The sequence below is a fragment of the Primulina tabacum genome, chromosome 15 (assembly GCF_025594145.1).
Source record: "Primulina tabacum isolate GXHZ01 chromosome 15, ASM2559414v2, whole genome shotgun sequence".
Taxonomy (NCBI): domain Eukaryota; kingdom Viridiplantae; phylum Streptophyta; class Magnoliopsida; order Lamiales; family Gesneriaceae; genus Primulina; species Primulina tabacum.
Genome location: NC_134564.1, coordinates 507,870 through 630,334, shown reverse-complemented (window position 1 = coordinate 630,334; position 122,465 = coordinate 507,870). Strand labels below are relative to the sequence as shown.

Genomic DNA, 122,465 nt, shown 5'->3' with positions numbered 1-122,465 from the left:
ATTTTCATATATATATATATTACTATCAAGTGATCCATATAAGTAAGCTGTAACAACATCCATAAGTCGCATTTCTAAATTTTCAGATACCGCCAAGCTAATCAAATACCGAAACGTAATTGCATCCATCACGGGAGAATACGTTTCTTCATAATCAATTCCAGGCCTTTGAGAAAAACCTTGTGCAACAAGTCGAGCTTTATATCTTACAATTTCATTTTTCTCATTTCGCTTTCGAATAAAAACCCATTTGTATCCAACAGGTTTTACACCTTCAGGTGTAAGGACTATAGGTCCAAAAACATTACGTTTATTTAGCGAATCCAATTCAACCTGGATGGCATCTTTCCATTTTATCCAATCCTGCCGATTTTTACATTCACCAAAAGATTTTGGTTCATGATCTTCATTATCATTTATGATGTCAATTGCTACATTATAAGAAATATATCATCAATTTCTTCTATATCTTTTCGGTTCTCGTCAGTTTTTGGTTCTGACAGAACATTTTCATCATCATGTGTTTCTTCAGGAACATTATTCTCTATTTTGTGATCATCATGTGTTTCTTCAGGAACATCATTCTCTATTTTGTGATCATCGTGTTTCTCTATGAATTTTCTTTTTCGAGGATTTTTATCCTTGGAACCGACTGGTCTTCCATGTTTCAGGCGTTTTATGACATCATGAATATTTTCAATTTGTTTCTTTGGAATTTCAATTCGAGCAGGAGCATTTACAGCATGTATATATGATTTAGTTACCCCTTTTGCATCTGTAAATGCATCTGGTATTTGATTTGCTATTCTTTGCAAGTGCACAATTTGCTGTACATCTTTTTCACATTGTTTTGTTCTTGGATCCAGATGTAACAATGATGATACATACCATGTAATTTCCTTTTCGGTATGTTTCTTATCTCCCCCTAACATTGGGAAGATTTTCTCATTAAAATGACAATCAGCAAAACGTGCTGTGAACACGTCGCCTATCTGAGGTTCAAGATATCGAATGATTGATGGACTATCATAACCGATATAAATTCCAATCTTTCTTTGAGGTCCCATTTTCTTTCGTTGCGGTGGTACAATAGGCACATACACCATACATACAAAAATTCTCAGATGAGAAATGTCTGGTTCTTTACCAAATGCAAGCTGCAATGAGGAGTATTTATGATATGCACTTGGTTTGATGCGAATTAATGCATCAGCATGTAAAATTGCATGTCCCCATATAGAAATATGGAGCTTTGTTTTTATAATCATTGGTCTAGCAATCATTTGCAGACGTTTAATCAATGATTCAGCCAATCCATTCTGTGTATGTACATGAGCAACATGATGCTCAACAATGATTCCCATAGACATACAATAATCATTGAAAGTCTAGGAAGTAAATTCACCAGCATTATCAAGTCTAATTTTTTTGATTGTATAATCGGGAAATTGATTCCTCAATTTTATTATTTGAGCAAGTAATCTTGCAAATGCAATATTTCGAGTTGACAATAAACATACATGTGACCATGTGCTGGATGCATCAATCAATACCATAAAGTATCTAAATGGTTCGCATGGTGGATGAATTGGTCCACAAATATCACCCTGAATACATTCAAGAAAAATTGGTAATTCAGTTTGGACTTTGGCTGGTGATGGTCTTATAATAAGTTTTCCAAGAGAACATGCTTTACATTGAAACATATTATTCTGAAAGATCTTCTGGTCTTTCAGTGGATGACCATGTGTATTTTCTATAATTCTTCGCATCATTGTTGAACCAAGATATCCCAATCGATCATGCCAATTTGTTAATATTGAAGAATTATCAACTACCATGTTTGATTCAATGGGACTTATATGTGTATAATGCAATCCAGTAGGGAGCATTGGTAGTTTTTCAATCACATATTTCTTTCTTGATTTATATGTGATAAGACACATATATTTCTCATTCCCTTCATTCATTGTTTGAGCATCGTACCCATGAGAATATATATCATTAAAACTCAACAAATTTCTTTTCGATTGTGGTGAATATAAAGCACCATTGATAAAAAATTTGGTACCATTAGGTAACAAAAATTGTGCTTTACCACATCCTTTAATCAAGTCTACATGACCTGATATTGTATTTACCATTGTTTTTGTTGGTTTTAGTTCCAAGAAATATCTTTTATCTCGGAGGATAGTGTGCGTTGTACCACTATCGGGTATGCAAACTTCAGCTTTGTTCATAGCATTTTCCATGTTTGAACTTCAAAAAAAATATGCAATGAAATAAAATTACTGACAATACATTTATAAAAATAAAATACAATACAATACATATGTAAAAAAATATAGCACACGATAAAACATTATCATACGAGTACATAAAATATTTTACATATTTATTCCACCAGCAAATTGATCATTGTCTGAGAAATCAATCAGAAAATCTCCGGCATCAAAATGAGTTGAATCACTCAAAGGTTCACTCTGTTCAGTGAAGTTGGTTTCCTTTTCTTTCCCCTTTATTGATTCTTTATAAGTTTACAAAGGTGCTCAGGGGCTTGACAAATACGGGACCAATGTCCTGGAGTACCACATCTAAAACATGAATTTTCAAATCTTTTTGAGTGATTCTCATTAACACTCATATTTTCATGATGCCTTTTCTGTGGATGATTTGTGACACTCTTTTGAGATGAGTTATGGAAGTAACTATCTCGATTATTTTCAAAACCACGGCCGCGTCCACGACCACGACCTCGATTTCATCCTCGACCAAAATCTTGTCTATAACTTTGATTTTGGTTTCCAGATTTAAATTCATTTTTGTTCACGACATTTACTTCAGGAAATGCCGTTGAACCAGTGAGTCGTGCCTGATGATTTTTCATTAACAGCTCATTATTATTTTCCGCCACAAGGAGACATGCGATAAGTTCAGAATATCTCGAAAATCCACGCACTCTATATTGTTGTTGTAGAGTTATATTCGATGCGTGAAAAGTGGAAAATGTTTTTTCAAGCATTTCCAATTCAGTAATCTCGTGCCCACAAAATTTCAATTGCGAGATTATTCTATACATCGCCGAGTTGTAATCACTGACTTTTTTAAAATCTTGGAATCTCAGCGTATTCCATTCATCGCGGGCGGTCGGAAGTATAACTTCCCTTATATGTTCGAATCTTTCTTTTAATCCCTTCCACAAAGCCATGAGATCTTTTTCAATTAGATATTCACATTTCAATCCATCGTCGAGATGTCGACGCAAAAATATCATGGCTTTTGCCTTTTCTTGTGATGTCGATATGCCATTTTCTTTTATGGTCTCACTTAGACCCAATGACTCAAAATGCATTTCTACATCGATAGTCCATGACATATAATTTTTCCCCGTAATATCAAGAGCAATGAATTCGAGCTTTGTCAAGTTTGACATGGTGGTACTAAAAAAATTACGATGCATTTTATTAGTTAATGAATATTGCAATACAAAGTAATGGATAAACAACAAGTACAAACATTCGTAAAAATAAAGAAAACACACGAGAAGGATATTCTCCGATAAATACAAGACTCGTGAGTATGATAACCAAAATAATTAAAAATAACCTTGAGAAAACCATCTTTTTTTTTCTTCGAAAATTTGATGAATAATAATTGTTTAGAGAAGAATAGAAAGTTGGAGTGATTGAATGTGTTTGTGACATCATATTTATAGGGTAAAAACTAGCCGTTTTGTTACCGTTTATGACCGTTGGTGTACAAAAAAATAAATGTATGTATTTGTATAATTTTATGGTAATAATATGATGTATATAATATTAGTCATGTTTAAATAATTATGTATATCATATCACATTATTATAATGAGGTGTCATAAGTTATTTTGTTTAAAAACCTTATAGGCTTTTATACTTGTCGTATCCCTTATCAGGAGTGTGAAATGTCGTCTTAACATCCTCTCAGGATTTATAACAAGTTTTTGAAAAATTTATAACATTATATTATATATTAAATATATACGCAATAAATAAACAGTAAAATAAATATTATTACTTTTGTTTCATTTTTCTTCTGTTTTGGAGCTTGGAAAAATATGGAGGACCTTTAGAGCTTCGTGCTGATAACGTGTTGTGAAAAAGTAAAAATTTATGGTAAAAAGTAAAAATCTCAAACTCTCAAAATTTACCAAACTACACACTTTATAAAATTTTTCTCTCTACTCACTTGTGAATTTCATCACAAATGGTGAGACTATTTATAGAATTTTTTTACAAATAATCCAAAAATAAATTCATCATTACCTACATCATCACACACTAATTTTCAATATTTACAACTCTTATTTTCAACATTCAAATATTCAATATTCAAATATTTAACACACATGTTTTAAATATTAATTTTCAACAAAACTCAATTTGTTATAAAATCTATATGATTATGTAAAAAATATAAGTTCAAATTCATTAAAAAAAATTTAGTTTTACTCAAATGGTTTGATTTCAATTTAAAAACCACTACAATTATGTTTAGATTGGAAGATTTGGATTGAGTGGAGTATTTGAAAAAAATATTTGAAATGACTCGATATTAAAATGTATTTAAAATAATTATCAAATTGATTTCCTTAAGTAGACAATATTTTTTTAGTTATATTTTGTTAAATTATCGGTTAAAGAAGCAATGCGTTGTAGTGGGGCCCATATCCAGTCACGTTAGCTGACTCCTAATCTCCTCTGCCTTCCCACGACCGAGTTATTGTTTTGAAATCCATTCTCAACTCAATTCAATCAATTGATTGAAATGTGGGAATCAAAGCCAGTTATGCTATCCCTTTTCGAATTCAATGCGTGGTAGTTCATTCGCTGCACAGATTTTTCAACGTTTACATATACGATTGTTCGTTATTTGTAAGAATCTTGGCTAATCCGATTGCTGGTGTTTGCAGATCGAAGTGATTTCGCGTTAAATTGCAGCGCAGGATCCGAGGAATTGATTTTTTCCCCTGATTTGCGTATATATTATTGTCTGTTTGGAATATTAATTGTTCAATATGTTCTCGCGACTTTTCGGTAAGCCCAAGCAAGAGGCTAATGCTTTGGAAACCCTAGACAAGCTAAATGAGGTATACTTTTTTATCCGTTATCTATTTATTAACTTCCTTCATCTTTGTTATCGTTTTGTTTTTTTTTTTTTAATTATGCGAATCTTCTGTCGGGTTGAGATTTTTTGGGTGTAATAACAGTGCTATTATGATGAATGTTATTATCGTTCTTGTGTAGTTGACATAGTTGAACATAGTAAATGCTTCTGTTAGCCATTTGGTGGAAACTAAATCAGTTTGCGTTATAATTGCTGTGTTTTTGTTGGGTTTTTTTGCTAGAGATGACTGGTGATCGCTCTGAAGCCAATAAATAAATTGCAAATTTATGTGCAAGTTTCCTAAAAAATAAAGTTTCCCTCCCCTAAATCGTATTCGGTCCCTTGTGTTGCCTCCATCACAAATCCTCGGTCTTCCCCTTGCATTTTGGGTTCCACCTACTTTTGTAGATCAACCACCTCTGTTAAGGAACATTGTTGAAAGAAAGTAATCCAACTCCATTGATTTCAAGGCATGTTCCCATGTGGGTGAATGTGTTCCGTATTCCTGAATTGGCCCTTTTTTGGACATTTTTTTGATGACTTAATTCTTTCTGAATTTATTTAATCATTACTGTGATTCCGTGATCTCTAAGTAGTTGCTTGCGAGGTGATGCAGACTCTTGAGATGCTGGAGAAAAAAGAGAAAGTTCTATTGAAAAAGGCTGCTGATGAAGTAGAAAAGGCGAAGGAGTTTACTAGAGCCAAAAATAAAAGGGGTATGGTTGATTGATGAGAGCTCCTTGGAGATTCTCTTGCCTCGTACCCAGTTTACCATCTTTTCAGCCTGAAAGTTTTAAAATTTTGTGTTTTCACTCTCCTGTTTATTGTTAAATAAATTTAATATGCTGGTCATATCCCCGAATACTTTAACTTTCTTTTTATAACAAAGAACTTTGTGTGAATTATGGTGATTTTTTAATTTTGTTTTGTAGTCCTAACTCCATTATATGTTGTCACATATTCTGTTCTTATCATGGTGCTCTTCAATATCCCATCCCTTAATCTTCCCTCGCATAGTCCATCAATGACAGGTTGTGGTTGGGCTTGAATAAATCATCTGCTTTTCCTAACTTTATAAGTATGTTGTCTCAACATTTTATAATTAGATCTTAACTTGCCTGCTTTCTCACTGCTTTCCTGCTTTCCATATATGTACAGCTGCAATACAATGTTTGAAGAGGAAAAGACTTTATGAGCAGCAAGTTGAACAGCTTGGAAATTTCCAGTTGCGTATTCATGATCAGGTACTCCTGAAAGTTGCATAATATTCCCGCAGATGCTGTTTCTGCAGTTGATGTGGCTCTGTTGCTAAACTGAACCTGCACCTTTGTTGCAGATGATAATGCTGGAAGGTGCAAAAGCTACAACAGAAACTGTGGATGCTTTGAGAACTGGAGCAGCTGCGATGAAAGCCATGCAGAAGGCCACGTAAGTTGCTTATTACCCTGTAAACCATTTTGTTTAATAAAAATGGGCTTAATCGTGATTACAGAATTTTGAACCATGCAAAAGTATCAAGGAAGACAAAAATGATTACTATAGGAATATAAAGAAATGATACTGTGGGTCCCTAGTCGTAATATAATCATTATCAACTTATAGTAGTGGAAGCGTCTACAATCCTTGACTTTACAAAAGATAAGACAATCTTGTACATAGACCGTTGTCCAGGGCTCCATTCGTTCAATCATTCAATAAGTAATAGCCGATCGGTAGAATAATTAAATCCAGAAATTTAGTATGAAGTACAATATGACCAATAAAATGAGAAATACACAATATCATGCAATATATATGAATAAATCGGTAGTTATGAAACTTTCTTGTAAATTCCGGCCAAATTTCAAACTCTATTATTGAAGAAATTTGTAGAAATCCTCACGATAGATAAAACCTCATATTGGTAAAGTAACTTACTTTTCGTCTTGATTTCAATCTCAAGCGAAGATAATTTCCTATAAATATAATTTGAGTTATTTTACATCGGTCATGATCGGTGGAAGGTATGAATCTTTTAAAAATCATTTTTGTACAAAATTTGTATGGATAGTTTTGGTTAAAACTTTAAAATTCATAACAGTTAAAATACATGTTCAAAAATCACCAAACTTTTAGTGCATAAGTGATCGGCCGTCGATATGCCAACCATAGTGGGGCACAAAATTCACGCGCGGTCGGAAGTTTTAAGGTGGATTGGTCTTGGCTTGATCTACATCTTTATGTTTTATATGTTTTCAAATTTGAATCGCATAACAGATTTTGAAAAATTAGAATGACTGTGAAGCTCATTTTGGACGACCAACAACAGTACTTCCCGTGACTGTGGGGATGATCGGCTGGCAAATATGTGAACTAGAAAACATTTTGCACACTTTTTTTTATTTTAAAACCAAATTGAAATTCGTTCAAGAAAAAAGGGTAAATTGAGCTTGAATTGGCTACCTGGAACACAAGTTTCTGGAATTTTCCAGCAGTTGTTCTTCTTGATTCTTGAATTTCTGGGCAAAATTGGTTGTTGGTATTGATACACCTTCTCTACACTTTGATTTATGGGTAGGCAAGGATAAACTTTTCAGGGTTTTTGGAGATGGTTAGCTAATTTTCCCCATATTTTTCACTATTTTTGCCCCTCTCTATTTGTGTTCTAAAGCCCACGAAATTCAAAAGATTTTTGTGATGAAATACATCATGAGGGCTATTTATAGTGGAGAATGAAGGAAAGCGAGTCATCTACCCTTAGCCAAGTGTTGACCCTATCTTGGTGATACATTTTCCATTAAATTATCGACATATTTTTCATTAAATTGGTGACATTTAATTATCTATTAATTTTAATTATTAATAGACAATTTTAAATTAATTAATATTTTATTGAGTTTTATTTAATGTTTTTATATTATATATATTTTATTTATTTATTTAAGTTATATTATTTTAGAAAGCATTTTTATGTGTTTGTAGTGTTCAATTCAAATTTTATTTTAGAATAATAAAATTCATTTAATATAAATAACTTATTAATATTATTTATATGTTTTTTTATTTATTTCATTCCAACCCTTTTAGACATTGAGTAGATTAATATGTCTTTAAAATTAGGAATTTATTTATCATTTTCCTCACTGACTTTCGCTGTTGCAGTAACATTGATGATGTGGACAAAACAATGGATGAGATCAATGAGCAGACAGAAAATATGAAACAAATTCAAGAAGCATTGTCAGCACCTATCGGCACTGCAGCTGATTTTGACGAAGTATTCATTGCTCTGATTACCTCTTATGTTCAATGTTTTGATTGAAGAGAAGATATCTGACTTGTCTCTTTTCCTAGGATGAATTGGAGGCTGAGCTTGAAGAACTTGAAGGAGCTGAGCTTGAGGAGCAGCTCCTGCAACCTGCGACAACAGCTCCTGCTGCTGCTGTTAGAGTTCCTGCCGGAAGGCAACCAGCAAAGAAGATTGAAGATGACGATGATGAACTTGCTGAGTTGCAAAGGGAGATGGCCCTTTGAAGAGGTTCTTTTCTGACCTTTGATGCCACTTGTTCGTTTTACCTTTTATTTCAATTCAAGTTGATTCTCTGGGTTATGGTTTAAAAAAAATTGACTCTATGGGTTATGGTTTAAAAAAAAATTTGACTCTCTGGTTTCATTAATTTGCACGTGGGAAAAAATTGAAATAAAGTGTGGCGGATCTTAATGTTATTTTTTGAGCTAATAATGATTTCTTTACGGGTGCATTTCGATTGAATAATTCGAAATCTAGAATTTCAAATCCTTGTCACCTAATTGATTTTAGTTGTTTTTATCGAAATACAAGGAGATTTAAAATTCACCCTACCTAATTTTAAGCGTCTGCATTAATAACTGTAACCAATTTCAAATTCACCAAGCATTAGATTAGTTTAAAATTATCAAATCCCTCCTAGAAAGTTAATTGCCTGTCATCTTTCAGGTTTTGCTACTAAAGTCGGGTGTACACTATGTTGGTAATCAAATCAGGCCTTGAGCTGTCCTGCCTTCTCCGTTGTCAGACCTGAATTGGTCATTCTGGCATTTTAATGGTATTGGTGAGTGAAGAATTATATAGATTTGTGTTCCAATTGTGAGTGGTGGGGGATCGGAAGAAATTATTAAATATGTTTTGTGAATGATTATGAAGTGATTTTTAAGAAAATCCGCTGCGATTTATACGTATATATATTGACCCTAAAAATTAAAATAAATGAATGTGAGGGTGAGACACTTTTATCATTTAAAGAAAAAATAGTTGCTCTGGAGCAGCTGCAGTATGGATAATAATAAAGAACTGGTAGCGCAAGTAGTGATCCGATGTGGAAAGAATTACACCTTCGATCATTTTAAGGATCACCTCGCGTAAATCTAACCAACTACATCAAGAGGTCGCTTCTATTACATTGCTTCCAGCTGAAAGAAGTCTAACACACACAACTTCTGGTCTACTTCTTCAATATAATTGAGATAATTCTGTTTAGCTTTCGCTAGAAACAACTAACTTTGAGGTTTCTATTATGAGTTTTTTTTATCAGCTAGTCAGATCATAAACTAGAGTATGTCTTTTGTGAGACGGTCTCACGAATCATATCATAAACTAGAGTATGTCTTTTGTGAGACGGTCTCACGAATCTTTATCTGTGAGGCGGGTCAACCCTATTGATATTAACAATAAAAAGTAACACTCTTAGCATAAAAAGCAATACTTTTTCATTGATAATCCAAATAAGAGATCCGTCTTACAAAATACGATCCGTGAGATCGTCTTGCATAAGTTTTTACCCATAAACTAAGGATAAAGATTTTATGTGACGATGTCTTTGTAGTCATATGATCCAAGTAAACAAAAATAACACATTACATGTACAAGCCTCATTAACACCGACCCAATTGACAACACCACATATATTATTGTTCGTACAGGTGCAAATCATTTTTTCCGGTTATACAAGTGTTTAATTAATAATAATAATAATGTATCAAAAACTAGATTGACATTAATAACGATGTCCTCAAATTTTGTAGTAAAAATTATATTTGTATTTAAAAAAGATGTACTAGAAAAACAAAAAGAGAGAGGGCGATGGGTAAAAAAGGAGGCTTTCATTGAAACCCTGCTTATTATAAATTTTAAAAAACAAATTTTTTAAATAATTATTTTATTTGTAATATTAATAATTTTAAAAAGATTGAAAATTTATTGTGCATAAAATTGCTTTAGCCAGTGGCTGCCGATGTCCCCACACACACATATATTTTAGCCACTGCTTTTGATTTTAGCAATACAAATAAGGACACTTTTGATATATTTTGATGATGGTCGCGAAAAACACACGCATATTCAATTTTGGCTATAATGAGAAGAAATTCTACATTGTTCTGTTTCAATGGTTGCAGTTGAATAATCTTTTTTAGTATCAAAAGAAATTTATTAGATGGGAGGTGTTCTCTGACTTAAGGTCGAAAGATTTAAAAGCCCAATGTTTGATCAATGGTTGATCAAAAGCTGTTATCCGAACATAAAATGTTAAAAAATAGTGCAGAAGACCAATACAAAACTTATGAAATATTCGGAACAAGGATGTGAAAAAATGTGAACGATTGAGTCACGCCGTTGCTAAAAATAATCATGTAAAGCATATGCCTAAAGTATTTGGCGTTGGTGTGCCCTGCCAAGAGAAGGAGGAAGACGGGGATATATATCTAATAATTGATATACATACACGTATGTAGTGCGTCTGGTAGATTGATTGTAGGAGCAACAATTAATTAAATAATTTAATAAAACACGTATGTCTTCCGATAATAGCGATAGATAGATGGATGGAGTTGTTCAATTATTGGATGACCTTTGTTTTATATTCTCTGCATAATTACAATACACGTGTGTTCTTTTTTTGCTAGTTCGTGGCGCTATGGAATTTGCAATAACACCAAGTAGTCAAGTAGAGAATGAACGAACAAAAAATAAATATCCTATTTTATTCCTTATGCATGTCCACAAAACCATTTCTACATACCAACTTGAATTTCATGCAGGATGATGTGATGATCAATTTCAGAGTCCATGGCTGTTCCCACCTTTCATGTAGACTTGGTGCTGTTTCAGCTACTTCTTTCTGTCATCCGGGCTTCATCTTCTAGTTCTTGGCCGGACTCAGATGTGCTGTTGTTCCACCAGGACTACAGTCCACCGGCGCCTCCTTCTCCGCCGCCGCACCCCCCATCGCTGTCGTGTGAGTCTGATATTGGGGGTGTTGGTACGCTGGACACCACCTGCCACATACTATCCGATTTGAATTTAACCAAGAACGTGTACATAAGAGGGACGGGTAATCTCGTGATTTCGCCAAATGTTTCTATCTATTGTTCCTCCTTCTTGGGCTGCGAGCTCGACATAAACGTCACAGGAAACTTCACGCTGGGCGAAAATTCAGCTCTAGTTTGTGGCGCCTTTCAGTTGGTTGCAGACAATGCGAGTTTTGGGAATGGCTCTTCTGTGAATACCACGGGGTTGGCAGGTTCGCCGCCACCTCAAACTAGTGGCACTCCACAGGGGATGGATGGAGCGGGAGGAGGGCATGGGGGCAGAGGTGCGGCCTGTTTGAGGGATAGGAGCAAGCTTCCGGAAGACGTTTGGGGCGGTGATACGTATTCTTGGTCGGACGTTGTTAAACCATTGAGTTATGGGAGTAGGGGTGGAACAACGAGCAGGGAAGTTGATTACGGGGGCGGTGGAGGTGGGCGGGTAATGATGGTTGTGACGAGTTTTTTGGAGGTCAATGGTAGTGTTTTGGCTGATGGAGGAGACGGAGGCCACAAAGGTGGAGGCGGCTCCGGAGGGAGTATCTACATTAAGGCCTATGAGATGTAAATTTTTCTTACAGTCTTGGTGTTACTTAAATCTTAAATTTTTTAAAAAGTTGGATCATCTTGTATACCTTTGAAGTTGTATTCACTGATTTCTGGTTTTGATGATTTGGTCCGAAGACCTCATTGTTGGTAATCTAAATCCGTAAAAGTTATGAGTATACTTAGATTATACAAGTCTTATCTGACATTGAACACAGCATAATAAATATTTGTAGACCTACATGTTCTGAATTTATGCGGCTCACAATGATTGGTTCTTATTGATTTGATATAAGGTGCATCAGTATCATATATCCCAATTATCACTTGGGATTGTTTTTAATATGGAGAACTATGCTATTTTCTCGATCAAATGCTACTACTTAGTACTTACCATTTAGGCAATATCTTGTTTCTCCATAATTTGTTAAACTTACAAATGAGTAATGGTAGCCACTTCCTTCCTTCCTTGGACCTATGCAGTATGGATATTAGCAGAACACTCTTTGGTCATTCCACATTACCTATGGATGATAGACACCATATAATCTAATTTTCATCTCATCCGTCATTATTCTGTGCCTTGTTTTTGTATTAATTTGATTTGGCCAACGAAAGGTTGGTGCATATGAGAGTTTGATTTCACTTATCCAAGTAGTTTCTTGTAAAGTGCAGGATTGGAATTGGCAGAATAAGTGCCTGTGGTGGCAGAGGTTTTTCTGGAGGTGGCGGTGGTAGGGTGTCAGTTGATGTTTTTAACAGGCACAATGTACCATTCATATCTGTACATGGTATGGGCTATTGCATTATTATTTCTCCATTCATTTTTCCGTTTAGCCATTGTTTATTCTTTGTTGCATTTTCTTCTTCTACCGTCTTTACTGCCATCCGCTTTATTTTCATATCTTGTGTATTACATGACAAAATACTTTCTCCAATTGGCATAGTGGAGAGGTAAAATACTTATCCAAGGGTTTTTGCAATAAATGTGGGTCAATCCAAGATTTACTATGTGTAAGGCCCAAGCAATCCGAGATTTACCCTGTCTTTCTGCAGCAATGTCATATTAAATTTCTGTTTGTCATTTCATAAGGGAAAACTGGAAGAGTATAGTGGATTAGAGAGCTTCATGCACACCATTAATGTTTGACCATCATTCATATGCATAATATGTTTTGTTTCTTCTTATGTTTGCAGTGGTTGAAACTTCATATTTTATGGGTTGTTGGACATGGTTGTTGTTCCAATCCAGGGTGGACATTCTCATTTTCTGTGTTCTAGAATGATTTGAGTTTTTTCTCGTAGCTGAAATATCGTCATTCACACTATTTGGTGATACGAAACGTTATGAAAAAATGTTCAAATTATTACTTCAGGTTATTTGATTTTGCAAAAGCTGCCAATGTAGTTAAAGGTTGATAGAAAGAATATAGTTGGAATATCCAGTAAATTAACTGACAGATTAAGATCGATGCTCCCAATCCCTTCTCTGCTCATTGATCATCTTGGTAGTATGTATGTAGCTGCTGTAGTTTGTAATCATGTCGCTTGTCTTTAGCTTGCATACCCTGCTGGGTAATACATTACTTGTTGATGCTGTGTATAGCTTGTGAAAAATTATACACTACATCGGGGTACCATCCCAAAAGGCTGACTTATTGGGTGGTATTATAAACCTAAGAAGGGTATCGTCCCAAGATGACTTGCCTATCGGGGTGATATTACATTTTTTGGTTTACAAGCTACTATTTATTAATTTTAATGATTTGAAGTGAGACATTTGTAACACGGTAGTAATTGAAGCATTTAAATTATCTTTCAATGTGACAATTTGTGCTTTCAACGCAGGAGGAAGTAGTCGTGGCTGCCCTGAAAATTCTGGGGCCGCGGGTACATTTTATGATACTGTTCCCCTCAGCCTTACTGTGAGTAATCATAACAAATCAACGTATACGGACACGCTTCTGATGGATTTCCCTCAACCATTTTTGACAAATGTCATTATAGAAAATCAGGCAAAGGCTGCTATTCCCTTGCTGTGGAGTCGTGTTCAGGTCAGTGTAATTCAGATTGTTATTTTCACTATCACACACTCTAGCTACGAGTGTGCCAGGTACTACATGATGGACACATTGGGCATGTCGGTAATTTCGATCATACACATATGAGAAGAAGTGTTTTTTTGGTTGACACCCTCGATTGAATCTTAGATGATCCATGGTGGGTTTCTGGAACTCTTATAAAATATTCAATGGAAAAGACTTGAAAATTGCCTATAATCATCTGCATGATGTTCTTGCTTTAAGTTTCTGTGGCATTAGAATCGATTTTACAGTTGGTTGCATATTCATTTATCTTTCTAAGCCTTTGAAATATATAACGAACTTGTAGTTGGCACATTTTATACTGATAATAAACGGTTGTAGGGATCTAATCAAGCCTTTTTCGTGGATCATAAAGGTTCAAGGACAGATCAGGCTTGGCTCTGGAGGTGTATTGAGCTTTGGGCTTGCACATTATTCAATGTCGGAGTTTGAAATGTTGGCAGAACAGCTATTAATGAGTGATTCTGTCATAAGAGTGAGTGTCATTTGACCCCATCTCTGAAAATTCAGTTATAGGCTACAAAATGTCTTTTTTTTTGTTTGCTTTGCTGAATACTGTCGCATTTAATAATCTGTGGTTTATGTGATAATATCCAACTTTGCTCCTCTGCTTGCACCAACATTATGTTTAGACACATGATTTTCTTGTTTCCATTTTTTTCCCTAGGTTTTTGGGGCCCTTCGCATGTCTGTCAAAATGTTTCTTATGTGGAACTCTACAATGATAATAGATGGTGGTGGAGATGATAATGTTGAGACCTCATTGCTTGAGGCGAGTAATCTCATAGTCCTCAAGGTAAGCTACCAGCTACTTGTCCTAAATTTGAAAGCTGTCTTGTGTTTTGGTAATTGTTTGTCCATTTTCTTTGTTTAGAATTCATCCCTTATCCATTCAAATGCGAACTTGGGAGTTCATGGGCAAGGTTTATTCAATTTATCTGGACCAGGAGATTGCATTGAAGCTCAACGTCTTGTTTTATCATTATTTTATAGAATCAATGTAAGTAAAACAACAAAATAAATTTTTGGGCTTTTTAAGATTTCTTACATGTTTCCAACCTAAAGGCTTTATTCCGAGGTGGGCCATGGAATTGCATATGCTTTGATTGTCATTTCTCACCCATGCTGACAAGCTGCCTAGCTTTGTCATGTTCTAATTTTGTATCTGAAAGCAGCATATTTTTTTATTTCTTATTTGTTCTCTTTCTACCCTTTTCTGCATTTTTTTGAGCTTCCGTTAGTTTTTGTTCATTTGATATTAGTATTATCTTTATTAAGGGACAATTGTTTCTTCGTATGTCACATTAAGTCACCTGATGGATTTCAGAAATTAAATATTAAATATTAGTTGGCACTTTAGAAATGTGAAGTGAACCGTAACAATATAGAAGGAACCCTCTCAATATTTAACAATTTTCTAGGGATGTCTTTAATCAGACGTAACTGTTAAAGTGCACAAGATCTGAATTAGAGAATGTATTTCTCGTATGTGCATTAACCGCTACAAAGGACAGGGAGCTACTATTTATAGTAGCTGAACCAACTAGAAACGTAAATTGCAAAACACGTTTATTGTGATGACTTATCTCTTATATACTAGCTAACACAACCCCCCCTCAAGCTTGGTATAAATTGCAAAGACCAATCTTGGACAACAAAAAGTCATGTTGTTCTCTGCCCAAACTCTTCGTGAATACATCGGCAAGTTGATGTACTGGATCCTTGGAAGAGTGAATGGTATTAGCCCAACAACTTCATAATCTCCGCATACTGTACTGAAGTGTTAACTCGGAAAACAGGCTTGTTGGTGGCTGTTTCTTCTTCCTTAGAGTGACAGTCTTCTGCTAAATTCACGGCCACAGGTGGTTTCTTAGGTTTTCCATAACTCCTGGAACTCCTTTTATTGTCAGAATGAAGTTGCTGCCCATAGAAACGGTGCCCTGGATGATAGCCAACTAGTTTGTAACATATGGCTTTAGTATGCCCTGTCATGTTACAATACTCGCAATGATTGAGATTTGGATTTTGAGTCTGATACTTCTTAGTTTCCTCGGACTTATATTGTGAGGAATAGAATATAGAAGCTGGCTGTGTATCCACTGGAACCAAAGATCGATGTGTTTCCTCTTGTGATAAAATAGAAAAGGCTTGTCCAACATTGGGGAGTGGATCCATCATAAGGATTTGGCTACGAATTGACATATAGCTATCATTCAATCCTATAACAAATTGGAGCAACCTTTGCTGTTGTCCGTGCTTCAAGTATTGCTTTGCAGTATCACATTCACAAGAAGGAAAATAGACTAAAGAAGCATACTCGCCCCAAAGATGCTTAAGTTTGGAGTAATAGACAGAGATAATATTATTTCCTTGAACCAATCAGCTGATATCATGATGAATAAAGAAGATTCGTGACCTGTTTACCTTATCAAATTGCTCCTTCAAATTAGACCAAACTACTGATGCATATGTGGAATAGACAATACCTCCAAAAATCTCTTTGGAAACGGTATCCATGATCCATGAAAGAACCAGAGCATTGCATCGTTCCCACTGGTTCACAGTGGCATGTCCGACTTCAGGTCGTGGATATGATCCATCGATGAAGCTGATTTTGTTCTTAGCTCTTAACGCAATAAGCATAGCTCTACTCCAGATTCCATAGTTCTCAATTCCAAGGAGCCTATCATTCACCAAATTCATACCTAGCATGTACGAAGGACGTGGAAACAACGGATCATTGAAAGCATTTGCGGTTGCCATCACGAAATCAGGGAAGAGAATTCAAATAACTGCAATCAGCAACATATATCAGATCTCAATTGAGCACTGCTTCGCCGAAGAGAATTCTTCAGTCGCGAGCTAGATCTCGATTTGCCAAAAAAATAACGATTGTGGCGAGCACTTAGTGAATTGGAGCAAGTTTAGCTAGATCTTGTCTGCATCAAAAGCAAAAACCGGAGTCCAGCAGCAGAAGCGAGTGATTTTTTGCTCTGATACCATGTTAAAGTGCACAAGATCTGAATTAGAGAATGTATTTCTCGTATGTGCATTAACCGCTACAAATGACAGAGAGCTACTATTTATAGTAGCTGAACCAACTAGAAACGTAAATTACAAAACACGTTTATTGTGATGACTTATCTCCTATATACTAGCTAACAGTAACCACCGCAATACAAACTTATATCCTGAAAGCTAAATCTATCTTTGATTTGAAAAAGCATTCCAGCAATTATGGTTTAATCGGAAACCGAATATCACCAAGAGTGGAAGGGAATTCGGATACTATTTCTCTACTGAATCGAAGATGAGAAGTCCAGTTGACCCCCACAAGTTTGTTTGCAGTCAAGTAAAAATTTGCTCATAGTATGAACTGTATAACTCCAAATGTCGTCACGAACTCAATCCCCTACGTGTATATACATAGGTTGAGACTAAATCATGCAATAATGACTATACCAGCCCATAAAATTATTATTTTTTTGATCAGAAACTAAATTTTATTATAATTACGTAGTAATCAGTTTACAAGGCTAGTGGATGAGCCATCCACAATATACCGCGTGCCCTAAAGAATAGTATTCATTCAACAGAAAATATAACACCAATCCCTAACTAGATACGCTAAAAGAAAATTCTGAAACATTGGTACGCCTATCGTCCATGTCGCTACTCTGAATCTGATCTTCTCCCATAATTCATCGCACGAATCTTCTTTGTCGTTGAATATTCTGTTATTGCGCTCCAACCAAATCGACCAAAAGATACAGTGTACTATGATGCACCAGAAATTTTTAAGCCCCTTTCCAATGAGAAAACCATGCTCAATAATAAACATGTCTTTCGACGTAGCCGGAAAAATCCACTCGAATCCCAAGTGTTGCATTACCTTTGTCCAAATACGTCTCGTGAAAGCACAGTGCAGCAAAATATGATCCTGATTCTCCTCGTTTTTCTTGCACAAGTAGCACCATTGTGGGTTTAAAACATGATTCGACCGTCTTCTCTGCAGGTTGTCACACGTGGGCAACTTTCCCAATGCCACAATCCAAGAGAATACCTTCACTTTTTGTGGGATAAGTACTTTCCAGATGTTGTAGAAGTAAGGGAAAGAAGGATTAGTATTACTTGGAAAGAATGATGAGTAAAGAGAACTGACAGAGAAAACACCAGACGAGTCCCCTAACCAAACCCTGACGTCCCCCGTACCCACACTCAGAGATACTGACTCTAATACCCCTAGAAGAGAAGTGTATTCTCCCAACTCGATGTCATTCAACCCTTTTCTGAACCGCACATCCCATTGAATGGCTGAAATGCCTTGACTAGCTAAGACCGAGAAGAAGTGTGAGATAGGTTTGTTAGTGGTGGCTGATAGGATATAAATGTGAGGGAAAATAACCTGGAACGACAATAAGCCTGCCTATCTATCTTCCCAAAACCTAATGAGATTCCCTCCCTTAAGCACCGTACCAATCAAGTGACGACAAGTCGAATGGGATCGAGAGATGAACTTCCAAGGGCTTCTGAAATTCGAGTTCCTTGCCTCCCTTACGTCCCAGCCATTCTCTTGAAATCCATAAATGCTACCCACAACTTTTTTCCACAGAGAGTCTTTTCTACCGCACATCTCCACCACCATTTCCTTAACAGGGCCGTATTCCTCAGACGTATATTCCCCAAACCCAAGCCTCCCCTCTCTATCGGTTTACACACCTGATTCCAATTAACAGCATGGTAATGCGTATCCCCATCTGCTCCATCCCACAGGAAATTCCTCATCAATGCTTCCAATTGCTTCGCCACTTTGTTTGGGACCTTGAAAATGGACATATAGCAAGTGGGCAATGCACTGAGGACCGATTTGATCAATGTAAGTCGACCTCCTCTAGATAGGAAAGCCTTTTTCCAACTTGCCAATTTAGATGACATCTTTGAAACCACCGGTGCCCAAAATTCCAATTTCGTTGGATTTCCACCCAACGGTACCCCGAGGTATTTGATTGGCCACTGTTCTTTCTTGCAACCAATTGCTGGCGCTAAACCGTCAACCTCTTCATCCATACGATTCAGCCCCAACACAACTTTCTTCGAAATTAATTTTGAGTCCGGATTTAGTGCAGAAAAGTTTTAGCAGTTCGACAACCGCCATCATATGCGTGTCAGATTGGACAAGGAACAGGGTATCGTCTTCGAATTGGATGTGTGAAATTTCTATATTATCTCTCCTAACCTCAAGTCCTCTCACAACCTTTGCCGCCCTTGCCATGTCAACCAATCTCCCTAGCCCATCGATAACTAAATTAAACAGAAACGGTGATAAGGGATCACCTTGTCTAAGACCCTTTCCCCCTTAAACTTCCCCCTTGGTCTTCCATTGATGAAGATTGAATACGAGACGTTAGAAACACAACCCTTAATCCATTTCCTCCACTTGTCCAACCCATTTTTTTGAAGTACAAAATCTAGAAATATCCAATCCACGTTATCGTAGGCCTTTTCCAAATCTATTTTCAATATCCAACCTTTTTTCTTATTCCTTCTGTACTCCTCCACAACTTCATTGGCAATGAGACAACAATCTGTTATCTGTCTTCCCTGAATGAAAGCGCATTGGTTTTCCGCTACTGTTTTGTTCATCACCTTTTTCAATCTGTTTGTCAAGACTTTTGCCAAAATTTTGTACAAGCTTGTAATTAGGCTGATTGGTCTAAAGTCTTTAACCTTCGTTGCATCTTGTTTTTTTGGGATCAGACAAATGTAAGTCTCATTCGTAATTCCATTAACAATACCGTCCTCGAAAAATTCAGCAAACACTTTCATAAGATCAATTTTTATCGTATCCCAACTCTTTTGATAGAACGCTATGGTAAAACCATCGGGCCCCGGGGCTTTGGAACCATCACAATCGGTCACCGCACCTCTGATCTCCTCCTCCGAGAATGGCTGTTCCAACTGATCTGCCTCAGTCGTGTTTATTGGCATCCACTCCAAGCCATCTAAACCCGTACCATCCCCTTCTGATTTTTTGTATAAATTGTGAAAGAAACTGATGGTTGCGTTTTGAATCTGTACATCATCTTAAAGCAGAGATCTATCCTCCAGCTCTATCTTATCTGTCATAGCCCTGTTTCTTCTGTTTTTCAAGATAGAGTAGAAAAACTTGGAATTTTATCCCCATGTTGCAGCCATTTAACTTTGGCTTTCTGACTCTCCATCTGTCTCTTTCGAATGGTCATAGTTTCCAGCTCGCATCTTGTCTCTCCTCGCTGCTCGTTAAGGTTTAACGACCAATTTCCTTCCGCCTCTTTCGCATCTAACTGATTGATTGTGTTTCGCAGCTCCGAAATTTTGACATTTATGTCACCGAAGACCTCTAAATTCTAGTTAGTAACTTCTTTTTTAACGTTTTTTAGTTTCTTCATGAACTTATATCCTTCCCATCCCTGAATATCACCACTGTTCCACCATGTTGCAAGTGACTCCTTACCGTTTTGTGTGACAACCAAACATTCTCAAATCTGAACGGCGATGGTCCCCATTTCAACTTCTTTGTATCCAAAACAATCGGGTAATGATCCGATGTGATTCTCGGGAGCACCGTCTGTCTGAACGTTGGGTAAATTTCCTTCCACCCCCCTGAGATGAGGAACCTATCCAATCTGCAACAAATCGGGTTGGCCCTGAAGTTCGACCAAGTGAACTTTGCATTTAATAAAGGCGGGTCGTGGAGGCCCAGTTCCTCGATCAGATTATAAAAGCATTGCATACTTGTGGTGAAGGAGGTACTATTCAACTTCTCGTTCAAATTCCTAACAACGTTAAAATCTCCTCCAACACACCAGTTGTCCCCACAGATGGAGTACAAACCCGCTAATTCATCCCAAAATAGTTCTCTTTTTCTTGAATTGCATGGGCCGTAAATGGCAGAGAACCATCAACAAGTCTCATCTTTCCACTGAATTTTAACAGAAACCGAAAATTGCCCAATCATATTGTCACTCACCAAGACCACTCGTGGATCCCATATCACTAAAATGCCTCCTGATCGCTGGTAGACACACCCAATCAACGAATCTGGATTTCCATAAACTTGCAACGAATCAACGATCAACTGCAATTGTCTTGATCTCTAACACCACGGCAATGTCCGGGTTTTCCTTGCGGATAACCGAACATACTAATTCCCGCTTTCTCGCCGACCGTCCTCCCCTAATATTCCAAGAACATATCTTCATAAACAACGATTTGATCCATTCGAAGTCGATCCTTTCTCATAATTGATTCCACACTTCAACCTTCCAAGCTCACTGATTAACTTACCCGTTGACTTGCTCATCTCGATTTCTGATTTAGTATAATGGGCCCCCCTCCAGAATTTCACGTTATCATTGAAGTGAACCTCCCTTTCATTCCCTAAGGAAGTGTTTCCCTCGGTCCCAGACTTGTCAAGAGCTCTTGATTGCCCCCCTCCTAGTAACCCATTGGACAGCCCCAAGACGGAGAAAGACGCAGGAAGAATAGAATGAAGTGTGAAGGAATGATTAAGAATCGATGACTGAAAACAGGAAAATACCTTGCCCACTAAAGGGTTAGTATTATCGAGGACAGGAGGCAGTTTTGGAGGCAGTATTTCTTCATTTTCTGTAAATAGCCCCTGTAGGTCCACTTCGATTGCTTCATTGTTAATCAAAGTTTCGGATGAGAAGACAGGTGACTTGCAGACTCTGTAGAGTCGAATCCATCGTCCAGTAGATCTTCTTCTGAATCAACGAGGTGAAAGTCAGCAAAATCGTCCTGATCTAACTCCCCTAACTTGTTAAAATCCTCCCCGTACAGCTCTTCAGCCTTCCTCCTTCCTCTGACATCATTTAACTCCTTAACCTTCTTTGTAGCTTTGTTAGATCTTCTGCTGTAGCTCTGTCCGTAATCTTGCAATTTCGAATTCAGACCATCGTCACTCTTTCTTATGTCCCTGACCTCATATGCTTTGTCAGAAAGTGAATGGATGGGAGATCTTCTGAAATGCTCAATAAGTTTTGGTGAAATTCTTTGGAGTATTTTTTCCACCTTCCTTCCCATCGGTTGTGCGGCCGGCAATCTGTTATCTGAAGTGGCGTTTTCATTTCTGGTCGATGGCTTAAATATAATGGATAAAATCCAAGTAAATTGAGCCCACAAATAGGCTTCTAATCTTATGTTTCAAGCAGGCTGATCTAATTCAGTTCTTCATGTACGAGTTGGTCTATATTAACTTGGTTTAGTCTTCAAATCTTGAGTGATCTCACTAAAAGCCTTTTAAAATCTTGTGGACTCTACTCTTGAAATTAGTTTTTTACCAACAGCTGATGGTTCCTTTTTGGTCTTCTTAGCCTATTGAATTTGGCTCAATGTGCTACCATTTTGAACACCACAGCCGCGAGCTTCCAAATTGTTGATGGTCTGCCTTTACTGTCACATCACAAATTTTATGCGATTATCATAATTTATTTTCACTTGAGTTAGTTTTGTACTGGAAAAGTAAGCAGAAAATGATATATTTAAATTCTTGTGTTGGCTCTCTTGGCATTTATGATTTGTGTCTTCCTCTTTGTCGATATAATTGTAGCCCTGTGGTAGCTCTGTGCCTCAGCCACTCAACTACGTTGTTCTGTAATGTTTTTGTTGTATTGGTGTACTTTCTATTTCCGAACTTTAACACTGATAAGATATTTTTTGTTGTATTTTACATTATACATGCCTTTTCACCCTCCACTTTCATTCAAAAGAAAATAAGCATTGAGAGCTATAAAAGTTGATGTCAAATGTCACTTTAAAAATTTTAAAATATTCAACTTCTTGCTATTTGTGAATGTAAAACGAATATTTTTTACAGAGCGTGTTTTATATTCAACCTAGCAAGACTTGCTAATGTAGGCAATTATTTTTAAGTGCCTGTGCTCCTGGATAGGATTGCACTTGGTTTTTAACCAAGTGCTGTTGTGTGATAGTTTGTATGTTCTACAGCTTTAGGTAGCGGACACATCAATTTTTTTAATATTTAACGGGGCTGTTTTGTGCTTTCTTTCTCATGCCATAATGAAGATAGGCCCTGGGTCTATTATCCGTGGTCCTTTAAAAAGTGCCTCTAACGAAGACAGGTAAGTTATGATTTCCAGTTCCTGTTTAAATAGCATGAGAAATGCGATATCTTTTCTCACTCTTTATTGATTTTTGCTACTTGTTAGAATGGCTATACTGTCTTGTGAATCACAAGATTGTCCCACCGAACTGGTTCATCCACCTGAAGATTGTAACGTGAATTCTTCTTTGTCCTTTACCCTACAGGTGTGGAATTTGACACGTAGAAATAATGTGACTTGCATGTTTCCATTCAGTGTGGTTCAAAATAATATCACTGTTTGTTATTTCTTTCTCTGGGTAGGTTCCGTAAATATTTACAACTGTTTCTTTTGTAGATTTGTCGAGTGGAGGATATCATTGTTAAAGGTTTTATCGAAGGTTCTATCGTTCATTTTCATAGAGCAAAGGCCATCTATGTTCACTCTTCTGGAACTATAAGCTCATCAGGAATGGGTATGATTACGTCTTTCCTTCACGCTGCTGCATCACTTAATATCATTCTGCGAGGCATGTCTCTCAACTTCACCAGCTTAAAAAATCTTCGACGAATGGGAAACTTTCCTATTACCTTTTACTTGAATTAGTGGAACAATCTCTAAATTAGCCAAGAGTTAGATGTATCCATGTAACTGAATCTCATTTCGTGTGTTTGACAATTAAGTATCTACTATTTATGCAGGTTGCATTGGCGGTGTTGGCCGAGGAAGTTTATTGAGCAATGGTCTTGGCAGTGGTGGTGGACATGGTGGTAGAGGTGGAATGGGCTGTTACAATGACAGCTGCATCGAGGGTGGCATATCATATGGAGACACAAATTTGCCCTGTGAATTGGGCAGTGGAAGTGGAAATGATAGCTTGGCTGTCTCTGCTGGTGCTGGCATTTTGGGTGAGCTCAAGTTTCAGCTGATTTGTTATGGTTTCTACTTCTCTTTTTTAAGTGTTGTAGCTCTAGATTCACTTGGAAGATTTTTCTAACTTTCCAGTCTTGAATTGTTGAGTCCGGTTGATAAAATATTTATTAGTATAGTTTTTTTGGTATCCTCTTTTTATTTAAAATTTTAAAAAAGAAGGTAGAATCAAGGAATAACGTTTCCTATGTCGTGTTGTCTTAACCAAGAATTGAGGTTATATGAAAACTTGATACTGTTGTTGTGGTGGTTCTGGAGTGGAGATCATCATGAGAGCTAAAGCTTCAACATATTGAATTTTGCATTGGATAAATTTATATTTCTCTTCTTTCTTAAATTCTCTTATCGTATGTTTTGGGCATAGTGTTATTATAAGTCCATAAACCATGTGCAGTGTTTTGGGCTACTTAGTTATATCGTATTCTAGATTCGATTGAGCAGATTTTGTATATAGATGGAAACAGTTTTTGTAACATTAACCCAACACTGTATTCTCAAAATAACTTTCCAAGCATAGAAACGTTATTATGCAACATATATTTATTGCTGAACTTATTTCTCTCCATTCCTAAAAATATTTGCTTTTCTTCTTTTGATCTTCATTTCCCTCGTCCTTGCAGTGATGGGTTCGCTGGAGCATCCCTTAATGAATTTGTTTGTCGAAGGTTCTGTTACAGCTGATGGAGACAGCTTTGGAGAGAACCTCCAACAGGAGTATGCATTAAGTAATGATGCAAATATAGGGCCTGGGGGTGGATCTGGTGGAACTATCTTGGTATTTTTGCACTCTCTGGCTCTTTGTGAATCTGGAAGTTTATCAAGTGTCGGAGGTCATGGCAGCCTAAGTGGTGGTGGAGGAGGTGGTGGTGGTAGGATCCATTTTCACTGGTCAGGCATTCCCACTGGAGAATTATATTGGCCATTGGCTGAAGTGAATGGAAGCATTCGTACAAGGTTAGTGCAGATACTTAACCTACAGTTGGTGATTTATCCCAAGTTTTTTATGTTTTATCATATGATAGTGCTAGTTTATGTGTATAAAGAACAAAATGTGTGTGGCTTTATTGTCGAGGGATTTCTTCGAGAAAAATCCCGATTATATCCTGCACTTGGCTATCTGTTAAGTTTTTTTTAAATGGCAAGGCTCTGGGGACTGAACTAGAGATAAAAATGGAATTTGTGGGTTGAAGGAAATGTCATTTGGCCTAATGTACGTTTTAAAGTATCAAACTACAATTTGAGCCACATCTCATGAGCTCTAGGTTAGTGAAATTTGTTGGACAGACTTTTCTTTGTATTAAGTACTTGCATCAACTTTTCTTTGTATTAAGTACTTGCATCATCGAAATTAATTGTAAAACAACGAATTGTTGGACTTTGCTTTTCTTTGGGTGAGTGCAGTTCCTTTGAAATGAATGGATATAGCATGATTTGATAATCATCTCATATTTTTCTACGTACTATTGTTGTGTGAATTGCATTATGTCAGTTATACTAAATTCTCTGCTTGTACTACAGGGGTGGATTAGGTGGCAACCAAGGTCTTCCAGGTGAAAATGGAACTGTCAGTGGTAAAGCTTGCCCAAAAGGCCTTTATGGAACTTTCTGCGAGGTAGCTCATTATTATTTGCTTGGGAGCAATTTCTAAAAATTTCCTTCTCCTTCCCAAAATTCTAAGTTCTGTTAAAAGAGTTATCAGTAATTACCGAATTGGCCTTTGATTAATTTGAACTCAAAAGCTAAAAACTACAACATTTATTTACATTGTGGTAATTTAATTGATTACTGAATGTTCCACATAAAAAATTTTGTTGCCTCATTTCATTCACTTACCCATTGCGATTTTTTTTTTGCAATGTTGTGACTAACCTGGAAACTGCCAACTTCTTTTTCTAGATTTCACTTGATGATTACTATGTTTGTTCTCTTAGTTATCTGATAAACCAGAGGAATTTTTGTCATTCCAGAAACTATAAGGTAAAAGGTGATAGAGAAGAAGCTCTCTGATAATGTTTTTCTTAATTATGCAGGAATGTCCAGCTGGCACTTATAAAAATGCTACTGGATCAGATAGATCCCTCTGTTTGTCATGTCCAGGGAGTCAACTTCCTAATCGTGGTGTTTATATTCCTGTCCGAGGTATAATATACTGTTGGATTGTGTTTCTATGGAAAGTTTATTTTTCTTGAAAATTTGGAACAGTATTTATTTTTATAAAAACATAGATTTTGCGAAAACATGGAAACTTCTGAGTTACGCTCTATCAGTGGGCTTCAGATAAATTATTGTGTGCTCTGTCATAGTCATAAGTTACATTCGTGTTGGATCGTCTTCATTTTACGTGTAATGCAGGCTTATTTTTAACTGAGGTTACTGTTGTCCGAAGCAGGTGGTGCTACGAAAACACCTTGCCCTTACAAATGTGTTTCTGGGAGATACCACATGCCTCACTGTTACACAGCTCTTGAACAGTTGGTGTATAAATTTGGAGGACCCTGGTGGTTCGGTCTGCTGCTATTGGGCCTACTCATTTTGCTTGCATTGGTTCTCAGTGTTGCACGCGCGAAGTTTATTGGGGTTGATGAGTCACCAGGCTCTGTTCCTACAAAGCAGGATTCTCAAACAGATAATTCAGTCCCTTTCCTGGAGTCGCTAAATGAAGTATTTTCTGGAGAACCTAGCACATTTAGTTTTGCTAAATTTAATAGTTATAAGATTATGGAGGAAATACAGATTGCAATTTTAATGCAAACTTAGAATTTTATGGTAATGAGGAATGTAATTTCGACATTCCTTTTCCCAATCAGGTTTTGGAAAGTAACAGAGTTGAGAAATCCCAGAGTCATGTGCACAGAATGTATTTTTTGGGTCCAAACTGCATTTCGTGAACCTTGGCATCTTCCTCATACACCTCCTGAACAAGTTAAAGGAATAATGTAAGTTATTTCTCTCGTTTTCCATACCAGATTCTTGTTCCGGTGATTCATTGATGATATGCATTAATTACTTGTTTAACTAAGCATTTACTTTTATGATCGGTCTTTTACACTTTGACATTAATGGTCTGAACTCTTTCTTATTGAAATGGTAGATATGAGGGTGCATTTGTTACGTTCGTGGATGAGATGAATGCTCTAGCTGCATATCAATGGTGGGAAGGGTCAGTACATAATGTTCTCTGTTTTCTTGCATATCCTCTTGCGTGGTCATGGCAACAATGGCGACGGAGAATGAAGTTACAGCGATTACGTGAATTTGTGCGGTCTGAATATGATCATGCTTGCTTACGTTCTTGTCGTTCACGTGCACTATACGAAGGCCTCAAGGTTATTTTCTAAAGGATCCTTATTTGTTTGAATTATGCATGTGTTCTTCATGCTCTGAAATAGATATCCTATATTTGAGCATGCCTTCTTCATGCTCCATCGTAGTACTAATCCTTTGGTTTATGTGTGATACCACCATTTCACCTGCTCCAAGTTTTTTTCTCAATGAGACATTTAAAAAATCTTTGATCCATGCCCGTTTCTGGTTGGCCTATGACCAACATTAGCCATCAATGCGTGATTTTTTTGTGAAGTTTTTTATGTTCTGGAGATTATAATTATAAATTGTATTATTTCACAATAAGTGTCACTCATTCACTCTAACCAAAATAAGTAAGAGATATGATTTTGCTCTACATCATTGGTGCGGTTGTTGAAAAAAAATTTGGGGAGAATGGTTGGAACATGGTCCAGAGATAGCCCATGCAAGTGGATGAGTATCATGATAACATTAAAAAGATGTCGTTATGACCTGAGCTGTTAAGTTAGTAATTATTCATGTTTGCGACTGTAGGTTGCCGCAACTCCAGATTTAATGCTAGCTTATATTGACTTTTTTCTTGGTGGTGATGAAAGGAGAAGTGATCTTCCTCCTAGTCTCTGTCAAAGATATCCGATCTCTCTACTCTTTGGGGGTGATGGAAGCTACATGACTCCTTTTTCACTTCATAATGACAACATCATCACCAATCTCATGAGTCAGGTGTGTCATTTAATGCCATGAAATTGAGGTCCATACATAGAAGAAGAATATACTTAAAAAAAGCCATTTATCTTGTACTCGTCAACAAAATGCCAAATTATACTGACTTGTACCTTTTCTGACAGTCTGTGCCACCAACAGTGTGGTACCGCTTTGTGGCTGGTTTAAATGCGCAATTGCGCTTGGCACACAGGGGTTTTCTGAGATCAAAATTTCACCGAATCCTTCGATGGTTGGAATTATTTGCAAATCCTGCATTAAGTAACTATGGGGTGCATGCTGATCTTGCCTGGTTTCCATCAACAACTGATGGGTATTGTCATTATGGGCTTTTAGTTTATGCTGTTGATGAAGACAAAAATATTGAATCGTTAAGATGTGATGATGGACTAGGAAACCAACAGCATTCACGGTATGATATTTGTTTTCAACGTTATAGCATAGATTCGTAAAGTATTATCTTTAATCTGCTATAAAGGCTCCCTTTGCGTGAGCTCATGCACAAAATTTTACATACCGTCTCTTAAAGATATTTTTGTGATTTGGATAATGTTTTACCGATGTGGAGGCCATTTCAGTCACTTTTTTCCTGACGTCATACACATGAAGGTGGTTTGGATGATTTTATATTTATTGACATTCTCCTGTGAAACATTACATTCTTTCCAGTATTCTTTGGTCTAACCAACTTTTGGTCCCTTTGTCTTGTTGTCATGTAGTTCCATCAGTATCTATTCAAAGAATAAGGCGTATACAGGTCAAACTCAGATAAGCACTGATGGTAATCCACGGTGGAAGATTTGTGGCGGGATTTTAGATATTAGAAGCTTGAAGGTGCTTGAGGAGAGAAGAGATATATTTTTTCTGCTCTCTTTTCTGATTCAGAATACTAAACCAGTTGGCCACCAGGTATCTATTTTCTTATCTCTGTTTATATCTGTGCATTGTGTGTGTGCAAGTGTGTCTGGTTGAGTTTTACATGATTAAGAATCTAAGATGATAAAAAATTGGTTTCAGTTCTGACTCTACACCAACTTCCAAATACCCGAATAGGTATATAATTGATACTGTGTGTGTCTGTACGGTAATGTAAACTGTACAAGCTGAAGTTTTGTGTCTACAAACCACCCGAACCCAACCTGACTATCTTATGCATTTATTTAATGTCATTTTCCCATAAACATTTTTTATCTTGTGCTGCAGGATCTTGTTGGTTTGGTCATTTCTATCCTTCTTCTAGGAGATTTTAGTTTAGTGCTGCTCACTCTGCTCCAGCTGTATTCATTTTCTCTCGCAGACGTCTTTTTTGTTTTGTTTATTTTACCGTTGGGGATCTTGCTTCCGCTCCCTACTGGAATTAATGCTTTGTTCTGCCATGGACCACGGCGATCATCAGGTCTTGCACGCGCATATGCTTTGTGGAACATCACATCTTTGATAAATGTTGTAAGTTGCTTTATCCATTCTCGATCAATATGGTTTAATCATAGACCACTCATCAAAGGGTTAATAATTTTATTTTTTTATGAATCAAATAGCTCAACTTTGTTTCTTATTCATCTTATTTAAGTTTCACTTCTCATCTTTTGCTTTCCAGTAATATTATCACTTGTTAATTTTATTCGAACATTGAGGCCTTATTCTGGAAAAGATTTGGACACACTATTTAATATTTGGTTCCTGTTAATGGTCTTACTTCATTGGTTTTTCTCCAGGGTGTTGCGTTAATTTGTTTCTATGTGCACTACCGTACGAAATCAAGTGAAAGACTCCCTTTTCAACCATGGAACATGTGAGCCAAATCTCCAGATTTTCAAACATCATTAGTCTATTTCTTTTAACTTGTGTTTGTGACGATCTTCCTTCTATATTTATGCGCCCAGGGATGAAAGCGAATGGTGGGTCTTTCCCATTGCACTTCTTTTGTGTAAATGCATCCAATCTCGGTTCGTAAATTGGCATGTGGCTGATCTGGAAATCAAGGATAGTTCGTTGTACAGTGACGACTTCGACTTGTTTTGGCAGTCGTAGTCTTCTATTTATTGAAGCAAATATTTTCCACTCCAATGCCCATCAAGTTTTTCTTATGGGTTTCTTGTTCAATATGAATATTTGTGGTAGTCATTTTGCGGTTCACACATGTAATTAAATTTATCTTGAAAGGGGTTATTGTAAGTAGTGTGTTACTGCAATTTGTATATAAGCCAACCTATCTTCTGAACTAGGTTGAAGCATAGTTACAGTGCTTTGTGAAAAGAAATTAATTCTTGTCAAGTAGTTAGGCTTTTATAATATAAATTTGAGAATCACATTGGAGATAAGCTCGCATTGTTAGTTCAATGTTTTTTTTTTTTTTTTAAATTGAGCCGAATCTGAGTAGAATAGTTTACCACCTCTTCTGTAGAAGTAGGATTTTCTTCGTCATCAGGTATCCTGCAAAATCCCGAGTATTACACATATTTCAGTCGATTATTTTTGCGACAAGCTTATGATTAATATTTTATTTCATTCATATTTATAATAGCAGGCTTCTCAACTCTTCATTAAAACAATATCTGGAAGCAATTTTTTGCCCCAAATACACTCACTCATGATCATATTGACAACCATCATACAATAATATTGGTCCTATGTTGGTCCTACGTGTAACAGCTTGATATAATAATATGAAAATAAAATATAAAAATTGAACACCGAAGTTTACGTGGAAAAAACTTAAAAATTATTAGGGTAAAACCACGGGTAACAGAAAAGAATTTCACAATAATATTTTATAGTGTACAACAACTAACTGTTTCTTAATACATGATAACAAATATCGCACAAATATTATAGAACTAAGTACTTAAATGCTATAAGATAAGAGAAAACTCGATGAAGAGAATGATTTCTGAATGAAGGAAGAGAGCTCTATTTATAGAGCTTTTCGTCCGTATGAGAACGTGTATAAAAACGCGTCTTTTATCTGAATATTTCTTTTATCCGAAAATTTCGCTGCATAAGATACCCAACCACCACTATTAATGTGGTTGTATGCTCATCCATTTAATAAACATTTGCCGACATTTCTCCCACTTGGATATTTGACCGAGAATAAAATATATATCCACACATCTTTTCAATCTTGTCAGTCCCTACTGCTTACATTTCTGCTAGACCACTTGAGGAATGGTGATATTGACTTGGTCAGAACATCAGCTATGTTGTCTTTTGTATGAATCTTCTTCGTATCTACACTTCTTTCTTCTATTACTTCCCGTGCAAAGTGAAATTGGACTCTAATGTGTTTCGTATTGGAATGAAAGGCCGGATTTCTTGCGATGTGCAAGGCACTCTGACTATCAGTAGGTGTGTACAATCGGTCTATTCGGTTACCGACCGAATCTAATAGACATATAACCGATTTAACCGATTTTATTCTCGAATAAACGAACCGATCGAAATATTCATAGAAACCGAATTAACCGAAGCGATTTTCAAATCGGTTATTTCGGCCATCGATCGAAATAACCGATATTTTTTGAAAAATGTGAATTTTAACACAAAAAAAAAAAAGAAAACAATGGAGAGCTTGTAAATAACAAGAAACATTGAAAAAAAAAATCAATAACAAATAGAAATATTGAAGATAAAATCATTGGATGAATGAGCTTCCTTCTAACATATGAAAAGTTGAGTTTCCTTCTAATGCATTTTTATTGCCCATATACAATTTAAATTAATATATATATTAATTCGATTAGTTCGGTTTAACCGAATTTTTCAAACTAAAACCGTAACCAAACCGAATTGACCAATTGTTTAAAATTTCAAAATCGAACTTCCGAAATTTCTGAACCGAATTTTCGAATTAATTCGATTCGGTCGATTAATTCTGTTTAACCGAATTTTTGCACACCCTTAACTGTAAAAAAAACAAAGAAATATTCTCTTGTTTGTGCCTGATCACCTCCAATAACCTTTTAATCCATATTACCTCTTTGCAAGCTTGAGTAGCTGTCATGTATTCTGTCTCCATTGTAGATAATGTCATAACTGTTTGCAGTTTTGAAACCCAACTTACTGCTCCCTTTACAAGTGTAAACATATAACCAGTAGTATATTTCCTATTATTAGGATTTCATGTATAATCTGAATCGACATAGTCCCTCAGTGTAAAATCTAAGCCTCCATAACATAATGCAGAATTTGAGTATCCTTAATGTATCTAAGGATCCTCTTAATAGTGCTCTAGTGCTATCATCCAAGATTCGTAATATACCGACTAACAGCTTCTACTACTTGAGCAATGTCTGGCCTTGTACATATCATGGCGAACATCAAACTTCCCATGATGATGCATATGGTATTCGAGACATTTTAATTCTCTCAACTTCACTGCTGTGACACATTTTAGAGGATAACTTGAAGTTAACAGGAAGATAAGTTGAAATTGGCTTACTATCTTGCATGTTGAATATTGCAAGACTTTCTTCAAATTATTTTTCTGGGAAAGCCAAATCTTTATGTTACTTCTGTCTCGATGAACTTGCATCCCTAAAATCTTGTTTGCTGGTCCCAAGTCTTTTATATCAAATTCCCTTGCTAACCGTGCCTTCAATCCTTGGATCTGATTTTTGTTGGGGCCTGCTACTAACATGTCGTCCAAATACAACAGCAAAATAATATAATCATCACCAGAACTGTTGCATACATAAAAGGGTCTGCACTCAATCTGTTGTATCTAAGGCTCATGATATAGGAATCAAATCTCTTGTATCAACACCTTTGTCGCCTGTTTGAGACCGTACAGAGATTTGTTCAACCTGCAAACCAAGTTATTTTTGCCTTTTTCCGAAAAACCTTCTGGCTGGAGCATATAGATTTCTTCTTCAAGATCTCCATAAAGAAACACAGTTTTTACATCTAGCTGTTCTAGATATAGGTCAACCACTGCAAACAATGCCAACATTACCCTCATTGTTGTAAGCCGAACCACATGAGAAAATATCTAATTGAAGTCAATGCCTTCTTTCTGAGCATACTCTTTTACCACCAACCTAGCACGATACTGCTCCACTTGATTATTACCATCACGATGGATCTTATAGACCCATCTATTTCCAAAGGCTTTCTTCCCTCGTCATAGTGTAACAAGATCCCAAGTGTTATTATTATCTAATGCCTCCAACTCGTGTTGCATTTCTATCATCTACAATGATACATCCGAGCTTTGAGTAGCCTCATGGAAACTCGATGACTCTGATAATAGATAATATGCAATATTACTTTCAATGACATAATTTGAAAGCAACTTGGTGGTCTTCTGTGTCGAGTTGACTGCCTCACAATGGAAACCTCATACTCAACACGTTCTTGTTCTTCTTGCTCTGGTACTGCTTTACAAGAAATTTGACATTCGTCCGTCTTATTTTCCACCTGAAATATAGTAGTTTCTTAATTCAGCATGCCTTTGTCTCGCTTTACTTTATCTTCCTCGAAGATAACATTTCTGCTGATGATAAGCTTGTGGACAGTAGGATCCCACAAGCGAAACCCCTTAACACTATCAGCATAACCCAAGAAAATATATTTTCTGGATTTCGAATCCAACTTCGAACTTTCTTGCTCATTGTACAGAACGTAAACAAGACTTCCAAATGTATGCAAATGAAAATAATCTGCCGGCTTCCTGGTCCACATCTCCATAGGAATCTTCAGATCAATCGCCACTGAAGGAGAACGATTTATAATATAACAAGTGGTTGTGACTGCTTCCGCCCAAAATGATTTGTTTAGACCTGCAGTCCTCAACATAGCTATTGTTTTGTTCAACAATGTTATGTTCATGAGCTCTTCCACTCCATTCTGTTGAGGTGTGTAAGCCGTCGTGAACTGTCTTTTGATACCCTCATGCTGACAAAATGCATCAAATTCGTCACTGGTATATTCTCCCCCATTGTCAGTCCTTAGATACTTTATTTTCTTTTCGGAATCAAGTTCAACCCACGCTTTGAAATCTTTGAAGAACTAAAAAACATCTGATTTCTTCTTGATTGGATACACCCAACATCTCTTAGAGAAATTATCAAGAACAAGACAAAGTATCTCTCTTCTCCTAGGGATACAACCAGTGCTTGCCAAACATTCGAATGAATAGGCTCCAATATGATTTTGTTTTTGACATTGCAAGTGCCATAATCTGTGTGGTTCACTTGTAACACAATGCTCATAAAAGGATAGTGACACTTTTGTAAGTCCCGACATCAGCTTCCCTTCTGAGAGAATTTTCAACCCTCATTTTGATATATGCCCGAGCTTTCTATGCCATAAAACTGTTAATTATTCTCTAGAATCAATTGCTGCAACAGATAATTCTACCTCTTTGTATGTTTCTCCCAAAAGTATATACAGATTTGCAGAAATGTTTTATGCCCTCATAAACACATGCGCACCCCTTCACAATTTTCATGATCCCGTTCTCGATATGAGTTTTGCACCCGATGTCATCCAATTTGCCACAATAACAAAAGATTTTTCATCAGTCTATTTACATGTCGTACCACATGTATGGTGTGAATGGTGCCATCAAACATTATTTTTTTGATAGTATCGACCCCAGCGATTTCCAAGGCATGATCATTTTCCATGAATATAGATCCTTCTGAGACTGGTTCATAATGATCAAACCCTTATTTCTGAGATGTCATGTGTCACGTTGCTGCTAAATCCATAATCTATGTGTCACAAAATTTGTGCAGGCCTTCTGCAACTGTTGCCGCTTCGCTGAATAATATTTCACCACTGCCTGAAGTACTGGCCACATTTCCTTGAGAACTCTTCTCGATACTCGTACATTTTTCTTAAAGTGCCCTTTACCGCCATATTTAAAGAAGTTAATATTTTTAATTTATTTCTTGACTTTGATCTACCTTGTCTTTGGCTCCCACTGGAGTAACGGTTTATAAATCTTCATCTTCTCATCGGTAAAGTCTATGCATACTTCGAAGTTACCAACATATATGTTGGAACATTTCATGTTCGCAATCTTGATTTTGATGTTAACAAAACTTGTTTATTTGTTTCTAATGAGTTTACCTAAGTTCGCATAAACTGAAATTGATCTTCGAACTGCTCAGTTACCAAGCTTAAACTGAAGCTATTGAGACGCAAACTGAAAGTGCCAACTGATTGATCGAACTGAACCAATACAACTGAAGTATCAATAGCAGTTCAACTGATTGTTCAGTTGATAGGTGGTTCAGCAGAAGACCATCAGAAGCCCGGTCAGCTGATGAAGTGGTCAATTGACGAAGAGCACAACTGACTAGTTCAACTGAATAAGTGAAATCAGTTCAGCTGACGAGTCAACAGATTTCACCTCACCAATTCAGGACAAGTTCAACCGAACAGTTCAGAATATCGGTTAGGACCGAACCAGTTTGCAGATACGACAAGCTTAATCCAGTTGTGCACAAAGGTACAGAAGCTATTGTACACTCAAGGTACAATAAGAGACGTTGTAGCAGCACTTTAAAGCCAAATTTTCTAGATATCTATTTGGGGTAACATATTCAAACTGTAATGGATTCATTCACTGAGTCTCACTGTACGTTCAACCAAAAGCCTATAAATAGAATCCGAATCTCAGTGAAGACGATGATGAGAGTTGACGAGTGAAAAGACAAAATATAGAGAGGGCATGCATAATGCTTATCAGCTTTGAAAAAGCAATCAGCTCAGTCGAGGGAACACACCAAAGTTATATCAACTTAGTTTAGAAGCTTATTTCCCTCAGTGTGTGTGAGAACACTTTCGAGTAGTTTTCAGAGATCAGTTCTCACACGCACACACACCACCACTCAAATATCGTCTTGCACAAAGACGTAAAATTTGTGTATGTAGTTTTTGACACATATACGTTAAACAAGTGTTGGCTGGAAGGTGATGCCTTCAGTCTAGACTAGGAGTTCAGTTAAGCAATGGGTAAGTCCTAAGCTGGGTGGGTTATTACACTTGTTGTAATTAATCAAAGTGTTCTAGTGGATCCTATCCGAGGTGGTAGAAGGGGTGACGTAGGAGCAGTTGAAGTCTCCAAACATCAATAAACATATCTTGTGTTATTTCTATTTAACTGCTTGTTTCTGTTCTTAACTGATTTGATCAGTTCAGTTTTGTCCATAACTGAACTGGTATAAACCATAACTGGTCCCATGTAATTTTTAGTTATTTAGTTGCACAAGGTATAAACCGATCAATTTTCTTAACGAAGGATTAATTCGAGTATTTTTCGCTTGGTTTATAATCAAACTCTATCTAATTCATCGGTGTATAAATTCTTAGAACACGAGCTATTGCAGCTCATTGAGAATATTGTGTTTGAAGCACCCTCAGAGGTACCCGACCCGATCCATCACTATCTTCCTTATTCTTGCGCCAGCTTTCTTCTCCAAGAACCATTGCTAAGACATCGTCGAATTTTAGAGAGGCCAGAAAAATATTGTTGGTTAAGTTGATGATAAGTTGATCATATGAATCCGGTATACTTTGAAGTAGAAGCTCCACACGTTCATTTTCATCTTTATTTTACATAGCATAAAAATGCTTCCATTTAATTTTTTTATTTCGTACTTGTTGGCCATTTTGTCTACAACAATTTAGTAGACTGGACAAAATAATCTTGTCTTAATAAAAAAAATCTCAAAAAAATCTTTTCTGATGTGTAAGATCAGTCTAGGCTGCAACCACATATCATACTCAAAATTTTAAGAAATTTTAAAACAAAGCTCTAATACCACTTGTTGGTCCCACGTGTGGTAACTTGAGATAATAATATGAAAATAAAGTATAAAAACTGGACATTGAGATTTACGTTTAAAACCCCTAAAAATTATTAGGCTAAAAACCATGGGCATGATGAAAACAATTCCACTATAATATTTTATTGTGTACAACCACTTACTGTGTTTACAAAAAAAAACACACATTTTCTTAATGCATGAGAACAAACACCTCTTAAATATTATAGAACTAAGCACTTAAATGCTATAAGATGAGACAAAACTCGATGAAGGGATGATTTCTGAATGAGGGGAGGGAGCTCTATTTATAGAGATTTTCGTCCGTGTGAAAATGCGTATAAAAACGCATCTTTCGTCTGAATATTTATTCTCTCGGAAATTCTGCTGCATAAGATACCCAACCACCACTATTAATGTGGTTGTCTGCTCATCCATTTAATGAACCTTTGCCGATATCCTATTCCAAGCTTGACTAAGTGACATGTTTTTTTTTAAAAAAATATGTGGTGCATGAGATTGGGGTGGGTGGTTTGACCTCATCAAATAGGGTTTGGCTCATGTAGACAGCTTGACGTCATATTTGATTTCTATCCATTGTGAAAATGGTAAAAAGAAATATTTAGTAAAGTGACTTGTTTTAATATATAGAAAGATATCTTAAACTTGTGTGATATTTATAGGAGAGACTGATGTATAATTGAGGCAAAAGATTCAAGTGGGTGATCCACATTTCCTTGTTTGTTAAAGTTTTATTTAAGACGAAATATTCGAGAAGGAGGAGGAGGAATATAAACAAAGATGTGATATTCCTTTTCTTCACTATTTCTTTCTCAAACTCTTCAAACCAACATATTCTCCATGAAAAATCTTATTCTCTAAGAAGTTTATATTACACATTTTCCTTCCCTCCCAAACAATCCAAAATCAAACACATCTTTTCTATTTATATCGTTTTCTTTGTTCCGTACAACCTCAAATTCCAACATTTATACACTAAACTCTATTGGCGTTACTTTTGGTTTAAATACACTTCAACACAATAATCCAAACTCCGATGCTTGTTCTTTTCATCGCCACAGTGCCACCTTGCGTTCCTCGGATTTCTAGATTCGATCTTCCTCACATACACCAAGAAACTGGCAAACTCCATTTACATTTGCATTTAAGGTGTTTGATGATTTACCTGATTGGAAATGAAGCATGCACATTCTATAATTTCTTAATGGTTTAGTGTGAGATTCTTATTGATTCCATGGTTTGGTAAAGTCAGTCAAGGGTGAAGTCTTCCTTAACCATGATTCTAACGACGGATGCTATCGATATATAGAATTTCATATTTGATTGGCTTCATTCTTCTTTACTCTACACATTGTCAGTGCTTCTCTGTTTTTGCACAAAAATAACATATATTTATTAATCTTAGATATCATACCTGGACATGTATTTACATCATTCGTTGGGTATGTTTGCTTGACATGGTGTTGAATTTTGCACTTAATGGCCAATTTTCTACATATGCTTGAACTGGGATTTTTTTTTGGGTTGAACCATTCGGCTATAGGTGCGGTAGAAATTCTTCCAATGATGATGCATCATGCACTTCTTGCTTTTCACTAGTTTATGGTCATATCTCCATGATTTGAGCTTCAACTATATTTTTACATCTTGCACCACTTTTCTGATTTTAAGTCGCGATCATTATTTAGCTGCAGGAAAAAAGTGACATTGAAACGTCTACTGCTTAAAATAACTGTTGAACTATTTTATTTTTTTAAAATTATGATCGAAAATATACACACTCATAAAAATTTAAATAAGTTACTCATACATTTTAAAATTCATCCAATCATCGACTAAAAATAACTACAGATGCACGAAATCTTAAAATGTAATCAATCTCCTAGTCTTCTGTTTTAAAAGAGAAATTCGAGCGTAATACATAAAGTCTGACAACTTAACAACGTAAAACAAGATTCAAAATCATTTAAAAATATCGCTTAAACCATGTCTCATAATCATATTGTGCGGAAGAAATACAAGATCCTCGGGTTTTCACGTGCACTCACAGCTCAGCCTACTCAGTCTTCAGCACCTCCGGTCTCCACATCAACATGCTCACCTGTATCATTCACACCTAGTGAGTCTAAAGACTCAGCACACCTGAACCGTGATAGCAAGTACATATACATCACATGCAACAGTGAAAAATACTGTAATTAAAATACTTTTCATGATCTTAAAAGCATGAGCTTAAACATAACGTGTCAAAGTATACATGTGTCCATAACATATCCCATAATGTCAATATATACGTGTTCATTTTTTTTATTTGAATTCAGATAATTAGTTAAGACTTTCGTATTAGCTCTAGTCGATGGATCCATTTACGTATAACATTGGTACCCGGCGGTGGGGATATCAGCGACAATATTACCCATTCACTGAGCCTTGACCTTAAATGTTCGTGTTCGTTTTCGTGTTTGTATTAGTCACAAAAAACTCTTATCCTTCAAAGCATATCATCATATTCATCACTTATAAAAATCATGCATATACGTAAATTTTCTTAAAATCAAGCATGCAACGTATTTTCTGTATTTTCATAAAAATTCATGTTCATAATAAACATATACATTTTAAAACATGTAATTTTTGGTTATCAGGGCAGTGTCAGGGCTGCTAACTCGATCCGAGTGCAAAATGATCATTTTGCCTCTGGAAACCCTAGTTGACCCTTTTACCCCTAGACATCAAAATTTCGACCCGAAGCCACCCGAACTTATTAAAACACCTCAAAACATAGTTATAATCCTTCCTTAGACGTAACCTCGAGCCTGTTCCGTAACTTTTACGATTCGTTTTAAAACTTGAACCGAGGTTCTGGTTTTAACCCGAATCAACCCGAAACTTAACCAAACTTTCCCAAATTTTAACCACCACTTATTTACACCTACAAGCCCCTAAACAACCTAAATCAGACCAAATAAGACCCTCGAGAAAGACCATATAGCTGCTGGAAAATTTTGCACGCTAGAGCACCAAACCCTAGTTACAATAACAAGCTAAACGCTCGACCCTGCACCTAACCAGCTTGGATTAGACCCTCCTAAGATGTAACTGGACCCTCTTGGACTGACCTAGCCTTAGGTAGCAGTCCCATGCATGCGGATCCCTCCGTTCATCAAGGACTACGCGATCTAGACCCAAACTTGCCCTAACTTTCCATCAAGCTTCCATCCGCACTTAGCCTCCATACCAACCGACCAAGGACCATCCCAAGCCATGACACATACCCATCATGACCTAAACCAGCACCTGGAACGAGGCATAGACGATTGATCTTCCTTTTCCCCCCGTTCTAGCCGAAACACACAACACACGACCCAACCGATCGGCCCCCTTGTCTAGGCGCAATTATGAGGTTCTCTCAGCCCTAGTCACTATCAAACTCAATGTGTACAGCCCCTAGGAGTCTAGACCTAGCAGCCCCTTGCACATAAGCCATGGAAAACGTGAGTACATGTCAAAAGGTATGCATATTTTTGTGCAATAAAACCAACACATCATGATAGATCGATGGTTCCTCATGCAAAAACATACAAACCAATATATATTGATGTGAATGATGAGAAAAACGAGGTATAGGGCGTGCTTTTGCGTATTTACGCTCGAAACATTTCAGATAATCGCGTAGAACATGCATAGGAGAGACTGGGAAGAAATCTTTTGAAAAAGCTTGAGAAAATTACGGAGAAAAACTGCTGAATTTTGAGCCTTGCTGCTGCTGAATGGGGAGGGGGCGGCCACATGGTAGGGTTTGAGTGTAGGGTTTGATTAGAATATTAAGTGCTAATGAGCCCTTACTTAAAAATAATGAGATTAAAAAAGATTTTAGGCCCATTATGGAATAAAATAGTCTCATCAAGCCCAAAAACACTCACGTAAAGTATTTTTTGGGTATGTTTTTGAAAATATTGTCCGGACCCTCAAAAAGTCTCATGTACTTCCTAAATTTTGCGTATCGGTTTAAAATATGACTTGTTGAGTAAAAATACCTTAACATGGCTCATTTTCGAAAATCACCATTATTTACACCATATATAAATAATTAAAAATAATTATTTAATAAAAACATTTTTCTTTAATTGTCCCCGGTCTCTGTTACTCGTTCGAGCGTGAAATACTGCTAAAAGCCTTATATAATGCAATCTTAATGAACCAAGAATTAAACATATATATTCATGTTCAAATCATGCATTAATGCTTTAAAAATAAATTAACTAAAATACATAAGAAATTTGATAACTTGTATTTATGTGATTCACATGAACCTTCAAATTTTTGGGACATTACAGATCTTTTGGCTAACTTTATACAAGTTCACTATTTCCTCATGCACTTTCATATATAAATCATTTTCTAGGCATGCTACCCCTGTTTTGCTTATGAATTTGGCACTTTTTTAACATTGCATTATACTCACGACCAGATTCTCTTATTGCATTCCTTTATCTTTAATTTGGATTTATATTTTTTTATGGGAATGGTTGGTTCTCCATACTCTACCAACATTAAATCCTCAAGCCACATCTTTATCTTTAATTTGACTTCTCTGCTGCTTAAGATACACCAATCCGCATGGCCAATCATTTAACACATAAATCCCCTCTTTCTCATACATGCAAGATGCCACAACTAACCTTTTTTGGATGTCGACCAAGCTAGTGATTTTGAGCTGGGAAAAAGCAAACTACACCAAAATTTTTCATATAATGTCATGTCACCTTGCAAAAACATTAGACCAGTACATTGATTTTAGATAGCTAGTGATTGTCATTGCACACAACATTATCCATCTTTTTAATCAACTAGTCTGATATATTTGGCTCATTGATGTATCAAGCAACCTTCATGTCATAAAATTCGGCTTGTAGTTTATTTGACTTGTAAGGAATGTGAGTGGCCAAATGACATATTTCTATTTTGGGATGAGCTTGTTGGTTAATGTATTCTTATCTGCAATGTGCTTGAAATTAGAAGATATATCATTTTCAAGGGAAACTCTGGTAAATATTTTGTAAAAACGACCAAATAGTTTGTTCCACACAATATATCATAATCAATATATTTATTTTCTTTTGACAATATATCTTTTTTATTTGGCATTTCATCATGAATATATGATATTTTATGCCAAAAACACAGTTACATTTTTAATTGAGTCTAATATAGTAAATCATCATAACTTAAAACAACCATCACATTAATAGCATTATCACCATATCACAGAAAACTTGGAGAATATATTCAATTAGCAATGATGTCTCCAAGTAAAAACATATAATCACAAATCAAACTCCCAATAAAGTACAACTTATGCTCTTTCATCATCATCACCCAAGTTCCCGAGTTATTTACAAGAAACAAATGAACCTAACAATCTAAATGTATATTTTTTTCAAATCAATCCATGCACACAAGTGGCTTAACAACCTACTTCTCCACAAAAGTTCAAGATTTATACTCAAAACAACCTCACTTAAAATTTAATATAACATATTTTCCCAGACAATTTTAGTTTCAATGGACTAAAATACAGTTTAATAGCTCTCCAACGGAAATAGCCACTGAAAATTAAAATACCTCAAACACGTGGAGGACTATGATCCTCCACCTGAGTGCAAGCCACGTATAGATCTTTAGACATCAACTCCACTCCTTTTTCTTTATCATTTGGCTCCCCTTCATGAATCAACTTCGCACTATCAATATCTCACACTTCTTGACCTTGAGATTCATTTATCAGTTGCTGCAATGCGACTATCAATGTGGAGATTGCAGCTACCTTCAAATCCTCCTCGCTATATTTAATCATTTATCTCTTCAGTGACGGGCAAAACCATTGGCATGTGAGGCACAATAGTAGACAAATTATTTCTCTACAAACTTCCCAACTTGGTCCTTACTCTCTTGGGTCCGCAGAAGCAATCTGGTGGCAAATTCCAAGGATATCACAATTTGGCCTATTTTAAAAGTAAATTGTTAGAATTTAAATGCTTTTTTATATCAATCCTTCATCCTCCTCAACCGTATCTCCAGTGCTTTTTTCTCAATTTCTTTTCCTTTCTGTGATCCCTCATCTTCTTTCATACGTTCAATAGCTCTATCTCTTAAAAATCTTCTCTTTTGTGTTCTATGGGCAGGCTTTCGAAATTTTGGATATTCCACACACTGTTATTGTTCGGTAGGTACTGAACTTTGGGGAATAACAAAATCAGGTATCTATGCCTCATTACTTTGAGCATTCGAAAGTGTTTTTTCCAATGAGCTGTTTCAAGAGATCATTGGTCTTTCATCACTTTGTCCTTCCTCGACTTAAAGATGACATTCTTCCAAATAACTTGTTCACCGATCTTTTATCCATGGATCCCTTACCGCACCTTGCATTCCCCAATCTGTAAAGTTCATTCCTCCTCTTGTAATGTTGATCATCCATTTTGAAACTTTTATATATTATGTCTTTCGTTTCGATAATCATCTCACTTGGTATCAAACACTTTCTGTTAATGCCTTTTGGGGCGACGTACTTATTCCCAACATGTATTCATCCTCTCATAAAAATGATTCTCTCTGATTGACTCCTTTTGTACCTATCATTCATGTCCAAAACTTATCTCTTGGCACCACTCTTTTGTGGATTTCTTGATGTAATTCTTTTTTTCCCACTATGAATATGAGTCTGACCTCAATATCATATCTTTGGGAATTTAATACATTTTTATCATTTTCTTCATATTCTTCTTCCTTTTTTTGTCTCTATTGCAAATTTTCTTTTTTCCCTTGATTAAATAATATATCATTTTCTTCTATTTTTCCCTCAACGCTATCCACATTACTCAGTATAGTCTTGAAAACATAAAATTTTTCATCTTTATTCATTGGGCCATCTTTTTGGGAAAAATATTCTTTCATATGATCACAATTTGGATTTCGGATCTCCTCCTTCATATTTGTGACATACAAAACGAATTCATGAAAGAAAGATTATCGTATGTTTAACAATCTCTTGATGATTATACTTTCACAGAGTTTTGCTTATGGGCTCTATTCTGTCCTTCTCCTCCTTGGCCAGAATTCTGGTGATATTCTACAGCTTCTTCCAATTCCATCATTGTGGTCAACATGATCTTGCTCACATTTTCAGTCATATAACTCATGACTTCTTCTAACTCCTTATGAAAATTGATATCATAAAATCCAATTTTTCTTACTCATAATCCAGGTCTAAAGTTACATGAGGAACTAAGGGTTCCTCATAATTTCTAAAGCAAGTGTTGGATTCAAAGCGGTTGTTAAAGAGTACAAATTGACAAGCGGTTCAAATTATTTTATCAAGACGAGAGTTTCTTTTTCTTTTTTTAAAATTCCGTTGACCCAAAGATGAATCAACAAAGAAAAATGAAAATTATTAAAAGATGAGCGTTTCTCGAATTACTGCGTTTTCACACAAAATCACAAATAAAATAGATTCCTCCATGGCGATAAGGGGATAATTCTTAAGACCAAATAGTCGGGCGGAAAAAAGGGGGGAACAACCTGTGAAGACCCGAAAACTTGCAACGAGAAAATCTATATATGTCATAGGAAATTTCAGCTCATTTTTGGCACAACATTTTTTTAGTTCCATACAATCATAATCATAAAAATTTGAATAATCATTGGCCCTTCATTACTGACCATTTATCACTATATGGAAGTGTACCAATCTTGGAAGAGATTCATGCAGCCAAAATCACTCTCCATTTGCACATAAGGAAAATCAAAATCACTCATGAATCTCGGGTGTGTATCTTGAATCAAGAAGAGGCCACGCTCATTCGGGAGAGAAAAGTGCAATCATCACGTTGATTAAGCAATCAGCGACATTCTTGGAGTGATACGGGCTTACCTTTATAGTTGATTATTCAAGCCTATATAAGAAGCAAACTCCCTCCCCATAACTTCAAGAATTCGAAATTTAGCATTTGTAGCAGCCTAGTCGAAGCTCTACCGCAACCTTGTTCGAACGAAATTCTTTTAGCATGTCCTTCTAGCACCTTAATCCAAACGAAATCAAGTAAGTGGGCTTTTGCTATGTATTTCTTTGTAACTTAAACTTTGTATAAGTATTTCATGACATGCGTCTATGTGTGTCAAATCATTTTTGGAAAATGCTATTATATATTTTATAAAATCTCGATCGATGTACGATATGTTCTTCTATTTCTGGTGTTCTTTGATTCTGCTGAGTTCATTCAAAAATTCCGATAAGTGTTGTTTGATACATTTGATTCTGTGGTGCACTGTTATGATTCGAGTAGGATATGGAACGACGATTGTAAATTTATATGGCCCCCCATCAGTGGGTATAAAACTGTGTTTCGGCCTCCATCAGTGGGTATAAAACTGTGTTTCGGCCCCTATCAGTGGGTATAAAACTGTGTTTTGGCCTCACCCCTTAGAGTACTAACATATTGGGGACAATTTGACCATGGATAACGAGATGAATAACAGTGTTTTCATTTGTTCTGATTCGTTCTGTTCTGAATTGCTTGATAATCTCTATTTCGCATTTCGATTCCGATTCTGATCTGATATGAGATACTACGTTTTGAAAATCAGTTTGCAATATGGGTTTTAAATTATATTTATATGTATTTGTGGTAATTGATCGGCCCCCACTTGCTGAGTGTTCCCCAAACACTCACCCCTTACATTTCTCCCCAGATAAGAATGAAGATCAAGTAGACAAGGATGAATAAGACATGCTTTGGAGTTGGTGATGAAGTTTTGAGATATGAAGATTTCTCGCTTATGTTCTTCCTAAGTTTCGATTCAAGTTGTACATCGCTTCCGCACATTTTATTTCGTTTTAGAATTTATCACTGTAAGAAAATATTATTTTGAGTTAATTATGAAAAAGACTGGTTTTGGTTTATACTGAACTACGAGGCTTGTTGTTTGGTGATTATGTGATTGTTGAACAACGCCGGTGTCAACTAACCCCGGTCTCGGGACGTGACACAACCTGTTTAGATATTCACGACCAAGCCTCTTCAAACCGGGCTTATTGCTTTTGATTCGATGATCCCAATAGGACTTTGGAGTGTTCTTTTTTATATTCCAAACGTTATGAAAAAATCCTCTACCTAGTCTTTTTTTTTTCAAATCCTTACTCCAGCCCTTTACCTAGAACCCATGTCACTTCTTTTGAAATATAATCATAAAGGTATGAAAAATCAGAAATCACATGTTCTTCATTCCAAGTATCCACTGAGTATATTCCCTTCTAATGGTTCACAAACTTACTGGACTTTGCAGCATTCTTTCGTCATTCTCAGTATTTCCTCCCTTCCAATGGCTTACAGGATCCTTTCGTCATTCTACTGGCGGCATGGTCCTTCCCCCGTGATTGATGAATTCTTTCATGATTCTCGATAAGCTTTGGAGTCATCTTTTTGTCCCACTAGGCGTGTCAAAATATCTTTGCGCAGAGAAATTACGGGCATGTCAGGTATGTGATAATGCTAAAATAGTAATCAATCCGACTTCTTCAATCAAACGATGTGGATCCCGATTTGGTTGTTGGTTCTAACTCCTTCGGTAAGACACAAAATCTACAAATTTAAATGAAATATGATGAAATTTGTAGAAAATGAACAATGTCTAATTTAATTGTGTCGATATGAATTGGAAAAATATTTTACAACTAGAATCAGAAAATTTTGAAGAAATATGATAAGATAATTGCGATAGACTAAAAATGAATTGAAATTGAAAATTTGCATAAGCTTTTGTTGTAGAGCTTTTTGTTGATGAATTTGTCGAGGGACTCTTATGATGGTTTTGTCTTTTTTGTTCATTCTCCAATCAGTATAACCCAACTTTCGTTATCACTAGTCGTTGATCTTGTATTAACTTCTTCCACAATGGGAGCCAGATTCTGAAATCGCACAGATACTTTAACTCCTCAGGCTTTCTTTTTTTTTTTTTTTGTTTGGGGACTTGAGCCAAGCATAGTTCTAGGCTAATACAACTAGAACATAAATCAAAATTAAAAGGTTGCTGAAATTTGTGAATTTTGCAGTGAATATTCGTTGAAGTGAATTATTGTTGTTGATGATTGAGTGATCATATTTTTTAGAGGTGTCAAAAATTAACTCGACCCGAACTAACTCGAAAATAACAGGTTAGGGTTGGAGGTTTTTGATTTCAAGTCCAATCGGGTCAGACTCGACTTTTATTGTGTTGGATTGGGTTCGGATTGACTTGAATTAAGAATCATGTCACATGTCAACCGAAACCAACCGACCCATATTTTTTAGAAACTTTTTATCAGTGGTTTGTCTTTTTATTTTTGAAATTTTTTTCTTTTACTAATAATTTTTAAAAATTACTGAGGTGAGGTTATATGATTTGACTGAAAATATTCTCAATTTATTAATAAATAAGAATGTTTGATCATATAGTATTGCAACATATTATTGATGTTTCTAATTGTTATTCACACATCTCATTAAAAACCTAAGTTATTTAAAGCTTGTAAATTAAGTTTTTTTAAAAGTTTACATATTTTAAATTTTTATTTCATATGTTAGTTCAAAGTTTGACTCGTAAAAAAAAGGGTGAAATGATGGAGAAGAGGAGTTTGGAACTTGAAAGTTAATTTGTGATGTTCAAAGACTTTTTATTTTATTTTATATTGATATCATATATTTTTATCGTGATATTTTTAGATTTTATTTTCTTTTGTTGATTAATTAATAATTTAGAAAATTATTATTAGATTATAAAGTTAGTATTTATACTCATGAAAAATAATTATCATATTTAGTCCAAGTTTTATTATTATGTGTTTAAAGTAAAATATTAATATTGTTATATGTTTTTTATTTTTTTATTTTATTTAATTATTTTGTTTAAAATAAAAAATAATATATTAATATTGCGTAGTAAAAAATCAAACCGGGTTTGTCAGATTGGTCCAGGTACTGGTATAGAGTTTCGGGTCGGATCGGGTCAGGATCAGATTGAGAAATTTTTTTAATACTCTTGTTTCAACCCGATCTGAACACACCCGGATGGTTACCCGTAGTCCTTTTAATTAATCTTCGATCAAAATCAAGCAATGTAGAGATGTCAATGAGTCAAGTTTAGATAGGATTAGATATCTCTATCTTTATCCTCATTTATTATATTAATCTCTTTTTCCATCCCAATAAAATATTCAATTTCATCATCAACCTCACAAGCATAAGATGTTTGGATACTCATACTCTACCTAAATATTTTATTACCACCTACAATTGCATTTTCTCAAATTTGAATTATTTCGAGTAAACCATGAATATTTATTAAATTATTAAGAAAAAAAGAAATTAAATATAAAAATTAACAAAATAAACATTAAAGAAAAAATAACAAAATATTATAAATAAACTATCGTAACATCATTGTCTTGCAAAAATAACATCAACTTTATGTTAATAATTTACTTTGTTTCATTCAACAAATATCATTAATAAACGAATGTGGGTGGATTACTTACTGTTCAAAGGATCAAGAACTATCTAGGTTGGAATTTGAAGCGAGGTAATCAAAAGATGGAGCATGGCAAGTCTATAGGCTATACCAAGAGTTCAAAGGGAGCTATTGTTTTTGGTATGTAGTTTGACCATAATCTGCAACATTTTAACAACAGGAATAGCCAATAGGATTATAGACGAAGCATTACAGTTTGCATCATTATTCTCAATTGAGTATCACTTCTTAGTTTTTCATTCAATTCTGTATTACAGGAATATTCAGGTTCAAAAAGATCCATCAGGTTCAAAAAGATCCATCCGCTGCCGCTGTGCGTGGATGACATTTCGTAGCAAGATTTCCCGCCAATTTGATGCTCATTCTCTTCATGGAACTTCCAGAGACCTCTTCGATCGACTCTTATTCCTTCTTAAAAGCTGCAAAACAATCAGATTAGTGGAGCAAATACACTCCCAAGTGCTTGTTAACTCCATTCCCATGCCCATGCCAAATTTTTTACTATCTAAAATCATTGACCTTGAAGATTTCAACTACTCGACCCTTTTCTTCCCTCGAATCCCACTCCCCAACTCGTATGCTTTCAACATCATGATCCGGGGCCTCACCACAACGTGGCAAAGATTCAATCTTGCCTTGGAATTTTTTGATAGGATGAGATTTTCAGGAATAAAGCCCGACAATTTCACGTACCCATTTGTGTTCATTTCTTGTGGTAATCTTTTTGCCTTGAAAATGGGCGGAGCAGCCCACAGTGAGGTTGTGAAAAGTGGGCTGCTTTCTGATTTCCACGTTGCTCATTCTTTGATCACGATGTACTCGCGGTGTAGTCAGCTGAGCTATGCACGGAATGTGTTCGATGAAATGGAAGAAAGGGATTTGGTGTCATGGAATTCCATAATATCCGGGTACTCAAGGTTGGGATTAGCTGCGGAGGCGATGGCGATGTTCGAGGAAATGAGGAAGGGAGGATTCGAGCCTGATGAGATGACTTTAGTGAGTGTTCTTGGGGCCTGTGGAGACTTGGGAAACTTGAATTTGGGCAGGTGGATCGAGGAATATGTTATGGCGAGGAGAATGGAACTCAACTCCTTCATTGGGTCTGCTTTAGTTAACTTCTACGGGAAGTGTGGTGATTTGGACTCAGCCAGAAGGATTTTTGATTCCATAAAAAGGAAAGAAGTGGTCATTTGGAACGCAATGCTTACTGGGTCGGTCTACAAACTTATTCATTTTATTTTTGTTATTGCTGTATTGTTGATCAACGTTTCTCTATTGCTGCGAGCTTGATGCTTTTTTGTTCCTTTTCCTTTTCTACCTGTGGTTTAAAACAGATATGCACAAAATGGATTGTCGGATTCTACTCTTTCGATGTTCACTGTGATGAAGGAGACAGGGACAAAACCTAATGAAATCACTCTAATTGCGGTTCTCACTGCTTGTGCTTCTATTGGTGCTTTGGAAATTGGAAAACAGGTCGATGAATATGCGTCAAAGAATGGATATGAGCATAACATTTATGTTGCTACAGCTTTAGTTGACATGTATGCAAAGTGCGGGAATTTGGACAACGCATCTCGAGTTTTTGAAAGCATAGCCAAGAAAAACGAGGTCTCTTGGAATGCTATGATCTCTGCGCATGCTTTTCATGGAAGAGCAAAAGATTCCCTTTTCCTATTTCATCACATGTTGGAAGAAGGAAAAACTCTTCCAGATGACATCACATTTGTGGGGGTACTTTCTGCTTGCGTTCATTCTAGGATGGTGGATGAAGGGTACCGATTATTTGATTTGATGAGCTCAAAATTTGGGCTGACTCCAAAAGTTGAGCATTACTCATGTATGGTCGACCTTCTATCTCGTGCTGGACGGGTTTATGAGGCTTGGGACTTTATTCAGAAAATGCCACAGAAACCAGACGAGATTTTATTGGGTGCATTACTTGGTGCATGCCAAAAGCTCAAAAATGTCGATATTGGGGAAAGGGTTATGCGGCTTCTTTTAGAGATAGAGCCTTCAAACTCTGGTAATTATGTTATCTCATCGAAAATATATGCTGATATGAAGAGGTGGGATGATTCTGCTAGGATGAGATTTTTGATGAAACAGAAGGGTGTTACTAAAACTCCAGGATGTAGCTGGATTGAGATGGATGGTGATCTTCGCGAATTTCATGCTGGTGACTTGTTAGTTGAAGATGCACAACATATTCACCAAGTTCTTAATATTCTATACGAGGACCTGCTTATGGAAATTGATAATGTGGATGTTGAACTCCAAATTGAATATGCTAATGTCATAAACATATAAGGTACCAAAAGCATTTAACTCCTGTTTTGGTACTTGAAAGATAGCTCTAAAAGCTACTACCATAGACGAACCAGCTTTAGCATTAAGTAGTGTCATTAAACACTTGGTCATATCAAGTTACAATGTACTAAATTCAACTCATTGAAATTTATCTAACTTGTTCGGATCAAACAATCAGTGTTTGTGTGACTATAGTTTTGATGTATGCTAATCGTGGTGTTATAAGCTATAAGGAGCTGAATTAGGTTCTATGGTTTTTTTTAGCTTTTTTAATATTAGTTTTGCAAAGTTTACGAGCTTACACAGTCTAAATCCCCTTGATCATTCAAACAAGCAAAATTAAAACAAGTAAATGGATGCAAAAAAAAAAAAAGTAAATGAAAGTGGTAAAGAACAAAGGATTTATGGAGGTTCGACAAAACATGTCTACTCCTCTCTATGGATTATAAAATCCTCAACCCTTGGTTGGATCGTAGATGATCCATGATGGGTTTCTGGAACCCTTAAAAATAATCTTTTCAGTTGGTTGCATATATGTTTATCTTTCTAAACCTTTGAAAATGTAACGAACTTAGTTTGCACCTTTTTTACTGTTAATACACAGTTGTAGGGATCTAATCAAGCTTTTTCATGCATCATAATGGTTCAAGGACAGTGCAAGCTTGTATCTGGTGGAGTATTGAGCTTTGAAGCGTTGTCAGATTTTGAAATATTGGCATGAGAGCTTTTAATGAGTGATTCTGTTGCCTGTGAAAATTGAGTTCTAGGCTACAAAATGTTTCAGTTCTTTTGCTTTGCTGAGTACTGTTACACTAAAATAGTATTTTTTTTAGTAAACTATAATATATTCATTAATTAGAAGCAAAAGTTACAAATAGCGCGCAAGTGATCTGCACATGAAGAAAGAAAAAAGACAAAAAACCATATCAAGTCAACGACATATGTAATTTCAACTTCTCACTAGGTCTGAAATCGAAAAGTTCTTAAACTCTGCATACTTATTTGTCTAGGTAGATGCCCGAATTTAATCTTGTCTTAACATTTTTCAACCGACTTTTCTAAGCGGTAAAAAATCCGTCTACTTCGCTCCAACCATACTAACAAGCAAATACAATGAAGAAACACATGGATTCTTGCCCTGAATTGTCCCAGAATCCTCATCTGGTTAAAGTTAGTGGCCTCTTACCTGATGCTTGACTTATATAGGAGGATTCTGGGTTTATGAATTTGCTGTCAGTATATCAGCTAGAAACAGTTATATTATATTTGAGTAAAAGTGTTTCCGTAACTACTCTGTCTTTGTCAATATAAATTTCTAGGTGTGGCGAGGCTTGGATGTTACTCTTGCATTGTAAAAGACTAAGAAAAATAATCCTTGTTAATTTTTTCTGTCTATTTTTTTTGTTCATGCAAATGGAAGTGAGCATCACCTCTCTGCAGTACTGATGTATTCCAGGGCTTGAAATAAATGCGCTGAGAATATTTTGCTTGCTAGTCAACATTGTTTACATCAATCTTCAATACTGTAGAGGATTCTATATCAAATACTTCATGGTATTTGTTGTTGTCATTCTCATCGTGTACCTCATCGAGACTTGAAGCCCCAAAACTTGCTGATAGTTCAAAGTACCAATTCACTAAAACTTGCAGACTTTGGATTGGCCAGGGCATGTATTCTTGCAGGACTCTTACACATGAGGTGAATGTTTTAGAACTTGATAGTTGTTATGCTGTTCTTAAGTGGCCTACATCAGTTTTCAACTTCCCTGGATATGATCGTTCATTTATATTTGCTTTGTCTACATAGTTTCATCTTTTGAGAATTTTCTATTTAGTTATTCTTGTTGATTATACAATTTAAAATGCTTCTACTAGTTTCTTTGTTTTCTCTTATATGAGCTGCTCTTGCCAAGATGCAACCTGTGGCAAACATGTTCAATTTCGTTTCCTATTAGTCATCTCTAAACCAACATGTGAAATGAATTTTCACCTTAACGAGTGAATGTAATTTATTTTCTTGAGCCACTAATAATTTTTTATGCAGGTTGTGACACTGTGGTACAGGGCTCAAGAAGCACTACTTGGATCGCGCTTCTATTCCTTGTCCCTTCTTCTGAGGTCTCTTGTTGATAATCTGAGAAGAGTATTCTTAACATGCTAACATTATTCACATTTGCTATTTGATTTTCTTTTTGGTGCACAATGCATATAAAATGATACAAATATTCCCCTTCTCATGTATGTTTTGCTTAGTCGCGCAGGCGGTTTACTTGCATCTTAACTGTTTAAGATAAAATTTCTCTCATCTTTTTTTTTCATCCATGATCCTTCCTATTTTGAGGGTGGACTTGATCCAAATATGATTAATCGTGAAAATGTTATTTCTACTTATTCAATTTAAAATCAAATCATTTATCAAGATTTGATTCCGAAGAATCAACTTCTATTCTTAAACTTGATTGACGTAATTTATTATTTATCTAATGTTTCTGTGATCCGTCATGTAGAGTTATGGGCACTCCAAATGAATATGTATGGCCTGGAGTGTCTTCTCTGCCTTATTTTAACTGTACATTTCCAAAATGTCCAGCTAAGTGATTGGAGTTGGAGCAATTTTTATTTCATGCTTACAAAATTCAAGGGCACGTAAGTTTTTTAATTGTTACCTTTCTTTACAGGACCTTGCTACCGTGGTCCCAAATCTTGATGCATCTGGTATTGAACTCCTTTACGTAAGTTCTTTTCCGTTTGAAGATGCAATTAGGTTGATATAAAATAGAGTTTAGATGCAATTAAGTGGCCTTTAAGAGATGATCATTCAGCGAAGTAGCTCATTTTTTCACCTCTTACATAAACTTAAATGAGAGGGCCTGGTCAAAGGTCTTTGTACTGCTTAGAAACCATAAGAAAGTAAATAGATCAGATAATCTGATCACCAATGACTATTTCCTTTTTCAGAAAATGCTGCACTATGATCCCAGCAATTGAATCACAGCCAAACTTGCACTCAAGCATGGATACTTTAAAGATGTTGGATTGGTTCCCTGATTTGATTCACTTCATCCTGTCTCAAATGTTTAGTGGTATGTGACATCTCTTGAATTTACTCATGAAGATAGATTTGTGTGACGGTTTATGTTTTCTTCCTTTCATACTCATTGAATATATGGTTCAATTGATACTGAAGCAGTTTCAAGCACGTCAATTTCACTTTCTCAAATTCCCTTGTGTCATCATGCTAGAGTTTTTTCCCCCATTTTTTGTTGTTTCAACTTAAATTATGCTGATCTAATAGTGTTTTCCTGGGATGGATTGATCTTGTTTTGTGTTTTGAGTTAAGATAAGAGGAGAGTACATTCACAATGAGGGATTTTTTCTTCATGATAGAATGCTATAACATTGTATGATATTCGTGCTGTTTTCTGATTTTTCTTCTCTAAAAATTTTAGGTTGGAATTTGACCTTATTTTGAAAAATCTCGAATTTTCCACTTTTTCACCATTTATTTACTAATTGCTTTTAGTGGAGACTGAAGCTGCAAATTTGTCTGAGATTTTGATAGATGATTAAGAAAAATTAAAGATATACATACAACATGAAACTAAGCATTATATTATTTCCAGTTCGAAGATAAATCCTTCTTCATTGAATCAATGTGATTTCATTTTCTGGAACCACATTCATTTCTTTGACATCATAATCTCTTTACAAAGTTAGGATATAATTAACGTGCTTCTCTTGCTATCTGAAATTGTGACAAAAACAAAAATAAGATTTTTTTAAAAAATGTCATACAAAGGCAGACTCATGATTTTTAGTGGACGGGTGTCTTGTGGTGTGTTAGTAGGTGATGTTAGCATGAAAATTTTTAATTTATTTGTGGGAACACAGAATTTGATATTTTGGTAATTTGTTTGAGCCTATCGATTTAATGTATTCTGAGGAAGAAACTACAATGAAATTTAAAGAATTTTTTATTTGATCGGATTCATCTTCCATAAAGCGTGTACCCTAATTGTTTTACACGTTTTGTGCGATGAAGCTTTTTTACATAAAAATTTGAAAGACTTGGAGATAGCTCTCGAGCTTTCTTTGTCGCTTTACTTGTTGGAATGCCTTCGTGCACCTGCAATAGTTACATGAATTGCATGCCCAACATTAAAAGTTTTTCAGATATTTCTTTTAAATAAAAACTGAAGATTCATTCTGAATCATATGTGAAATCATGTACCATCTTTTCGAGAGACAAATAATATGTAAAAACCCGTCTAAAATGAAAAATCTGAAATATAAGTCGGGTATTTAGTGTGCTAAAAAGACAAATCATGATCTTAAATAGATGAACTGGTTAAATATATGCTCCACAATCCCATATGTATGACACAATCGTACATATGGGTTTTATTTAATATTCAAGTGACATGCATACAACAAAAGATCCAATGCTTTGGTATATGTGATGTATATCACCTGATGGAGTTTAGACTTAATTAGATGAAATATTGTAATTATCATATATATGAAGATTGAAGCTGACATAAAATACCATGCCTTGCAAAGTTGCCAGCCTTGCAGCATTTTTGTAATTGTGTGCATTCTTTTTTAACCTTCTTTGCTCCTATCCTGCAAGAAAGAAGAACAATCACGCTTTTAACGATAAAAAAATCTACCCATTTTCCAGAATATGATTTATGCTTGAATTACCTGGAGCTGCTATCTTTGAATTTATGCATAACGTTGTCCAGTTTTTCAAAGTCAAATGGACCATTATTCCTGTCAAAAAAATATTTCAAAATTGTATTTACAACCATAATTCTTGTCAAGTAGTTAGGCTTTTATAGTGCAAAATTTGAGAATCAGATTGGAGATAAGTTCACATTGGCAGTTCAATGTTTTTTTTTTTTTTTATAAATCGAGCCGAATCCGAGTAGAATAGGTTTACCACCCCTTCTGTAAAAATAGTGTTTTCTTCGTTTTGCAGGTATTCTTAGATCCGAGTATTAACTTATAATTAGTTTATAGATACACGTGGCTTAACAATATTATTGTATAATGGTTATCAATATGATCATGAGTGTATTTGGGGTAAAAATTGCTTCCAGATATTGTTTTAATGGAGAGTTGAGAATCCTGCTATTATAAATATGAATGAAATAAAATATTAATCATAAGCTTCTTGTAAAATTAATCGACCTGATAACTGTATCATATTGCTTTGACATGATCAAACAAGGTTTTCCTCATATAGGCAGCTTGACGTCACAATTGATTTATCTCCATTTACAGTAGAAAGCAGTATTTAGTAAAGTGATTTGTTTTAATATATAGATACATATATTAAATTTGTGCGATATTTATAAGAGAGACTGATGTATAATTGAGGCAAAAGACTCAAGGGGTGGTCTACATTTCTTTGTTTGTTAAGAATCACCGAGCATAGCAAAGTCTAAACTGAACTTCAAGAAGGAATCACCACCTGGTGATATAGCTTGTTTCAAATGTGGAAAAATCGGGCATTTTATTGCTGATTGCTCGAAACCTAAGAAGGATAGCCAGAAGAAGAAGGACTACAAGCGAAATGATAAGAAGTTCAGAAGAGACCGCAAAGCAATGATTGCTGAGAAAGATAATGAAAGTGGGCAGATTCTAGCTCTGATTCTGCTGACTCAGATAGCCACTCCAGTGACAATGATGAAGAAGAAGTCAAATGTCTCATGGAAAACACTGAATCAGCCTCGACATCTGGAGGGGTATTTGATTTCGATTCTGATGAATTTACACGAACTGATTTGGTTAAAGCACTGCATGACATGGTAGAAGAGTACTCGAGACTTTCTCAGTCATTCGAGGAAATTAAAACTGAAAATCATAACTTAAAAGATCAAATCAGTAAGTTTACTTGTTTGCAAGAAAACAGCTGTAGTGATCTAAAAGTTGAAATAAGTAAGTTAAAAACTGAGAATGACAGAGTAAATGCATATTGCCAGACAATGAAGTCTTAGAATCAGAAGCTATCGGTTCTGGTAAATGCATGGAATAAGTCTTCTGTTTCATTAAAGAAGATGCAAGAATTACATAAGCAATCTGGAGACAGGAGTGGTCTTAGATTCAATAATAATGAAATCACTTCTGAAACAAGTACTAAGCCATAACTGGATACAAGCAAAGAGAAATACATTCATTTTGTTAAATCCAGTGTGGTATATGAACCAGTAGTACCAACTGTTCAAGTCAGAAGGTTTGAAGATCAGACGAATAGAAGTAAGCATTATGGTCTGGGTTATGTTGAACCTAAGAGAAGAGTCCACCAGAGTGCTGGATCCAGTAGATGATTCAACTCAGGAAGACAACCCTCTGTGAAGGTTAGAAACTACCAGTACTATAATTCTAGACTGGTTCAGAAGAGATACAGACCAAACGACAAAAACAGAAGGGAAGAACAACATCCTAAAATGCATTCTGTTAGAAATAACAGACCTTCTGTTGCACACACTTTTGTGGATATGCGAAGTACAAGGTCACCTAGAATTGTACAAATGTGGGTTCCTAAAGGACTTATAAGGCTTGGACCCAAATAGATTGAGTACCAGTTACTGAAACTTGTGATTTCAGGAAAAGGAGAAGAGAGCCAAGATAAGCAGCTCTACATGGTATCTGGACAGTGGATGTTCCTGACATATGACTGGACAAAAGAGTCTACTTTCAGAAATAATGAGTTGTACTGGACCAAAGATAACTTTTGGGGACAACTCAAAAGGTAAAACCGTGGGTAATGATAAGATTATCCATGGTAATATTACTATAAATGATGTGCTCTTGGTTGAAAATCTTTGTTACAATTTAATCTGGATTAGTCAACTGTGTGATAATGGATACTCGGTAGCTTTTCAAAAGCACACCTGTACAGTTAAAGATGCCAATGAATCTATAGTCTTAACCGGAATAAAAGAAGACAACACCTATAAAGTATAATGGAACAAAGGACATGTTAATGTTCCTACGTGTTTAGTTGTCTCCCTTAGTGATAAACATTGGCTATGGCACAAGAGATTGAATCACCTTAACTTCAAGTCTATCAATAATCTCAAGAAGCAGAACATAGTTGATGGTTTACCTGATATTAATTTCGTTAAGAATCATGTATGTTCTGCATGTCAACTTGGCAAACAAGTGAGATATAGCTTCAAGAATAAAGGTAGTTAATCAATATCAAGATGTTTGGAATTATTGCATATGGACTTGTTTGGTCCAATCCCTATCATGAGCTTAGAGGGAATGAAATACACTCTTGTTGTTGTTGATGACTTTTCTAGATTTATTTGGGTGATATTTCTTGCTGAAAAAGATCAAACCAGTGGCCTTCTGATCAAGCTTCTGAAAAAGATTCAAAATGAAAAATCAGTTTCTGTCATCAAAATCAGAAGTGATCGGGGCACTGAGTTTACTAACAAGATTCTTGAGTTGCATTTGGATGAACATGGTATTCATCATGAATATTCAGCTGCCAGAACACCTCAACAAAATGGAGTAGCTGAGAGGAGAAACAAAACTCTTAAAGAAGCTGCTAGAACAATGCTAGCTGATGCAGACATCTCTCAGCGCTTCTGGGCAGAAGCAATCAACACAGCGTGCTACACACAGAACAGTACCATGATCAACAAAAGACACAATCAGACTCCATATGATATATGGAAAGGGAGTAAGCCTAATGTATCATATTTTCATGTGTTTGGTTGCAGATGCTTTGTGCACAATAATGGTACAAATTATTTGTCTGCATTTGATTCAAAATCAGATGCTGGACTTTTTCTTGGATATTCAGCAGTAAGTAAAGCATTTAGAATGTTCAATAATAGAACTCTTAATATTGAAGAATCCATTCATGTTGTCTTCGATGAAGATAGTAGTGCTCCTGAAATTTCTGACGTGTCAAATCTAAGTAACATGTTAGACAGAATTCATCTAGAACTGGATAGTGAAGATGATGCAGAACCAAGTGTCAAAGATGCTCAAAATCCAGAACCAGACATTCCTATGGTAAAACCAGCTGTGCAGGCACAGGATATACCAGAACCAGTAGCTGACGTTCCAGAACCTACTACTGCTTTAGTAAAGGATAATCCAAATCCATCAAATCAGGAAGAAATCTCTCTAAACCCTTTTATTTGGAGAAAATCACACCCTCCATCTTTGGTTATTGGAAATCCAGCAGCTTCATTGAGAAACAGAAGGCAAATGTTAAATGAATATATACATGTTGCTTTTATTTCTCAGGATGAACCAAAGAAGATTGAAGAAGCTCTTCTGGATCCTAGTTGGATTGAAGCTATGCAAGAAGAGCTGAATCAATTTAAAAGAAATGAAGTTTGGTTTCTTGTACCTAGACGATCTCATCAAGCAGTTATTGGAACTCGGTGGATATTTAGAAACAAGCTAAATGAAGAAGGTACTGTGGTTAGAAATAAAGTAAGACTGGTGGGCTCAAGGTTTCAGACAAGAAGAATGAATAGACTATGATGAAACCTATGCACCAGTAGCAAGGCTTGAAGCAATCAGAATATTCTTATCCTTTGCTGCTTTCAAGAACTTCAGAGTTTATCAGATGGATGTGAAAAGTGCCTTCCTAAATGGTCTATTGCAAGAAGAGGTCTACGTTGAACAACCTCCAGGTTTTATTGATCATTTCTTACCGCATCATGTCTTTAAATTACACAAAGCTCTGTATGGTTTGAAGCAGGCACCTAGAGCTTGGTATGACACTCTCTTACAATTTCTTGTCAATCATGATTTTACAATCGGTACAGTAGACAAAACTTTATTTACTTTAGTTAAGAATAAACATAATTTGTTAGTACAGATTTATGTTGATGACATTATCTTTGGGTCAACTAACCCCAAATTGTGTACAAAATTTGCTAAGATAATGCAGTAACAATTCGAAATGAGCATGATGGGAGAATTGACATTCTTCATAGGACTGCAGATCAAGCAACTCAATACAGGGATCTTCATAAATCAGGCTAAGTACACAAAAGAACTACTGAAAAAGTTTGGCATGGAAACATGTCCTGCTGCTTCCACTCCAATGAGCTCATCTACTAAACTTGATAAAGATAAAAGTTGAATTTTAGTAGAGGTAACTCAGTATAGTGGTCTTATTGGCTCATTGTTATATCTTACTGTCAGTAGACCTGATATTATGTTTGCTGTTTGTATTTGTGCGAGATTTCAGTCTAACCCTAAGCAATCGCATTATATTGCTGTTAAACGAATTCTGAAATATCTAAAGAGTACTCAAAATGTCAGCCTATGGTATCCCAATGATTCTTCTTTCAATCTTATTGGATATTCAGATGCTGACTATGCAGTTTGCAAACTGGATAGAAAAGCACCAGTGGTTTTTGTCAATTTCTTGGTGATAGGTTGATATCCTGATTTAGTAAAAAGCAGACTTCTATAGCCACGTCTACTGCAGAAGCAGAATATTTTGCTGCTGGAACTTGCTGCTCTCAATTACTTTGAATACAACAACTTAAGGATTATGGAGTTCAATCCTCTAAGTCACCTATATTTTGTGACAATACCAGTGCTATAGCAATCACATACAATCCAGTACTTCATTCCAGAACGAAGCACATTGACATCGGACATCATTTTATTAGAGATCATGTGCAGAAAAAGGACATTCGTCTGGAATATGTGCCTACTGATCAACAAGCAATAGATATCTTTACAAAGCCTCTGCCTGAGAATAAGTTTTCTTATTTTCATAATGTTTTCGGTTTAATTGATTTGTCTTAACTACTGATTACTATCTTCTACTCTTTTTCGTTTATGCATTAAGTAAAAACAGTAGATAACCAGAAGTATGACAAAATGAAACTTTTCATTCATAAAATTAGATGTGTTGCAATAGATAAGTCTATTAAAATTGTTGATATCAGCAGTACTGAGATTTACAGCAGAAACCTTAACTAGAAGCTACTGGAATTACCCCCCTCTCTTCGCATGATCGTGGTTGCTGAAAGGGATTATTCCACAGCTTTTTTTTAACATATAATCTAACTGATTATTCAGATTACCGGGCAAGGAATATCTTCCAAGTCTTCATCTCTTGGAGAACGATGTCTTCAAACATTTTCTTACGAGACGTCGGAAGCTGTCTTTGGAACTTCCCTGCTACATCCAACTCCAGAGAAGACTCAGATAAATCGCTTGCTCTATCCATTTGATTTGTTTTATGTTTAATATGACTTAGTTTGTGAGCTTGCAGGTATTTTTATAGAGTCTCGGGGAAGTTAAAGGGTCGCTTAGTTGTTCACCTCCTGCACGAATATCAAGAGTCACCTGTCATTCCCTCTGAACTCGAATATTCGTTTTTAATATTTTTTTATTTGCATTAATTTAGGGGGAATATTATTGACTGATATTTACGTACCTTGTCTAAAACAGAAGGAGATGTGTCTTTTCGATAAAAAAATGTGTCTACTGGTTTTTATCAAGATGGTTGATATATTTCAGTACTTTATGATTCCAGTAGATATTATCATAAAACGACAAATCCTCTTTTGATTTTCTTTAGTAACCGTTTTGGGCAGCCCGCTCTTTTCATTGAACTTTTAAATTTTCAAAATAATTGGCTTATCTGACTCTCACTGCTTCAACTTTTGTAAACTCAACCGTAAACATGTTGACACGTGTCCTTATGTTTTCACTGACGGCTGTACATTTTGTATATTAACCGCCTCTTCTCTCTCATTTCAACTTTTATGATTTCATACTATTGCATACTAGGTACTGCTTTCTCTCGCATTTCTCTACTACAGAATCTACTTCGAATCTATCTTATTTGCAGAAATGGTTGGAGCTTATACTCTCAACGCTTACCAAGTTAACTTTGCATCATTTTTGACCATCAAGGATGAGAATCTTGTTAAGATGTTCAAGGTCATTGAGAAATCTGGTCTTAGAAGATTTCTGGAAGCACCTGCCATCATCTACAAGACTGCGCTCCTGGACTTTTATGCTAAAGCAACTGTTGAGGATGTGAAGATCATTTACTCACATGGAGATGCATCAATAACCATTGATGCTGCACTTCTGGGGTCAACTTTCTTCCTTCCATTACCAGGTGCTTTTGATGTTTCGACTATTTCTAAGGAGGACATGTCCATTGCCCTTACCACATTCTCAGCTTCTGGAGAGGAACTCTCTCCCTCTTGCTTCAAGAAGCTTCTGAAGTTGGAGTACCAAGTACTCGCGGACATTGTGGCAAAGGCGCTTTTGGTCAAGGCTGGTACTTTTGATAAGATGACCAAAGAAAAAGTTCAAGTGATGATAGCCATCATTTCTGAAGCCAAAGTGGATTGGAGTCGTTTTCTTTTCAAAGTAATGAAGGATATGATTGTGAGGAGAGGAACTGGTTTTGCTGTTCAGATCAGCTTGATGTTAAAGAATGCTGGTTTTCCTCTGACTTCTGAACAAGATGGTTCATTTGTCACAATGGCCGATGATGATAATGTACTTGCTTTAAGACCGAAGCCAACTGTGGCTGAATTTGTCGCCTTGAAGAAGGATATTGGCGATGCTCAAATCGAGGCTCAAGCTCCTCAGAAGAAAATCAAGAGGAAGAAAAACCATTTCGGAAGAGTCTGCTGCTCCAACCCAGGCCTCACTCCCAGCGACCCCCAGCAAAAAGAAACCCAGAACCACCATTCGCCTCAAGAAAACAGCAGTCATTGCTGACCTTGACACTGTCCCTTTGAGACAAGTCTTCCCAGAAGCTACCTCATCTATACCAGGATCTGTCCCCTCCTCAAAACCAGCAGCCATCCCCACTGCCACCACTTCTACTTCTTCTCAGACTCTCAGACTCGCTTCTGGAGTTTTTATTAGAGAAGCTCCTGCATGGTCTTCTGCTTTTAGACATGTGCTGCCTGCATCATCATCAGATAAATGCAAGGGAAAACTCGTTGAAGAATCACAACCTCTTGGTGCCAAGTCACTTATTCTTACTGCTATTGATCTTTACTTGGAAGAAATTGAAAAATCTGTCAGTGAAGACATGACTTTCTTTGACGATTGGCTTAAGGTTAGAGTTTTCCACCCAATCACATACTTGAGATCACCAGGTGTCTACGCAAAAATGGTGAAGAATGAAAAGAAGGTCTTTGCTGCTGCTAAGACTAACAATGTGATTGAGACCATCAACAGAAGGAGTTACATTCTTGATAAGCTAAAATGTTAAAAGCTGGATTCTGTTTTGAAGACCTTGAAGTCAAATTTTGATGCCGTGAATCCTAGTGCTGTTCAGGATCAGAATGTGATTCAAATTTTGACTGATCGTCTGCGATTGATCAATGAGCAACTTCTTGCTCAAGAACAGGCCTTTGGAGAGCCGTTGCAGTACCAAGTAGGTGATGTTCTAGACTTTCTCAAGATTAAGCCAGTTGAGGAAAGGACCACAACTCCTTCAAAAGCTAAGGTCTCCAGTACTCATGCATCCCCGACATTGCCTACCAAATCTTCATCTCTGATTTATGTTCATGAGTTGGCATCAGTTGATGAAGTTATTCAATCAATTGTTCTCTCTGCTGCTGCACCAGAAGCACCTCAGGTTGCTGAAGTGGCAATTCCAGAAGATATCCAAGAAGCTCAACCAGCAGACCAGACTATGGAAGAATCAGATGCTGTTCAGTCCTTATCACTCCCAAACTTGGAGAGATTTTCTGCTGTCCATCAAGCAGAAATGGAAGCTCGATTGAATGATCTATCTGAATCTAATCTAGTTGTTGAACCTCTGGAAACCACTGACAGAGTTGTTGTTTTGCCCCAACCAGAAGATAGAGCAGAACCTGAACCTTCTACTGCTCCTGAAGGAACTTATGCTGAACTGTCTGCAGAACCGTCTACTGTTCCACCAGAAGATGCCCCTTCTACTGCTTTGATTATCTATCCTACTGATTATCCTACTCACATCGCTCATCTTGCAGAGATCAGACAACATATGCTCGAAAGAAATCCATCGCCGGAAGAGCAATTTGATCTTGAATTTCAGATAGATATTCTGCAAAGAAATCTGAACTATCTCTCGGAGATAGCCAAACAATTGTCCTTTGAACATGCTGGTGAAGTTAGTGCCACCAAATACTGGAGGACATCATGCAAAATCTTCCTTCAGAAATCAAGATCCTCATAATGAGGAAACAATGTTCAGAGATATCGGCACTGATGATTAAACTCTTTTGAACTTGTTTGTTTAAATTTACTTATCAATTATCTTGTTATATTTGCTATCTGATTTTTGATATAACTGTTGTTCTTCATCGTTACTAACATCTAGGTTTTAGCATCACCACAAAGGGAGAAATTGTTAGACTTAATTGAATTGTGGTGACGAGAGTCAAAACAGTAGGCCGTAATAACTAAATCAGAAGACAACATAAATAGCAGAAGCCTTCGTTTCACTTTAACAGAAGCACTACTTTTTGAAGTACTTATCGGCTTATAAAAGCAGAAACAGAACTCGGCTTAGAAAAACATAAGCATAACTTATCAGAACTTAAAGTCTTTTGATTGATCGTTACATTCTTAAATGTTACCGTTACTTTACATAGTATTAGTATTAATTGCACCATTAATGCTGTACAAAGATATTTAATACACCTTACTAGTTTTAGTATGAAACAAAGACTGATTACTTTGAAGCTTTTTGCAGGACCATTTTTAGGTGATAACGCTGATTCTACTCAGAAGTCACAGAAGCCGTTTTTACTTATAGACGTTGGATTCATAGGTTTCTATATATAAAGGTCAATCCTTTATAGAAAAGTGGGTTATTATCATTATCAACGCAACGATTATTCCAACGCTAGTTTGAGCTATCATCAACTACTATTTATCTTCAAACACAACATACAGAAAAGCAGCACATGCTTTATAGTAGATTTCTGATCTTTTGAGATCATTTTGTGCCGTTGTTTCTTCACCTCTTCACAAGCGATTCAAGTTTTATACGTCTTGTTGAATCTGGGAAAGAGTCTTTTCCAGAACTCTGTTATATTCACTTTACAGTGTTGTTAAGCTAAGAGTTTCAGTAGGCTAAGGGTAAGTTCTACTGCAGTGGGTGTGTACAAAAGTTGTACTGTAAAAACCAAAATCTTTTAGTGATACCTTCTGGAAACAGAAGAAGGGGAGACGTAGAAGATTTCATCTTCAAACTTCCAGAACCAACCACTGTCTATTGCCTACTGTTTTATTGTTTTCACCCTCATATCATCATATCGTTTCCGCACTTATTATTGTGATCTGCTGAATATTTATTCAAACAAGATAAGTTACAATCTCTAACAGGATTCTAGTATCCTTTGCAAAAATGTCCAATAAAGGAACGATTTTATTCACCCCTCCTCTAAACTCAATATCGATCCCCAACACATTACTTTTTCTATCTTCAAATGTATTAATTTATTTATTGTTATGTACAAAGTATACTAATAATTTGGTTCAATGGATCACATATAATATTCGTGCTTAGAAAAATTTTGATATATATTTAAAAACCAAGAGATGATAGAATTAAATAAAAAATTGAGAAAATGTAAACACTAAAGTGTATGAATTTTCACTTTGTGCAGTGATAAAATAAGGTGAGTCAATTAATTATACCAAGTGATATACTTATATATATGTGTTTCATTCATTTTAGCCCTTATTATATTATTTCTATTAACTCACTTCGCCATTCATTTTGTACTTCACTAACTTTGCAGTGTAGCTCTTTCAAACATTAGTTTTTGACTTTTTTTAGTAAATAATAGTATCCACTCTTACCAACTTCAATCTTTATAAGTCGATATTAGTAATTTTTAGGTAATAGGCAATTATTTAGTTTTATTTTCGGTCTTTTGTTTAATTGTGTAATTTTTTTATGTCTTAACTAATTCATTTTTATAATTTTTATTGAATTTTTATAGTCAAGATTAGAAGTTTTGCACACATACAATAAACATATAAAATTAATACATTTTCAAATATTAATATTGAAGTGCCAAATAAATGTATTGAATCATCATTTAAGAACTTTTACAAAAAATATACATCATAATTTAGATTTAAAGATTAACATATTAATAAATAATTGTGATGAATATCTTAATAAATAAATGGTGTTAGTTCAAAAATATTAAATATGATTATTATAAAATAATTTTTGTTAATTAATTAGAAAATTTTCAGCATATGTGCTTAATTAATTAGAATGATTTCAATATAGTATGTTAATAATTGTTTTATTTTATGAGTTAGTGATTTAGTCCTTATGAACATTTTTTTTGAAATTTTTTTCATGTCTTTAGTTCTAGAAACGATGTCTTATGATTTAAAATACTAAATGAAATAAATTATCAAGAAAAAAATTAATCAGAAAATTCAAGAATATGTGGTTACTCAATTAGTTTGATTGACATGTTCTTTAATTTGCTGATTTAAGAAATGTTAAATCTGTTAAATCAGCAACCACTGAGTTTGGCAAGAATTTTTGTAGAATAAAACTCAATTACAATAAATTACTTGATTGTATTTGTAATGAAATATTGTATATTTCGTATATGTTTGATTTATTTTATTTATAAATTGAAATTTTATATATGATGCTATAAGATTTGTTATGTATCTTAACGAATTTATGATTGAAAATCAATAATATTAAATATATATATATATATATATATTCAATATAAACTCGCGCGAGCTCGTTTAGGCACATTTTAAATGAATAGAAAAATTTCAACGCAACTCACTTAAATTTTTTGGCAGTGTGGGCCAAACCGACATACTCAACATAAATTGACGACTCTAATCACAATGATCATTTAACTTGTTTTATTCAAGTAATTTATAAATATAAACCACAACAAATGTTGTATTGTAACTTTTCAAGTTTGCAATCTTGTTATTTTGTGTTACTAATAATCTACTTTAGTGTGCAGAAGCTAGGATCAGTCACGAGCTGTTTACATCGCAAACTGAAGACTCAACTGATTGAACAAACTGAATCAGTCTAACTGTTACGTCAATTGAGCAGTCCGGCTGATTGTCCAGTTGATAGGTGGTTCAGCAAGAGAACCTCAGAAACCTGGCCAGCCGAAGGAGTGTTCAACTGATGAAGAAACCCAGCTGATCAGTACAACTAAGAGAGAGTGAAATCAGTTCAACTGACGAGTCAATTGATTTCACCATCCCAACTGAAGATCAGTTCAGCTGACTAGTTCGAAGCATCAGTAAGAATCTTTCAGTTTTAGATCAAGACAAGCTATTTCTTGTGGATTCCTGCTATACCCAAAGGTACAAAGTAATTGTCCAGTCAAAGGTCAATAATGGACGTTGCATCAGAAAATTAAAGACAAACGTTTCAGAAGGGCAGTCGAAAAGTCGAGACACAAAGTCCAAGAAACGAATTCAAAATGCAACGGATACAATAAATGAGTCTCACTGTACGATCTAACTTCACGCCTATAAATAGAAGATGAAGATCAGTGAAGATAGAGTGAGCTACAATGCAAATACCAAAGAGAGTGTAGTAAAAGAACAAGGCACGCTTATTTGCTCATCAGCTTTCAAGAAGCAATCAGCCCAGAGGGATACCAAAGACATATCAGCTTAGTTTAGAAGCTTATCTCCCTCAGTGTGTGAGAACATCCTTGTTCAGTTCTCACACACAAACACTCTCACCACCACTCAAATACAGTCTTGCATAAAGACATTAAACTTGTGTATGTAGTCTTTGACACATAAACATTAAAGAAGTGTTGGCTGGAAGGTGCTGCCTTCAGTCGTAGCTAGGAGTTCAATTTAGGCAGTAGTGTAAGTCCTAGCTGAGTGTGTTTGTACAAGTAGTTGTATAAATCAAAGTCTTTTAGTGGATCCTACTCGTGGAGGTAGAAGAGGTGACGTAGGAGCAGTTGAAGTCTCCGAATATCCATGAACACATCTTGTGTATTTAACTGATTAACTGCTGTTTTCAAACTGTTTGGATCAGTTAGAGTATCTGTCACTTCAGTTGTCACCATAACTGAACTGATGAATGCAAAAACTAATATATCCATTTTCAGTTATTCAGTTTACATGAGTTAAAATATTTTCTAATATAACAGTCTTCTTCACGAAGGATTACTTCGAGTTTCTTCCGCTTGGTTTTAAACCAAACTCGATTTAATTCATCGGTGTTAACATTCTTAGAACACGAGCTATTGTAGCTCATTGGAGAATATAGTGTTCGAAATGCCTTCAAAGATACTAGCACACTCGTTCCTTCATGTTGGTTGCAAAAAACTTTTATCTAAACATATAAATTCTAGCAAATAGTCACATATAAAAAGATTTAAAATTTTAATTTTTTTAAAAATATATATATCACAATAATTTTTTTGACCATATTTTGCTAAAGTAATTTATAAACATAAACATAAAAATTTTAAAAAAATAAAAAACAAATTAAATATCGAAAATCAAAACACATGATATAGTTGATACATTTCTTAATGTATAATTTAACACAAAAGATCATATGAGACAGTTTCACGGATCAATTTTATGAAACATATATCTTATTTTGTTCACATAAGAGAAAATATTATTTTTTATGTTAAAAGTATTATTTTTTATTTTAAATATGAGCAGAGTTGACCAGTATCAGGAATAAAGATCAGTGAAAAGCTCTTAGAAGAGACATGTTCTTAATTTAAACATATAATTTCTAGTTAATAGGTACAAGTAGATTAAAGAGAGTATAAAAAAATAAACTCTAAAAAAATGACATATCACAATGATTTTTTATCATGTTTTATTCTAGTAATTTATAAATATAAACAAAAAACTGTTGATTGCAAATTTTTTTAACCACTCAATTTCTAGCCAACGTTACAAAGAAAGAGATTACATATTAGAAAACTGTAACTCTAAAAAATCATATAAAATAAAAAATTATAATCTCTAAACAAGTACATGTCACAATGATCTTTTACCATGTTTATTCAAGTACTTTATAAATGTAAACCCAAAAAAATTAAGGTTTTTTAGCTTTCAAATTTTAATTTTTTATTTATTTTTTGTTGTTTCAAAGTTTGACGCATAAAAAAGGTGCAAAAAAATAGTGAAGTGGAGCTTGGAACTTGAAAATTACTCCATGATACTCAAAGAATTTTTTATTTTATATTGATATGATATATTTTTATCGTGATGTTTCCAGGTTTTCTTTTCTTTTGTTGATTAATTAATAGTTTAGACAATTATTATTAGACTGTCAAATTTTGTATTTAAACTGATGAAACATAATTATCATATTTGAGTTAAAGTTTTGTTATTATGTTTTTAAATTATAATAGTTTAGAAAATTAATTAATGTTTCGGGTTGGTCAAGTTGGTTCGGGTTCATGTATAGAGTTTTCGGGTTCCAGTCAGGTCCGGCTGAAAATATTTTTGTAATACTTTTATTTCAACCCGATCCGAATGACATCCATGGTCCTAACTCTTCACTCCAAATTAAGCGCCGTGTTCTTGCACGATCTGGAATATGTAATAGTGGACCAATTCATGGCGCAAAGCTTTGTGCCATTTCAATTGTGAGACTTCCTTTACTAAACGGACTTGGGCGGCCAAATATTTTTGGAACGATATTAAATTTAAATTAATTAAAAACAATTTAATTGAAAAAATAATAAATAGTTAATTAATTAAATTAGACACGTTTGCTTTCTGCTGCCAAATATTTGACACGCAAACGAACCGGGCGGAAACCCATCCCTTTTCGGCGCTAAATCTCTCCCGAATGCTTTTCCTGCTGTGATACATGTTGGAAATCAATTGAAAAATCGTGCAATTTCGGATAATTGATCGATGGAGGAAGATTTGATACCAGAGAGTGAGAGGTTACAAATTGAGCAAATTCGCGAGCTGGAATCGGAGGAGTTGGAAATCGAGGAAGTCGACAATGAGGATTTGTCTGACGAGGATATGTAAATGTCTAGTTCATTTTCAGATTCATTTTCCAGAATTTTTTTTCTTTCACAGTTTTAATTTTCACGTTTGTGTACGTACTGTTTTACTTTTTAGTGTTTGGTTTCTGGAAATTGACGTGTGGCTTGCATTATATGAATGCCTTTCTATCACGTTTGATTTGATTTAGGGCTTTTGGATGCAATTACATAGATTGTGAGTTCGATCGCTGGTTCATTATTGATTTTATCCTCTAAGAATTTGCTTAACATGTGATGCTAGATGTAATGGTGATCCCGACAGATTGTGTAGGTTTGCTGTTTCTTTTTGCACGCATGCAAGCGCATGGGATACTTTGGTTCGCCGATAGTTCGTGTTGCCTTTTTGTGCTTGTGCCTATTTAATTGCTATGTGAATTACAAATTAGAGAGATGGACCAGTCAGAATGTAGGATATTCATTAGTAATTCTGTTACATGTTTGGAATTATCTCGAAAATTTTCAAAGTTTATTGACACTCCGTGTACTGGGAAATGCTACGTGTATTATTATATTTTGTCCATTTTATTTTCTGTTAATTTGATCATTTTATCTCGGGTTTGTAGTCACCGTGGTGCTGCTGCATCCAACACTTATGACACCTCCTTAGTTGCATTGCATTCATACCTTGGTGGTAGGCATCTTCGTGTGAATTATCTTTTTTCCCCTACATATGTTTCAATCAAACATGAGATTCGATTGTTTTGTGCATGTGTATCAGAGGTTGATGACACTCATAACAGAATGGCATTTTTGGATGGTGGCGCTGTGCTGACGCTTCCGCTGTTCTATCTAGAAGGTACTTACCTAAAAACGTTGAGGTTGAATGACATCACCACTAACATTTTCTTATTTTGTAAGTCAACTTGAATTTTCTTCTGTTTTGGTTCAAGCATCCAAGAAAATTTTAGTGTTTGCACAATTTTTTTATCCATTTGCATCGATAATGTCTTTCTATATCATTTATCATGGATGATGTCCTCCATTCAATCGAAGTCGATATTTATTTATGTTCTTGTTATAAATGCCATTAAAATTAATGAGATTATCACAAGGGATGTTGCATAAGGTAGGATCAAAGATGGACATCGGATCTATTTTTTTTTTAGCTTCTGTATCTCTTGTTTTCAACTTCTTGCAGGTATTGTTTTATTCCCTGAGGCGACACTTCCTCTTCGAGTGATATTTCCTAATTTTATAACTGGAGTTGAACGAGCAATGAGACAAGCTGATGCTCCTTATACTATTGGTGTGGTATGTGAATCTTTCCTAATTCCTACCCATTTTACTTCCTTTTCATGTGTCATTACTTTATTTTAGCTGTTTTTTTCTTGTGTTGTATTGATATTGGCGATATATTTCAGGTTCGCGTTTATCGAGATTCAAATAGTGACAGGATAAGATTTTCAACTACTGGCACAACTGCTGAGGTTAGCAGAATTCCTTTAACAGCTGGGTATTTTCGCTGCAGGAAATAGTTGATTTTTCTGCTTTTAATGTCCAAGATTCTCTTGCTCTTTTCTGGACCAGATTCATTATGCTACTGCCAATGCATTTTTGTAGTATCAAGCGTTAAAATAAAAAATGTAATCTAATATTATCAGGAGATGCAGCCATAATATGAATGACTTATTGCATAGTATATTGTTTGTTATTACTTATTTCATGATTATTGGAATTTCTTTTAAGCATACAAATTTTATAGACAACATACCATATGTACAACTCTACTAAACATAATTTTTTTTATCACAACATACCATTTGTACGACACTGCCGACCACCGGACAATGGCCGATGTGGTCGCCCTCTCCTTCATTCATCTTTTTTGTCCTCCCGCCTCTCCTTTTCTTCCATCCATTTTTTCTTATACTCTTCCCGATAAGGGATTTTAGCAGCTGACAAGACTAGATCCAACTAACATCTATCGGAAGGAACATAACAGAAAATATGATTGCCCTCTCTCTTCTCCCCACTCTTTTGTACCTCAACCCCTCCCCCACGTGGCTTCCCTACCTTCCTCCTAGAATACACATATTGGATCATGCGCCTCTGTTTGTTCATGCTCACAGTGTTCTCAATGCCTACATCAGAAACAAAGGGTATAGACTATGGCCCCTTGTTACCTGGAATCACTTGAGTATGTTACTTCAAAAAAATTCGTTTTATGAGGGTAATCTTAAGGAGTCAGGTTTCTGTAAGTTGAGAAATCTCTGTTGAGTTCTACTACAAATGAACAATTAACTCCTTTCGTCAACTTTAAATTTTATATAGAACATTTAGTTCTAGAATAATTCAGTTCCTTACAACTTATCGCAGATTCGGCAACATCGGCGGCTGGAAGACGGTTCAGTAAACGTGGTTGCCCGCGGCCAGCAGCGTTTTCGTCTGAAGCGCCGCTTGATTGATGCAGAGGGAGCAGTAAGTTCTTTTAAATTTTCAAGCTAGAGTTCATGTTTTTGTACAGTTCATTTTATCATTGTCTAACTGCTTTGAAATAGCCATGTGGAGAGGTTCAGATAATTAGGGAAGATCTGCCACTAAGAACACCACAGGAAGTCGTTGGCAAGCTGGCTCCATTGAGAAACTTGCAAACTAGTAGTATCTGGAGCACACCATCTTTAAAGGATTCTCAGCTTAATCACCGCAGCTGTGAGGAGGGAAAAGATTCTGATGCAATGTCAGAGGGGAGTTTTGAAAGTGAACTTTCATCAGCAGAAAAAAGTTTGCACCAATCTGCTCTAGCCTCTTGTTGCCCTAATGTAAATGATGAGTCAATGAGCAGTGATGAGGAGAACTTTGTCCAGCATTCAGAATTTCATCCTGAATTGTCAGGATTGAATATCTATTTGAGGTCGATTCATTCAGAACACAACAAACAGAACTTACATGCTAGTTCTAATGTTGGAAAAAGGACCTTCTCAGGTGTGCAACATCACTACAGGGCAAAATGGGACAAGCGCTCCGTAGCCCTGCTTCGGAATGTTCCTGGAGCATTTTGGCCCAGTTGGGTTTACAACATGTTCGATTCTTATTCTCTTGCTAGAAAGGCAGCTGGTAAGGGGACTTTCCTTTGCATGTTTGAGAGAATATCAACATCTGCACTATACGTTAATTGAGACCACCTTACGTTAACTTTTTGGTATACGAAATGTATAATGCCCATAATACGCTTCATAGTTTTAATACGTCTATTTTTCTTTGTTTTTTCTGAAAGAAAAACCTCTAATTCAAACACCTTATTATCTATTTTATCTATTTGTATCCCTTGTTAAGCAGAGACTTCTATACTGATTGCTTGGGTATACAGGATGTCAAACCCAGATGTCTAACTACTAGTTTATATTATGCATCACTTCATTAAGTATAGGAAATGAAGTATGGAACTTTTGCAAGTTCGGCAACATCTCATGTTTTATCCTTTATTTTAAATGTCCTTTAAGTTCACATGACCTTAGTTTATGTTTTCTTTTTTAATTTGGCACAAATTGCTTTTACAAAATGAAGGTGCATGAACTGAAAACTTGTAAGTGATTCAATATATGTAATGTTGCAGATAGGTGGAAACAAGTTGTTAAATCACCAAGCATGGAGGGGCTTGTAATGAAACCAGATCTTCTTTCATTTCACATTGCTAGTAAAATTCCAATATCTGAATCTAAGAGGCAAGAGCTTTTGGAAATTGATGGTACTTCTTATAGATTGCGAAGGGAAATTAAGTTACTTGAAAGTTTTGATAAAATTCAGTGCAAATTTTGCCAGGTAATGTAGCATGTCATTACAGATTATTCATATATGCCTCGTGCTCCCATTTTTTTCGTTCATTGGATGCTTCTATGTCCTCTTGGGATATAACTCATAAATAGGTGTCCACTTTCTAAAGTTGTTTGTTACTAAATATTTTTGTAACAGGTCAAGGAACTGTGCATCATATTACAATCTCTATAAACATTTAAATATGAATGTGTTACCATGGATGAATGTATATGTTATAGTATTCGTGTACCTTTGTGTCTTTGTTGAATTGATGATCACATTTTGCTTACCTTGTTTCTTTCATAGACGTTGATTGGAAGGCGAAGTGATATGTTAATCATGTCTAGTGATGGGCCTCTTAGTGCCTATGCTAATCCACATGGTTTTGTGCACGAGGTAATGACTCTCTTCAAAACAAATGGAGTAGGAGTTGCAGGGCCTCCAGTGAAAGAGTTCAGCTGGTTTCCCGGGTATATTCTCTTCTTTCGATGGCTTCCTATGTCTCCTAATTAAAGATCCTGGTCTAAATTTGCTTATACTGGCATGGTATGTCATTGCCATCTGAGCCAATATATTTTGTAATGAGGCACCGCAAATCAGATATACACTCAGTCGTTTATTTATGGCAATAATATTTTATTGTTCAATGTTGGCGTTACTGCCTGGTCCTTGATGAGTTGTGAGAACCACTACATGCCAAACTACCTTTGTATGACCTGTTTCTAGCATATATCGTATTTGTGACTTGATTTCACCAAAATTTAACAGGCAATCTGTTTAAGATTTAGCCAGTAAGAGTTGACAAGAAGAAAATCTTGAATAAAAGAAGCTTATTGCTTTGTTTTCCAACGTGTTACTGTTTCCCTTGGTATCAATGTCACGACGGGCACAATTAAATACTTTATACATTCTGAATCTTGGTTTGTTCTTCATCTGTCAAATGATGTGAGTTTGATATTTTGGGCACGTATTGATGCAGGTATGCATGGTCGATGGCTGAATGCACCACATGTGGAACTCACATGGGTTGGCACTTTTCAGCCACGAGGAAGAAAATGAGGCCACGGTCATTTTGGGGAATAAGAAGCTCGCAGATTTTGGATGATACGAACTAAAACAATGTTAACTATCTTTTGAGGACTTTGGTTCGCTGGTTTTTCATGTAGATTGTTTGTTGTTAGTCTGTGGAAAAAAGAGAGCTTTGATAAAAAAAAAAATTGACGGCTGTTGTTAAAGTTGCTTGGGATGTTTTGCAAATATAGAATCAAATAATCAGAATCTGTAACTAAGCCACCTCCAGGTTTTAGTATTTTGTGAAAGTTCTCTTTTTTTTTTTATCTCTTGCAGGTTCAGAAATTTGGATAAGGGATGCCGTTTATCGCGGGATAAACACACCATTTAAAAAAAGACTAAATATTGAAAATTAGAGGAGCAAAACGCATCTTTTTCTTTTAAAAAAAAAGAAATTCATTGAATTAATTATACAAATCGTGAGCGTTATTGCTTCATCTTGATTTATTTGGACTCGTGATGCTTGATGTCATTATGATTCGTAGTACTCTCTAGCATCTCAAGGAAAGCAAGAAAACCGAAATAGAAAGGAGAACAAAAATTATGGGGCAGACCATAATTTGCCATTTGCCCAAACGGGTGAATTTCAAATTCCGAAATCTCGTACAGCATCTTCCATCGACAAATTCAAGAACCCTGATTTCGTTGCAAACAATATTGCTTGACAAACGTACAAAGAAATAAAACCTAAACAATAAAGTGGCAAAAATCTCGAAGAAACAAGTACAACCTTAAATCCAATAAAAGAAGAAAAGAGAGAACATTCCAAGACAAAGTGAAAACATTTGTAACATCAAACCACGTGTTGATTATGTAGTTCGGTAAGCGATAGCTACGATACACCAGAGTATGCATAGAACTCTCGGCGTACTTGACAAGATCCTTGGGGCGTGGGAGCCTGGAAGCCCAACCCGCATGGTCAGAAGAAATTATATCAAGCTAATGTAACTTATTGTTAGCAATGTCAGTAGCACTCGAAACGGAAAAGGAAACCATTTAAATTCATTCTAAATAATTCATCGACTATGATAAAATCTTATGAATTTGTCCGTGAGAACTTACCAAGTTCATATGCCTTTGCCGCAACTTCAGCTGCAATGTGGGCAGAAATCTTTCTAATATTTGTGAATGGTGGATATATCAGTCCCTTGGCATAGTTCTCTTCTGTCACTTGAGCTGCCAAAGTTTCCGCTGCAGCGAAAAGTTACAATAGAATTGGAAGTCGTCCCTATAAATTGTAGAATTATAATGCATTTTAAAGGCTCTGTGAATACTCACAGGCTACCAAGAGCAGATCATCATGTACATACACTGTACCAGACATGATCAAACCCAAACCGAATCCAGGAAATTTATAAGCATTATTTGCCTATGAAGATAAGTGCTGGTGTTAGAATAGAGAATGAAGCAATAAAAAATAGTGCTTCTTTATGTGGATATAAACCTGACCAGGCACGAATACTTTCCCATTGTACTCCACCGGATCAAACGGACATCCACTGGCGAAGATGGCACGTCGCTGCAAGTGATATTGTACTATGAAAACTTGCCAAGGTTTTGGCATGAGTGCATTGGAGTTGAGGCGGGCTTGAGAAGTAGTATTCTTGAGTTTGACTACTTGAGGTGACTCAAACAAGCAATCTATTGAGAGCCAAGGTCATTCAGATATTCAGTTTACTCACATTTTTTATTTTTAATTTCTTTATTTATGAAAGAAGTAATAATTTAATCATCTTAAAATAAAGTAGAAAATAAACAAATAACTACAGATCGAGTTTGAGTAGCTCAATGGGCATTCGAACACGAATTTTATGTTTTTGAGATCGCAAGAACAGCTTGGCTCTTTTACACCCCTAGTTTATAGAATTTCAAGGAAAAAAGATCCATTTACCTCACTCCAAGCATAAGCTTCTTCAGCAGTACACTCTGATTGTGCAGTTGGGTTTGAGAGAGCAAGAATCAGAGGTTTCTATATAAAAAAAATAGACTAAGATTAAAAAATAAAAAGTAACCTCATTTAAAGAAGCCATGGTCTCTATGACTTCCTTTGTAAACGTTCTTCCAACACCCGAAGTTCCAATCAGAACTGTTGGTTTTATTGCCTGAATTAGTAGATACATTAGATATCGAGCAAAATAATTATCATGGAGATCTTAGCGATACAAAGGGCTCAATTCAAGACACGGTCTTCCCACTTTAACTGCATCCAAAAGTTCTTTAACTGGTTCATGATCATGAGCCCATGGTTTCTTGAAATGCTGAAGGGACTCGAGACGCGAACTAACAACTAATCCCTGTTGTCGAAAATATAAAGTTTAATGATAGTAAACAAATTTATGTGGTACGTAATAAGAAAACAAAAGGGATGATGTCTTAAAGACGATCATTTTGTACCTTAGAGTCCACAAGCCAGATTTTCTTCCTCGTCTCTTCGACTGGAGCATTTGTCTGCAGCCATGAGTCGAAAAATCAAGAAGCATAATTTAGCATGCACATTATTCAACAGCGAGGACAAAAAATAAACCATACCCTTTTGGATATCTCAAGGGTGATAAGTTCAGCTATACCTGTCCCAGCCTTTAAGAAGCCAAAAATAGAAGTTAGATCAAAGGATAAATTGTACCATATTCAAAGTTTATTTCAAATTTTCTAGGTAGCCCATTCATGCAAATATTGTAAGAGAATTCACAAAACATAGGATGTAGAAAATATATATAAATTATATAATCAAGCAGGGGGAATGGGAATTCAAGAATAAAGTAAATGTAACCTCTGTTGGGATATCAGAGAAATAAACGAGGTAACATCGCAGCGGAACATCATAAGTGATATCAACAATGAATAAGATGAACACCAGTATTTATAGTGGTTCACCCCAAGATTGGGCTACGTCCACTCTAAAACTCTCAAGGAGATCACTTCATATATTAATGACAAAGAAGACAAGAGAATTGAGAATACAAAGTATTTCACTCAGAACACTCTGATTTTAACACTCACTTTCTCTCCACTAATCCTATTCCTTCCAAGGATAAACACTCCTTAAGAAATCTCACATTAAATCATATGTCTCACTTCCACACTTATGATTGTAGATGAGAGGATTTTGTGTTTTGGTGTGTTTATGAAATGAAGAATGGATTGGTATTTATAGGTGAAGTTTAGGGAAGAAAACAAAATTAAAACAACATGGCTTACCTCATAATTTTTGACTAATCAACACATGTGTTTATAATTCAAAAATGGTGTTCTTTGAATTCAAATTTAGGTGGTTTTGAATTAAAAGATTGCTTGCTTGATTACATAGCAATTCTCCCCCTCAAGCCCATTTTGTGAATTCGATTAAACCTGCAACAGCTCTATAGTATTCCAACTTCCATTTCGGCAATGTCTTGGTCATCATATAAGATCCATTTTCATCAGTGTGAATCTTTTCAAGCTTTAACAATTTCTTATCCAATACATCTCGTATCCAATGATAGTGAACATCAATATGCTTTGATCTTGAATGCATTGAAGGATTCTTTCCAAGATGAATTGCACTCTGACTGTCACAGAACAATTTGTATTGATCTTGCACAAAACTTAATTCATCCAAAAACCCTTTCATCCATAACATTTCCTTGCATGCCTCAGTTGCTGCAATGAACTCCGCTTCAGTGGTTGATAATGCTACACACTTTTGCAACTTCGACTGCCATGACACAGCTTCCCCTGCAAATGTAATCAGGTATCCTGATGTAGATTTTCGGGAGTCAACATCTCCTGCCATATCTGCATCTGTGTAGCCTACAAGCTCAAGTTTGGATCCCTCAAAACTCAATCTATGTTTAGAGGTTCCCCGTAGATATCTGAATATCCATTTTACTGCAGCCCAATGTTCCTTTCCCGGTTTTGAAAGGAATCTACTCACTACACCTACTGAATGAGCTAAATCCGTCCGAGTACATACCATGGCATACATCAGACTTCCAACAGCTGAAGCATATGGAACACCTTTCATTTCTTCTTCCTCATCCTCTACTCTGTTTTGAGTTCAACTTGAAGTGGTTAGCAAGAGGACATCCAACTGCTTTGGCCTGGTCCATGTTGAATCTCTGAAGTACCTTTTCAATATACTTTTCCTGCGACAACCAGGTCTTCTTGGCATACCTGTCTCGATGAATTTCCATGCCAATAATTCTTTTTGTTGGCCCCAAGTATTTCATAGAAAAAGTCTTGCTTAGTTGCTTTTTTAGGCCTTTGATTTCAGAAGCATCTTTGCCAACAATCAACACGTCATCACATAGAGCAGAAGCACCATCAAATCATCATCAGAGGTATATTTGACAAACACACAATGGTCTGCAGTGGTTTTCTTGAATCCCTGTTGAGTTATCACTGATTCAAACTTTTTGTACCACTGTCTTGGTGTTTGTTTGAGACCGTACAAACTCTTCTTTAATCTGCACATGAGATCCTCTTTCCCCTTCTCTGCAAAGCCCTCTGGTTGCTCCATGTAGATTTCTTCCTCCAAATCCCCATGAAGGAATGCGGTCTTGACATCCATTTGTTCCACCTCCAGATCGAACTCTGCTGCTAACCCTAGCACAATCCGGATGGATGTCATCTTCACCACAGGTGAAAATATTTCATCAAAGTCGACCCCATGTTTCTGTCCGAAACCTTTGACGACAATCCTAGCTTTGAATCTTGGTTGACTACTGTGTTCTTCGTGCTTCAATCTGAACACCCACTTATTATTCAAAGCTTTCTTGCCTTTCGGCAACTTCACCAACTCAAACGTCTCATTATCATGCAATGATTGCATTTCTTCTTGCATAGCCTCCATCCACTTATCCTTGTGTTCACCGGTAATAGCTTCCTCGAAGCTCTCTGGTTCTCCCCCGTCAGTTAGCATGATATATTCATTGGTGGAATATCTGGTTGAGGGTCGCACTTCTCTTCCAGAACATGTGGTCATTGTATCACGAGAACTTTCTGCTGGTGGTTCACTGTGAACACGGATATCATCATCCTCATGATCGTTCTGCAATTCTTCATTTTCAACCGGTTGTGGATTTACCGTTGAAGGCCACCACTCCAGATCATGTTCAGATCCAGAATTCTCCTTTTCCGCAGTCTCCAAGAATTCATTCTCCTGAAATATGGCATCATGACTTCTTATAGGCTTTTTGAGATCTGTATTATAAAACTTGTAACCAAGTTGATCCTCGCCATAGCCTATAAATATGCACTTTCTTGTTTTGACATCCAACTTCTGTCTTTCATCCTTTGGTATATGAACATAAGCAACACAGCCAAATACCCGCAAATGATTATAGGAAACTTCTTTGCCTTGCCACACCTGCTCCGGGACATCATAATTGAGAGGAACACAAGGTGAGCGATTCAATATATATGCAGCAGCAACCACGGCCTCACCCCAAAATTCTTTTGTCAACTTTGCATGTGAGAGCATGCTTCTGACTCTTTCTGCCGAAGTTCTATTCATCCTCTCAGTTAATCCATTGAGTTGTGGTGTCTTTGGTGGTGTTGTTTGATGTATGATTCCGTTCTTTTTGCATATCTCATCAAAGGTTCCAATGTATTCTCCTCCATTATCTGTTCAAATACATTTGAGTTTAATGCATGTTTTCTGTTCAACCAAGTTTAGAAAATTGTTGAACGTTTCCGCAACTTGGTCCTTGGTTTTGAGTGTCCACACCCAAATTTTCCGAGAATGATCATCGATAAAAGTTACCCAGTACCTCGCTCCTCCGAGCGACAATGGCGTCGGACCACATAGATCTGAGTGCACCAGATCTAGAATTTTATCGGCTCTGCTAGGAGGTGAACTTTTGAATGATATTCTATTTTGTTTTCCGGCTAAGCAGTTTGTGCATTGTTTCATATGAACCTGCTTTATACCGGGTAGAACTTGCTTGCTCACAAGGCGTGTAAGATTCTTTTCACTTATGTGACCAAGACGTCGGTGCCACAACTCTGTTGAGTTTTCTTCACCTGCGTAGTTCACTCCTTCAGAATGATTTTCCTGAACTACATATAGCTTTGACATCTTTAATCGCTTTGCCACCACAAGTGATCCTCTTGAAATCTTACATACCCCATTGCGGAAGGTTGTACAGAAACCTTCTTCATCGAGTCTTTCGACCGATATCAGACTCAGGAGCATCTCGGGCACATGCCTGACGTCTTTCAGGATCAGTGTAGAGCCATCCACGGTAGTCAAGCTCACATCTCCTTTTCCCACGACTCTGGATAAGTCGTTATTCCCCATCTTCACCACACCAAAGTCCCCTTGTGTGTAGGATGTAAAGCATTCTTTTCGAGATGTGACGTGGACTGTTGCTCCACTATCGATCACCCAACTAGTTACTTGAGTTGCCAAATTTACGGACTCCTGCTCTAGCTCGTGAACAACATTGAATTCATCAATGACGTTTGTTTGCTCATCATCGGTTTCATGTTTGTCTTTCGGTTTTCCGCAGTATTTTTTAATATGTTCGTTTTCTCCACAGCGATAACACTTTACGTTGGCATATCTCCCCGAGGACTTGCTTCTTCTTGGCTTCTGATTTGTGTTTTTCTTGATCTTGCTTCTACCCCTTGACTCAGCAGCCAAAAAATCTGACTGTGAGGCAGAGGAACCTTGAGATCTCCGCCTCATCTCTTCATTCAAGATGCCACTCTTGATGAAGTCCATACTCACGACTCCTCCTGGTGCTGTGTTCGTGAGTGATACTTTTAGAGTCTCCCAAGACTCTGGCAATGAAGCTAACACAATCAGAGATATGACCTCGTCATCAAGTTTTATGCTCATACTTGATAACTGCTCCACGAATCCTTGAATCTCGTTCAGATGACCTGCGACCAGAGTTCTTTTTTGTATCGAACCTGGACAAGCTTGCTCAAATAGAATAATTTGTTGTTGCCACTTTTGGAGGCATATAGTGTCTCCAACTTCGTCCAAAGTGTACGAGCATGTGTCTTGTTACAAATATGATTGTACACGTTGTCAACGACAAATTGTCGGATGTACCCACAGACTTGCTCGTGCTCGAAGTTCCATTCGGCATCTGATTTATCATCTGGTTTAGACTCGTTGAACACCGGTAGGTGCATCTTGGTGACGAATAAAAGATCTTTCATCTTACTTTTCCAAAGTTGATAATTAGAGCCATTAAGACTAATCATCTTGCTTGTGTGTACCTCCATCTTTTGTGAGTTCTACCAACGAATTAATCGTCAAAGCCTGAACACAAAAGAACCACTTCCCTAATACTGTCTAGAAAACCTTTTCTGATGTGGAAGTTCAGACTAAGCTGCAATCACAGAGCATACGAGGACTTTCTATAGTATTTGAGAATCTAGCTCTGATACCAGTTGTTGGGATATCAGGGAAATAAATGAGGTAACATCGTAGCGGAACATCATAAGTGATATCAACAATGAATAAGATGAAGAATGGATGGGTATTTATAGGTGAAGTTTAGGGAAGAAAACAAAATTAAAACATCATGGCTTACCTCATAATATTTTACTAATCAACACATGTGTTTATAATTCAAAAATGGTGTTCTTTGAATTCAAATTTAGGTGGCTTTGAATTCAAAGATTGCTTGCTTGATTACATAGCAACCTCTCCAGCTCCTTGGAATAAGAAAGTATGATCAGCTAAAGTTCCACCAACAAGTTTCAGAGCTGCGACAAGCCTCGCAAGAACTGCAGAAGCTGTACCCTGAGATGCCATAACTAAATTATTGTATATTCTTGACAAAGAGGGTAACATTTAAAATCAAACAGAAACATCAGAAGATCACTTTTACCTGGACATCATCATTAAACACGAGATGAGTCGTTCGGTATTTGGCAAGTAGCTCAAAGGCATTATGGTTTGCAAAATCTTCGAACTGACAAAATTATGAAAATTTGGACCAAATAAGAACCCGAATATCGATAATTGAAATGTGGCAAAAGATCATGCCCCACCTGTATCAAGACCTTCTCACCATAATTTTGCTTGATTGCTGACATGAACTCATCTAGGAGGTCTGCGTACTCCTGAAAGCAAATTGGAAGATATATCATTACCTTAAACATGCGAAAAACGAAAACTTAAAAATGTAAAATTATGTATTCTTATTTTCCAAACAGAAATTTTTACATGATAAAAGGAATTATTTAGACCTGACCGGTAGCTCTATTTTTCCTCGGACCAATGTAGAATTCATCTTCCAGCAATTTCTTGTTATTTGTGCCAACATCAATGGTAATAGGCAGACATTGTCAGGGGAGCACACGAAATTATCAGAGCAAGATAACTATATAAAGCTTGAGCTAAAAAATAGCAGATTTATTAAGCTATTCTATTAAAGCTTGAGCTAAAAGTGAGAGTTGCGCTTACTACTGAGGGACAGACTCCTCCAATTGCAATATACAGAGCTAGCTTTCCTACCGGAATTCCCATACCCTGCAACAATTTCGAACATTTTCTTTTTGTAATTCCACAGGAAGTATATGCTTCAGCTTCTAAGAAAGTATAAGAATATTTTATGTCACCTGGCAGCCAAGATCTCCAAGTCCTAAAATACGCTCTCCATCAGTTACAACAATAACTTGAATCGACTTTTTTGGCCAGTTTTTCAACACTTCAAGAATCTTCCCCCTGGAGAAGTTGGATCATCGAGTTATCAAAATAAATCACAGAGAAAAGTTCTCTATGGGGTAACATTAACTGAAAAGAAAGCGCACAAGGTAGTACTTTTCTTTTAAGCTGATAAGAGACCCTGGGGACGCCTGAATATGCTACCATACTTCTGGCAGGCCTCACCGACTGTTGGAGTATAGACAACGGGTAGAAGTTCTTCAACATGATCAATAAGAAGCTTGTAAAACAGCTTTTCATTTCTCTCCTGCATGTTTAGGAAATGAAATCACACACATCTTTCAGATTTTTTTTTGAATAAAAGATCAGATATCTTTCCCAATTCTAATAGGATTTTAAAATGATTCGTCACGTTACGATTCTATTCTATTCATTTTCCATGTCCAAACGCTCGGTTTTAACTTAAATAGAATGTATGCATTAATGGATTACTGTTTCGCACCTGGAGATCCATCATGGCCATATATCGCTGCAATGGAACTTTACAATCACGTAGATTCTTCATCAACCGCTTCTCCTGATCACCCAAATAGGGAAAAGTAATTACAAGCAAACCAGGAGAAAAGTGTGATGACTAAAATGAGATAATAATCACAAGACATTACCTGAAGCTCTTGAGAAAACAGTGCTGCAGGCAAAAGACCTGTCAGGTAATGTGACTCTCTTTCCTTTTCAGTGAAAGCAATCCCTTTGTTGTGATGTGGATCGCGCAATAATGTAGTTCCACTGAAGATACATGTGACATAATTCAGATAAGCAACTGAAGGGAAGAAGACCATTTAATAGAAAAACAGATATGATGATGAAATATCCAGCCTGACATACATGATACATAATATGCACCCAAGGAATAATTCTTGCCTTGGCTTGGAATGGATTAAAAGCATCACGTGATGGGATATTGATATAAATCAAGACTGACATTGATAATTCAAGAATTTTGAAGAATGTGATGACCTGGCTACCGTGACAGTCAATGGGGTGACAAGCTGATCCTCCGACGCCCTATCCTCGCAATACACATCCTCAACACCTCCTCCGACCCCGGTTTTGTTCAATAAATCAAGCACCGATTCTCCGTCCATTTCCTTGAATGTGCTCTCGGTTCTTGTCTCCAACACTTGAAGAAATCCAAATGCCAACGAAATGAGCTGGTTTAAGTGTACCCGATCGGCTGAATGATGAGAGCATAATGGAATGTCTCTATAAAATGTATAGAGAGAGAGAGAGCCGGAGATTTCCGCCTTCTTGCAACAGTAAAAGTTGGTATTTGGAGGTTGACAAATGTGTCATTTCTTATGAATTTGGTGAATAATTAATGATAATAATAATAATAATAATAATACTCATTAATAAGTTTTTTGACCACCCAAAGTCCATTGAGTAGGTCTCTTGTGAGACGGTCTCACGAATCTTTATCTGTGAGACGAGTCAATCTTATCGATATTCACGATAAAAAGAAATATTTTTTCATGGATGACTCAAATAAGAGATCCGTCTCACAAAATACGACTCGTGAGATCGTCTCACACAAGTTTTGTTCAAGTCCATTTTCGTAAACAAAAATCGATCTACTAATTTAAGTGTGCGTGGCTAGCATCCTAATTATTAGCAGTATCACGAATCTTTATTCGTGATACTTGTCACGCCCCGAGACTCGGGATTGACATCGGCGTTGTTTAACAATCACACAATCGAAACAACAAGCCTTTCGTAGCACAGTATAAACCGAACCCGTTTATATATCATAATTTCCATGAAATAAACATTGTCTTTACAAAACCGAAATCTCAAAAAGACGACAGAGTTAATGCGGAAACGTAAACTGCATAATAATAAACTTAAACTTAATCTAATTTCTTGAATCATCACCATCCCCAGAATTTTTCGGACTCTTCCTCCTCGAGTTCTTCTTCGGATTTCTCTGGGACATGTTGTAAGGGGGGTGAGTATTTTGGAATACTTAGCAAGCGGGGGAATATCGAGCACAATAAAACAACATGCATAAATTTCGAAACACATGACTTGCATACATACTTCATAAACATGCATAACATTTACGAGCCACTGTGATTTATCCAACTTTCTATGGTTTACTGACGTCAAACCCTAATTTTTACTCCTCTAAGGGGGCGAGGCCATATAGCGGTTACATCCCCCACCGCGTAAGGGTACGTCATGGTTGGGATTCCCACCCATATACAGTCGACTCCTCACAGTGCTTAAAACCGAATGACACAACACAAGAAGGAGTAGGAAAAGAATTGTACTCGACTGTATTTTCAACAACCGAAAAATTTCACATATGCATAACCGAAATTTTAAGATTTAAAAACAGCCCACTTACAGTGTTTGAGTGCTAGAAAAACGAAGATGCTTGGCTTCGGGATTTAGGTTGCTTCTCGCTCTTTGTCCGGGCAGCGCTTCGGTTCGACTTTTAGGCTAACGTTGGGACGATATTAGGGCAGAGTTTCGACTAGGGGATGCTGAAATTTTTGAGATTTCAGCAAGGGGAATTTCGAAAATCTTGAGTAGGAAATGAGTAGGGATGATGGAGTATTTATAGGTGGAGGGAGAGGGTCTAAATTTGGAACTCAAATCATACCATAATTCATGCCATATCTCACAAATTTGACTCTAAATCCTTGCCCAATTTCGAAAATTGAGTTACCTAGGTTGTGAGGTTTTTATTCCCTAATCCATTGCTCTTAATTTGGCTTACAATATGGTTGCTTAGATGGGAAGGATTTTGAGCAACCTTTGATGATTTGCTTCCAATTAATCATGTATCTACCCATCAAAAAATTAGTCATATTCTTGTAGGATTTTTGAAAATTGCTTGTAATATAATGCATCAATCTTCTAGACTTTTTAGGATATATTAATCTTGCAAATCCCCTTTCCAAAATTTCGAAATTTGCATGCCTTGGTCCTAATTGGATTGACTTGATAATTAAGGTTCCAACAATCAATTATTTTCCCATATGTATATCTTATTTAATACAATAAATCAAATCTTACCAATCTCCTTATAGTTATTCATTGCATGCTAAAAATCGGTTCTTACATCCCTCCCTCCTTAAGGGAAGTTTCGTCCTCGAAACTTGGGTTGGCTTGGTCACCAAATAGGTAGGGATAATCCTTACGCATCTTCTCCTCAACTTTCCAAGTTGCTTCTCGCTCAATATGGTTGGACCACTGCACTTTGACGTAGGGAATGATGCGTCGTCTGAGGACTTGTTCTTTGGCGTCCACGATTCTGATAGGAACTTCTTCATATTTCAGTCCTTCTCCCAAGTTTCCTTCGGTCAAGAGTGGTTCTACTTCTAAAACGTGACTTGGGTCTGGAATGTACCTCCTTAGTTGGGACACGTGGAACATGTTGTGGATTCTTGACATGTTTGGTGGCAGTGCCAGCCTGCATGCTAGCGTGCCCACTTTTTCCAAGATTTCAAAGGGTCCAACATATCGAGGGTTCAATTTCCCGGCCTTACTGAATCGGACAACTCCTCTCATAGGCGAGACTTTCACGTAAGCTTTCTCGCCCACGTTGAACTCTACCGGCCTTCTTTTCAGATCTTCCCAACTCTTCTGTCGGTCTTGAGCTGCCTTGAGCTTTTCTCGGACAATTTTAACTTTGTCCACAGTCATTTGTATTAGCTCGGGTCCCACTAAGGCTTTCTCTCCCACTTTGTCCCAATAAAGTGGTGATCGACATTTTCTTCCATACAAGGCTTCGTATGGAGCCATTCCGATGCTGCTGTGATAGCTGTTGTTGTAAGCAAACTCGATTAAGGGTAGATGAGTACTCCAATTGCTACTGAACTTCAAGAGCGCATGCTCGCAGCATATCTTCTAAGGTTTGGATGGTTCTCTCCGTTTGCCCATCGGTTTGAGGATGATAGGCCGTATTTAGGGTCACTTTCGTTCCCATGGCCTCCTGAAAGCTCTTCCAAAAGCGCGAGACGAACCTCGGGTCTCTATCAGATAGGATGCTCACTGGCACTCCATGCAGTCTCACAATGTTGTCCATGTACAGCGAAGCCAACTTATCAAGATTGTAATTCATGCGGACGGGTAGGAAGTGTGCAGTCTTCGTGAGCCTGTCCACGATCACCCATATACCGTCGTGGCTTTGCCTAGACTTTGGCAATCCTACCACAAAGTCCATGAAAATATGCTCCCATTTCCACTTGGGAATTTCCAGAGGTTGCAGTAATCCTCCAGGCCGCTGGTGTTCTGCTTTGACCTGCTGGCATACCTGACATCTGGAGACGAATTCCGCTACATCTCTTTTCATGCCATTCCACCAGAAACTATTCTTGAGGTCCCTGTACATTTTTGTACCACCTGGATGGACTGAGAATTTTGACTTGTGCGCCTCTGCCATTATCTCTTGGCGAAGGTTGTCGCTGTTGGGCACATAGCCTTCCTTTCATCCACAAAATTCCCTTGTCATCAATCTGATGATCCTGAGACTTCCCTTCTCTGACTTGTTCCTTAAATCTGGTCAGTACCGGGTCTCGATCTTGGTTTAACTTGACGGTCTCCTGCAGGCATGGCTGTGCCGAGAGGGAAGCTAGAGTTATCTTGCCTGGGCCCTTCCGACTTAGCGCATCAGCCACTTTGTTTGCTTTACCCAGATGGTAACTTATGGTCAAGTCATAGTCATTCAGAAGTTCGATCCATCGCCGTTGCCTCATATTCAGTTCCTTTTGGGTGAACAAGTACTTGAGGCTCTGATGGTCTGTGAAGATTTCACATTTAGCACCATAGAGGTAGTGCCTCCAAATCTTTAAGACGAAGACAACCGCTTCTAGTTCCAGATCATGAGTAGGGTAGTTCTGTTCGTGCGGTTTCAACTGCCTTGATGCGTAGGCGATCACCCTTTCTTCCTGCATGAGCACGCATCCTAAACCTTCCTTAGATGCGTCACTGTAGATGGTAAAGTCCTTATTCTCTGCAGGCAATATTAACACTGGTGTGGATGCGAGTTTCCCTTTCAATGTCTGGAAACTCTTCTCACAATTTTCATCCCAGATGAACTTAGAATTCTTCTAAGTGAGCTACGTCAGTGGTACGGCTATGGAGGAGAACCCTTCGACAAACTTCTGATAGTAGCCTGCCAATCCAAGAAAGCTTCTGATATCGGTGGTGTTCTTTGGTCTCGGCCATTCTGTGATTGCTTGTACTTTCTTTGGATCCACTGACACTCCTGCTTTCGAAATTACATGTCCCAAGAAGGACACACTCTTTAGCCAGAATTCACACTTGCTGAACTTAGCATAAAGCTTATTCTCTCTCAAAGTTTGCAGAGCAATGTGAATGTGCTTTTCGTGGCTGGTCTCATCAGGGGAATAGACGAGAATGTCGTCGATGAACACCACTATGAACTGATCCAGGAATGGCTTGAACACTCTATTCATCAGATCAATGAATGATGCTGGTGCATTGGTCAGACCAAAAGGCATCACTGTGAATTCATAATGCCCATACCTGGTTCGAAAGGCTGTCTTGGAGATATCTTCAGCCCTGACCTTCAACTGGTGATAACCTGTCCTCAGATCCAGTTTAGAAAAGACGGAGGCTCCTTTAAGCTGATCAAATAGATCGTCTATCCGAGGTAGAGGGTATCTGTTCTTGATTGTGATCTTGTTCAATTCTCTGTAGTCGATGCACAATCTCATACTCCCGTCTTTCTTCTTCACGAACAGTACTGGAGCTCCCCACGGAGACACACTCGGTCGAATTTGCCTTTTATCTAGCAATTCTTGGAGTTTTTCTTTCAGCTCCTTGAGTTCGGCTGGTGCCATTCTGTAAGGTGCCTTAGAGATTGGTGCAGCACCGGGAACCAGATTGATCTCGAACTCCATTTCGCGATTCGGGACCTGTCCCCGAGAGTTCTTCTGGAAACACATCTGGGAACTCTCTCACTATCGGGATATCTTCCAGTTTCGGCTCGACTTCTTCTCTTACTTCACTGACCATTGCTAGGTAGATATCTTCTCCGGATTTCATGGCTCTCCAAGCTTGAGTTGCGGAAAGCAGTGACTTCCGTTCCTTGGACTTGCCATGATACACGACTTCTTCCTGATCTGGGGTTCGGAGTTTGACTCTCTTTCCCTTACAATCTACCATCGCATTGTTTCTAGCTAACCAATCCATCCTTAAGATGATGTCGAAATCGACCATGATCAACTGTATCAAGTCGGCACTAAAAGTCTGACCACTAATACTGATTTTACAATCTCTGTGAATTTCGTGAGTTTCAATGGCCCTACTTGTAAGTGTGGCTATACGAAAGGGCTTGTGGGGACCCGGGCTCTGACTCAATTCTTTTTGGGATTGATTGGATCTTTGCTAGAAAATGTGGGTCAAAATTTTGCTTTAACATTAAATCAAGTGTATATAAATCAAGCACAAGATCTTTCTCTAATTTATTTCAACAAACATAAATACATGTCTTGTTTCAGTACATTCATACAACTAGTGTTCAATACAAACTACAGATCATATGTAAAATCACTAGTAATCTTCTACGCCCGAAATCACCACGCTATCTCGATCTCTCATCTCGTCAAGTTCTTCTGGACCCTGATCATGTCCCCCCTGTTGTTATGCACACATACAGACACAACAACAGTCGGAAACTCTGGTGAGAACAAATCCCAGTATAAAACATGTATACATGCATATACACAATATAAATCATGAAGCATACTATCATGAATAAAATCAATAACCACATGTCCCATAGTCTATGAAACATGAACAATATAAGACAAGTAACTTAAATCAATTCATATCTTGGACTCGACTCGTATCTAACTCTAGGGATCCCGGTGTGAATAAGACGTCACAGTCTGCCACCTACCCTCCCAATCGCGGTGACGGTACGCCTTATTCCTAGACTTCGGTACTGTCTGTATCGGATGTCTACAATTGGAGTACATCTGCTCCTATGCGTCGATACCACCGAACCTCTAGAAATTTGGCAATTCTGCAAATGACTCTCCTATCTTAAATGCTTGAATATAAATCTATAAACAAAGCACAAACATATCAAAATATAAACAATCTTGTATGTGATTTTGGGAAACTCAAATCAAATCTAATTCGAGTTGTATCTTCCCAAATCAACATGAATTATACCTTTCGTTGTTCAATCTTTGTTGAGATCGAAGTCTATATCTGTCGAAGTTTGTCTATACCAATCTGAAATGGCAATGTTGAGATATACAATATCAATCTACAACTCAAGCTAATACATATACTAATCAATAATCAATCTCGATACATTTCGACGGCATAACGGCGTAGTTTCTCGATACCGATCAACTCAATTAACGTCAATCACTAACAATAATTCACATATCCATCTTAACAAGTCAAAATCCTCAAGAATACAATGTACCATGCTGAAATCTGCATATTCTCAATCACAATACATGCTGAAAATAATAATAACCGCATAACGTATCCGTTTCTATATCCGGTTATGAATACAAGTTCCCAATCATCATAAGAACATATAATAGGAATCAAAATCTGATTTCCCCAACATCTCAACTTCAAATCATGCTGAAATGTAACAATACTTACATCCTTAGGTAGCCCTTGATGAGAGGAGCAAGAATCTATGCTTGGATTGAAGTTTGGATGATTAGATGTTGCACAAGCTAAATTCTAAGATAGAAGGAACTTTGAACCTTCATGGGAGTTTTGCCTCGTTTCTGTAGTTGCAAAGGTGAATAATGAAGACTCAGCATCTATATTGCATGGCAAGGGACACATGGTTTCATTCTTTATCATGTACGTCACAGCGCGGGTGCGCTCATTCTGCACCGCGGGTGCGCTGAGCGTACTGTAATACTTCCACAAATTCAGAAGACACGACCGCGGGTACGGTGCATTTTTGACCGCGGGTGCGTTGCCCTCTCTGTCCCAACACCGCAGGTGCAGGTCACTTTTATGGCGCGGGTGCACTGACTCTACTGTACCACCAAAACTCGAATTGCAACGTCGCCTCTCCATGTCTGTTCTTCCATTCCCTTATTCATAATATGAGATAACTCAAAAATATCAACTATAATCTTGGGCATTACATGGCTCATTTAATTTTTCGGGCTTACAGCCTAACTTCTTAGCAAATCTCTTAGACATAAAGGAATGGGTAGCACCACAGTCAAATAATATATAAGCAGGCACTTGCTGAATAAGTATGGTACCTGACACGACTTCATTAGCGTCGTCTGCCTCCTCCTGAGTCATGGCAAAGACCCTGGCATTGGGTTTGTCCTTCTTTGATTTACTAGGGCCTGCTCCTGCATTTGGCCCAGTTCCTCTGTTCGGCCCTGCTGGTCGGTTGGCGGCGGTAGGACACTCTGCAATTCTGTGCCCCGATTTTCCACATCCAAAGCATACACCGCTGGCCCTTCGGCATTCCCCGGAGTGCTTGAAGCCGAAAGTTGGACATGGCTTGAGTCCTTGATGGTTATTGGCGGGGAATTTCCATGAGGGAGGTCCACCGACTGATTGGGCCTCTTGAACACTGGTTTTCCCTGGGAAGGCTGGCTGACAGGGGGTCGCTTGTTCCTGTTTTCCCCTTCTCTTCGATGAATATCAGCTTCGGCTCGCATAGCCGCACCCATCAGGTCTGAAAAGTTGGCAGGTTGGTAGACTGCTAGAGCTGATTGGATCCTGCTATTCAACCCCTTCTTAAAACGATGCAATTTCAGAACTTCATCCGCCATAATTGCTAGAGCATAAGATCCAAGGGCATTGAACTGAGAGGTGTACTCCACCACTGACATATCTGGAGCTTGACTGAAATTCTCAAACTCACTTAACTTCTGCAATCTGACTTCTGCCGGGTAGCACTGTTTCAGAAATGTTTCCCGGAAGATTCTCCATGTGACTGGTCCAGCAGCGGTCATGGCTGGCGAGACTGCTTCCCACCATTTAGCTGCCTTGTCTTCCAGGAAGGGCACTATCACGTCCACTTTTAGTGCATCCGGGACACCCAACAGTCTCAACTGAGTTTCCACGCTTTTTAGCCAACTCTGGCCAACTTCAGTGTCAGCAGCTCCACTGAAAGTTGGACACCTGTTCTTGCGGAGGGATTCATAATGGAACTTTACTCCGTGCTATGGTGGAGGTGGTGGTGGTTGATTGGCATTCGGGTTCACTAACCCTTGCAGTGTTGTTGCCACGATTGTGGCTATGGCCATCAAGTCTGCTTGATTAAGAATGAACTGAGGTGGAGGTACATTGCCTTCGTCGTTGGCATTGTTGTTGTTGTTAGCATATCGGGGATTGCGGTTTTGTCTTGGTGGTCTACCGGCCATTTCCTACAAGTTAAACGCTTCTAATAATTTGACGTGCATAACGACAAGATTGGATAAATGAGTTATGCTAGAACAACTGAAGTTAATAAGTAAACATAACTTGAATATAGATGGACGACTGAGATTAATAAATAATCATAATTTTATTAATTTTTGAATGTAAAGAAACAACTGAATGAACAAAGCGTACTGAATGGAAATAAATCATACTGACTAAAATAAAATAGCAACAATGGAAAGATAAACTCCTAGTAATAAGGAAAGGTCACTAAGAAACTCTAATCATCTAACTCTCCATCTCCTATGGCAGCTATAGGCTCATCGATCTCTATCGGCTCCTCCTCTTCCGGCTCCTCTTCTGGCTCCTCTTGCAGTAGCTCCACCATGTGGGTGAGCTGGGCATTCTCTGCATTAAACTGGGCCACCTGCATCTTCCACCCCTGAACGTCTGCCTCTGCCTCGTCCAACAGATCTATGGTACACTGGTGGCGCAGTTCATACCCCCTCTTATTCTGCTTGATCTTGTTCTTCAGCGCTTCACCCTGTTGAGTCAGTTGATGATTCACCTTGGCAATGCAGCTTATAGCCTCACTTAAATTTTCCAGTCTCTTTTTGCTCCTGGCATTCAGCTGTTTTTCTTCCTCCAATTCTTTTCGTTACCGGTCGATATCTTCTTGCAGCTTTTTCTCTCGATAGAAGCCATGTTCTATGCCATCCCTCAAATCCATGTTATCTCCTCTTACCAACTCTCCTTGATAGATCGCCTTATTGAGTTGGACCCTTATGTCCTCCTTTTCCGTGGCTAGAGTCTGAATTTCTTGTCTCTTATCGCCTAACCGGGCTCGAAGTCGCTTGATCAGGCGCGACTGATTGTCAAGGGCAAGCTGCTTCATACGGATCGCAGCTTGGGCACGGGTGCGGGGTCGCATAGGGGTAGATGGAGCCATTTCCTGAAATCAAAAAATGAAAATGCTCAGAATCCGAAATAGATAGTATATAACAAGTGAGAATATGCAATGTATATGAAATTTTTGAAATTTAAATAAATATATAGTTTTTTCCAAAAATGGAAAGTTTGGAATTTGACATATGGGTTCGAAGCATATGTCGAGAGGATTCCAGAACAATTGACGGAATCGAATTCGGAATTTCCTACGAGAAGTTATAGGGTCTACGAATATTTCCTAAAACGGCAAAAACGACGTTTCGGAGGTCTAAACGGAGGAATTTCGCGATTTCAGCCGCTACCTCACGACTTTAGGGTGGTGAGTCTCGTTCGTTGGGCTGTTTCGGAGGGGATAGTACGGCCTCGAGTTAAAATTCCACCGACAATTTTTTTTTTTCGAAAATCGATTTTTCCACTCGGATTATGAACCTGGCGGCTCTGATACCACTTAAAGGTCACGCCCCGAGACTCGGGATTGACACCGGTGTTGTTTAACAATCACACCATCGAAACAACAAGCCTTTCGTAGCACAGTATAAACCGAACCCGTTTATATATCATAATTTCCATGAAATAAACATTGTCTTTACAAAACCGAAATCTCAAAAAGATGACATAGTTAATGCGGAAACGTAAACTGCATAATAATAAACTTAAACTTAATCTAATTTCTTGAATCATCACCATCCCCAGAATTTTTCGGACTCTTGCTCCTCGAGTTCTTCTTCGGATTTCTCTGGGACATGTTGTAAGGGGGGTGAGTATTTTGGAATACTCAGCAAGCGGGGGAATATCGAGCACAATAAAACAACATGCATAAATTTCGAAACACATGACTTGCATACATACTTCATAAACATACATAACATTTACGAGCCACTGTGATTTATCCAACTTTCTATGGTTTACTGACGTCAAACCCTAATTTTTACTCCTCTAAGGGGGCGAGGCCATATAGCGGTTACATCCCCCACCGCGTAAGGGTACGTCATGGTTGGGATTCCCACCCGTATACAGTCGACTCCTCACAGTGCTTAAAACCGAATGACACAACACAAGAAGGAGTAGGAAAAGAATTGTACTCGACTGTATTTTCAAAAACCGAAAAATTTCACATATGCATAACCGAAATTTTAAGATTTAAAAACAGCCCACTTACAGTGTTTGAGTGCTAGAAAAACGAAGATGCTTGGCTTCGGGATTTAGGTTGCTTCTCGCTCCTTGTCCGGGCAGCGCTTCGGTTCGACTTTTAGGCTAACGTTGGGACGATATTTGGGCAGAGTTTCGACTAGGGGATGCTGAAATTTTCGAGATTTCAGGAAGGGAAATTTCGAAAATCTTGAGTAGGGAATGGGTAGGGATGATGGAGTATTTATAGGTGGAGGGAGATGGTCTAAATTTGGTACTCAAATCATACCATAATTCATGCCATATCTCACAAAATTAACTCTAAATCCTTGCCCAATTTCGAAAATTGAGTTACCTAGGTTGTGAGGTTTTTATTCCCTAATCCATTGCTCTTAATTTGGCTTACAATATGGTTGCTTAGATGGGAAGGATTTTGAACAACCTTTGATGATTTGCTTCCAATTAATCATGTATCTACCCATCAAAATAATTAGTCATATAATATTGTAGGATTTTCGAAAATTGCTTGTAATATAATGCCTCAATCTTCTAGATTTTTTAGGATATATTAATCTTGCAAATCCCCTTTCCAAAATTTCGAAATTTGCATGACTTGGTCCTAATTGGATTGACTTGATAATTAAGGTTCCAACAATCAATTATTTTCCCATATATCTTATTTCATACAATAAATCAAATCTTACCAATCTCCTATAGTTATTAATTGCATGCTAAAAATCGGTTCTTACAATACTAATCGGTCTAATTTTTATTTAAAATAAAAAATAATATTTTTAATATAAAAAATAGTTTTTTTAATAGATGATCCAAATAGAAAATCCGTATAACAAAAATGTCTACCGAGAATGGTCTCATAAAATAAAATAAATGATTTAAAATTACAATGTTTTAATAAGATAAAAATAAAAGTATAGTATTTTGATATTAAAAAAATCCAATAACAAGCTTGTGAATTGTGATATTCAGAGAATAACTTACATCAAATTTTATTTTTTAAAATAATTTTTTTTTTTAAAAAAAACATTTTACCAAGATTATTTTGATGAACTTACCCTCTTAAGCTTCTTTCTTCATGTGTACGTCCCCCAAGCGGGTCGGTTGCTATGTTTTTTTAGGCATTTCTCCAGGAGCTACAAAATCCATGGATCTTCGTCCCAGGAAGAAACTACCCTTTCCCGGGTTCACAAAAGCTGAGGTATTTTCCCCAATCAATCAATTTGTTTGTGGGCTTTTAAAATTATTCGTATGAATTGTGTTTAATGCACGGCACGTTAATGGTAGAGGATAGATTGAAGATTCTTGGGAGTATTGGCTGCCAGCGATTTTTTTTCTTTTTAAATTTTAACTATTTGGGTGGAATTTTATTATTGACTTCGTAATGGTTGGTCTTACTTGAAGAAATACTGAAAAATGATTACTCCTATCTGAGTGCCGGTTAAATATATGCTCATACCTTTTTGACCAGGCATAATTCTAGACTTGCAGTGTTTGTTTACTTATATTTTTTTATTAATCGATCAGGTTGCTAGAATGGAGCAATTTCTTTATGAATCTAAAGAACAGTCTCTGGACGATGGGTGCTATAAAAAATTGGCTAGGGTCTTCAAGTAAGCTCTTAGGGTGCATGACCTTCAAGAGTGTTGAATCGTTAGTTCTTGCTTAAAGGTTGTATACTTCTGAAAATATATTGAAATGGCTTCAAATTCATTTGCAGCCGATCTAGCGGTCGTGCTGGGAAACCTCCTTTGAAGTGGACTGAGGTTCTATATCATCCCTTTTGATGAATAACTACATCACTTCATTTCCTGTTATTTGATGGCTGTTTTGGACATCCGTGGTGCTGTAAATGGATTTCAGGTTCAAAGTTGGTTTCAAAAGCATCAACAAAAAAGCAGCTCTCCAGAGACATCATCGGTCGCAGTCAAAAGGTCTTCTGCTGATCCAGAAGCTCGTACTTCTCCTAAAGCACCTGATAATCCAAATATGCCTGAAGGTGCATTTGTCTATAGGCTCTTCAAACTAGCAAATTAGTCTGCAAAGTAGAGAATTCATCTTGCCTACTTTGCAATGTCATTCCTTTTGGCCTTATATTTGACATCTGTTTGTTTAGCTTATTCTAAAATTTTTGTATATTATGTTAAGATGTGATAATATACTAGAATGTTTCTGAGAATTGGTGAAAAGGCATACTAAAGGTCATAATTATATTGGGAAAAAATGGAAAATGAAAATGGATGAAAATATATTTTTGAAAATTTGGAATGATAATGATGAGATGATGTTTGGTTTCATTTTAGGGAAAGGGAATTGGTTTTCCCAAATTGAAACCAAACAAAGTGTTGGGCTGCTGAAGGCTTTCTACACTACAAAATGGGAGGTGTGGCAATAGAAATGGGTTGGAGTGAGTCACTATTGTGCATGGGTAGTAATTAACTGGTAAATCAATTGATTTGTTGATAAAATATTTCTCATGGTCTGATGTAGAAAATTTTTGTACTGGAGAGTAGCATCGCAGAAGACGATCCAGTCTCCTACAATATTAATTTAAATTGAGATAGAGTTGTGTGCTTGTTATTGTGATTGGTTGTGAAACTTAAAAATAGGTCGAGTTTTTGTGGGTAGATTACTGTTCAAAGGATGTGATCCTTGAGAAAATTTATACGATGACAGGTGAGAAAGATCAAGAACTATCTAGGTTGGAATTTGAAGCGAGGTCATCAAAAGATGGAGCATGGTAAGTCTATAGGCTATATCAAGAATTCAAAGAGAGCTATTTTTTTCGTAATGTGAACTCATTTAGCTTGATCATCATCTGCAACGTTCGATTTTTATTTCCATATGGCTGTACTATAATTTTTTGATTGAACTCACTGACACTAACAACAGGAGTAGGATTATAAGGAAGCCTTACTGTTTTGCAGTCAAAGTGGTCAAACAACTATCATTATTCCCAATTCAGTATCACTTCTAAGTTTTTTCATTCATTTCTGTATTACAGGTATGATGTTAATACATTTCTCGCCCATCGATTTCTCGGTTCTGGGGATATTGTGAGTAATATAATTTTGCCATTACAGATTATAATGGTGTTATAAATTCATAAACTAGTGAACGGAATTTTCTGTTAACACATATACTTGAGGAAATACTGTTTAAAATAGCACCCAAATGGAGGGAAAGAAGTTTAATAACGACTCTACTTTGACAGATTAAGTTCATTGCAGGAAGTTCGTGTGAGATATGTTGGGTTTGGAACCGAGGAGGACGAATGGGTAAACACTAGAACTGCTGTGCGCCTACGTTCTATTCCATTGGAGCACTCAGAATGCCACAAAGTTAAGGTTGGAGATCTTGTGGTATGCTTCCAGGTACCGTTTGACTCACGTATAATACGTATAATACTGAGATATAAAGCATATTTCTAACTCTGTTGAGTATATAAACTGTATGATGAGTTTCATTATCGTTTTCATGATGTTATAAGAACATGAGCATATTTAACTAATGGCGGTGAACTTAGTAGAAAGCTGCAAGTAGATTTTGGGATCCTTTGAAGAAAAACAATGAAAAGATATAGAAAGATAATGCAAATTGTTTTTGATGAATATAAACCTGACATTTTACGTGGTTTCTTGAGTTATACGTGACATATTACTTATTAGTACATCAGCTATATCCGCTATAATTTCAAGGATCGGGGGTTCTAATGTACATAACATGTTTACATCACATTCTTCTAACCAGGAGAGACAAGAACAGGCTAGATACTATGACGCCCACATCGTCGAGATTCAAAGGCGACTGCATGATATCAGGGGTTGCAGATGTGTTTTCTTGATCAAATATGATAATGATAATAGCGAGGTAAACGACGTATACTCTAATTGACTCTAGATCATGCTCTATCTGATCTGCTTTAAGTTTCTATTTTGTTAGGAGAAAGTGCGTTTGAGGAGATTATGCTACCGGCCAAACACAATAGCTCAACAGAATTAGGTCTCAGAAGTGGTGCTGTGGATCAACATATTTGGGTTATGAACAATATGCTTAGGTTCGTTAAATCTTGTGGGCACCTCTTGTTGGTTTTTGTGAATGTGTATGGATATTTAGCATCAGATTATGCTTGATGGAATTGCATATCTATATGGTTTTTACTTTTTAGAAGTGTTGCATGTTTGCCAAAATTGGTGGAAAATGATACTTAATTTCTTGTTGAATAATCTCTTGAGGATTTCTTTTACGTAGAATAATTGGGATAGCATCCGAGATACCCCAATCTGCGATTATATGTATGTTGGAAAATAGCATCACCAATCATTTATCCTGATAATTGAAAGATTATTAATGATAACATTTTATGACTGAGCAGTTCGCTTATGTTATGTTCTCCGTGCCATGAACTTATTTCGTAAGCTTTAAGTCCCATTTTGTGGCCCTATGTTGAAGCTGGTATGTGTGATTGTTGTTGCTTGAACTGATGCCATTATCGCCGGAATAGAGGACCTGGAATTCAGATATTTGCATTTGATGACTGGTGGATAACCCATTTGCTCCATTGCCATTAATATGGAAGATAGAAACGTTTCTTACTAAATTCATTCAAATTCGTATTTTTTAATTTCATATAAAATTCAAATTATTTGTCCATTTAAAAAATTCTTCAAAGTATCTAATCAACATTTCTTTCTTAACTTGGATTTTAAATAATAAAAACTTTAGCTAGTAATTGAATACAAGTATCTCTGCAACAAAGTTTTTATTTGGATTGAAATCCATTTATCCTCTGTTGTAGCTCCCACTCGATCAAGCAGGGACTAATCCTGTCGATTGGAGACAATTTTCTCTCTCCTCTGGTTATCATTTGTCATTTTTAACATATGGTGCGATGTTTTTGTTAGAGTAGATGTCGAGCGAGTCAACTTGTGGTTTGAGTTTTATTGACTCTAATGTAAAAACAATCTTTATTTTAATAATATTTTACGATTTTATCCAATTATGTCATTTACTTTATTTGTATACTCATGTAAGGTGCATAGATAAAGTTCTTGAATATATAATAGGTATCATGATGTCTGCCTCTCAACGTAAGGATCATGAAACTCATTCAGAAGCGTACCATAAATTTTAAAAATGTTCTTAGCCGAATCAGCTGTCTAAAATTAGGATAAAGATCGCTTGAGCTTGAGAGTAACATCTATGATGTAAACGTCATGTTTTATTGGTAAGGGCATGTAGATGTCTATTATACAGATGAGTTATCATTTGACGATTCACTAAACAACTCTCCATCGAACTGTTCAAGTTGTTATCATTTATCGACTGGAATAGTCTGCGTCTATGGTTGTACACCATAAGTCCTTTGATCTGGGATAACATAAAGGTTCTACGTATTAGCATGCACTTTGATCCGTTTACTGACTTTATTGAGGGTCATCAATTGGCGAGATTGTGCGTAGTTTCGAAATACGTAATAGCAAATGCTTTTGTAGTTGGGACTCATTGTTTTCCTACGGATGAAGAATTTCTTATGTGATATGATGAGTGAATTGTACAAGAGATATCTGGTCAGAGTAAGATATGTGCATTTTTGGAAATGTGTTTTCTCAGTTACATATACCATGTCACTATTATTACATAAAGATACATCACATCGTTATCAAATTCATATGCAACTGTCGATATGCTAATGATTGCTGATTTGATCAAGATATATAAGTTGAAGGGACCGTAGTGTATGTTAACCATAACTTAAGGTTCTTGCATGTACTATCACCGATACCTAGAGGATCACGAGGCGATGCTACTAGACGCTCTTACTGTGATCTGATGGGTGCAATCCGATGAAAAGAACGAGGCTAATTAGGATAAGCCTGAATATGAATAAACATTATTTTGAATCACAAGAAGTTGTAAACCCACAGCTAGCTGTATCCTTGAATCATCGAGGATCACATAAGTATCGTACTCTGTGATTCCCGTGAAGATAGTCAAACTCAACGAATTGAATTTGGCGACTGTATTTTGATGGAGATCAAACAGAATGGTTATAAATGAGTTTACAAGTTGATTCAATTGAAAAAATAGAAGTTAACTTAATTGAAAATTAAGTAAGGAGAGTGAAACTGTCTATTTTGGTGAAGTAGTTCACAAAACTGGCAGCAGCAAAAAATGGATCTGTAACGTCCGAAAATCTGAAAGTCCATGTGAGCCACGTGCATGTAAATTATTAATTTTCTTTGGTATTTTATTAAATTCTTTTAAAGCATTAAATGCATGTTTATTTTATTAATTTGTGTTTAATTATTTTATGCATTTTATGCATAATTCATGCATGATAGGATTTAATTCATGAAATTCATGCATTAGGATTTCTAGGTGCATTTCACGATCGAAGAGAAACGGAAACCGGAGAATTTTCAGGAAAATTATTTTTATTACATGATTAATTTTTATTAATCAATTTAAGATGATTTTAAGTTATTTTTCAAGAAATGGGTTTTTTTAGCCGCAGTAGGTTATTTTTAACGGTACGTGAATTTTATCTAATCGGAGGACTTTTTAAGGGTTCGACTAATATTTTCAAAATCTTTCCAAAACGAAATATTTTTCGGGAGTATGTTTGGATTTAATGAGCCTACTTTTAAGTTTATCGAGCTTAAAACTCTTTTAAAACTTTTTAAATGAAATTGTGGCCCATTAACAAATTATTAACAATTGATTACCAATATAATTAGCATTTAAGCACCATTTACCCTTAACCCAAAACGTGTATCAGCCGACAATCACCTTATTCAGATTCCATCCCCTCGGTTTCAACACACAAACAGCTGAAAGCATCGGTGTTTGGCTTGTTCTCGCAAGAATTGTCCATCCGGGTTCCCTTGTCTCGATCTTACACTTCAAATCACCAAGGCACGCATTTGTACCATTATTTCTTCATCATCCATGCTTTATACTATCGTGTGTATGTATATGTATGAGAAATTTTTCGATCCAACCATGTGTGTGTGAGTTTTTCGGTTTTCATTGGTAAAAGGCATTCATGTGCTACAACTCTCACGTTTTCCTTCAGTTGGTGCAAGGGGGCTACTGTATGGTGTGTTTGAAGGTTGTTATCACCGTAGGGAGTGGAGTGGTAGGCTGGAAACAAGATCATCACAGCATTTTGTAAGGGTGGTCTCGATTCTTGTTTCTTGGTTCGGTATTGAGTTTGGTCGATGTTTGGAGGATTCGGCTGTGCATGGGTTCGAACCCAACCATGTTTCAGACCTTGTAGAGTCTAGTAAGATGTTAGGAAGGAGTCATGGGTGTTTGGTTGAGGGAGAAGCTCGATCCTCGGAAGCTTGTTGTGAATCGAAGGGGAGGTGGTATTTTCGACTGATTTTCTACACGTGGTGGTGCAGCGGCGTTTTTCTTGGGTTAGGCTTAGTTTAGAAGGGTAGTTAGGTTCCTAATGGTGAGTTTAAAGGTTGGACAAGTGGGGAGAATAGAGAGGACCGAAATGTTAGGAGTTGAGGGCCATGTGTGCTAATGTGATAATAAAATAGTAGTGGCCGAGAGTTTTGTCTCTTTTTGGGATATTTCATCCGAAAGTTTTAGCGCTATTATTAGAGTATTAGGGGCCTTTTAGTGTTTTTAGGATATGGTACAAAGTTGAGAAAAATTTGATTAAGTTTCGAGTCTATTCGGGTTAAAACCGGGACCCTATTCCAAGTTTTAAAACGAATCGGTTAAGTTCTGATTTTAGCTCCAGTTTACGTCTAGGAATGCTTTTAAAAATTTTTTGGGACATTTTAAGGAGTTTGGTAACTTTCGGGTCAATTTTCGAAGTCCAGGGGTAAAACGGTTATTTTTGGGTTTCCAGAGGCAAAATGGTCATTTGCACCAGGGGTGAAATTTTGGTCCTAGCAGCGCCATGAGCACAAATATAGGATATTTTAAATGATTATGCATCATTTTTACGATTTTTACGTAATTACGATAAATACGTTGCATGCTTGTTTTAAAGGAAAAATTACGCATATGCATGTTTTTATTAAATGATGAAAATGATGATATTTTTGAAGCATGGAAATTGGTTGTGACTGATGATGTATATGTATACGATGACATGAGATATGATGAGCTGAGGTCCGGGCTCAGTGGGCGGGTAATGCTGCCGCTGACGTCCTCCGTCGCCGGGTACCACGGTTTTTATAGATGGATCCATAGATAGAGCTGATACGATAGAGCTGATACGAAAGTCACAACTAATGAACTGAATTCAATAAAAAAATGTTTAAGTTTATGATGACACGATGAGCTGTCTTGACACGTATATGATGATATGAGATGACATGATTTGACACGACATGATTTTATACGACACGTTTACGAATATGATGATAGGAGAGACATGCTTTGACATGATATGATTTTTACACAACACGTTTACGTTATGATTTTAAGTTCATGAAATATATGTTGAGTATGATATTTTTCACTGTTGTGTGCTATGTATATGTACTTGTTATTCCTGATATAGGTGTGTTGAGTCCTTAGACTCACTAGGCGTGTGTGATGCAGGTGAGCTTCATGATGAGGAGACTGGAGGTACCGAACTCTGAGTAGGCAGGCCTGGTGCGGCGACTCGACCCGAGGACCGCATGTTTTCCGCATTATAATTTATAAAATTGAAAGGAGATGAATGTTTTTATACGTGATGATTTTAAGATTTTTATTCGTTTATGTTTACGTATGATTTTGGATGAGTTTAAGTTTTAAAAAAAAAATATTCCGCACTTTTAAAAATGAGTAGACGTTTCAGGATCAGTGAAAATTTTGATATTCGAAATTTTCATTATATAAACAAGATTTGTATCCTTGATACAAATATGCTGTCAAATCATCGCTCATGGTTATAATAATTCACAATTATTTATTTAGTGAATTTAGAATTTAATTAAATAATAGTATTAGTAGTAATAACTACTAACATAGTAACATTTACACGATTCTCATTGAATATTCTAGAGGGGTCTAGAATTGATTAATTAATTTATTAACAATTAATTAATAAATTAAATAATGATTATTTAAAATTGCATATATGCATGTACATATGTATATATTTATCATGCATGATCAAGAGTTGACTTTATGTGATATTTTAAACATGAGAATTTTAGTTAATGGAAATAAGAAATCTTGATAGGAGTATGATTATGAATCCTAAAAAGAGAAGGACTCTTGATGTGATAATGAATCAAGCTCTGTAACTATTTTTGCACACAAATTTCCTATCCTCCCACACACAAGTTTTGGCCACCTTGAATTTTTGAAGAAAAATTTCACGGCTTACTTCCACGACCATCATCGTCACAGGATTTCTGAAATTTCCGTGATCCAGTCTCAACGCAAAGGTTGTTTAGATCTCTAGTGCGATTTAAACAAAGAATTCAGTCTCCAATCGTGGCCTTGATTCATGTTCGAAGTGATTTACAAGAACTGTTATATCTGCTTAAAAATCGAAATAATAGAAGACGATGTTAAATACGCAGAGGTAAACAATTATAAACACCTTCTAGATGATTTAATTAATACGACGTCCAACGATCCAGATTTAATTCATACTACGCCCAACGAACGTTTCGAACGTTGAAACTAAAATTTCAAACTTCCGTTGCGTATTGAGTGCGAGATGTTAATTGTCCCACATCGGTTGGATAAATAACCTGAGAGTTGTATATATGGGCTTGGACAATCCTCCCCCTTGAGCTAACTTTTGGGGTTGAGTTAGGTCAAAGTTCCAATCTTAACATGGTATCAGAGCCCGGGTTCCACCGTTATGTGTTGGACTGCCTATAATTAGGCCACCCGTTCTGTCCATAATTGGGTCATTTGTAAACTTCGCGCTCCAGATGTTCATTCCTGGACGTGAGAGGGGTGTGTTAATTGTCCCACATCGGTTTGATAAATAACCTGGGAGTTGTATATATAATGCCCGAGAATTTTGTTATTGTAATCTGAAATGATTTATTGATAATTTATGTGATTATAGACGGAAAAAAACAGACCGGGGAAGACAGAAAGAAGACTTGAATTATAAGCGAGGAATGAGCCTCGCGCATATGCGCTACCAAGCCGGGCGCATATGCGCGGAGTAGGCAGAGAACCTCGCGCATATGCGCGAGATTGGCAGAGAACCTCGCGCATATGCGCCGGGAGAGGGCGCGCATATACGCGAGCTGCCGAGAAGACAAACGCCGAGGAAGGTCGCGCATATGCGCGAGACGTGCAGACTAAGGAATGAGCCACGTTTCCTTACCATGCAAGGGATATATATTTGTAAGTCTTCCTTCAGTTCATTGGCAAAAGGAGAAAGAAAGAATCGAACAAAGTCTTCAAAGCTTTCTCAAATCTTAGAATTTGATTTACGTAAGATCCGTCCGTCTGATTTTTATCCGACTTTCAGTACTGTGTTCCTATCGACAAGAGCTTCAACTGTACGTAAGTTTTATTATGTTCTGATATGATTTGAAAATCTGATAGGAGAAGAATCATGATATGACTAATATGATGTGTTCCTGAGATTGTTGTCGTTGTATAATTGAAATCAGATTGAAGAACGTATACCGTATGAATTTGTTATCATTTTCAGATTGAATTTGAGTGAGATTATACAGATTTGATATCAGATTGAGTTTGTTATCGATTATGAGTTGTTGGTAATTGATATCTCGTGTTGTTGAGTTACCGGGGATATCGTTATTGTGTTGTTATGCCGTTGAAACAGAATTTGATTGAGTTGTATATTGATATTGTACTCCTCAATATTGTAATTGCCAGATTGAGTATTGACAGATTCCAATTCGAGACTTCGACTTCGTCAGATCGATAAGAGAAAGGTATAAATCAATGTCGAACCGGGGAGATACGACTCGAGTTAGATCTGACTTGAGTTTTCCAAAACCACATACTTTATGGTGTTGCATTGAGGTTTGCTATTCATGAGATTGATATGCTTAGTCTATTGATTTATAGCAGAGCATATATTGAGTCATGGGCGGATGTGCCTAGTCGTGGGCTGATGTGCCTTGTTATTGGCTGAGTTGCCAAGTCTTCGGCAGAACCGCCAAGACACTAGACGTTAAGTGTATCGATGTTGCGTAGGAGTGGATCGACTTCTATTGCGGAGATTCGATACAGAATGCCAAGTCTGTGGGCTGATGTGCCTTGTTATTGGCTTAGTTGCCAAGTCTTCGGCGGAACCGCCAAAACACTAGACTTTTGGTGTATCGATATTGCGTAGGAGTAGATCGACTTATATTGCGGAGATTCGATACAAAATACCAAAGTCTGAGTTAGACCGGGATCCCTAGATTAGGAAAGAGTCGAGTCAGAGATTACGAGTCCAGAGTTTGATTTACAGTTTTATATCGATTCATGTCTTTCAGATTATGATACATGTTATTGATATATGTTTCATGCTTTTATATCTGTTTATATGATTGCATGTATACGTTGTTTATACTAGGATGTATTTCTCACCGGAGTTATCCGACAGTTGTTGTGTTTGTATGTGTGCATGACAACAGGTGGGACATGATCAGGGTCAAGATGAGGATGAAAGATCAAGATTAGCGTGGAGATCTGGACTTAGGAGTAGATTTGTTTCATCACCTGATATGTAGTGAATGAACAGTAGTTTGTTATGATTTACTTTTGTACAAGACTTGTACTTTAGATCTGGATGTTGATCTTGTAAATGAAATAAGAATTATTTCATATGTTGCGCATTCTTGTATTTTAAAAAAAAATTTAGACCCAAATTAATTAAATGATCCTAATAATGATTAAGAAGATAAATTAGGTTCGGGTCCCCACAGCAGGTGGTATCAGAGAAGTATGTTCCTTAGACTGTAGATTGAGTTTTCTTTCCTACTTTTGCTATGCTAGCATGTCTTATTGCTTTTAATACATGTTTACCTGAATATCTGATTTGATTGGAAATATGTATTATTTGAGAATGAATCAGAACCGATTCTTGATCAGCAGTAAGATGATCAGAGGAGGACTGAAACAGGTTTGTTGTTTTTGGTTACTAATCATTTTGGTAATCAGATATGCTTCCTCGAAGAATCCCAGAACAGGGAAGTACCTCGAATAATCCGATGGATGATACAGCAACACCTAGGGAAACACTACTGAAGGGATCTCAGTTGTTTGAACCGTCGATCCTGAAGGGCACTGAGACATCTATTGATTTTGAGAGTGGTGATAGTAGTACTGAGAAGAAGAAAGATCATTTGAAAGCCAGAAGAAGATAGTTTAAGAAGTATGGTAGTGGTTCATCCAGCTCAAGTGGTTCACGACAGAGCCAGAGTTATACCGGAGTCTATTGTAAAACATGTGGAGGGAGACATTCCACAGAGCAATGCTACGGAGTATATGGTAGTTGCAACATTTGCAAACAGCCGGGACATTTTGCTAGAGTATGTCCACAGAGAAGTTCCCAGAGATCCCAGGGAGCAGAATCATCTGGATCAGTGGCTCAGACTGATAGGCGATCATCAGCTGTTCACTCTTTCCAGCCACCACCGACTACTACTCAGTCACAGCAGAGGCCAGGAGGAAGCCAGACTTTTAGCCAGCCTCTGAGACAGCAGGTCGGAGTATCTGCTTTGACTGAAGAACAGGCTTAGGAAGCAACAGATGACGCTGTTGCAGGTAACTGTTATTATGTGGTTATCATGCTTATGTATTGATTGATACGGGTGCATCTCATACATTTATTTCTGAGCGATTTACATTGATTCATGCATTGTCTGTTGAGTCTTTATCTGCTGTAGTATATGTCTCTTCACCTTTGGGGAGAGGTCTTGTATCAGTGACGTCTGTGAAATTGTGTATGCTACAGTATGACAGACATGAGATTGAGTTAGACTGCATTGTACTTGGGTTATCTGATTTTGATTGTATTATCGGTATTGATATGTTGACCAAGTACAGAGCTACCGTTGATTGTTTCCATAAGATTGTGAGATTCAGACCTGAGATGGCTGACGAATGGAAATTTTACGGTAAGGGTTCTAGATCTAGAATTTCTTTGATATCTGCATTATCTATGACTAAATTATTACAGAAAGGAGCAGAGGGATTCCTTGTGTATTCAGTTGACGTACTGAAATCGAGCCCATCATTGGCTGATTTGCCAGTGGTCTGTGAGTTTGCTGATGTATTCCCAGATGAGATTCCAGGTTTGCCTCCGATTCGAGAGATATACTTCAGCATTGAATTGGTACCAGGTACAGTTCCGATTTCTAGAGTTCCGTACAGAATGGCACCGATTGAGTTGAAAGAATTGAAAGATCAGTTAGAAGATTTACTGGCCAAGGGTTACATCAGACCGAGTGTTTCTCCTTGGGGTGCTCCAGTATTGTTTGTGAGAAAGAAAGACGGTTCTATGAGACTTTGCATTGACTATCGGCAACTGAACAAGGCTACGGTAAAGAATAAATACCCTTTGCCTCGTATTGATGATTTATTTGATCAGTTGCAGTGTTCTTCTGTCTATTCCAAGATCCATCTGAGATCTGGATATCATCAGCTGAGAGTCAGAGATTCTGATATTTCGAAGACAGCTTTCAGAAACAGGTATGGCTATTATGAGTTTATTGTCATGCCGTTTGGTTTAACCAATGCTCCAGTTGTATTTATGGGTATGATGAACCGTGTATTTCAGAAGTATCTCGATGATTTCGTGATTATATTTATTGATGATATTCTGATATATGCGAAGAATATGATTGATCATGCTGAGCATTTGAGAACAGTGTTGAGAATTCTGAGAACTGAGAAACTGTATGCAAATCTGTCGAAATGTGAATTTTGGCTGAGACATGTTGTATTTCTGGGTCATATTATATCTGAAAACGGTAATTCTGTTGATGCTAGCAAGGTTGAGGCTGTGATCAGTTGGCCTAGACGACATCTGTGCCAGAGATACGCATTTTTATGGGTTTAGCAGGTTATTACCGTTGATTTATTAAAGATTTCTCCAGTATTGCTAAACCTATTACTCAGTTGACTCAGAAAAACACACCATTTATTTGGTTAGAAGAATGCGAATCCAGTTTCTTAGAATTGAAGAAGAGATTAACCAGTGCTCCTGTATTGACGATTCCATCAGGTACTGGTGATTTTATTGTTTATTGCGATGCTTCTCACAGAGGATTGAGTTGTGTTTTGATGCAGCGAGGACATGTTATTGCCTATGCCTCAAGACAGTTGAAGCCACTTGAGTCTCGCTACTCAATTCATGATCTTGAATTGGCAACCATTGTATTTGCACTGAAGATATGGCGACATTACCTATATGATGAGAAGTTCGAGATCTATTCTGATCATAAGAGTCTGAAATATTTGTTTTCACAGTCTGAATTGAATATGAGGCAAAGAAGATGGCTTGATTTATTGAAAAACTTCGATTGTGAAATCAAATACTATCCAGAAAAATTGAATGCAGCAGCTGATGCATTGAGTCGAAATGTATGTTCTTTATCCTTATCGACGATGGGTGTTTCAAATTTGATTGAAGACTGCTGTTTGTCTGGATTAGCATTTGAAACAGATTGTAGACCGCTGAGACTTTATGCTACTTAAGTCGAATCAGAGCTGATTTTGATAATTAAAGCAGCTCAGAGAGTTGATCAGAATGTTCAGAATTCGATTTCGATGGTCAGAGCAGGGCATCGATCAGAGTATCAGGTACGTGATGATGTACTGCATGTGAATAATCGTCTAGTTGTGCCAGATGTTTCAGATTTGAAATGACAGATAGTTTCAGAAGCGTATAGCAGTCGATTCAGTATTCATCCTGGTGGCAGAAAGATGTACAATGATTTGAAAAGACAGTTTTGGTGGAAACAGATGAAAGCTGATATTGCTGAATTTGTATCCACATGTCTAAATAGCCAACATGTGAAAGCAGAAAGAAAGAAACCAGGAGGTCTATTACGGAGTTTGTCCATTCCTGAATGGAAATGAGATCACATTTCCATGGACTTCGTGACAAAGCTACCACGATCCTCCCGAGGTTGTGATGCGATTTGGGTTGTGATTGATAGATTGACCAAATCAGCATGTTTTATTCCGTACAAAATGACGTACAGACATGACCAGATGGCAGAGATCTATGTCAGAGAAGTGGTCAGATTGCATGGAGTGCCGAAGTCAATTGTATCAGACCGTGATCCTCGGTTTACTTCGCACTTTTGGCACAGTTTGCAGCAAGCTCTAGGTACGAAGTTACATGTGGGGACCCGGACGCTAATCATCTTCTTAATCATCTTTGGGATTTAATTATCAATTACGATAAACAGGGTCTAAAAATTTTTTCTTTAAAATGCGGAAGGTAATTGAATCAATCTATTATACAAACCAGTATAATAATACAAATCTTGTACAACATGCTTCTAGTTCAAACTAATCTAAGGTTTAACTACTAAATTTCAAGTATTAAACCAAGTCTACTTCCAAGTCCGGAATCACCACTCTAATCTCGATCTCTCATCATCTTCTTGACCCCGATCTTGTTCCACCTGTTGTCATGCACACATACAAAACAAGACAACAGCCGGATACTCCGGTGAGAATAAATCCCAGTATAAAACATGTATACATGCATATACACAATATAAATCATAAAGCATATTATCATGCATAAAATTCCTAACAATAGGTTTCATAGTCTAGGAAACCAAATCAAAATAAGCATGCAGTAACAATGGATTCCATAATCTCTGGAATCAAAATAAAATAAGCATGCAACTCAATTCAATTCATATCTTGACTCGACTCGACTCTAACTCTAGGGATCCCGGTGTGAATAAGACGTCACTGTCTGTCACCTACCCTCCCAATCGGGGTAACTGTACGTCTTATTCCTAGACTTCGGTCATGTCTGTATCGAATGTCTACAATCGGATTGAATCTGATCCGAAGCGTCGATACCACCGAACGTCTAGTTTGGCAAGTCTGCCAATGACTCTCCTATATCAAATGTTTGAATATAAATATATAACAAGACATAATCATAATCAGATATAAATAATAAATCTAGTATGTGATTTAGAGAAACTCCAATCAAGTCTGATTCGAGTCGTATCTCCCGAATTCACATGAATTATACCTTTCTCTTCTCGGTCTGATGAAGACGAAGTCTTGTATTCCAATCTGTCCATATCCAAATCTGATAATGACAATCATATAAATACCATATCAGTATATAACTCAATTCAAGACCTGTTCTGATCAATACTCAAATCGGTATATAATCTGATCCATATCTGAACAAGGTACAATCTAATTCATATCAATGATATCATGATACAATCGAAATCATTACTGAATCTGATCAATATCAATCTACTGATGTTTCGACGGCATAACAATACAGTCACGATAACCCCGTCTATCTCAACATCACAGATATAATACCAGAATTCATAACCAGTATCAGTACAACTCATAATCTGAATAATAACACAACTCTGATATAAAATCTGAACTAAATCAACTCTGAAATTCATAACAATTTCATAAACAGTCTATTCTTTAATCTGACTTCAGTTATACAATGTCTACTGTAGCAGAAACATCATATCTGATTCATATTCAATTCTGACAATATCATAAATTCAAATCATGTCCAAACGTAACGAAACTTACGTCCAGTCGTAGCCTGCGTCGATAGGAACACATTACTGAAGTCGAATTCAAAAACAGACGGATGGATTTCTCACAAAAGGCGTAAGAATATTTCAATTCTTTTTTTTGCACTTCCCTTGGCTCTTTCCTTCATTCTCCTGAATTGCATGTAGGTATATATATCTATATACACGTTCCTTAGTTAGGAGGCAAGTGGTTTAATTTTCATATTGCACGTCGCACCGCGGGTGCGCTCACTTTTGCACCGCGGGTGCGCTCCATGTATTGATATGTATCAACTTTCCCCGAAGCTTGGACCGCGGGTGCGCTCTGTCTTTTAACGCGGGTGCGCTGACCCTACTGGTACAACACCGCGGGTGCGGTCTGTCTAGCACCGCGGGTGCGCTCAATCTCCAGTAGAAACTTTCATACCCTACTGCCCATGCACCGCGGGTGCGGTACTTCTTCACCGCGGGTGCGGTGTAACTTCCATAATTAATCTCCAACTCTCTGTCCATCAACCGCGGGTGCGGTCTTGTTCGTAGCGCGGGTACGCTCATGCTACTGTAATTCTTCCACAATTCATGAGCTCAACCGCGGGTGCGGTCCTTTCCTTACCGCGGGTGCGGTCTATATTTTATTCAACCTTTCATAATCTCATTTAGTGCCTCTCATTACATGTCATGCATACTCATATCTTCCGAATATCACATCAATGAAGACTAATAAATCTCGAGCCTTACATTACATCTGAGTACCGCATATCATCCATAGACTGACGGACAGTCAGAGCGGACTATCCAGACATTGGAGGATATGCTGAGAGCTGTAGTGCTGGATTTTGCACTGGTTGGCAAGAATCTTTGCCACTTTGTGAGTTTTCGTATAACAACAGCTATCAAACGAGTATATAGATGGCTCCATTTGAAGAGTTGTACGGTAAGAAGTGCAGATCCCCTCTGTATTGAGATGATATCTCTGAGGTACCTGAGATTGGGCCTGATATGATTTGAGAAATGACAGAGAAAGTGAAGCTGATTCGTCAGAGAATGAGAACAGCTCAAGACAGACAGGCCAAATATGACAATGTTCGTCGTCGATCCTCTGGTATTTGAGGCAGGGGACCGAGTATTTTTGAAGATTTCTCCTTTCAGAGGCGTTGTCAGATTTGGCAAGAAAGGGAAATTGTCTCCACGATACATCAGTCCTTATGAGATTTTGGAGAAGATAGGAGATTGTGCCTATCGACTCGCCTTACCGCCTTTTCTATCTGAAATACATGATGTCTTTCATGTATCTTTGTAAGGACCGTGTATCGTATTATCGTAAATCTTATGTTGATTATCGATAATTTATGAAATTGTCATGTGATTATGTATATGAGGTATATCATGACAATGGGAAATGAGAAAATAAGTGTTAATAATGAAATATCGTACAAGATATTGATTAATTAACAGAATTGAAGTTGTAAGAACTCGAGTGGAGAAGCCGGACGCCAAAACAATACAAAATCAATATCTTGGACAGAACGTGTGGCGCCCGAGCGGTAGAAAATGACCACCCGAGCGCCAGTGTAGAACATGTTATTACTCGGACAGAACTTTCCGCGCCCGAACGGTAGTTTTTGACCGCCCGAGCGCGGTGCAATTGATACTCGAGGGCAGAACATCTCGCACTCGGGCGCGAGAATTCTATCGCCCGAGCGCGAGATCGATGGGGATAAGAATGAGATTTTTGGCTCATTCTTTCTTCATTTCGTTGCTGCAGCTTCGAGGGATAAATTGAAAAATTGATTTCTATCGTCCGAAATCACTTCGAAACGTTGTCCAAACGCGAAACAAATTATAGATTCGAATCTTCGCGTCGAGAGCTTTCTTTTGAGGTAAATTTCTTCTAGTTTCAGCAGCTCTAAATATGAAAGTGCTGGAATAGCATATATTTGAAGTCGAGATTTTTATATGTGGTAGAATAACCGACAAGAAACTCATATTCGAAGTCGGAATTGAATTATGTTTTGAGTTTGATTTAATATGAATTTTCAAAGTTTCAAAAGATATTTGGAACTTATATTATTGATTTTGGATCATGTTATTGATTGAAATGAATATGTTATTGATGTAGATAGATTATTATACTGATATCTTCAAGCTACATCAACTGGAACGAAGAATTGAGGTATGTTGCGATCGGGTAACATACGACATGTATCTGTATTATATGATATATGTTGGATTGGTTTGATTGATTGGAATGAGAATACGTGTCTATATGCCTTATTTGTTGAGTTTATGTGGCATACATGACATTGTGATTTGAATTTCGATGTATAAAGTAAATGTTTTGTTAACACACATCGTTTGATGCATACATCGATACATGACATGCACGTTGAGCTATGATCCTTGGATACCCTGATATGATTTGATTAGATTCTGGGGTTTGTGAACACAATGCTATGTTTGGTATTACATGACCCTTAAAACATAGACATTTGTGGCCCCGATGATTGATTGAGATTTGGGATTTGATGACGCTTTGTCGACGTTATCATACGAGTATCCCTGATTGAGGCCGGTGTGCCAGCTCGAGCATTGATTTGATAGCGATTCGTTTGATTCTGACATGTGCTCAGTGGATGGGCATTTGACCCGATACCTCTACGACATACATGCATTGCATACCATATATCATTGTTTAGATACTTGTGGTATATATGATGGTTGTTCCATACGGAGCTTTGCTCACCCCCAAGGGGGGCTGTTGTTGTCTTTGTGTGTGGACAATGGCAGGTACTCCAAGATATCAGGAGGCCGGAGAGGGTACTTCTGGAGGGAGTCACAGTTTGAGTTGAGGTTTTATGTTTTGTTCCCAGTATATATATGTATCTATATACCGGGGCATGTCCCGAAGATATGAGTTGTTTGACTGTATTTGGATTTGATTATGTGTGGGCGAGTTTTATGATATGAGATTAAATACTATTTTTAGTATTATAATTACAGTTGACATGTTTTGGGCTCATTTTAAAGAAAATTTAAACTCGTTTTGCGCTGTAATTAATTAACCATAATCAGATTGTGTTGTAATAACGATTAGGAGTTAAGGGCCCCACAATCTTTATTGCGGAAGTATCTTCCTGATGCATCTCATATTCTTCAGCCAGACGAGGCCGAACTTGATGAGACACTGAGTTATTTTGAGAAACCGATTCTGATTCTCGATCGTAAAGAAAAGCAACTCAGAACAAAGACTATTCCGCTTGTGAAAGTTCAGTGGAGTCGTCATGGCATTGAAGAAGCTACGTGGGAGACTGAATCAGATATGAGACATAAATTCCCAGAGTTATTTCACTGATGTGAGTCTTCTTATTTAGCTTCTATTCTCCATTTCTTATTGTATCTGATTCATTATCTGATTTGATTGCTTGTGATTTCGGGGACGAAATCAGATCTTAGAGGGGGAGAAATGTAATGCCCGAGAATTTTGTTATTGTAATCTGAAATGATTTATTGATAATTGATGTGATTATAGGACGGAAAAGAACAGACCGGGGAAGACAGAAAGAAGACTTGAATTATGTGCGAGGAATGAGCCTCGCGCATATGCGCTACCAAGCCGGGCGCATATGCGCGGAGTAGCCAGAGAACCTCGCGCATATGCGTGAGATTGGCAGAGAACCTCGCGCATATGCGCCAGGAGAGGGCACGCATATGCGCGATCTGCCGAGAAGACAAGCGCCGAGGAAGGTCGCGCATATGCGCCAGGAGAGGGCACGCATATGCGCGAGCTGCCGAGAAGACAAGCGCCGAGGAAGGTCGCGCATATGCGCGAGACGTACAGACTAAGGAATGAGCCACGTTTCCTTACCATGCAAGGGATATATATATATTTGTAAGTCTTCCTTCAGTTCATTGGCAAAAGGAGAAAGAAAGAATTGAACAAAATCTTCAAAGCTTCCTCAAATATCAGAATTTGATTTACGTAAGATCCGTCCGTCTGATTTTTAATCGACTTCAGTACTGTGTTTCTATCGACAAGAGCTTCAACTGGACGTAAGTTTTATTATGTTCTGATATGATTTGAAAGTCTGATAGGAGAAGAATCATGATATGACTAATATGATGTGTTCCTGATCTGATAGGAGAAGAATCATGATATGACTAATATGATGTGTTCCTGAGATTGTTGTCGTTGTATAATTGAAATCAGATTGAAGAACGGATACCGTATGAATTTGTTATCATTTTCAGATTGAATTTGAGTGAGATTATACAGATTTGATATCAGATTGAGTTTGTTATTGATTATGAGTTGTTGGTAATTGATATCTCGTGTTGTTGAGTTACCGGGGATATCGTTATTGTGCTGTTATGCCGTTGAAACAGAATTTGATTGAGTTCTGATTATATCCAGTATTGATTGAGTTGTATATTGATATTGTACTACTCAATATTGTAATTTCCAGATTGAGTATTGACAGATTCGAATTCGAGACTTCGACTTCGTCAGATCGACAAGGGAAAGGTATAAATCAATGTCGAACCGGGGAGATACGACTCGAGTTAGATCTGACTTGAGTTTCCCAAAACCACATACTTTATGGTGTTGCATTGAGGTTTGCTATTCATGAGATTGATATGCTTAGTCTATTGATTTATAGCAGAGCATATATCGAGTCATGGACGGATGTGCCTAGTCGTGGGCTGATGTGCCTTGTTATTGGCTGAGGTCTTCGGCAGAACCGCCAAGACACTAGACGTTTGGTGTATCGATGTTGCGTAGGAAGTTAATCGACTTCTATTGCGGAGATTTGATACAGAATGCCAAGTCTGTGGGCTGATGTGCCTTGTTATTGGCTGAGTTGCCAAGTCTTCGGCGGAACCGCCAAGACACTAGAATTTTGGTGTATCGATGTTGCGTAGGAGTAGATCGACTTCTATTACGGAGATTCGATACAGAATACCAAAGTCTGAGTTAGACCGGGATCCCTAGATTAGGAAAGAGTCGAGTCAGAGATTACGAGTCCAGAGTTTGATTTACAATTTTATATCGATTCATGTCTTTCAGATTATGATACATGTTATTGATATCTGTTTCATGCTTTTATATGTGTTTATATGATTACATGTATACGTTGTTTATACTGGGATGTATTTCTCACCGGAGTTATCCGGCTGTTGTTGTGTTTGTATATGTGCATGACAACAGGTGGGACAGGATCAGGGTCAAGATGAGGATGAAAGATCAAGATTAGCGTGGAGATCCGGACTTAGGAGTAGATTTGTTTCATCACCTGATACGTAATGAATGAACAGTAGTTTGTTATGATTTACTTTTGTACAAGACTTGTACTTTAGATCTGGATGTTGATCTTGTAAATGAAATAAGAATTATTTCATATGTTGCGCACTCTTGTATTTAAAAAAAATAATTTTAGACCCAGATTAATTAAATCATCATAATAATGATTAAGAAGACGAATTAGGTTCGGGTTCCCACAGTATATATGGGCTTGGACAATCCTCCCCCTTGAACTAGCTTTTGGGGTTGAGTTAGGTCCAATGTTCCAATCTTAACATCCACATCGGTTGGATAAATTACCTGGAAGTTGTATATATGGGGGCTTGGACAATCCTCCCCCCTCGAGCTAGCTTTTGGGGTTGAGTTAGGTTCAAGTTCCAATCTTAACATGGTATCAGATGTTCATTCATGGGCGTGAGAGGGGTGTTGGACTGCCTATAATTAGGCCACTTGTTCTGTCCATAATTGGGTCATTTGTAAACTCCACGCTCCAGATGTTCATTCATGGGCGTGAGAGGGGTGTGTTAATTGTCACACATCGGTTGGATAAATAACCTGGGAGTTGTATATATGGGATTGGACAATCCTCCCCCTTTGAGCTAACTTTTGCGGTGGAGTTAGGTCCAAATTCCAATCTTAGCACGAGAAAACAGTACTTCCAATAGTAGTATCAGAGACAATGTTTCTCAATCATATGTTTTGTTTAAATCGTGTTGACTATTTTATTTCTAAACACGTTTGAAATTCTAGAAAAATCACCGTCCTGAAAATTATTTCTTAGGAAAAACAAAAAAAAAATGCTTTAAATTGTATGAAAGTAGACGGCAAGAAGGAAATGACCTCTTCCCCATAAAGTTGGAGATCCCCGCTGGTTGGAAAACTATGACTAGATGCAAGTTATAATGAGGATTCACATCCTTATAGTGTTGGTGGGGTGGTGCGGAGTCATGATGGTAATAAGTTGCTAGCGTTTGAGCAGAACATGTGTAAGCCTCTGGCAGTTGTTCACAGAGAATTAATTGCGATTCGAGAAGTTCTGAAACTAGTTTGTGCGAAAGGATTCCAAAATATTAATGGTATGATTAATTATCATTTGTCGGTACAAGCATTTACCGACTCAAGCGAAGCTCTAGGTTACACGGGAGCTTGTGCTTCAGAGATTAATGCAGACTTCAAGTGGTCGTCTTAGTCTCAGATCTAGGTTACACGGGAGCTTGCGCTTAAGAGATTAGGGAGTTAATGAAGAATTCAAGTGCTCTTAGTCTCACTCATACGTAGGAGTGGGAAAAAATATTAAATACAAGCTTAAGAGATTAGGGAGTTAATGAAGAATTCAAGTGCTCTTAGTCTCACTCATATGTAGGAGTGGGAAAAAATATTAAATACTCGGTATACCTAAGTTATTGTACCAAAAATATCGAATTTATTAAAATTTTTTGTAGTATCGATACCTAACTTTTCTGTACGTTAACGATATAGAATTAGAACTGAAATACCAAAATAATATATATCGGTATAAAACGTTATATACCGATATCGTATCGTATCCTATTAAAATCTTGGTATACCTCAACATTTCGGTAGATATTGATATAAGTATTTTTAATATCGTGATTTTTGGTCTGGTACGGTATACCACCCCTGCCCATTTACGAAGATCAGCAATCGAGTTGCTCATTCTTTAGCTGGGTTTGCTTTTTCCTCTCATTCATCTTTATGTTGGGTGAATGATATTTTTCATACTTGGCTAGTGAATATTGTAATAACATACCTTTCATAATTAATGGATTTACAAGTTTCTTGTTAAAAAAAATAGTAATAATGCTTTAGTTGAATTGTTTACCGGATTTTTTTTGGCCCCCTCTTAGATACAAGTATGAGGCATTGGACTAACTGGACTCATATCAGGTATACGAGTCTGGTTGTTATTAAGGCTCATAGGGCACTCGTGCTTACGCAGGCCTAGGGTCCAGAGCTTTGGCAGAATAACATCAGAGCTAGGTCATGAGCAAAAACAATCAGAGATAAGGGCTATGTTGAGAAAATATTATGTGCATAGGAGTTGCCTCTTGAATTTAAGAGACAAAGTAGCAATGCACGAGAACTATCTCATTAACCTGTATGAACAAAACAATCTCCTGTTTCTCGATGCTCAGTGGAATTCTTTTTTGTAAATCTAACATCAGTTAATCCTAAATATAATATAATCTCACTTAATACGCCATAGTTCTCTTTTAATCAACGATAATATGACTGTAGGATCGGAATTCAATAGATAGTATGATGTTTTATCACTTATAAATAAATATCAACAGACTAATAAAAGCATCATTATAGCGAAAGGATTTTAATATCTTTGGATTGAAACTAGTTATGCAGTTTGTGCTGTGCTGGGAAAAACCCTTAAAAAAGAATTAACCATAATTCAGCATGACAAAAACTTGTGTGAGACGGTCTCACGGGTCGTATTTTATGCTAAAATTATTACTTTTTATTGTGAATATCGGTAGGGTTGACCCATCTCACAGATAAAGATTCGTGAGACCGTCTCACAATTTTCCTACTCATTAAGCATCAACTTACCTACTCATTAAGCATCAACTTTAAAAATGAATAATATAAGTTTGTTTGTACAATTAGCGATGATGATATGTGAGTGCATGCTGGTCAATGCCTATATATTTAACGTCTCACAATTTTCCTACTCATTAAGCATCAACTTACCTACTCATTAAGCATCAAATTTAAAAATGAATAATATAAGTTTGTTTGTACAATTAGCGATGATATGTTAGTGCATGCTGGTCAATGCCTATATATTTACTACAACTCAACATTATTATCACTTTATAATCAATGATTGATGTGATGGGGTACACTTCAACAACCATATACGAAGGAAATTCCAAAGAATGATCTTAGCTTGCTAGCTATTAAAGCCCATACTATATATACATATAATCTTTTTGAAATTAATTATATTCACATAAAATTTTAAAAACAAAGCCATGCTAAAATTATTTATACGATTACTGTTGCGTGTTTTCTTGATTGCTCGCAAGCGCACGACGTCAAGTTATAGTAAAATATATTATTGAGTACAAGTGTCGATCCCACGAGGAGTGTGTATATAAACGTATATTAATGCTTGTGATTAAAATAGTCTTGACTTTATTTAGAAAAATCAATTTAATGATTTGATTTCATGAATGACTAAATTGAAAATGGATTTAAAAATAAATAAATATAGATATATATAACACCAAATTTTAGCAAATAACAATTAGATAAAAGATCTAGAGGTCCGATTTCACGCAACTATCCACCATGTGTAATTCTTATTAGCTTTGTTATAAAAGTCCTTTTTATTCATTAGCAAAAAATTCTATTATTATCTACTCCCTCTTCCAAGTAATAAGTAGATATTTGTTATCTAAAAATGAATTGTGACATTCCCATCAACAATTTATAATTAAATAACACAACAAGCACTAGATTCTCTATATGCTTCGATAGCATTATAGGCCTTCCGAACTCTATAAATATCATTGATGTATTTGATCTTTTTCTTGTTTATAATTTTCTCTTCCGAGTGATAAATTGTAAACATATAAATAATTCAAAATATGGCCAATAAATTGAAAGCATTAAGATTAGAACAATACAAATTAACAATATGAAGAACTTAAATAACTTAATTTATAACTTCTAACACATGGTTTCTAGTTTTGTTCCATCATTCCTCTAGAATTAAAACTTAGTTCATAATAACAAAATCAAAACAACAAAACATGGTTTTAAAATAAGACATAACAAATGAAAAACAAAGGAAAGAAGAACTTAGAACAAGAGTTTGAAGAGCTGATTCCGTTTCCGGAGTTGTACAAAAGATTTCTTCCAAACTTGATGAATTTGATCTTCAATCTAGTAGTAGCCTCCTTCACTCTTTCCTTGGCTCCCCAATACCCTAGATAGTAGCAAATGATGTCTTATTATAGTCCAGACAAGATAGAAATCGTAGCACACAAAATTCTCAAACTTCCACGTGCAGCACACAAAGTTACAGAATTTTCGGATTCTGCTTTTCGAAGACCGCGGGTGCGGTGAAGAACAGACCGCGGGTGCGGTCCTCTTTCTGGTGTATGAGCACAAGTGCGCTGCTTATTTCAGTGCGGGTGCACTAGCTTACCGCGGGTGCGGTACATGAATAAGCGCGGGTGCGCTGCAGCTACTGTATTTTTTTATCTTTTTGCACTTTCCAATTCAACACTTTTAATACTTCACACTTTTATTCTATACTTCCAAACTAGAACAACAAAAACAACAACAAATCAAATAAACTGCTCAAGAATCACATAATTCTAAGTTAAAAACAAGTAATAAAAGTGAAATAAATTACACTTATCAAACTCCCCCAAACTTAGGATTTTGTTAGTTCCGAGCAAAATAAAAACACACAAACAAACAAGTCATGAAATTTTTTTTTAAAAGAACATGGCCTCAAGATAATTTAACTAAATCTTCATGCAATCACAAGTTAAATCAATCCAACCAATTTTTCATCCGGATATAATCATGAAATCGGTTAATTTTCTTAACTTCTAATCTCTTCGACTCATGTTTGAAAACATTCTCAATCAATTTCAATTTTTACAAACACAAATCAAGAGATCTTTTCCGGTAAAAATTGGGTTCAAAGCAATATTCAAGAAAGGAGTACCCAATAAATATTTAATGCAATGAGATGTGTGTAAAATTGATCAAAATTCATATTCAATGTAAGTGTTTATCGATTGTCCATAGGCTTGATCCTCACAATCCCTCTCCACTAGTATATTGGACAACTATGACTAGGTTAATAGGATTTTCAATGGTTGTCATGTTAGGCATTGGTTTATAGCTACAAATGAAGATTAGGAATTCAAATAAGGGAGTAAATTGAATTTTTATCTCTTTTGCATACTCCACTTTTTCTTTTATCTCTATTTTTTTATTCATTTCATCTCTTTTTCTCCCCTTTTTCTCCAACTTCTTCAATCAAACATCATTCATCATTTTTCTTTTCTTTTCTTTTGTAGGAGAATATCACTTTCTATAATCTTTTGAATTCTTACTCCCTTGAGAAGGTAGGAAATAATTGTATAAGATATTCAAAGGGTTGGTAAATGTGGGCTACTTGAAAGGATATCGAATGAGGGTCTTTTACACATATTAACATGTGCCATTCGAATTCATATAAGCTACAAAGAGGTGACAAATGATAAAAATTTTATTTGGTAGCTTGAAAGGCTCAATCGATCCAAAAAATCACCTAAATCATTCCTAAATCATAGTTTGCCCGTATTTCGCCTCGAGTTTTGTTTGGATAGTTCTAGACAAAATCTCAATTCACTAACACAAAGTAGAATCTAATCATCGTGAAAAGTGATGTCTCAATGCATCAACCAAATACATATATATTCAAAAGAAAAGTGCTTGGCTTCCAAGAAATTTAAAGAACACAATTCTTTTCTCATATAGGCTCAAGAGGGCTTCAAATGAATGAATATTTCTGAACAATATAAATAGGCCCAAATAAAATCAAATATTGCCTCAATCATATATGTGTTTGCAAAAATTTATTTCAATATCAAATGAAAATCGCAGAGTTGTTTAGA

At 36.7% G+C, this 122,465-nt stretch overlaps 5 protein-coding genes, 1 long non-coding RNA gene and 1 pseudogene across 24 annotated transcripts; 6 read left to right on the top strand and 1 right to left on the bottom strand.

Moving 5' to 3' along the window:
• The first annotated feature begins 4,660 nt into the window (after positions 1-4,660).
• Positions 4,661-9,341, top strand: LOC142527423 (vacuolar protein sorting-associated protein 32 homolog 1-like). Of its 2 annotated transcripts, none has more exons than XM_075632225.1 (8): positions 4,661-4,853; positions 4,949-5,125; positions 5,759-5,858; positions 6,301-6,386; positions 6,479-6,570; positions 8,284-8,398; positions 8,476-8,659; positions 9,098-9,341. In XM_075632225.1, the coding sequence occupies exons 2-7, from the start codon at positions 5,054-5,056 to the stop codon at positions 8,653-8,655; spliced, it is 645 nt and encodes a 214-aa protein (XP_075488340.1). In that variant the 5' UTR covers positions 4,661-4,853; positions 4,949-5,053; the 3' UTR covers positions 8,656-8,659; positions 9,098-9,341. The 2 variants fall into 2 exon arrangements, with proteins under 2 accessions (XP_075488340.1, XP_075488341.1); XM_075632226.1 differs by having other exon boundaries at positions 4,666-4,850.
• A 1,748-nt stretch (positions 9,342-11,089) lies between these two features.
• LOC142527987 (uncharacterized) lies at positions 11,090-30,498 on the top strand. Its single transcript, XM_075633016.1, is given in 23 exon segments — positions 11,090-12,027; positions 12,685-12,800; positions 13,858-14,063; positions 14,470-14,589; positions 14,782-14,910; positions 14,989-15,114; positions 23,202-23,257; positions 23,345-23,444; positions 23,576-23,693; positions 23,920-24,126; positions 24,769-25,102; positions 25,667-25,760; positions 26,179-26,287; positions 26,538-26,809; positions 26,956-27,024; positions 27,026-27,084; positions 27,240-27,474; positions 27,989-28,177; positions 28,303-28,589; positions 28,897-29,086; positions 29,381-29,623; positions 29,893-29,969; positions 30,061-30,498. Coding segments are annotated over 23 exon segments (4,287 nt in total). The 5' UTR covers positions 11,090-11,224; the 3' UTR covers positions 30,209-30,498.
• A 14,062-nt stretch (positions 30,499-44,560) lies between these two features.
• On the top strand, positions 44,561-45,932 carry LOC142527075 (uncharacterized). The gene is made up of 2 exons (XR_012815394.1): positions 44,561-45,358; positions 45,392-45,932. It is a non-coding gene; the product is annotated as an uncharacterized LOC142527075 (long non-coding RNA).
• A 2,596-nt stretch (positions 45,933-48,528) lies between these two features.
• Positions 48,529-55,746, top strand: LOC142526669 (pentatricopeptide repeat-containing protein At2g34400). Of its 17 annotated transcripts, none has more exons than XM_075631214.1 (8): positions 48,529-48,657; positions 48,795-49,748; positions 49,872-50,848; positions 52,268-52,401; positions 52,498-52,546; positions 52,892-52,965; positions 53,526-53,579; positions 53,806-55,746. In XM_075631214.1, exons 2-3 carry the CDS (start codon positions 48,859-48,861, stop codon positions 50,845-50,847), a joined length of 1,866 nt encoding a protein of 621 aa, XP_075487329.1. In that variant the 5' UTR covers positions 48,529-48,657; positions 48,795-48,858; the 3' UTR covers position 50,848; positions 52,268-52,401; positions 52,498-52,546; positions 52,892-52,965; positions 53,526-53,579; positions 53,806-55,746. The 17 variants fall into 17 exon arrangements, with proteins under 17 accessions (XP_075487329.1, XP_075487325.1, XP_075487318.1 ...); XM_075631210.1 differs by adding an exon at positions 53,355-53,441 and having other exon boundaries at positions 52,268-52,546; positions 53,526-53,562; XM_075631203.1 differs by adding an exon at positions 53,355-53,441 and having other exon boundaries at positions 52,268-52,546.
• Positions 55,747-69,587: 13,841 nt separating this feature from the next.
• Positions 69,588-74,967, top strand: LOC142526933 (uncharacterized). Of its 2 annotated transcripts, XM_075631608.1 has the most exons (10): positions 69,588-69,860; positions 70,445-70,512; positions 70,600-70,677; positions 71,020-71,132; positions 71,243-71,308; positions 72,198-72,299; positions 72,380-72,935; positions 73,435-73,640; positions 73,941-74,104; positions 74,614-74,967. In XM_075631608.1, exons 1-10 carry the CDS (start codon positions 69,742-69,744, stop codon positions 74,747-74,749), a joined length of 1,608 nt encoding a protein of 535 aa, XP_075487723.1. In that variant the 5' UTR covers positions 69,588-69,741; the 3' UTR covers positions 74,750-74,967. The 2 variants fall into 2 exon arrangements, with proteins under 2 accessions (XP_075487723.1, XP_075487724.1); XM_075631609.1 differs by lacking the exon at positions 70,445-70,512 and having other exon boundaries at positions 69,597-69,860.
• A 293-nt stretch (positions 74,968-75,260) lies between these two features.
• On the bottom strand, positions 75,261-84,547 carry LOC142526562 (NADP-dependent malic enzyme-like; annotated as a pseudogene).
• Positions 84,548-95,847: 11,300 nt separating this feature from the next.
• LOC142526561 (protein SAWADEE HOMEODOMAIN HOMOLOG 1-like) lies at positions 95,848-99,055 on the top strand. Its single transcript, XM_075631040.1, has 9 exons — positions 95,848-96,010; positions 96,337-96,422; positions 96,530-96,575; positions 96,673-96,808; positions 97,486-97,549; positions 97,814-97,865; positions 98,040-98,183; positions 98,560-98,679; positions 98,752-99,055. The coding sequence occupies exons 1-9, from the start codon at positions 95,888-95,890 to the stop codon at positions 98,809-98,811; spliced, it is 831 nt and encodes a 276-aa protein (XP_075487155.1). The 5' UTR covers positions 95,848-95,887; the 3' UTR covers positions 98,812-99,055.
• The last annotated feature ends 23,410 nt before the right edge of the window (positions 99,056-122,465 follow it).

Bases quoted from the DNA above. Each gene is read 5' to 3' on its own strand.
- LOC142526933 (XM_075631608.1), top strand. From the start codon at position 69,742: ATGGAGGAAGATTTGATACCAGAGAGTGAGAGGTTACAAATTGAGCAA. The intron at 69,861-70,444 runs GTAAATGTCTAG...TCGGGTTTGTAG, and splicing joins GATTTGTCTGACGAGGATAT to TCACCGTGGTGCTGCTGCAT. The intron at 70,513-70,599 runs GTAGGCATCTTC...CATGTGTATCAG, and splicing joins ATTGCATTCATACCTTGGTG to AGGTTGATGACACTCATAAC.
- LOC142526561 (XM_075631040.1), top strand. From the start codon at position 95,888: ATGTGTACGTCCCCCAAGCGGGTCGGTTGCTATGTTTTTTTAGGCATT. The intron at 97,550-97,813 runs GTAAGTCTATAG...TCTGTATTACAG, and splicing joins TCATCAAAAGATGGAGCATG to GTATGATGTTAATACATTTC. The intron at 97,866-98,039 runs GTGAGTAATATA...AGTTCATTGCAG, and splicing joins TTCTCGGTTCTGGGGATATT to GAAGTTCGTGTGAGATATGT.
- LOC142527423 (XM_075632225.1), top strand. From the start codon at position 5,054: ATGTTCTCGCGACTTTTCGGTAAGCCCAAGCAAGAGGCTAATGCTTTG. The intron at 5,859-6,300 runs GTATGGTTGATT...ATATATGTACAG, and splicing joins TAGAGCCAAAAATAAAAGGG to CTGCAATACAATGTTTGAAG. The intron at 6,571-8,283 runs GTAAGTTGCTTA...TCGCTGTTGCAG, and splicing joins AAAGCCATGCAGAAGGCCAC to TAACATTGATGATGTGGACA.
- LOC142526669 (XM_075631214.1), top strand. From the start codon at position 48,859: ATGACATTTCGTAGCAAGATTTCCCGCCAATTTGATGCTCATTCTCTT. The intron at 49,749-49,871 runs GTCGGTCTACAA...GGTTTAAAACAG, and splicing joins TGGAACGCAATGCTTACTGG to ATATGCACAAAATGGATTGT.